This window comes from Agelaius phoeniceus, chromosome 2 (genome assembly GCF_051311805.1).
Source record: "Agelaius phoeniceus isolate bAgePho1 chromosome 2, bAgePho1.hap1, whole genome shotgun sequence".
Taxonomy (NCBI): domain Eukaryota; kingdom Metazoa; phylum Chordata; class Aves; order Passeriformes; family Icteridae; genus Agelaius; species Agelaius phoeniceus.
The window spans coordinates 29,080,570-29,205,680 of record NC_135266.1 but is presented as its reverse complement, the minus strand read 5'-3'; the positions used below and the strand labels follow the sequence as shown (position 1 = coordinate 29,205,680).

The 125,111-nt window shown below is 43.1% G+C and overlaps 3 protein-coding genes and 1 long non-coding RNA gene across 59 annotated transcripts; 2 read left to right on the top strand and 2 right to left on the bottom strand.

Annotated features, from left to right (window-relative positions):
* Nucleotides 1-3,754: 3,754 nt before the first annotated feature.
* Nucleotides 3,755-70,009, bottom strand: LOC129117132 (uncharacterized). 40 transcript variants are annotated; one of them, XR_013180846.1, is made up of 10 exons: nucleotides 61,090-61,696; nucleotides 60,525-60,634; nucleotides 54,152-54,233; nucleotides 45,218-45,303; nucleotides 35,922-36,048; nucleotides 32,073-32,225; nucleotides 22,837-31,092; nucleotides 17,504-17,588; nucleotides 5,531-7,038; nucleotides 3,755-4,710 (listed from the first exon to the last, which is right to left on the bottom strand). XR_013180846.1 is itself a non-coding variant. In XM_077173380.1 (3 exons), exons 1-3 carry the CDS (start codon nucleotides 61,540-61,542, stop codon nucleotides 54,159-54,161), a joined length of 648 nt encoding a protein of 215 aa, XP_077029495.1. In that variant the 3' UTR covers nucleotides 54,151-54,158. The 40 variants fall into 40 exon arrangements, 1 of the variants encoding a protein (XP_077029495.1); XR_013180845.1 differs by having other exon boundaries at nucleotides 61,033-61,176; XR_008533809.2 differs by lacking the exons at nucleotides 60,525-60,634; nucleotides 61,090-61,696 and adding an exon at nucleotides 69,871-70,009.
* On the top strand, nucleotides 6,963-70,231 carry LOC129117135 (uncharacterized). Of its 16 annotated transcripts, XM_077173381.1 has the most exons (9): nucleotides 6,963-7,098; nucleotides 7,872-7,917; nucleotides 13,288-13,396; nucleotides 21,387-21,755; nucleotides 63,138-63,260; nucleotides 65,715-65,780; nucleotides 65,871-65,937; nucleotides 67,024-67,235; nucleotides 68,002-70,231. In XM_077173381.1, exons 8-9 carry the CDS (start codon nucleotides 67,067-67,069, stop codon nucleotides 68,439-68,441), a joined length of 609 nt encoding a protein of 202 aa, XP_077029496.1. In that variant the 5' UTR covers nucleotides 6,963-7,098; nucleotides 7,872-7,917; nucleotides 13,288-13,396; nucleotides 21,387-21,755; nucleotides 63,138-63,260; nucleotides 65,715-65,780; nucleotides 65,871-65,937; nucleotides 67,024-67,066; the 3' UTR covers nucleotides 68,442-70,231. The 16 variants fall into 16 exon arrangements, 13 of the variants coding, with proteins under 13 accessions (XP_077029496.1, XP_077029498.1, XP_077029497.1 ...); XM_077173383.1 differs by lacking the exons at nucleotides 6,963-7,098; nucleotides 7,872-7,917; nucleotides 13,288-13,396; nucleotides 21,387-21,755 and adding exons at nucleotides 60,442-60,554; nucleotides 61,859-61,940; XM_077173382.1 differs by lacking the exons at nucleotides 6,963-7,098; nucleotides 7,872-7,917; nucleotides 13,288-13,396; nucleotides 21,387-21,755 and adding exons at nucleotides 60,442-60,554; nucleotides 61,859-61,978.
* A 1,958-nt stretch (nucleotides 70,232-72,189) lies between these two features.
* Nucleotides 72,190-76,345, top strand: POU3F3 (POU class 3 homeobox 3). The gene has a single exon (XM_077173379.1). The coding sequence runs from the start codon at nucleotides 73,367-73,369 to the stop codon at nucleotides 74,684-74,686; it is 1,320 nt and encodes a 439-aa protein (XP_077029494.1). The 5' UTR covers nucleotides 72,190-73,366; the 3' UTR covers nucleotides 74,687-76,345.
* Nucleotides 76,346-82,064: 5,719 nt separating this feature from the next.
* LOC129117474 (uncharacterized) lies at nucleotides 82,065-89,285 on the bottom strand. Of its 2 annotated transcripts, none has more exons than XR_008533843.2 (4): nucleotides 89,127-89,285; nucleotides 85,224-85,368; nucleotides 84,162-84,275; nucleotides 82,065-82,369 (listed from the first exon to the last, which is right to left on the bottom strand). It is a non-coding gene; the product is annotated as an uncharacterized LOC129117474 (long non-coding RNA). The 2 variants fall into 2 exon arrangements; XR_008533844.2 differs by having other exon boundaries at nucleotides 85,224-85,371; nucleotides 89,127-89,277.
* Between the last annotated feature and the right edge of the window lie 35,826 nt (nucleotides 89,286-125,111).

The window sequence follows — 125,111 nt, the reverse complement described above, 5'->3', positions numbered from 1 at the left end:
CCTTTTGTTTTGCTTTTATAAATAGCTACAAATCACAAAGTTTAATGCAGAATAAAATACTCCAATATGAGATTGCTATGGAGGAATAGAAGGCTTTAAAGCCTAAAGATTCACAAGGAGAACAAATGCAAAAATGCTTTCTAATCTGTTGGCATTTCAGGTACAATAGATGTTTTAAAAATAAGCCAAATTAATGTATTTTTCTAACCATAGAATATTATGACTGTATTTGGCATCTCATCTCTTACAAAGTTTATGCATTAGATTGCACATAATAGCCACTAAACAGTGTGGTAGTATTCTGTTCATCTAAAAGATAGACAAAATCTGTTTAACAGTCCTTAGACATTTCTTTTGCTGTATTTTGGCCTCATGAACACCTTATCCTTGTTTTCCCTTTAAAAGGAAAAAAATTAAAGGTAAAAACCATTAGGGATTTCTCTTTAAATCCAGCAATCTATGCATACTACTAAGAATCAATGCTCTGTAAGCTGTCTGGTGTTCTGCAATAAATTCTAGCTTTTATAGACTTTTTCTGGGCCAGGTAGCTGTTAATGCCATAGAAATTGATTATTTGTGGTGTTCTTATCACTGCTTAAAATATCTAATTGCTTTTTCTCCACAGATTTGGATTTGGCTTGCTTGATGCTGGACGATTAATGAAGGAAGCCCTAACTGGACAAATGTTGGTCTCCTGAGACAATGTGTTGTTGATAACAGGTCTGATTTGAGCAAGTCTAGTCAAATTCAATTTTAATAGTGTTTAAAGGCGCACACACAGGACACATACAGCCGAGCTTTCAGCTGGTTTGTCTGTTTTTTAATGTCTGTTGTGTTACCAAAGCTTATTCCCATTAAGTATTAAACTTTGCAAGGCAGTAAAGACACATACCTGTCAGCTGCAAAGACACAAATTTAGCCTCAGTACAGCAGATTTTGTTCGAAATTTGCCTTTCTTCTTTCATACTTATGCAGACTGGAATATGTAATTCATCACTACATGACTGTTCCTGTGGAGGAATTATTGCACTCTGATTATTTTGAACCCTAAAAATTATTGATTGAGGTAAAGAAGAAAGAAGAAGGTATTGCAATCAGTTCTCAATCTAGTGAGGGCAACCTACTTAAAGGCAGCTAATCCTTAGCCTAAAAGCTGAATGCAGTTGCTACCACTCCTACAGGACTTTTCACATCTCTGTGCCTGTGTCATTTATGTGAAGTTAAGTACAAAACGTTTTCCACTGCACTACCAAAATCAAGATAACCACCAAACATCAAGGCACTATCTTATTGGATTGCTGCATTGACTATGAAATTCAGCTCACAGCTCAGTCACAGCTCCAGCTGAGGAGGAAAAAGTTCTCACATGCCACCAGAATTCTGGACTTCAGGATGTCCCCCCTCTCATAAAGTGGAAGCAATGACATCTAAAGTCAGTAGGGTCTAGAGTACTTTCCTCCTTCCAACACCTCCCATTTTCTAGGGAGAGGTAAAACCAGGGGGAAATGGAAGGTGCCTCAGTGCATCTTGCACCTCTTCTAACCACAGTGCTAGCCTCTCTTTCTTTGTCCCCAAAGAAGGTTATTGAAACAGAGCCTAATGGCCAGCTCCCTGCAGGCCTAGGTATGGCACTGCACATTGTTTTAAGCAGCACTTTGAAGAAGTGACTGTGTTTTCTTGTGTGCTGTTTGTTGTCTTTTGTATTCTCTGGAGGGAAAGGTAGAAATCTCAGAGGGGAAAGAAAAACGGATGGACATGCAAAGTCACGAAGACAAGGTCTGTACTCCAGTTCCAGCAATTATCTGTAATCATAGCCCTTTTCAGCAAAGTGGCCCCTAGCCAGTTTGGGACCTGGAGTCCTCTCCTCTGGCTGATGTTAACAATATTTGATTCAAATAAATCAATAACCCTGTTGGTATCTCTTGCAGCATTATCATAGTCCCAGCAGTGATGCTGTAAACTGATGTTTTACCTATCATCCTGAGTATGAGGTTACCCTAGGTCTGTCTCAATTCATGGAGCAGTCAGACTTGTCACTGCCACCTTGCAGAGACCCCTCCCCTTAGACACAATGCTCTGAATCAGGGTGTTTCCTCTCCACATGCCATTCTTTAGGAAAAAATTAAGATTTATTAGTCTGGAGAAAACAAGAGACAGACCGTAATTTACTTTTTCTCCTGCTGTGCAGGTGCAGAGCAGTTACCTACAATGAGCTCATCCCACAGTGTCTTTTTGTTTATCAGTTTCAGCCAGATTAATGTTAAGATGGACTGTGTACAAACAGCTGGTTTTGTGCACCTATGGATCAATGACTTCTGCATGTTTTCCAAGCATTTTTGTAAAAAAGGCAGGAATGAAGTAGAAATGTGTATTCCTGTGAGGTGCTTGCTTCCCAAAGATGTTTCTCTGTTCAATCCTGCTGTAATTCTCCAGCAAAGCAATGCAGAGTTACACCCCTGAGGGACAGAAGCACTCTCCCTTTTCTCTTGATCAATGTTATATGTAAAAGGCATAGCAAGGAAGTCTGTTTCTCAATATTGTACCTACCTGAGGCTCCTGAAGGTGTGATTAATTGGGAGTAATTAATTAAACCATGAGTCATGGCCTCCTTATTTTTTCTGTCACATTACTTATGAACAAGAGGGCAGTCAGTGCAGTTAAATGGTACGAGATAGTAAATTTAGAGGAAATAAAAAGAAATTAGTTGTGTTGCATGTGGTCAACCTGTGGGATTTCCTGCTACAGGTGACCATCTGATAAATAGGGTTCCTTGATTGAAAAGAATAGTTGTTAATGCTATTACCATAACAGATGGAACCATCACTGTATTTCTGGGACTTCTGGGTGTACTGGGAAGGCAGAAGTGAGTCCTGCTTGGCTAATAAAGTAAGAGCAAATGCACCATGTGCTGGGAAGTCAGGCAGGAGTGCTGTTCTCCATGGGCAACAGCACTGCACTATTAGCTTGATCTATGACTTGCTATTTCATGGTTTGGTTGGTTGTTTATTTGTCTGTCTTTTTAATTCCTCTGGAAAATACTGTACTGGCTCTTTCTGTTGACTGAATGACCAGGCTTGGGCAGAAGACATAGCATTCTTCTTCTCTGACCTTTATATCAAAATTGATTAACAATAATTCTTTTGCAGAAAAGGATTGACAATAAGATGTGGATGTTCATCTTTAATGAACTCTAGTCACCAAGTGGAAGCCAGCTAAGTTTGATGATGCAATTGACCACCTTCTCAGCAACAGCTGAATATTTGCTACTCAAAATGTTAAGGTAATGTTGTATTCATAGACAATAGGAAGAACCACCTGTTGCTCTACTTGGATTTTTTGTGTCTGTCATATAATTTCTTGGTACCTCTCTCATTAGTGGTGATAGCAGGATTTGCTGGCTAGTATTTATGCAGTCAGAAATGGTAATCAGCAAGAATAAAATTAATAAATAAGAATTAGAGTCTGTATAATCCTGTAAAATGTTGAGAATTTTATGTTTGTGTATTTTAATCTATGTAAAGTAAGAAGTCCACTCATAGCTTAATTGGTTTTGTTTGTTATCATGTTTGGCATTTTAGAGAAGAGTTCGCTAAAAGGGTTCTGTTTTATATTGTTCTCACTTTCTAATATAAAACTCTTATTTAAAAGACTCTTTGTTTTCAATTATGAAAATACTTTCCTGATCTCATTAGCCAAAAATGATGAAGTGCTGTTTTTCCTGTTTATTTGTGACAATACAAATTAAACACACCTATGGCAAACCAATTACTGTGTTTATTCTTTTTATACAGAGCAAGCCTGTTAGCTGCAAATGTGAAGAGATGAAGCAAGCAGAAAAGAAAAAGTGTGACGAGCTTTGCTGCCGTATCATCCCTGTATCACATAGTTTTAGGATCAATGAATGAATAGGTATGTAAAAGAGACTGTTATTCTACAGAGAAGGGCTATTCCAGAGAAATGAAGGGGAAAAATTAAGAGGCAGATCAGTACATTGTCACTATATGATGACAATATTAGAGAAAGAACTTCATTTGTCTTCTTTTAATTTTGCATCTTTACAGTGGAAGAGTACTACAGAGAGATCTTGATAATAACATCTTTTATCTTATCAAGTGTTGCCACGGTACCAGTATTTTTGTTTCCTTGTTGGAGTTACTCATGTAAGAGGAACCACTCTGCTGTATAAGTTAAAAGTTCACATTCTGTCCTTCATTTTTGCACTTTACATTATAAGACACTTTGTTTACTATAGAGGTAATAGATATCATCACCTTTGGTTAACCATGAAAATGTTGATTTTCAAATTACTAGAAGTTTTAATTATTCTAATTATAACTTAATACTGCTGCAATGACATTTCACATGCAGAAGTTATATCAGTGAAAATCACTTAGGATAACAGGCAGAAATTAAAATGTTTTCTCTGAATATTCACAGTACACTGGAAATTGGGAAGTCAGGATTTCTCACAGATAACACCGTCCATTGCTGTGTTTCCCTCCAAGGAGTTACATGCTACATTCCCTTCCTCCTTTATACACTAAAGCAAGAGAAACATTTCCCTCACTAGCGAGGATTCAGTGGTCTTCTTTGTCAGGCACTAGTTTTGGTGGTTTTGGTGCTGTACAGGCAGAAGATATGGGAGTTGTCTGGATTGTCAGCATCAAGTGGTTACTTTAAATGCCAGAGGTGGAGGAATTCTGGAAAGAGCTGAAAAAATACAAGTAGATTAATTTGCACTTCACAGAAGTTTCTGTTAGAATAGAGACAGAAAAGGACTGAATGAGGCAGGAAGGGAAGAAAACATAGAGGCGAAGTAATGGCAAAAATTAAACATTAAATATTTCCTTTAACTGCATTCAGAGATGGGGATTATATTTGACCAAACAACAAAGTCCTCCACCACAAGTCAGAGCTAAGGCTAGCTCCACTTTTTCATTTCAATACTTTCAACAGAAAGGACCCAGTCAGTTATTCTCTGTGTGCTACATAGTGTACTAGCAACACTAATAGACCAAGCAGATGGTTTTGTGGCATTGTATGAGTGGTATAATATTTTACTGTAAATATAAATAGGATACTCACTCACCTTGTTCAAGTTCCCAATGTACTTTATAATAAACCTAGTAATTTTAACAGAAAAATGTTGACCAACCTTAGCATAACAGCATTCACATGATGAGCTGAATAGCGACACAAATCCCATCCATTTACAAAAAAGTCAGTGGTATTACATTGACTTTTACAATTTGAAGGATAAACACAGAAATGTGAGAGATGAAGTAATAAAAGCCATGTAGTCCCTGCTCTTCAAAGGTCTCACCAGAACCCACAAAGGTAACATACCTACTCTTTTTGATTTTAATAAGCTTTGTATAAGTCAAAAATCATTGAAAATTAATAACAGGAAAAAGAATCACTCTGTTTATATTTGTTGGGTTGTATCCATAATAAACTTATAAAAAAAGAAAACAGTAGAAAACATTAAAACAGAACCAAATAATAAATTAATTCGAGACTTCAAGATTACCTCATTTTCTGCTCCAACACAAGTGTGTGATGACTTTTCCAAAGCCTTTATTGAAAACATTTCTTTTCCCATTGTGGAACTGTGCATCTTGCTTTCTCCTTGCAGCTGTTCCTTCTGGGGACATGAATCCTGGGACAAGCAGTTACCAATATCAGAGTGTAGTCTGGAATGTACCACCACCTGGGACACCAAAGGATTACAGATTGCTCTCATGGGAACTGCTGGGTGAGAGGTGGTGGTAGTGGGTCAGGAAAGTGTCCAGCTAAAGCAGAGTGCCCAGGAGTGCCCCAGGGAACAGAAGCAAGGCCAAACATCATTCTGCCAGACACAGATTTCTGAGCTAACCTGGATTTTCAGGTAGAGCAGGTAGGTTTTATTCTTTCAGTGGATTTTTATCTGACAATAAAATAAAGCAAGCTAAAGGAGTATAAGATTAGATTTAGATCCTCATTCTGCATTTCATAAAAGGAGAACTGAGGAAAAGACAGCTGGAGCGATTTTCTGGAGCAAGTTGTGCCCTGGGTCGAACTGGATCTCCTGTCTTGTTCAGAGGCTGCCCTTTCCTGACTGTGATGTGGAAGAAACACAGCCATTAGCAGGCACCTGCAAAAATGCTCCACCTGCTTTTGCTCAAAGTGACAAAGCCCAGAGGATGATGTCTGTGTTCCCTGCAGGTCTGTAGGGAGCATGATGTAGCTGATTCAATTCCCAGCTCCAGTACACCTGCAAGGTCTCATTGATCTGCTGTTCAGTGCTCTGAAAACTCAGAAATCTATTATCAGTGTGAGCATGTGCTTATTGATCAGGTTACCTGCTTCTGCTCCCTGTGTGTGCCTAATTGTACCAGCATACACACACACACGTAAATATTCACATATGTGTGCACAGATACAGGCACACACACATGGGTTAGGGGCATGTGTGTATGATAAAGGCTTTACCTTTTTTTTTTTTTTTAGCTTTACAAAACTGCACATAAATAAAAAGAATGGACCTTCCCTGTGAAACGTGAGCACAGAAACGCTCACAAGTGGCCAAGAGCTGCTAAATAATTAATCAATAGAGCAGTGTGGCAGTTTGAAATGTAAATGTGATGGATGAAGGTGTGATGCTTGTCATCAAGCAGAAAATGATGTGACTGGAATGGATAACCCACAGTACCTGCTAACTGGCAAGAGCTTGGACACAAAGATAAAGTAAAGCCATCAGAAAGCAGACCTGGCAACCCCTAATTCTTGCCTTTGACCCACAATTCACTTTCATGTCTCTGTCCCAGAAGAGATGTTTAAAAAAATGATGAAGAGAGATCTTGGGGTGGGAAAGGGGTGAGAAAAAAACCATCTGAAGAAATGCTACCTGACAAGGCTGCAGGCTACGTTCTTGAGAACACCTTTCTTTTCTTTATGTTCTCCTTCTCCCGTTAAATAAAAATGCGGCTCCTTTTTTCCCTTCCCTTTCTTCCGAAACTCTCCTGAGCCGTTCCTGCAAGTGGTTCTGTGACTCGGGAGCTGACAACAACCGCATGCAAAGGAACAAAGAATGAGAGTGACAATTCAGAGTGCACGCAGGTGAGAAAGACACCTTTTACTTATCAAACTAGGCTGCAAAAAATGCTCTTTTTACTCAGCGAGCTAGAAATAGCGGTGATCTAACAAGGCACTGATCCAAATTCTTTATTTATGCTGAGATGTAATGCTAACAGGATTTTTAGGTTGACTAGTAGTCTGTGGCCCCTCCATTCAAGTAAGGAAGCATTCCTCTGATTTGGAAAGAGGAAAATCCATATAATTACCGTATATTATGTGACAGGAAAATGTATGCTGCGATGGTAAAGGGTGACAGAAAATGTCCATCAAAAAATTTGTTCTCAGAGTCTTCCTATGCCAGTCATTGCATTCTCTCTGAGGAGAAACACAACGTGATAGAACTCAATTGGTCCAAATTTGAGAGAAATTAACTTTTGTAAAAAATGGGATTTTTCTGATCCTTTTTTTCCCCCTATAAAATTGTAACCCTGCAAGTAGAATTTAAAAGTTCAATGCCTCCTTCTCTCTGGAAAAGAGAAACCTCTTTCTCAGTAAGTACCATTTAGCAGGTTGGAGATTTTTTTTCTCTTTTGTTATCAAAATCACACTCTTTACAGAAAGTGAAAAATACCATAGTTTTACATTAAATTTTCAAACTCCCCAAAATATACATTAGCAGATAACACCCACTAAAAGTGAAAGCTAAATATAGATATATAATAATAGTGCTTTGGCATGCAAAATAGATGTTCTACCATTTCTAAGTCATAAAATATAAATACAAGTATTCTCTTAAAATCTTTTTGTGTTTTTAGGATCTCTACAGATGTGAAGCAGCCTGCAGAAGCAGCAGATCTCCAGGTGAACTGGCCAATGTTTCCATATTTCCTCAAATGATTATTTTTACCTTTTATTTGTTGGGATCAGGTTTTTAATCTTTATGATACCTTTATAAAAGAGTCATCAAGAAAACACCTAAGTATTTCTATACCAAAAAACTCCAAAAAAAAAAAATGCCAAAATTAATCTTGGAAGTCAAGAATTAGAGCTTACATTAAAATGGAGCCCTAATTTGTCCAGCTCCATAGTAAATAACACACATTTTGTCTGGGACAGGTTGCTGATTGTAAATCCACTGTAAATCCATTGAGGGGAAATCCTTTCTGTAAGCTGGCTACCTGGATAAGCTTTGAGCAAAGTGCCAGCTATCTGTGTATACAGGGAATCACCATGGTCCAAATAAATATTTCCTCTTTAGAATGGCAAAAATGTGGTCTGATTGGTAATTCAGCTTGAATTTCATTTTTGGGGCATTTTAAGTCGTGTCTTTGAATTTTTTGTTTTGGAGTTTTCATCTACCTCATGTCAGAGCCACTTAGCTGTATATATTTACTTACACAGCAGGGACATTCATAATAATTTTTAGTGTTTTTTGACAGCTTCACAAATGCAATATCATCATAAGCAGGAATCAGACCTGAGAATTTGGAAAAATATGAGTACACTAGTCTGTGGGAAGGAGGAATGATCCCGCACTTTACATCTGTTATGTTTTTGACGGGATATGTTTGTAGATTTTGCAGGGTTAAAAAGGAATTTGGTCTAATGGCTCACAAAGATTGATGCTGAGTATAAGCAATTGCCATATTGCAGTAATGTAGCAATATTTATCACTAGTAGGTCTTCCATTCCCTCATAAACTGCTGTAGAAGTGGATAAGAGACATTTTAGCACTCTGTTGTCACTAAACTCACAGAAGTCCATTTCTGTACCTTGTCTGTCTCAGCTACAGAGGGTCTTGCTATAGAGAAATGACAGATTGGGCTGTAAATGTGCATCAGTCATCCCCAGCCTCAGGGAAGGAGAGGCACCTACTCAGGCTGGAGAGAGCTGTGATGCACCCTGTCCTTGTGCCCAGACTGCAGGACCAGGTCACTGCTGGAGAGTAATAGGAGCAGTGGTTCACTGCGGTAGGGAATGTACAGATACACCAGCAATTAGCCAATATTTTCAAATACCACAGAAACAGAGGCATCACCAGGACTTTACCTTTAAGTTTGGTAGGTACATAGAGGAAAGGGACATAAAAATTAACCTGACAAAGGCAGAGCTAAAACACAGACCTGTGTCTTAAACCCCAAAGTGGCCTTCAGCAGCTGCCTACTGCAGAGGAGAAGCTGACAACCTCCTAGCAGAGTGTCCCAGATCACTGTCCCAGCCTCCATCAATTTGAAGCTTGGACATTTCCCAAGTTAGGAAATTTTGCCTACCTTGCTGTAGCGATGATTGTTTAAATATATAGCCATGACTTGCCCATACAAGCAGGCTTTGTTTCACCCCAAGTGTTATGCCAAACTAGTTGTATATCATCATGAAGAATAACTGCATTTCTCCAGAGCTGATTTCCTATGGCACATTTTACTTAGATACTTTCTCAACACCCTCGCAAATATGTCATAGATCTAAAGCACAATCTCCGTTTCAAAATGAATGGGTCTGATTACAGGCATATTCATTTTGTAAAAGGTACAAAAGGATACAAATGTGCCTTTCCATCTCCTATAATGTCAAAGTAAGACCCTCTTGCCCTTTTACTTCAATCCCCGCAATTTGAAAATATAAAAAATGACTTGATTATATGTTTTTTACCATTAAGTGTATAATTGCTTTTGTGTTTTGACATTTAATTCCTCTTACCAAAATACATGGTAGGAATTAAAAGTCAAATCTTTTATGTATTTGATGTACAGAACCTTCCACGTATTTCAATGAGGAATATAGAGCAGTGAAATCTCACAGCAGGTACAGTGAAGCCATCTAAAAATGAAGTCACTTTTTATACTGGAAATCTGACTGTGGCCCCAGTTCTGCCCTCCCTTATCTAGGTCAATGGCTTTTGAAATCACTGGAAGGTCTGAATGAGTCAAAACCAGGCAAAACCTGCAGGACTTGACCTTTAAAATAGAGCTGGGATTATACCGTGCCCTCTCAGGCAGATTTTGAGATTACAGTCCAGTCTGAAAATTAGTTCTGAAAGCCCTAAGACAGGAGTTGGCCAGGCACTTGAGTATATTGACTCAGTATGGGATGGCAGTAGGAAGGAACACGAATCCCAGAAGGGAGGAACAGGAGCAGCCAGGGCATGAGTGGGGTATCTCAGCTGGCCCAAGGCCAGCAGGAGGACTCTGATGTTGAGAGAGAAAGTGAACTCTGGGCTGGTGAAATGGTGTAGATGCACACAATATGTTGCTTGTAGGTGTTTCACATGGTTTTTATCTTCCCTTTGTCTCAACTTTCCCAGTAAGGTTTTCCCACTTCCTGTATTGTCCTTCCCTATATTGCGTTCTTCCCTCTCTTTCTCACAGTTTTAATATTCCTCCTTTTCCTCTGTTCTTCTGTCTCTCTTTCATTACTTGTGCCCTTTATTTGAATTCTCTCACTCCTTTCTTTCCTGTACTGCATGCCAAATTCTCCATCTTTACCTTAATTTCTGTTCATACTCATTCACAACCTACAGTTTGAGATTTCTTCTGGCTGCATTTCCTTCCACTGGTCACTCCATTGTGATTTATCCCCATTCACTCAAGTCCCAAAGTGACTCGACCCTGCAGCCATAGCTGGGATTAGTGCCCTGAGGTTCAGATTTATGGAGTCTAGTGCTGTCTGAAAAAGTTTTCTGCAATCTGGGAAGCGGACTCTGTCTGGGACATCAGATGAATTGATCTTGGGACTGCCTGAGCCAGGAATTTTGATGGTAGGCAGTAATTGCAAACAAGAACTCAGCAATGCTCTTCCCAATGTTGGTATTCTCACTCACAAATTCTGTCACGCCTTCTAACAAAAACTGCTGGTCTAGGAGAATATGCTCTTGGAGTAAAATTTGCGCTGTCCTTCTCCTTTTCCCGAAGCCAGGGACACAGTTTTCTTTCTTTTACCTCAGGAAAGATAGCATCAACAAAGGTAAAGGACAATATAAAGGGTATCCAGGAAGAGAAGTAAAGGGAGCAGGAAATAGTTGCGTCAGGAAGAAGCAAGTCAGAGAGAGGGAGAGGAGGGGGAGAGAGATAGAGTGAGAGAGCTGATAATATCTCCACACAACAGTTGTAAGTGTCACCAAATCTCATGGAGACACACTTAGCTCCCCATAATGAAAGCAGCTTGCATTGCATGGGTGCCAGCCACACAAATGCTGGAAATTGCTTCCCTTTGGCCATCATGTGCTTGCACTTTGCAGGGGGAATGAGAGAGCTTGGGGCTGTTCCAGACCAGCCATGGCTTCCAAGGGCCTCCTTTCCATGCATCCTACTGCTGGCAGTATTGTGAGCATGAAGAAATTTTCAGGGGTGTGTTAAAGGTTCGTTTAGACATACACACGTGTGTACATGCACATGCACTTGCACATTTTTCTCATCATTGTTTGCACAGGCAAAAATTTCAGTTTAAAAATGAGAAGGGAATGGAAAGCCCACAACAAGTAAATCACATAATTGGCCCAAGCCCATACATTCAGGAAGGCAGATTTACAACAAAGAGCAGACTTACTACAAAGAAATGGATCTCATTTTTGTTCAATGAGTTACTGCAAGTAATAGAAGTCATTGATTTATACCTGTATCATCCTGTCTTCGAAGTCTCTTGATAGACGTTTTAGACCAGCCATCCTGAATATCTTAAGTATGTTCATATGAGTAGCTATTTTACCCAAAATTGGGTGTCATTTGAAAATTCTGTATTTTTGAAAATCTGTAATCTTCTCAATTGACCTGCTTCACAGTAGCCATCAACTCAAGGAGATGCTTCAAAGTTAACAACTTTTTATTCTTTTATGATCATGCAATTCTGAATTTGGGAGGTGCAAGACAGGTGCAAATTATTGCTTTCTTGCAGGTCTTACGGGGTGACCAAAGTCTTCAATAGGTCACCTTGCATGGTACAGTATTTCAGAACACACTTGCATCCAAACAAGAGTAATTGCTCATGCTACTCATAAGGGGCTCTCTGTTCACACCACTCGTCAAATGGTTTTGGGGTCATTCAAAATGACCTTTTAAATATTTTTTTTTAAGGAAATAATGTCAAAAAACTACAGAATTTAGTGCTGCTCAGCCTGAAAGAAAGCTGTTTCTCAGAATGGGGAACTAGGGGAAGATGTTTTCACTCAGCTGGAAGTTTTATGGGGCAGATTTCATCCATAATCCAGAATTAAATGTCAGGTCCCTTGAGATCTTGAAACTCAATGAATGTTCAGCCCCAGAAATCAGGTGATGAACCAGAACTTCAGACTCTCAGAAACCAAACACTTTGTGCTTCAGAGAGATTTGGTTTGGTTTTATGTTTTCTCTATTTTTTTTTCTTTTTTTCCTTAATTTTGATGGATGATGTTTTGTTCTGCAGTGAGTTTTAATGTGTGTAGCTGTGGAACATTTTCAATTGTCGCAAACAACAACAACAAAAAGCAATATTTCAATATTTCTCAAGAAAAGGCTTCAAAGGTTTCAGATCTTTTTAAAATGTTTCTGCTTTATTTTGACGTGGCATAAAAGTTTTGTATGCAGTCTCGCATCCGCTATTGTGACAGCTGTATTTAATGAGTGCAAAATGATCAGAAAAACATCCTTTTCTGTGGGTTGCCATTGCCAGCAGATGACAGGAGAGAGGCAGTACTATAATAACAGAAGCGATGAAGTAGTTCATATTACTACTGATGAGGTATTTCTAGCTCAAACGCCTAGCTATGCCTTTTGAAAATAATGCATTGGTCACATTACCTGATGGTTTCATCAGATTTTGTTTCCAAGTGCATTTTGAAGCAAAATTGTGCATTCTTAGCCTAAGGTCATGAAGTGGTTGGTGGCAACACATTATTTGGGGATAGCAAAGTCAGTTTCTGTAAGATGAAGAGGGAAAGGTCCTAGTCTTGTCTATAAATACCGGCCTTTTCATCAAACTAATGCTAAGCCTGAAATGCAGATCCACAGATATGCTAGAAATGAAACATTGCACAATACGTTTGATTTCTATTTTATATGCATATTTATTATCAGACTATTTTAGTCTAAATTGGAGAGAGTATAAAAATAAATCTAAATGGATTTGAAAGGCGGGGTATTTCTTTTTTCAAAGCTTCGTCGTTCCTGACTTCCTCTGGTGACTGTTAGCTTATCATGCCTTTGTACAGGAGATCTAAGTATTTCATTCTCTCTTGTGTCTCCATATGGTACCATTTCGCAGATAGTCTTCCTTTGGTCGCAAGATGACAGTGAGAATGGATTGTCAAACTGGACCACTATGACAATTTACTCTGAGGGAGAAAATCCTGTGGGTGTTTAGAAGCTTTACTGTAAGTTATATTTGATTAACTTATCCTACTACTGACAAATAATTAGGTCAGCAATTAATTTCAAAATGCAAATGTGCTACAGGCCTTCATATTTTAAGAAATTCCCTTTGTCTTTAGTTTCTACTTGTGTTAAAGTCTTAATGGATTTAGCTGAATGAAGAAACAAAATTATGTTTTCTAATGCTTTATTTACTTGGTTGAGTTGGACTTTTTCAGCAAATATTGACAGCAAATGTTTGTTCAGAAATGATCATGTGGAATGGAATTTAATGGAGTAAGAAAACAGAAGACTAATTATGAACCACACTTAAAAAAAAAAATATATATATATATAATATATTTTCACACTTCTGCTGCAAAATATTTATCTACCTTCATGAAATAGGAACAGAAAGACATACCAGAGGGTCAGGAGGAGATAATTTTGACAAAATCATTAGTACCTGCTTAAGCAGTCTAGGAAACCAGGGTATATCAGAAAAAAACCCCATACCTAACATTGATACAAGTGTGTCTCAAAGAAACTTTTCTACCAGCCTATCTCAGGGACTTTATTATTATACAAACAAAGATTAAAGGCTCAACCCTTCCCAAGAGAAGCTCAAGGGAGTTTTCTGTTAACTTTAAGGGAGTGAGGCACCTAAGTCTATGTTTTCTGTGATTAAAATCATGCAATTTTTTAAAAAATATTCAAAATATGCTGCTGCAAACAAACTAACCAGCTATCCTGATGTAAAATCTGAATGAATTTACATAGGTGGCAGAATTATATTAGAATTTTCTATGAGTTATTTTGCTCAAATGTGTCAAATCAAGAAGGAGAACAATCGCTCAAAAATTTGGTGAGGGTTTTTCACAAAAATTTTACTGACCTGAAGATGAAAAAAAATTTATGCTGAATGATGCAAGCCACTTTGGAAGAAATAATGGTTAAAAAAAAAAGACAAGTTTTTGGTTTTCTGGGCGTTTTTGGTTTAAAACTATGCTTTCGTATCACATTCGCTTAAATTAGTAATGCGAATAATTACATGAGGAAAAAAAATAGAAAATAAGATAAAACTAAACATTGCATTTTTAGGGGGTTTTCATATTGGAAGGAAAAGAGAGAGAGAAAGAGAAAAATTGCATGGGGTCAAATGTGTCTCATATAACACAGAAAAATCTTGGTTTCCATTCTCCTCCGAAAGATAACATCCAGGACCATTTTTCCCTCTTAAGCAGCTCCTGAAGAACTTTGAAGGTTCCACTAGGTAGGAGCAGGCAACACAAGACTGGAGCTTGATTTTGAATGAGGGAGAATCTCTCTTTTTCTTCCCCCAGAGTTGTGGGAAAGAAAATCAGAAGCATATCTGGGTGCCAGAGGGCTGAGCTGTTGGGAGCTGAGCAGACAGAAGCTTTCTTGTAAGATAAGGCAGTGATCGTGCTGCTCAGCTGCACGCTGGCAGGGACCCCATTAAAAAAATCACTTTTCAAAAAAGATACAGCTGCCTTCAAAAGTGTCCGAAGGAGGGGAATGGGAATGATCAGAAATTTGGGAAATGTCACCTACAAAGAAATCTGAACTGGGGTGATTTCATCTGGAAAAGAAAATGAGTGGACATAAAATCCAAGGACTTCAAATGTTAAAAGCCTTCTGGGAAGAGGCAGGGAAGAGTTTGTATTTCAGGACTACAGCCAGATGACAGAAAGTGACAGTACTACATTGAAACAAAGGAAAGTCAGGTCAAATGCTGGCAAAAATTTTCTAACAGTGAAAGCTGAAAGCTTCTAACATTGAAGCTGTGGAAATTATTGTTTGTGGAGGGTCTAGAGTCTCCCCCACTGAAGACCTTTGAGAATAGGCTGCGCAAGCTACTTTCCAAAATAATGTGAACATAGTTTTAGCTGATGGCAATTCCTTAGCAGTTATTACATTGATATTTTAATTTATTTTAAGAAGCTGATGGAACTCTTGCTTTTGTGGTACCATTAAAAAAAAAAAACCAAACCCTTTTAAATAAATCTAGGGAAAAAAACACACTATAAATGCCCAGTACAGCTGCCATTATGAGTGAGAGGAATTGCGGATGGGACTTATCTGCTGATAAGTCAGTCATAGAATGGTCTGCATGACCAAAGGTGAGCTCATTCACATAACATAACAAAACAGAACAAAATAAAAATAAAAATAAAAATAAACATGTAGAATCTCTCCATGATGAATTAGCTGGCTGGAGTACTATAAAATAAAGCAAGTCAATATGACATACCGTTATCATTAGAATTGGAGTATATGCAGCAGATTTTAGAAGCAGAGTCTCTATGACTGTGACCAAACAGAAAGTACAAAGCAAAGCAATCCCAAACTCTGTTCCAATATCAATAGCAACTTGATATAATAGCACTTTGCCAAAACTACACAGAATATAACCTGTATAATGCAAGTCTGAATGAGAATATTATTTCTTTCAGGTAGTATCTGTATATTTGATGAAAAAATATCATAGAACCATAGAATCACAGAATATGATGAGTTGAAAGCAACCCACAATGACCACTGAGTCCAGCTCCTGTTCCTGTTTAATACCATCCCCAAGAGTCACATCTGTATAACATTTACTTCACTCTTAAATACAAAAGAAGCAAACAAATGTATCATTTAAAACATATTTTTTTCAAATCAGAATGATCTCTGGAGTCACCTGCATAAGGGTTAAAGTATGTAACAAGGTAAAAAGAATTTTGAAATTTTGTCACACTCTAAAATTAGGACTTTTCACATCATTTCATTAACACATTTGTATCTGTTTAAATTGAAGCATCCACACTAACTATCCTAGCCTTTTACAAAAGCCTTCTTCTGGCTTCCCTTCCCTTGGCTGCTGGTGTGTTAGTGCATTCCCTTTGTCTCAGAAAGGGAGTGGCACATCCCGCCTCCCATGGTCTGTCTTTCTCTCTGTCATCCTTGGGAAAGAAGAGATTTTCCTTATCCTGTAAAATGTTGTCTGAGGATTTCCTTGTGGGGATCAGAGGGGCATTTCCCTTGGGATTGCCAGGCAATGGCTGAGGCCTGATGAGTATTTGTTTCTCCTGTCATCCATTCTGAGGGGCATAATCCCAAGGAAATCAGTGGGGAGTTTTAATATGGACTTTGAAGGCCAGCTATGCCTAAGAACATAAAGGTGATTAAGAAATTATTCTACTGAAGCTTTCCCAACAATCTGGGGCTGGCATTTTTTGAAAAATAAACCAAAATAAAAATGTCTTCCTTTGTTTTTCATGAATATCAGATGACAAATCTTAGCCTTTTCTTATAGCCTAAACCACATTTGGCACACAACCGAAGGCACAGGTTCCAACCTCAGGTAAACTTATTATGCTAAATCCTCCCAGTGGTGTCATTTGGATCCCAAGCATAGTTTTGAAGTTGGCCTGATTCTTTTCTTATGTGGTTTCAACACCAGTAAGGCTTGTTCATGTATATGGGAATAGTGGTACAGCTATCTTTTTAAAAAGAGTGAAATTCACAAGATTTACCAAAAAATGCAAAGTTTAACTTTATGAAGTCTTTACAGAAACATCTTATCTAACATTCTGCTTAGATAAAGTTTTCCCTTTGTAACATAGTATGCATAGTATGGCCTTTTAAAAGGCCTCTTTTTTTATAACAAGGTGCAGTCAGACTCTAGACTGCCTGGCGTCATCTCAGAGCTGTATCCCCTCTGCACCCCACAGCTGCCCCACAATCTCTCCTTGAGCGTGTCCCATCTGCTTGGGCCCTGGACATTTGGCATCCCTTTGTTTCAGGGGCCAAATCTCCAAAGCAAGGAAGCAGATACAGACTCCAAAGGATCCACTGGCTTTCAGATCATGGTCTCAGCAGAGTGAAGATTTTATCACTCTTGAAAATCCTCTTCAGCACTCTACAATCCCCACTTCAAGTGTCATAACCACTTGCTGGCATCAACATCCTCTAACAGCTACCACAGAAGATATTGAAGAGCAACAGAAAGAAGAAAGCTACCTTAAGCCAGATGGCACACTTTAATTTTTTGAGAAATAGTACAACCACACACAAGAGCCAACCAGCACAGGAAAAAAGTAGGGAAACAGAGGGGAATTAATTACCTGGAAATCACACACTGGTCTGGGAAGGGAGGTGAGGGGAGAAGCTTTCTTTTCCTCAGAAAACACATATTGCAGCATCTTCATCCTCATAAGAAAAAAACAAGTATGAAACCTTGAGAGTGATTACCTGTGCTGCTCTCTTCCTTACCACCCTACTCAGCCACCCATGACAACAGAGCCAGTTAGAGAGTCCCAGCCGGCAAAAGGATTAAAAAAGAAAAAAGTAAAGTGGAAAAATGCCTCAGGCCCCACACATGTGACTTCACAGCAAAACCTAGAGCCAGCCCTGAGGGGTCTGGTACAGAGAGTGAAGTAATGTGACTGTGATTAGGATGTGTGGAAATTAGAAACCCTCTTGTTTTAAGAAGGCAGGTTATCTACCAAGCCTGCTCTACACTTCTTTCAACTGTAATGTGGTGAACAAAGGCTGTCTGTACAAGATGCTGTATTTTTCTACTCAGCCTATGTCACTTAGAGCTTTTTATGCTAGACTTGTTTTAAAAACTTCAATTTAAAGCAACATGAAAGGTCCTTAAACAGTAAATAGCATATTATATCAAAAACAAATAGATTAAAAAGTGAACAACCATAGCCAGTATATCTCTTTCCAGAGGAGTTTCACTTTCCACACTAACTAAAACTCTAAGACTGGCAGATCTGGGCCAGAGGTTTGTAATGGGCCTTTTACTTTTTTTTTCCTCCCTCTCCAGAGATAAATAATCAGTTTTAGAGAACTGATAAAAAGAGACAAGAATGAAAAGTGAGTGTGACACATTTATGAGAAGAATTTTTCATCTGTTTCTTAAATACAGCACCTTTATTTCAGATTGTATTAAAAAAAGAGATGGGAGAGCCAACCAATTTATGTTGTGCTGCAGTAGTGAATACATATGAATGTACAGAGAACAGCCTGGAAGAGACAGAAAATTCACCCAAAAGTTCCTGACAAGTTGAAAAAAGTTATGTTATCATTCAAGAATCATTTATTTGAAAAAGAAAAATAAAAAACAGGCCACATGACTAAAGGCAGCAGAGAACAAAAACACATTGTTTCCGGACAAATCCCCATCAAAGACATATGACTCGGGAGTCTGAAGTCAAAATATCTTCATATTTTAAATTTCCATGAGCACTTTCAAGAAAAGCTGCAGTTCTGCTAAAGGATTTGCTGCACACTTTTCATTACTGATTGATAGTAAGAAGTGGCATTAGCAGTATTTTTCCCCCATCGTTCCTCTGAAGCTAATGGAGTCAAGGATTCGTTACTTGATCTAATGGCAATAGCTTTCCAATAGACATGCACAGAATCATTGATTAGTTTGTCCTCTTCTTGTTTGCCTTGGAACACTGTTCAATTTACACCAATTAAAGAATGCTTGGTTTGTGTATTGAAGAATAATTAAGGGATGGAATTCCCCATAGGCTACTAAAAATGACATCTGACTAGAATGGTGATTACAGCATGAAGACAGCATTAGTATTTAAATAGTTTGACTGCTATATAAAATCATTACAGCACCTCACCATGAAAAGGAGCATTAGTTAATTTTGCCTATAACAAAATTAGTTGTATGTATTTGCCTGGTCACTTTAAGTAAATTTGACAAGGCTAATTTTAAAGCAAGCGATCCAGGTTTGGTGGAAGGAGCAGCAGATAGAGCACGGTTTAAAGAATCATCTTGATAGATATGTATATAATCTTCAACCAAAAATACACACAAATGAGTAACAAGAGCTTTGTCAGAGATGCTCAAATCAAACGTAAACATTAAAAACACATCGGTTGCTAAAACTGAAAATCCAAGGGTAACTGACATGTTAATTATACAACAATCAAGGTTTCACAAACCATAAACACACAAGAAATCCTTATTTGTCTGCCACTGTGGTTGTCAAACCTTTGCTACCCTTTCTAGCACTGCATGGTAGAAAGAATCATGGGAAGCAAACAGGCACCATGGAAGGAGTCATCCTTACTAGAAGGACTTCCCTTCTGAAATATCCCAAATTATTAAAGATATTGGAGTTGCCTAGCCCATCTATATAATGCCTTGTTAGACAAGCTTGGGGTTTTTTTTGGATTACAAGGTGGAGGTGAGGTTCATTCCTGAAAATACTGTTGAGGAAAGAGGGCTTTTTATCCTCTGTTTAAATTTCTCCATGCATATTAAATTCTATCTTCTAGCCTTAGATTATAGTATCTACAGCAATGATCTATCCAAAATGTGACAGCAGCATTACTGTAACATATACTGCTTGGGGCCAGTCCTGAAGCATATTTACATTTCCATAGTCTACTTAAATACAGTGTGTTTGTTTTACTAAACTTAGATACTGTAGTATATTTTATAAGGTCATCCGCCTGCCTCAAGACCTCAAATTGCAGCTACTATCCTTCCTATGAGAATTTATGCAGTTTCAATTGAAGGTTGTCAACACTCTCTTTAATTCAGCAAAGGGTTCTCTGTGAAGGAACATAAGACTTTTCCATTTAAGCCTCTAAGGGCATGTAGCCATGCTTATTAGCATGTGTACATTGTGCAGTGCTCAACTGTGTCAAAGATGCCCAAGCTCCCAAGCCCACGTTCCAAATGAGGTGATACATCTGCACAGCACAATGTACCTTTATTTGCGTGGCCCAGCACCTCTGGCCAATCTGCAGTGCCTCTTTGCAGATCAAATTAGTCTTTGGTTGCATGCTGTTCTTGTGAACATGCCTGGTTCTACAGGTCATGAATGGATATCTTCACTGAGTGTATTCCACCAGATGGGTCTGCCCTAGAATTAGGTTTGGGACAGTACACTTCTTCACATAGTATATCCACTGACTTTCCATGGGGTTTTGTTCCAACATTTAAAAAGTCTTCTGTTCTGGCTTTTGTTTTCACGTTGGACAAGTAGTTCTTGCTTCTGTACCAGACCTCCTGTTGGGATCTCCCACTATAATCTGCCTGACTAGACCCTGGGCTTTCAGGAGTGAGACTAACACTTTTTTTCAATGAATAATATTCTTTTGCAACAGGGCTGATATAAGGGTGTATTCTTCCTTCCACCCACGAGAAGAAAGTCCATTAATTTCAATAGAAACTCTCCATGCAGAAAAGGGAGAACTGTGCCCCAGGGAACATTCATGGAAGATTAATGGTGAGGAGAGAAAAGTGATACAGTACAGGCAGAACAAAATCAGAACCCACCACACAAATAAAACTGGACAAGGGTTCATTTTTTAAAAGTCAGTCAGAAACGGCAGGAAGGCTTTGAAAAAAAAAAATCAGGGCTGTTTCAGCACTTTTGCATACATTGGCTTTCTGGACACATGAATAGAAACCTAACAGTAACTCTTTTTTCGTACCTCCTTTCACAAGTCTCACTGGCAAAGAAGGATTTAGCACTTAATTCCTGTACTTTTATGTGGCAAATTAGGAATTTGCACCTTAAAAGGAAATTGCTTTTCAAACTCCCATAAATTCTGGATTCTATTTTTTTAAATGGTGGAAAACATTCCCTACGTTCATCCCAACACATAATAAATAGCACTCTCCATTACTGCTCCTCAGAAAGGTGTAGGAAACTGGACCTGGCCAAAGAGAGGTGTTTATCTTTTCTCCTGAGGAGATGCTAAGGGTCTAGACCCTGTCCTTAACACTTTTGTCTCCTTAGTCCTTTTTAGTTTAGACTAGCATGTTTGCTCTCTTTCTCAAAATCAAGTATCCGCTGAGTAAAGCATTTAACTTGAGACTTGGTTACTTGATGAAGTAGGGCATGCTGGCACTGAATAGTCCAGACCAAAGCTGGAATAAGAACAGAGTCCCAATATGTTTTATTTTTCAGTTTACCATCACCTAAAAATAAACTCCCTACACCGTTTTTTGCATCATTTCAGATAACAACTGCATGATTGGTAACTGCACCAAAGCAGGAGAAAGATGGCAAAGGAGACTGACACAGCATGAGAGCTTGCAGACAGCAGTTGGTGACTCTCCAGCAGGAAGCACTGAAATATGGATGGTAATGCTCATCCCAACACAAGGTCCCGTGTCTGGGGCACTTGAGACTGAGGTGGTGCCCACCAGAGTGGGACAAAGAACATGATCAGAGAACCTCTGAAGATCTTTTCTTCATGAGGGCAAGACAAGACTGAAAGACAAGGAAGTGCAGCCCAGTGTTCTCTCACAGTGTGGCACCATGGTTGTCAGCAAAACACCTCTCATTCTGACTGTCGATACAGAAGTGAAGACAAGCTTTCAAAAAGGTTGGTACACACCCTGACTTGTTTTATTTTTGAGTCATTTATGGCCTGGTTTCTTTGTCTCTGCACTTTATAGCATGACAAAAGACACAGGGCAGGTGTTTGGATGGCATCAGTTTTTCTCATTTAATCTATGAGGCACCATAAAAACAGTCGATGAGTATGGAGCATGCTCTGGATGTGTCTAAGAGTAAGTGGCTCTTTACTAACATGTGAATTTAGTAAAGTTAAACTCTGTGGAATGGAGATAAATGACAGCAGCAATTGAAGTTGAATGTGATATAGAAATCCAACTAACTGAAGACTGTCTGGAAACAATTATTCATAAAGCTGCTGACCCTCTCTTTCTTTAAAGAGTTAAACATTTGGATCAGTTAACTGGCAGCTGCAATAATAGGCATATGCTCTAATCTTTGATCCATAGCTGAATTTTCAACTCTTTGTATGAGAAGCAGATCACATAGATTTGCATATTTTTAAGGATCTATAGGGAGAAAAAGAAGAACAAAACCTGGCTTTCCAAGACACCACTTAGAGATCACACACAGTGTCATGGGTCCTCCCAAGTACACTAATGTTCAGAGCCAGTTGCAAGACTCAAAAATTTAATAAATGGCCCTAAACTGTGACATTTGCATCTGAAGATTAATCAAAATTCCTCCTCGAACAGATTCTTGCAGCCAAGGTTACATCATAACTCTTCAGAGAGTTATGTACCTCTATCCTTAAGATCCCATTTCCACATCCAAACTTGTGTCAGAACTTTCCTAAAATCTTAAAGAGTCCAGAAGTAATAAATAAATTTAAAAATGCTTTGTAACTAAATGAGAAACTGTTGACTAGACTCAAATTCATGAGCAAGTAAGAGATTTATGCCAAGGTCTTGATATTTTCTTAGATTTGGCAAAACCTTTCAATGTTGATGAAAATTTGCAGAGAGAAGACAACCACGAATCACCCCATGAATGGAATGGATGTAATCAACCAATTTATTTGCATTTAAAGTTCATTTCTTGTTCATCTCTGTTTTCAACACCAACTGAAGGATGTTTCCTAATCATACATTTTGGATCAACCATCGTACCTGTGGCACAGATTTCCTCCATTCAGTAGCAGTTCATCAGGGAGTAGGTCCTACTGAGAGAAGGGAGCAATATTCTGGGTACTGTGAAGAAGTAATCATCCCTGAAAACGTGCTCAATTGTGTGGAATGTTTCAACATAGTCTTTACTTGATTCACACTTTACAATAGGCTTTCCCTCCTGGTTCACCTACACAACAGCCTTTGACATCAATGAAGATGATGAGAGCAGCTGTTTGTTATTTGTCTGTGAATATTTCCTATCATCCCAAGCAAAAGTGCAGACTACTGCATGGGAGTATGCAGAAATGTGTGAGACAGGCAATGCAAAGAAGTCATTCTCCAAAAAGCATTCTGTGTAGATTTCTTGTAGTTGCCCACAGTAAGCCATATGGGGGCATGGGGGATTTTTAGAAGCCTGACTGACACAGGAGGCAGCACTTCCAGGCACTATCTGTCTTGTCCTATCTGCCTTGTTAAGTCCTGGCAAAAATCGCATGAAGAGGAAAGGAAGGTGTTGCACATTCCTGGGTAAGGTTTAGTAAGGAGCTGGCGCGATGTGATGGTGAGTGTGATCAGACCACTGGCAGGTGAACCAGAATTTGAGCCTTGAACAATAATTTCAGTATCTTATAGAGGGAGAGAATAGAGCAAGAGAATAGCATACAAGTTTTAATGAGAAAAATTGATTGCTGATGCAGAGGTTTTGAGAAGGGACCAGCCTGTGTCCTGACAGCACATACATTCCACACAGTAAACAGATTTCAAAGTTACCCAAAAGCCAAAATAAAGGTTTGCTGCTTTTTGTACCTTTCCAACAGCAGTAGTTGGTACTCTTCTCTCACCAGCATGCCATGTGGCAGGCTTTTCAAGTTGTGGAAGCATTATTAAAATAAAAGGCCAAGTCTTGCCTTGCTTCTTAATTAGGAAGAGCTATCGATCTCTACAGAACTATTCTTTATTGTTTTCTGTGCTTTGTATACCTTTTGGTGTCTCTTCCCAATGGCCTCTGAAAGATTTTTGATCTCCTAGAACGTTACATTTTAGAGCATTGTGTAACCTGCTTGTTTTGTGAGAAGGCAGAGTGCAAAAATTGAGAAATTGCCTTATGTGCTGCATAGTATGATTTCAATTATTTCACTTAGTTATTGCTAACCGTATTTTATAAATGTCAACACATTATATTTGTTCTGCCCATTGAAATTATGCTTTCCAATTAATTCAAATATGTATTCTGATATTTTCTGTCAATATTACAATTGTACAAAATTGGTTATATCAGTTAGGAGAAGCATCTTAAAATTGCCTCCCTGCAATTTATTCTTGGTATCTTAACTTTGTACAGTACTACAAGATCATTTTGCTCATGTGCTGAGTGGGATCCTAGTATATCACTACATTCAGTCAAAATATTGTAAGTTAAAATAAGAATACCTGTAGATTATGAAAATGAGACCAAGAAAGTAGCATTTCTAGTTACATAAGCAGAAAAACTGGAAATAATTTCAGGAAAAACAGATTAGAATAGGGATATTTGGGAGGCATTTGTCATTATTGTAGACTACAGTGAAAGAAAAACATATATCAAATCAGAATTACTTACCTTGAATTTAAAATGTTAATAAACCAAGACATTAGCCAAGAGAGAGTATCACCTTAGTGGTTTACTCTGAGGCAATTGCCTACACTCCCTCTGTAGTTGAGACAGAAAGAGACTCTAACAGTAACAGAGACTTATTTTCATATGGCCACATGAGATACCATCCTATAATGGCCATATGAAATGGTTGAACACAGGTCTGGAGGTGCTACCCATGATAGACAGGGAAAGAAGAGTTATCTGAGACTAGATAGCTAATTCTAAGACAGCCACAGCAATTTATAAAGAATCCTGGTCTGTACATGAAGTGCCAAATTTTAGAAAACGAAAGACCCAACTAATTTCTAAGGCATTTTCATTTATTACAGACAGATGTGCTAGGGATGAGTATGCCTGTTTGTATCTTGACATAGATTTCATAGGCTGGACCTCAGCTGACAGCTCTGCAGTTATGAATCTTGAGACATATTTCACTTCAATTTAGGAAGTTTTAGGAAGCTCAGGGTCTTTATTCACAAAAGCCTATGAGAAATAGAGCTTTCAGATTTTAATTCTTCATTGGAAATAAGAAAGTTAGTGAAATAAGGATACCCACAATAGGCTTTCTATGGCTTTTCCTTTCAGAAAGCTAGGACAAACTCAACAGCATAAACGCTTTTCGCTTTGATGGATGAAGGTCATGGAAATGATTTCTGATATAGTCTCCATATCTGGGCCTTAGGCAGCTCTAGTGAACATCAATCTCATATCCATACCATATCAAAGGGATGCTTGTCTGTGTCTCAAACCAGACATATATTTCTTTAGTGAATGCAGTACAAATTAAGATAATTTCTTGGGTTTGAATCTATAAACACACCAAGTAATGAGCATCAAAGTTCATTGAAATATATTTTAAGTCACAAAGCTCAGTAGTTTTTGTGAGCATTTTTTTTTCTTAAAACTGACCTTCTTTTGAAATATTGGGACTGAAGGCCAATCTACACTGGCCAGGGAATTAAACAGGACATGGAAAGTATTTGCCCCATTTCTGATGTTCTAGTTCTGTCTTTCAAAATAATTAAAGACTGAATTTGCCATACGGCAGTTTCCGTCTTTCTCAAAACAGAAAGGGAGTGGGAAGAAACAGAAATAAAAATATATAAAAGAAAGAGCAGAAAAGAGAAAGGATTGCTCCAGCCCTTCAACTTCCCTTTATGAAAGGCAGAAGACCAAAGGGTTTTCACTTGATGAGGGCCAGACCACGGTTTAGGATATAAACCCCGCTCCTCTTGGGTTGTGGTGCTGAGCACTCATCCTGTCCCTTTGCTGTGACCTGTCAGGGGGTGGATTGCCAAAGCACTAGGGAAGGATTTCCTGCAGGACCAGCTCCTCACCTGAACATCTCTCTAGGGACAGTGCCAGTCCGAATGGGTGAGAATTTAACCCATGTGTGACAGACATAGTGCAAAGGAATGATACTGGGCTTAATAAACCAATCAAATAAGATGTACTGGTATTGGCTGTAGTAACCTAAAGAAATATCCTTCAGCAGAACAGCAAGAGAATACCAGTTGAGAGACAAGCCTCACCTGTTGGTGAATACTATTCTTAGCCTGGACTTTGCACAAAAACATTGCAGAAATCCCCACAAAGCCATATACGGTGGGTCAGAAGAGTGCAACAAGCTAGCAGAGGAGTTAAATTAATCTCTTGCATTGTGTCTGCTGCTGAGAGCAGTGTAGAAATTCCTGTGCCAAAGGCACTTTGCAAAGAAAATCAGAGTATGGCCTTTATACAGATTGAAGTCTCTAAGGAGGAAGTTGTAGAGTAACTTGAGAAACTCAAGTGCAGTAAATCACCACAACCGGATGGTGTTCATCTGGGAGTTCTGAGGGGAAATAAAGTGAGAAAAAGCCAAGATACTGACAAGACTATGCCTTCTTCCCTTGAAAAATGCAGCAGCACAAGAAGGCTGGGAAGCCCTATTATGTTGCCTGTCTTCAAAAGGAGATGAGGAAAATCCTGGAAATAAAAGAGCTTTGAAGTTTGCCACAGTTTTAGGGAGACCAAAAATACTAGTTCTGAACAACAGCTCAAGAGAGAGCTTGTTGGACAAGAACACCCCATGAAGGTGTCCTTCAGTCTCCCAAACCACTAAGGAAGTTACCAGGGGGGAAAGTGCACTCAGTTACTTTGAAAAACCAGTGGAGCAGCCTTCAGAGGAAAAGTGGGATGACAGAGTCTTCTCAGAGAAAGACAACCAAATGATCCAAAGATTCTAAAAGTTATATGGAGGCCAATAATAAGCAATTGTCACAGAGAATATTAAGAAATAAAACTGAGAATAATACTTGATGATGATTCCATCCTGGAATGAACTACAAATCAGTCTGGAAGGAGAGAATATGAGAAGCTTTTCTCTTTCTATGAGGCAGGGAAAGGTGAACACCCAGCAGTAGGTATCAGGACTAGTGTCATAACAAATAAATGAGTCTGAATCCCAAGATCCAATGCATTCAAATCAGTGTATCCAGAATCCACCCAAGATCTGGATTCACATGTCACACATGTGGTTCCCATCTTAAAAGAGGACAAATCAGTTCCTGGGTTGAAACTCCTGAGGTTTGTGCTCTGAGGTTTGAATACTCCATATTCAAAGGCTTCAGCCTATAAAAGAGTTACGTATGAAGTATGGGGGTGGGAGGAGTGCATGTGTACACATAGCATGCAAAGGAAGCAATTAAATGTAAATGCAAAACAATTTAAAAAGTGATCCATGGCAAAAAGTGCTCTGATGCAGAGACTGTAAGTATTTGTTCTTTACATTAACTTGCTGTAGCTAGCTGAAAGAGCACAAGATTACAAATAATGGACAGTGGGAATTTTGCTGGTTTGGTAGCCTATTTACAATCAAACATTTTAAATTATCTGGATTTACATGGCTTTGTACCCTTCCATTTTCTCTCCCAGTTTTTTTTTTTTTTTTTAGTTCCTGTAGACTAGGCCCAGTGTACTGAAGGCAAAGCATCTCCAGTTTTAATTCGCTTTGTCTCTTGAATCCATTAGATTTTGAAAGCTTTCAAAGGAAGTCACAGGTAGGAATTAGAGAAAATATAGAAAGTGGGACATTTCTGTCTAGCTTGTATGTTTCCAGTGTCTAAAAAGAAAGCTTTTTTAAAAGCAAACTGTAGGAGGGTTTGTAAAAATAGATATTTACATTTACATATTGGGACAGATCCTCAGCTGCCATGGAGCAGTATTGCTCCATCCTCTTGAACAGGGCACAGCTGAGAACCTGCCTCTCACACATGCACATACATGTGTGGAATATGTCCAGGATTCTGTATTTTTCCAAGTGTACAGAAATCTGCTTCTCCCTCCAGGTACTTTTGCCTGTGCACTAAGTTGTGGGAGTTACAGCTCCTCTGTTTTTAGCTGAGGGTAGTGTCTTCAGGGAGGCAGGGTGTGAAGGAATGTGGAAGTGTTAGGAGAGGGACGCATGAACAAAGAAACTCCGAGAAGGTGATGGAGAGAAATAGGAAAGAAAATGGTATCCCACATAGCCATGCTGTGCCAAGCAATGTCGGCATTCACAGCAACAGGGAGTTAAACTGTGACTATGTAGCAACCATGACTTTTGGAAAACACCTCAGGTGTTTCCAGCTAGGTAACAGGAATAGCAGGAGACCTGCTACTGATAGCAAGGTGGAGAAAAAGGAGCTCTGCGCTCAGCTGTGCTGTTGCAGGAGTCACATAACACAGCACAGAGAGTAGGTGTCACATCAGATAGTGCTAATAGGTGCCAACAGCCACCTTCACCCCTTTCCCCTCAGTCTTTCCCTGTGTGAGAGTCAAGTGAATATCAATGTGATACAACTCTGCATGACTGTGTGCTTCTGCCCACACAGTGGGACCCTGGTAGTGATTCAGACTCTACTGGACTTTGGACACATAATGTACACTGAATATCCATAATAAATAATAATTACCACAGTAGGGGGCAGCAGCCAGCTGTGGAGGAAGAGTAGGGCCAGCTGCTGGAAGAGATGTAGGCACTGGCTGAGCATGCAAGCTGGGCACTGGGGAGGGCGAGAGGGCCATGGCTGGGAGCCAGTGGCAGTTTACTGCCAAGAAAAGGGAGATAAAAGCACAAAAGAGTTTCACCAGAGGGAGCTGCTCCTGGCCACCCCTCAGCAATCGGTAGCGGCCCTGATCCAGGAGGGAAGGCTGATGGCAAACAGGAGCATCGCCAGCCTGTGAGCGTGGCCAACACTGCTCACACGTACCGTGCTGGAGCTAGCACGACGGGTGTCTGTAAGCCAAGCAAGCCTGCTGCAGGGAAACAGCCCTAAACAGACCTCTGGCTTGCAGGAGACCCATACCTCCTCCAGAAACGAGGACAGACCCATCCTGTTCCCCTCAACATCTCCCCAGATGCATGTCCAGCTAGAGCAGAGTCAATACTCCAGAAATGAGTGCAGATCCAAAAAAGACAGATAGATACATGGTCAATGCTTTTCTGAACCCCCAATGCTCAGGTCTCCTTGATTTCATCTACAGAGAAGTGTCCTAGGAGCACTGAAGATCCCCTAACAGCAGGGCTATTTTTTGTCTGAATTCCTCAGAAGGCCTGACACAGTGCTTAGGTTCCCCAGGTGGTATGATAAACACAAAACTGCTTTTGAACACACTGCACACACTCAGCAGTCCAGTCATCCAGTATAACAAAAATTTATCAGAGATTTAAAATATTTTTCTAACCCCTCTGAAAAGTAATTTCAAAGACCAAATCAGCTCACCAGTCTCATTTTCACAAGGACATTCATGGCATGCTCCTCACACACTGGCTTCTAAACATGAGTCGACAGCATCCCAGGGTCAGCTCCTCTCTTTGTCCCACATGGAATACTCAACTCTTGCACCAGCACAGTGTAACAATTAATTAGCACATGTTCTCTGTAATAATTATAACAATGTGGCACATTTGCCTTGAATTTAGCGTAGTGATATTTATCTTTACTTATATTCATATCTTACCTTCAAACAAGCTTTCTGTGCCTGGTTATTTTTCCCTGAGTTTAATTGCAAATAGATAAAACCTGTTTGCTTTTCTCTCCCAAGGAGGAGTATGTGTCTTTCCAGATTCTATTCGCATCCACCAGGAAAAGTCACACACAACAATTGAAGCTCAGTTGGGCTTTTTTTTTTGCTGTGTTCCTGGTTGGTTGAGGATAGGGGGTGTAATATGGGTGATGTTAAAGTAAAGCTGCTTTTCCTCCCTTTCTCAGCATAGCAGATGACGAATTTTTCAGTCCCAGTAAGAAGAAAGGGCTCTCACCTGAATATCAGTTTATGTAGCCCACAAGAGAGTGAAAAAATTGATAGAGGACAACCCAGGCAAATAAGGTATGGTATCAGGGAGAAACATCCATCATTTTTGTGGGTAGTAGACAAGCGTAATCCATATGTGAGCTCAAATGCAAATTCATGAGCAACAAAAAGCCTATAGGTTGAACATATCTACAGCTCAAACATTAAGAATCATATTCTTTCTGAATAACTTATTTCTGAACATCTGACCTTAAGAACCAGCCTCAGTTAAGCACTGGCAAACACCAAGATGTGGAAGGAAGTTAGGGGTGTTGCACTACTTTGAAAGCTCTGTTTTGAACCAGCTGTCATTACAAATGTCTGCTGGTACCCCGCCTTAGCGCACAGCCTGTCACGGTTGAGCATAATGAGACTGAGCCAATGGAGTATACTGAGCTATGTCTTCTTGCATGTCCCTGTAGCTCAAATTATCCCTTCACACAGCCATAACAGGTAAGCTCTGAACCTACTTATGCCACATTCTAATTGGTTTCATTTAATTTGTGTATATGTCTCTCTGTGTTTGTATATACATATATGCATATTTATATGCACATATGTATATTTGGACATCATTATTAAAAGTAAATATGCATACTGTCACAGATTATTGCTATGCTTGTAAGAGATTCTTAGAGTAATTTGCTTTATTATACAATAAAACCATAGAAATTAATTGCCTTCTTTAGAATAAATAAGAAACACAGGACTCATTGTACCATATATGTTTAATAGTTTGGACATCTCAGTGCCCACATAAAAACAAGGAAACATATATTTCAATAGGCAGTACAATTATTTCAACAAGGAACATCCATCCCACACTCATAGAAATATGAGATTCAGCATCACGAGATTCTAGAATTATGTCATCAGCTGCACGAGTTTCACAGCTTATCTTTATGATTTTATCTTACAGAAGTAAACTCCAACAAAAATGTATAACACTGCCAAATGTAACAGCACATTCATGTTAATACTAGCTGTAAAGATTTCAAAAAGGTGAATATCAGCATTTCTATACATATGTGTGCACTTATGTATATATACACATGTATACACGGACATGCACATATAAATGCACACATACGTGTCTGTGCTATGTATATAACCTGTCTTTAGAGATGCCATTATTTTATAAGGTTAATTCCAAGTACGTTAAACTTGAAAACAATGTTCTATACAGTTTACCCATTTAAAGAAATCCCTACAGTTTACCATTTAAAGAAATCCCTGGTGCACAGAAGATCGAGCTAGCTGAGTTCATTAAGCATCATCGGATGAGGCTGCAGGTAGCTGAAACATTCCTTAATAGAAATTTAAAGAGAGCAGATTAAAATTATATTCCTCCAATCCAACAGAACACAAAGGTAAAGACAGTCAATTACAACCAAGATCTCATCTAGCACAAAAGGAGTACTGTAGTTTGTAGATCAGAACTTATTGCCTGAAGTGAACAGCTAGGCTTGTCTCTGTGTATATAATTACTTTCTACAATGTGCTCTTCTAGCACTCAGATGTAGTTATGGAAGATGATGTTTTCCATAATGTTAGTCTGTTATGTTCATGACCAAGAGTTAGATAATCTCAACAGCATCAAAGATGTTTTATCTGTGCTATTCTGTCTTTTTACACTATGAGAAATAAAAAAAAAATGCCATGTACTTTATTTTTTTAATTCCTAGGTTAACTGTTTTAGTAGTGTTTTGTGGATCAATAACGTGGCACTAAGGAAGCGGTTCAAGTAGGATACCTGTGTGCCTATTCAGAATGCTTGCAGCTTTCCCCTGGACAAAGTGACAAGACACTAAGGGTGCTCAGCTCTAAACCAGATCTGTTGTTAGATCAGAGAAATGCACCACATCTTTAAAATCTCATAACTAAAAAAGCTACTGACAGGCAGTTGTGTGATGAGAAGAAATGAAGAATAACAAGAAGGGTGAAAGGACTGCTACAGTAGGAAAGATTAGGTGAGCTAAATATCTATGAGTTGCCTTAATGCTAACTAAAGACAACATCACACTAGTTAAAAGAGATCAAAGAAGGGAAAGAAGGAAATTTGCAAAGGGACATAAATAGAAGAAATATGATGACGTTAACAACAGGGAAAAACTCCTGACAACAGGATACTCTAGACAACACAACCTCTCCCTTGAGATATGGCATCACTTAGGAAATTTAATCTAGGTGAAAAAAAACTCACAAAAATATGCCATAAGAAACAACCTCATAGTGTCAGGAAGATGTACTGGATGACCCAAAAGATACATTGCTAATTGGTGTGCACCTGTTATCTGTGATTTTCCTTGCTTGTATGGCCAACTCATCATTACTTGTCTGTATTTGGTTTCTCTGGGTCCCATCCAACTCACACTGCAGTCAACAGAAGTTTCCGACAGGAGCAATAGGACCTCAATGTCTGTTCCAAGTCTTTGCTGTTCTAAAAAGAAGAGGGGAAAAAAGCCCACACAACTTTGCAAGAACTTAATGCATCCGGTGTATGAACCCATATGCAACTGAACCCTTAAATTTTTTTGTATATTTAAACCTGTGTTTATCCTTAGAGATATCTGAGGAAATGTGCATTTGCTTTCACTTGGTGCAGCTAAAATTTTTGCTGGGGAGGAAACTTACAGTTCATCTAAAAATACCTTCTAATGAAAAACTGCTTTGGTCATGGAAGAGTGAAGAAAATTCTCTACACCAAATTAAAAGTAAATTCTATATATATTACACAGAAATGGCAGAGACCTTTCTATTGCTAAAGCAGTAATGCAACTGATTAAAAAAACTAACCATGAATTCTGAACTCAAGACCATAGTTTTCAAATACTTTTACCCAATGTCTTATATATATATAATCAAATTGTACTTAAAATCCACTTGCTTGCAGGTAGGGAATCACTAGTTTGTGGCAGCTCAGTGTTGGCCCCTTGAGAGACACAAATTTCTGTGCAAGTGGGGCTGAATGTTCAGGGATCAGAGCTGTGTTGGTGCTGTCCATATATCTAGCAGCTGGTATTGTAAATCTTTAGAGCAACATTTCTGAAAATACTAAACAGACACTTTGGTAGCCAGTATTGAGCCTGTGGCTATACTGCTTCAGGCTGTGATCTTGTCAGGTTTTACAAGATAAGTAGGGTCAGGCAGGGTCACTACTTGGATTGGTAATTCTAAGGAAAGGCAGGAGCTGCCGGAAGTGTCTCAGGTGATAGAATAGCTGTAACCATTTTCCCTGAGCCTTTTCTAATATCCTGATGAAGGCATAATGCCAAGCCATGACACAAGAGCAAGATCCTCACCCTCTGCAGCCATCAAGTGCATCATTTGCAAAGGGATCTTTCCCTGGCCTGGCATGGAAGTCTGAGGTGCAGTATGTGGGAGATGGCAAAATTCAGGTGCTGCATGCACACTTGGTCCTGCATGAACAGCATGTAAATGTTGGGCTCCAGCATGTTTCATCAGGAAGGGGGTAGAGGTGAATGCCCTTTCTGACATTTTTGGGAATGCCAGTAGCTCCAAATTAGGTTTTGTCCATGTCTATAAAGCAAAAGACAAGCCTATTGAGTGAAGATCCTATCCACTAACTTTCAGCCTCACACACTTCTACAGAAAGTATAGAAATACATATAGATAATGAAATCCTTGCCCAATGGTCTACATTGCCAAGAATTTTAAATTGCAAGTTAACCAATTTCTCCTCTAAAGTTCAAACAATAAATAAAATTCTATGTGAAAAATGGAGCCTTTTATTCCTTTGTTAAAATCTGATCAGAGTAAACTACAGATGTTAAAAGGCATTGTAGTTCAAAGAATTAAAAGAATCTTACAGGGTTTGTACAAAGAAAAGAGTTTTAGAGAATAATATGGAAAATATTATAATGCTATTATATAAATCAGTGGCACATCCTCACTTTGAATACTGTCTTCAAATTTGGTCACCTCATCCCTGAAAAAAGAAAGTAGAAATAGAACAAGTCCAGAGAATGGTAATAAAAATGATAAAAGTCAAAAGGATGGGAAATTTCTTGAGAAAAGAGAAAGAACATAAGCAGTGCCTTGTCTCTCAGGAAAAATATATTCTCATGGGTCATTCATAGATATGGCTCTTAGGGACATGGTTTAGTGGTGACTTTGGCAGTGGTAGGTTAATGTTTGGACTTGATCTTAGAGATCTATGATTCAAATCATACTGAACTGAACAAAGCCTCTCCATAAACTTAGACCGCATGCTGTTGTCTCAGACAATCTAGAAAATGTCCTTGGACCCCAGCAGTTCTGGAAAGCTCTGGGACCTTTCATGAACCAGATATTGTAGGTATTTTCCTCAGTGTACCCTGTTGTTTTAAAGAACTTTCAGCCACTGGAGGCCAATCTGACTCATGGACAGTGGACAGGACACAGAGCTACATATTAGAAACACTTTTCCTTTGTTAAATCATAGGATCATAGAATGGCTAGGGTTGAAAGGGACCTTAAAGATCATCTAATTCTGATCCCACCACCATAAGCAGTTATACCTTCCATTAGAGCAGGTTACTCAGAGTCCCTTATAACCTAGCCTTGAACATTTCCAAGGGTGAGGCGTCCCACATCTCTGAACAACATGTTCCAGTGCCTTACTTAGAAACTCTTATAGTAAAGAGTTTCATCATAACATCTAATCTAAATCTATTCTTCTTCCTCTTATGGCCATTGTCCCTTGTCCTGTCACTTCATGCACTTGTGAAAAGTCCTTTCCAAGGAACTTGACTACACTCCTAACTAATCTTTTGGGTCTAACTTTTAGAAATTTCACTTTTCCCTACCTTTCTCTTCTGAAAGGCATAGGTGGTTGAGAGATAACAATCCATTGACTTTACTGGCAGCTTTTTCAGTTTAATCACTCATGTTCCTTGAAAATGTGCCATGTGTCTATTAAAACAGTCTCAGTCCCAAAGGGCTTGCACAGTCTCCCTCACTTTGTGTGATGGGATCCCCAGGCTTCGTCAGAGTTCTACTTAAGCATGACTATAATATAAATAACATTTTGTCCTCAGAATCTTTGAACTTAATTAGCAGCAGAGGAAAAAGTCTTTCCTATCCTGCAAGGTGATACAATAAGGTATTGAATTTTAAATGGATGAAAGTAATTGCTTTTCCAAACAATGTACAGCTAATTAATGGAACTTGCTATCACATGGTTAGTACTGAGAGAAACAGCATCATATTTGTAAATGAGAAGTCAATCTTAGGCATAAAAGCAAATCTTCACACAAAGCTCAGGTTGGGTTAAATTCAGTTGAAAGCATTATGCAGAAGATCAGATTAGATTATAATAATGGTTGCTTGTAGCCTTAAAAAATCTGTGTTTTACTAGCTGCTACTATACAATGATGTCCAATCATCCCAGCAGTTCATGGTATGTGCCAATCAATAGGCAGTGTCAGGACAGCACCTTCACACATGGTAAACCACCACACTGGGCCTTCAGAGGGTCAGGAAAGTCCAGGAGGCTTTTCAAAGTGGTGACTGTCTCATCTCTTTCTAGAGTGGGACAAATCCTTTCTCCTCCAGCCCTGTATGGGAACCTTGGAGGCATCAGTCATACTCATGCTAGCATGGTGGGTCTTCAGCTCTGTCTGCAGGTCTGCAGGAATAAGATGACCAAGTCCAACAAGGTAAAAAGGGCAAAAAAGGTTTGGAGGAAGGTGAGGAAATCAAAAGGTCAATGGCTGCAATTAACTGTATCTCATGACTGGTGTGACAGCACACACTGGAGTCCCAGTGCCACATTATCCAGACCTGCATCCCTTCCATCCCCATCCAAACCCATTACCACCCACAGGAACCTGTGGAAGCAGAAGGTCCAACCTCAGATGCCCATGGTTGAGTTGTATAATTGAACCTTGGAACGGGACAACATTCCCCGTGGACAAGTGTGTTCTATGATGTTTCTGGCACTCTTTTCTACTTGAGATATCCTAAGGTGGGAGCAGAACCAGGAGATCTCATTTGTCCTTATTGCCTTATCTCATATTACCTTACTGTGGTGGGGCATGATAGATACCCGATTCATCTCTGAACTGTTAACAATATGTTCATGTTGGCAAGGTACCAAAAGAATAGAGGCACTTTTTGACATGATTGCACTTACCTACAACTTCAGTCATCTTACGGGCCCCCCAAGAAATCAAGGAGGATGTCTTCTAGTGAATAGCTGTGCTGGGGTCATTTCAGTTAAGGGAAGTTGTTTCAGCCTTGTGGGTTCAAAAAGTTATCTCCTGGGGGGAAAAGAAAACAAAAAAAATTAAAAGGGGCAAATCAGCACCTTACACTGGTAGTTTTATACCATCAAGGTGTTCTTTTATATAAAGTCAAAGAATACACATAAAGTAAGCACAAAATGCTCATGCAGTTGCTCTTCCAGAATGTTTGTAATGGCAAGCTAGATTGTAAATTATTTCTTTAGAGGCCAGAAAGCACAGTGGAAATAATGTATATTATTCATAAAAATGATTGTCCTGTTCACTTGTATACCTCTGCAATTTATTCTGTAACAGCTTTTTACTTCAAAGAAATCACTAGCTAATGACATCTCAAACTTAAAAAAATCCACTTATTCACAACCCTGCCCCTGAGGGAATTCCTGCATGTTATCAGAAATTTTTCCAAAGATCATTAACAGATATTACAAACCAATTGAAACTGAGTATTTTCTTTGCAAATTACTTTTAACTTTAGAGCTATTGAAAAAAGACATTGAGTGATTTAATTTACTTAATCTGTCTACAGATTGCAGCTATGTGCATATCCTGTGATTGCATTTCCAACAAAAAGCATATATAACTATCCCTAATAGGGATATTTTTCTAAATTATCGTACAAGATCAGTAAGATCTCTGCAGATATTAATGTTTACTTTTTCATTTAGAAAATTGCACTCAAAAAAGAAATGGGCATCTTTATTCTGTTGTTATTTTAGAAGTAATAGCACACTATAATACTTATTTTACCTGCTATTTTAATTAAAACTCCAATAATCATCATATCCTTTGAGGATATGTTCTACTGATTTTTCTGAAAAACCACTGTATTTTCATTTGGCTTTGAAGACAGTGTTTTAGAAACACCTTACACAGCAATGAGTATACCAAAAGAGATCCTCTGTCTTGCATTAATCCAAAACACCAAGCTAATTCAGCAGTGGAGGGCTGGAGATTGTATTCTGTACCTCATTGCCTTAAACTCCTCCCAGAGAACCATACATGTGTCAGCATCACTTTTGCAGGAAGTATGAAAAACCTCTAACCTCATGAATATTTAGCATGCAGCTTCCTACCTAAGGTTCCTGCTCTCTCTGCAGATGAGAGATAAGGGCTTGAAGCCCCTGAAGCTTGGGTGGAGTTTGAAGTTAATGCCTTTGAATGACGGTGAACACAGCTGCTGTACTTTGTGTACTGCTCAGCCCTGATCACGTGTTACATGTGCTTTACCACGACACTCTTGGAAGACATATGGGTGAAGCAGTGGATGGTTTGAGGAGATGAATCAGGATTAACTGCTGGGAAGTTCAACTTAGCTGAGCTGGTGACTGACGAAGAGACATGAGCAGAAAAAAGGTTTTAGATGTCTTAAGAACATTCTTATCAAAAATGCAGGTGATAAAAAATGCAAAGAATGTGTAGATAGGGAAATTGGACTTGGACATCTATATCCCACACGAGTCTCAGTCATCCCCTTTCATGGCCTTAGGCCCAAAGATAATTATTCAGAGAAGGACCCAGATTTTCACAGCAAATGATGTATAAACATCTTTTCATATCTTGCTTTGAGTGGTGGGAGAAATGGCAGGAAGGGTAACAGAGAATTTGCAGGTGGTAGTGCCTTCCTTGGATAGTCTACATCTTCCTATCAGCTGGGTCAGAGGTCTGCAACCAGTCTAAAAATATCTCCATTCCCAGTACTCTCTTGCTATTTTCCTTTCCTTTCCTACAAAGAAAGAGCTCACAATTAAATCAATTTCTTTTTTTCACAGTGCATCAAAATACATGGGGTCAGTTAAGCTAATTTCCAAACTCTGTCAAGAGCTGAAAAAATTACTCCCTGAGCTACCTGATGTCCAATTTTGTCCAGTAAATATTAAGAATCCATAAATCTTTACAAAGGTCCCATGCCATTAGCTGTTCCTGCCACCATCCTGTGGAGGTAGGTAGGCATGAGAAAGAGGGACTGGCTGCTACTGAGCAATATCTGGGCAGGTTATTGGCCTGGTTTTAACCCACACAGCACTCAGAGAAGTGCAAAGGGAGGATGCCTTTTTCCCTGAAAAAATTGCAGCCTCTCATTCCTGCTCTTCATTCACTCCCATGACCTGCTCAAGACACTTTTCTAGTCATGGTCCAAACCTCTAGTTTACAGCCATAATAGCACTGAGACTGTCAGTAGCTGTCTCTGTGAAATTCAACTGCTTTTCAGGATCCCCTGCTTTTAAATGTGTTTTCCTCACCCTTCTGCCACACACTTGCAACTGGCATTACAGTGTCAGATCAGATGGCACACATGGAAAGCCAGAGCCTCAACACATTTGCTAGTGGCTTTTGCTTCTCTAGCAGTGCAATGTCTTGTGCATATCCAGCTTCAGGGACAAGTCAGTTCAGCACTCTATCCTCCCTGTCTTCCCTGCCTGCTATCCTCCTCCCAGGAGTCCTGTGTTGTTTGTGCTTTACTACAACCACATGCCTGGTGCTCTGGTCTCTGTCTGCAGCTCCTTCTACTTGGAGACTGGTGACAGAAGCCACCAGCGTGCCTCCATCAGGGGTGACCCGGCCTTTCCACCTGCCAGCATCGGGCGCTGTGCCATCAGCTGCCAAACTGGCACAGCTCCACCGGCTGCAGCAGCTGAGCGCTTCTCTTGTCACTCAACCCAGGACATCTCCACGGAGTCTGATAACACATCTGCTAATTAATGCCAGTTGTGATCATTGGTCAGATCCTCAACTGGGTTAAATTGAAACGGGTCCATTTAAGCCTGTGACAATTAGCAGCAGCTTAGAGCTGACCCGATGGTTTTCTCTATGACGTGAATATGTGTCTTGTTCTAAGTCAGTAAAACCCACCAACAAATTGCATAAAAACTACCAAATGATCAGAAAATGAAATGAGTGTTAGTAACTCCAAGCCAAGGCCAAACTACAATGGTGGCAAAGTGATAGCCCCAGCTATGTTAACAACTTTCTGAGCCATTCAAGTTTGTTATAATAAAAATAATTAATAATAAGAGATGTGCTTCTGGACACATTCACCTTTCTGTAAAGAAAGCCTAATGAGTCTGTCTTTTAAAAAACAGACTATCAGAAAATTTAAGCGTGATTCTATTAACTTGTAAGCATAGTGTTTTACATTTTAACAATAGAACAGATCAAATCTATTGTTGAATTCAGATTTTAAGATTTATAAAGCAGCACTAGTAAGTGGAAAGGAACAGTTCAAGAATTTTCTTTGTATTTTGTTTCTGACCTTTGTCAAAATTTTATTGCAGTCAATACTTCCACCCTGTTAGGTTGTATTACCAGTTCTCTCAACCATAACAAGCAGAGTTGTAGAAGGTATTAAATCTTAAACAGAGGTAAGTAAGGTACTCCTGGAAATAAAGCAAAAGTTTGATAGGTTGTGTCAAAAGGAACTGCAGCTATTATTATAATTTATTATTTGTTAAGCACTGACAATGTGCTCAGTTCTGCTGATTAAGTTTTTCTGAGCAAGTTCTACTGATTATCTTCTGAGGACAACACACTGTACTACAAAGAAGATACGTGACAGCTATCAAGACTTTTTCTTTCAAGACTCACTTAGCAAAACAATTACATGCCAGTTATGCAGGTTTTATGGAAAAAAAAGAGAGAAAATGCATAAACTGAGTAAATATCATGACTTTTGTGTTCACTAATTTTCCTACTCCAGATCTCTCACTTCAGCACTGTCTGACAATCTCAAAGTTACAGTGAGATTTGAGGAAGATCTAAAGCCTCATCCCTACTTATATTCAGTTATAAGCATCATGTTATATTAGAGGCATGCACACAGGCTGTATTGTTAGAATCTGTCTTTGGATCTGGGACTCACTCCCCAGCAAGGGCAGAGATGGCTGAATGGGGCCAGCCAGAGACAGACAAAAATCAGAACAACTCCAGTCTCACACATGCATTTCCTTCATGCCACAAAGCAGATCAGACTGAGCTAGCCCGTGCTCTACCCGTAGGTGGTGATCTGACCTTACAAGGACATTTGGGGTGCAGGTGCCTCAAGGGAGCCTTCCTATCCTTGCTAGGCTCTCAGGGCTGTTTCTCTAACAGACCTATTGTTAAGTTTCTCCAGCCTGAGCTATAGGCACGTTTTTGCATGGCATCTAGGAGTCAGGGATGTTTGGTTTTTGCTGATCTAGAGGCACTGCAGATATTCTATTCCTGTTAACTCTGTGCCTGGTTTATATCTACTTTAGCATGTAAAGAAATCACAGTTTCTCCCTTCACCTTTACCCTCAGATCATTTATGTACAGTTTACCTCCAGGGTGGAAGATTCCCCAAAACAGGCATTTGATGGCAAAATAATGTCCATGCATCTGTGTATGCACAGCAAGGGACATGGCTGAGACTGCTCTAAGAACCTCTGGCCAAATTTGCGTGTCAGGAGGGTGCCAAACAGACATTGTCCCTTGCCCCAGCCAGGCAACACCTAGGCTTTCAAACCACAGCACTGCCAGGGTTCCAGCTGTGCAGATGTTCTTAGAAGAAAAACTCCCTTTTGTCTGCTTCTATCCTTTAGCCTGCACACTTCCCTAAATCCTGCCAGCATGCTTTTTTTTTTTTTGTAACTGACAGAGAGAAGTGAGTTCTTATATAAATCTTTTGTGTGAAGATCAAACTGCGCACATGTAGAACTATTTTTTTTTTTAGGGAAAAATCTGCCCTAAAATAATCATTCCATGTTATCCTCACAGAGCGTCTGCACTGCCTTTTAAAACACATCCAAGGCCACCCTCAAGAGCAGACTCAACGCTGTCAGCTGCAGCTGAAGTCTCCGTGTGTGCAGGGAGGGCAGAGCGTGGGCAGCCTGGGGCAGCACTGGGGTCAGGGGCAATGCAGCTGGAAGGGACCGTAATCTGAGTGGCTCCTTGCAGACAAAGTCAGCCTTTGTACTGATGGAAACTTGTGGGGCAACTCGGGAGCCGAGCTGGGTCATGTGAAAAAGGTGTTTCTTTACCTAGCCAGCCTGGACTCCTCAAACATCCAGCTGGCAGAGCCTGAGGTTTCAGTCAAATCTTGTAAGTTAACATTAGTTTACTAATAGACTGAGAAGCAAAGGATTTGGCCCTTCATAGCCTTTCATTCACAAACTCAGAAACTTTTGTAATGGAGAGGAAAATCAGCAAAAATTATCGTCTGATAACAGTACTATTGGGAAATTCTTTCTAAAAAAAGAAAATACTACAGAAGATAGACCCAAATGGCAGTACACCAGCAGTTTTAGAGTCAATTTCAGTGCTGTTTTGTGTTTCACTGTTTACAATTTAATTACAAGCTAGAAAAATGATCAGGTATTAGGTATAGTGAAGCCCCCATGTGTGACACCAAGCAGTAGCCCAACTCACTGTAGCAGCTTATCTTTGGGAGGCCTCCCTCTCTCCCTTTTTCACTATTTCTCTTCATCTTGCTTCCTTCTTAAGCTCCCAATTTCCTTAAATACAATATAGTCAGAGTTTTACATTCAGCTTTAATTTTTCCAGGAGGGACAGCCCTTAAAAAGCAGCACAAGTTATTTTACTCAGGACCATAAAAAGGGACTTGCACTTCAGTGCAGCCATCTAATAGACAGATGAACCAATTCCATTAATATAAAAACATTCTACCTGTGCCCTTCCCCCAGCAAAGCTTTTGCCAAAACTGGAACAAAACCCTAATCTAGCCTTTATTAAAGTGGAGAAAAATCAACTTCCTTTCACTCTCCCACTCATTTTCCACCGCTGTGATTTTCTAAATTTCAGGCAGGCCTGTGACCAAGAGCTACAGGGCCAAAAGCGGCTGGGTGTGCTGTATTCCTGGCCCAAATGGAAGCAGGAAATACTAAACATCTTGCATGGAAGCCTGTTCTCATCAGGTTTATAGCCCAGCTTTTTTCATCAAAAGCAGTGAGGATAGTACACAGTTCAGAAATGCATCCAAGCATATGGGAGTCTCTCTACACTAATCCTCCTTTTGAGTTTCATCCAGCACTAATCAGAGCCACACCGGAGAGAGAAATAATGCAATAGCTTGTGGAAAATACATGGCTCCTCTCTGTTAGGGTATGGAAAATCAATCATGACTCACTTTTCTCCTTAAAAATTGTTGGAGGAATATTAACAGCATAAAGCATGACAGAGATTGGAAAAGAACAAAAGTCAGATACCTTTTAAACTTGCCTGCCCTGGGATTATACATCCGGGCAGCCTTTGCTGGGACAGCAAGAACAATCTTGGAAGAGTAACAGGATAATGACACAGGTGACAAAACTCACCTGAGAGGCTAAGAAAACACCTCTTTGCAGAGTTAACCTGCAATGCTCACAGCATTGCAACTGCAGCCACCCCTTTGAGAGGTCCCCGAGAGCATCACTGCTGGAATTCTGGGGAAGAAGGGCTGCACAGTCTTATTTTCCCGGACAGAATACAGAGCTCTCTGTCTGGGGGAGAGAAAGGGCTTTGCTGAGCTCATCCAAGGACAAGAGAGCCCTATGGCTGCACCAAGGCCCAAAGAGTGTGCTGTCAGTGCTGCCTTGGACATGGGAGCAGAAGAGGCAGAGTGCTGACACCCCACTCTCCACCACAGCCTCTGGCCTCACCTACTGAAAGCAAAAACAGAAAAAGCAATAAGAAGGAGACCTACACCGACTTCTCGAGATACTGTAGCAGGGAAGCACAGGCTGACCAGGCCTTGAGCCCTCCATTCCTTTTTCAGTATGTCAAAAGTAAAAAAAAAATCAAAGTACAGCCCTGATCCACAGGCTCCAAACGCCGCTCTCTGGACCTCTGACAGGTGACAGAAATAAAAGTTTTAACAGAGCTTGCTCCAGGAGTGCTGATGTGTAAGGGAGCTGAAAAAGAGCTGTCAGCTGACAAAATTCTGTGGGTAGCTAAGGATACAAGTTAGGAGAGGCATTGGCTATGTAATTAGCAACAGGAAAAATAAATGCAGCTCCAAGCACACAAGCAGGTACACGTGCAGAGCCAACTTGGAACTTGTGAACAGCCTATTGTTTCCATACATAAGGATTTGCAAACAGCCTATTGTTTCCATACATAAACATCTTTGAACTTGAATTTTTCTTGATCACATTTATTGCCTTTTCCTGATTAAAAGGAAATGACAGAAATCCCTTTTTTTCTTAATTTTCTAAAAGAATGAAATCAGTATTTGACTTCTAGCTCTTGAAAATTATTGACCAGAATCTTGTTTGGCATAACTCAGCCTCGTTATCATAGAATCATAGTTATCACAGAATTCTAGAATCACAGAATTGTTTGGGTTGGAAGGGACTTCAAAGACCATCTAGTCCAACCCCTCTGCCCTGCACAGGGGCACTTTCCACTAGACCAGTTTGCCCAAAGTCCCATCTAACTTGGGCTTAAACAATTCCAGAGATAGGGTATCCACAGCTTCTCTGGACAACTTGTTTCAGTGCCTCGCCAGCTTCTCAGTGAAGGATTTCTTCCTAATATCTAATCTAAACATACCCTCTTTCAGTTCAAAACTAAATTGTCATCTACAAAGCAGAGCATCTTTACTGAGGCTTAAGATTTTCTCCCATATGCTGTTTCTTTAGAACAACTTGTCTTCCTCTTTTTCTTTTTTTCCTTTTTTTCACAATATGCATCTGGTTTAAGGTGACTTTTTCTTTCCCAGCATATGGAGCAGAATGATTATGATGATTTAGATTTATTTTAAATCACAGCCTATTAAATGGAAAAATAAATGCTAATATGTTGATATTGTTTACTTCTGAATGAATTATTGATACGAATGAGTAGTTGCTTCTATCATAACCACTCTTTATTAAATGACTATATTTTGAATTAGAGCTCCTTAATTAAGAAATCACATTTTTTCCTGAAAATTCTTTCCCTGTTGCTAGTATAAAAAATACCTTACATTACTCTATGGAGAAAAAAATAGGCCGGTGAAATTATTCTATTTTTTATCTTTTCCTTTGCTCTGTGAATTTGGCAGTGCTTTGTGCATATTCCCTTTCACTGCTTCTCTCCTCTAATCAGTTAAGTGAGGCTCTTTCCCCTCTGTTGTTTGTGTGGATCTGTCACATAGCACCTAGAGACAGAAAAAACCATTTTAAGTAGGAAAATGCAAAACAAAAAAACTAAAGGATTGAGGATCAGATACCTGAAACTCCTCTCAACATTTTCTTTCAAGCTGAGCACGTTTCAGATTAATAGTGACTCTTTAACATAAATAATGATCTAATGAAATAAATATGAAATAGAAAGAATCATAAAAAGAATTTTACATTTAAGAATGCCATCTGTGTAACACTTAGCCTAACAATGAAATCATTTCAGTGCCAAAACAGCTCACTCTGCTTCCAGCACAAGTTACAGGAGAAGGTAATGGCTTTGTAAAATGGCATAAAAGTCTGAGCTCAATCACAGAAGGAACACCTGGGTTCAAACTCACTCTGCTTCACACAGACAATGGGTCTCACACATGAGTTTTGAGCTCACCCCTGCTAATGTTTCCACCTCGAGTCATCACGAATTTTTCACAAAGCTGACGATTTTTATTGCAAGGATATAAGATTTTGTGGGTCAGGGTGAGGGAATCTTGCAACAACTGATTCTCTGCTTTCCAGCTGTGGAATCCAGAGTCGGTATTGTCTGACTGAAGTGCACAGGACTCAGAAACAAGACCCTGTATAAGTACATCTGTCACAAGAAAAATTCCCTCATTCCCTCACCTAGGACTTAACACCAGACCAGCAGTCAGTTTGGGACCGGTGTCCTAAGCTGCAGGTCTGTCTGAGCACGCACCGCATTGCAGAACAGAGATGCTGTTTTTGTGAACAGGGAAGCCAAGCTCTTGCCATGTGCAAGGCGGCGCAGCAGAGCCATGCAGAACACAATGGAGATTGTTTGTTTATACCAGCCAAAGAGAAGGGAACATATTTGTTTTGAGTGAGCTATGTTAGAATACATATTGTTGTATATGCCCAGGCCTCATTACGCCATGCTAGTCTTCAATATGGATCAGATCCTAAAACTGCTCGACATACTGAAATAAATGTGAGTTCTACCCACAGAACATCTCCAGACTTAGGCCTCATGTCTGTCAATGTCATCTCAAAAAAACAAATGTTCAAAGAAGAAAAACAACAAAAGTATCTTAGAGACTGTGGAGGATGCTCACGTGTGGTAGATGCCATTCAAGGGTATGCTAAGGAATTACTTGGAGAGAGAGAAATCCTCATACCAAGACTGGAGAAAAGAGTGGGCCTGAAAAAAAGGAGAGAGAATTAAGTTTCATGAAATAAATATTTCTTATTTGTATTTCAGAAGTTACTGTGAAAGCAAAAGAAAATTCTTCCTTCACATCAGCAATGAGGCCGCATTAACATCTCCTCAGGCAAAGGTGGCCACAGCTCAAATTTTGCTTAAAGATATAATCGTGAGGGCATTCACAGAGGAAGAGTTAAAGTGCTGTTCAGTAAACAACCTGAAGTGCTGTATGCTGTATTCATATAAGGAAAGGTATGAGCCAACGGAGAGAGATGTTCAGCTGCAATCAAAGAGGATCTAAGCCTAACTGAGCGCTCACATGACAGTTGGGATCATTTCGGATCCCTTCCAATGAAGATAAAATAGCATCAAAAGCAGAGAGGGTTTTTTTTTTCTTTCTTTTAAGGATGAAAACACAACATCATTAGTCAAATTTACTCTGAACTTCCACCTCCTCATGTTGATTTGTACTCAGGTTCGGTAAACATATCTTTCCATCAAGGTAAATAAATGTAAAAGCCCATCAGTAACTTAATTGCTTAACGATGGATGCAGTGTGGGGTGTAACACTGTTTCTGACTATACTGTTCAAGTTAACGACCTCTCAAAAACACCTATTATACAGCTTGGCAGTAAAAAAAAAATCTGTTCCTTCTTGGAAATCTGCTTATAAAATTTCAACCTTTTCTCCTTATGTTGGGGACAGGGTGGAAACCTCTGAGGACAATTTTTCAGGTGGACTGATGTAAAATGGAGTTTATTCATTTGAGATGCCATCCTTTGTGGGCCTGCATGACCCAGGGAAATTAGGCTCAAGAGAAGTGGGGAATCCACAGTGAGGGCAAAAGTTACACAGCCTGGGGAAAACATCTCCAAATTAAAATGCTCATGGTTCTGAGTGGGACCATTTGCTGGGAGGGCTAGAGGGCTGGGTCTGCAGATGTCAGGAAGAAGCCTGATCCCGCATGCGTAGCACACACCTAGGGACATCTGGAAATGTGCCCTCCTCCTCTGTCCTTGCACACCTAGAGCACAGGATTGAGGACCCATGAGAGAAAGCAGTTGTTCCCATTAAAACCAAGGCGTTTAATAGAGGTGAAGGCAAAATCAGCTCTCCAGTGAGAGAACAGTGAGGGAGGAGGGCATGCCAAGCATCTGAGAGTGAAATCTGGCTCACGGTGGGCAGGCAGGCACAGTGCAGAGGCACAGCTGCCAGCCTGACATGATGGATCAGAAAAGCTACTAAGGAGCTGTGAGAGTCCGGGCAATTGAAACAAAGCAAAACATGAAAAGGCAATAGGTCAGACCTTCTTTGCAATCTATCAATTAAACAAGCATCCACTTCCAAAGGAGTGTGATGTCCTAAGCAGTAGACATCCCAGCACGTGATTGCTACTGTGATGGAGAGACAGGCTTACCAAAAGGAATTAATAATAATAATTACTAGTAGTGCTAATAATTTAGTTGAAGTTGTTCTTTAGTGAACCCCTCTGAGGAAATAACATGGTTGGGCATTTTGGCTTAATTCTATAGTCCCATACCAGCTTTACTCAGCCTGTTGAAAAACAAAGGTGTGTTCAAATCTGTCCATTACATGGGAGGCTTGTGCCAAAATCTTGCCCTCCTTCAGTTAGGCAACAGTGGTGAGTGCCACAGAGTTGGCTTCAGCTGCTTTCTCCAAAAACCCTGAAGCTTTCAGAAACATTCATTTCTGCTGGCATCATTCAACTGCTCATTGTTAAGATTTGTACTCATTGGCATGCATGAACTGAGACTGATGTACAGGGTGATCCAGAGTGACAGCCTTCAGCCCCAAAAGCGGATACCTGCTTCCCTTAGAGTTCAGCGACTCACACTTGACTCAGAAGGATATATACAAAAATTATCTTTCCTCTCTCATTCATGTGTGCTAAAGCTAAGTGTGTTAAGCCAAATTAGCAATCAGGCAAACTGTGCATGCAGAAATCTGCACTTGTACAAACTGTGCATTTTTTTTGTAACATTCCAAGATTAAATATCTTGACAAAAGATGAAAACCCTTTAACAAATTTGCCCCGAGAGAAAAGCAACATTTTTTTATTCCATTTACTGTCAAACAACATACAGTTGAACACAGTCCTATAGGTTGATTTGTTGCTTTAAATAATGTCACTAACATCCAGATATCAATGTGATGGTGCAGAAAAAAGTTCACATTGAGCTAGATTCAATTACAGACCTAGAAATTGAAATTAAGTCTGATGCTACATGCTTAATTCATGTTTGTGTGACTGAGAAAAGGAGTATCTGGTTTACCTTGAATTTCCTGCCTTAGTGTGGTGAAAACATGACCCATCGCATTAATTAAAAAATAGTTTACAAATGTAACTTAAGTGGTATTGCACTGGCAGGAGGAGACAAACACCTTTTTGTCCTTGACATGTTATGTGATATAAAGGAAGCTGTTCAATAGCCTTTTCCTCGATTCCAAGGTAGGTCTTACAATTCCCACTGAAGAACAGGAACAAAGGTGTGATGACACTCCTCAATGAGAAGCCAAAGATTGTGCTTTACTTTAAAAAAAAATGTAAGCATTTATCCCTCAAAACCGATAACCCTCTTCTGACCACACCGTTTATACAGGTGCCTATAGGTAGCTGTCACATATGTAATGGAAGTCTATATTTATCTAATTTGAGCATTTTACCCAGGTTGGTATTTTCATGTTTAATACCCCAAAATGCCATATCACAGCAATGGACTTTCAACCAGCACACATTTGACTACTGATTTCACATATGCGGCTGGGACTAACTTTTCTCCTAATATGGTGATGGCACAGGCACTATTTAAATGATTCCTGAGCCTTGTAAATATACACCAGATGTATCTTTTGTAAATGTTACATTTTTCAACATCTCAGCATTTGTGAATAGTTGAAAGCGATGCCAGCCATGCTTTAATGGGGCACAGAAGCGTACTGCATTCAAAGAAATGGCACACCATTGCAATAGTCAAAATTACAAGTGCTGTCAAAAAGCTACATTTTTGCTTTATTGATTAGCACCAGGTAACACAGTGCTTCACATAATACCTTCATACATGCCTCTTTCAGCTGATGATGTTGCCCTGCACATGGGAAACACAGAGAGGGATATGGAACTTCTAGGGCTGCCCTGGGGAAGGAGAAGGGCAGAGTGGCCGGGAGAGTCACATGAGGCCAGAGGTGGGGGCAGAAGGGCTGTGGGAGCTGCCACTCCCACAGCCATGGTCACAACCCACGGCCATAAGGACATGCCCACCATCCCAGAGCTGGGGAGGGAACAAAGCTCACCTTTCCCACAGGTACTGATGCAGTTTGAAGCTACGACACATTTTCCTGCAGCTCAGGCTTCTGCTGCTTGGTCCTCCCTTGTTGCAGAGTTATCTCCCGTTAGGGACTTGTCCGTGAGTACAGGGTGAATTCAGCATAAGAAGAAGCCACCTCCTGGGCTTTTCCAGACCTCTCTTTTCCCCTAAGCTTTTCCTGGCTTTCCTGTGTCATTGCAGAAATCTCACAGAAGACCCAGGAGCACTTGAGTAACAGGTTATGGGAAATGTGCTCTCTGCATCTTCTACCTCCTGGCACTTGCCCATCACCATCACATCCAAACTGCCCTCACGGTCTCCCCGTTAGCACCAGGCAGTAAAAGGAGCTGTCAGAAATCAGCCATCACATTTGCCTAAAAATGCAAATTTTTGTGGAATTTGTCCACCAACTCTCTCACAGATAAGAGGAAAGACCTTTATAATATTGCACAATTACTATTATTTGCAAGACAGAGTGCTTTTGCTCAGTGAATTTTGTGCTATAATTGCACCATGCAACTCAGTTCAGCAAACCAGCTAAAATCAGGGCTAGGTGACACAGGACAATAAACTTAGAGGGAATGGACTAGACATAATGCCCCACTACAAGTATTATTTCCAAGTTCACAGGCTTGCAAATTAAAATGTCCCTGGACCAGTGCCATAAAAAAGAACATTAAAAATCAGGGGAAGAGGTCTGGGCATCTGTTAGAAGCATCTAATATATACCAAATGTGTATGCTGAGCTTCTTAGATATATGCATTGCTGAAATATAGCCTACGATTAATGTAAAAGCAGAAATGTTTTAATTGTATTTTTCCATTTGATATTCAAATGAAAAAAATATATCTTATTAAACACAACACTTGGCTTTGCTATTTTAATAAAAAATAAGTTGTTGAGGAAAAGAAAAGCAAAACTACTGATTCCTTTCCTTATGATGATCAAATGAGCCTTTCATGTTTGTATCTTATACTTCACTTTTTAGCATTTTGAGGCAAATAGCAGATATCAAAACTTAGTAAATAATCAAAGACTTATTCAGTTTTCCAAACTGTCATGCTGCTTATCTTGTAATAACTGATCTCTTAGGTAGCATAAGCTATTTAATTGCTACTGAAGATTATTTGAATGAAAAATGAGACAACATTCTCCCTTACCCCTCAAAAAGACAAAACTATATTCTTCAAAAAGACACATGCCGACAGATAGATTCTGATCTCTTCTACATATGCACAAGTGCAGTAGCTAATTTTACAAGATTTGATAGGAGCTGTGTATCTGAGATTACACCCTGTCCTCCAGACTGCACATTCCACATGGAAAATGACTTAATTTGGAAATAAATTTTGTTGCTGATAAATCCAGACTCTCAAGTCTCTGGGCATCCAAAGAACCAAACCTATTAAATTATTGTAAAAAACAGCTACTGCATTTTAAAGGGACTTTTTACAGTGTTGGCAAAGTGCGTATTCATGTATCCCCCCTGACATGATAGACTGTAATGGTTCCAGTCTGTCATGTCAACCATCTGCATATTAAACAGTCCCTAAGTACACATTGACACAGCAGACCCTAATAGCTCTGAAGCCGTAACAATCTATTGAGTCAATAATATGCATGTTAAAGAGCATCTCCTGTACTTCCATCAATATCTTTTATCTTTTCCTTAATTTCTATCTTCTTTTTATAGGTATATTCAGAGTTAAAGTTTTAGGAACCTTTATCCTTTAATGTGCTGCCACAGATGTGAAACATGTGGCACAGAGAGGCACATGCAGTAGCAAAATCCTTCCCTAGTATTGGGGCCAGACCTTAAAATAAGAACTGTAATATTTTTACACTGACAGCATACATTCTTCCAGATAAGGTGGAAATAGCCCCTCTTTTCTACTGGGCTGGACGCAGTGATAGTGAAAAGCCCGGGAAAGGTTCCTGATGATTTCATGGGCTTTGGATGGAGCCCAGTGTGATGATACTCATTTCCTATTATGCATTTCCTTCTAATTAAATGAAATAGGTCACAGGGGGGAAATGAAACAAAAGACAAATGTATTTACTTACAGTAATATCAACCCCCCAAAAACGGCAATCAAAAACAAGAGAAAGATAATACAAAACATACTGTCTCTTCATTAACTTGAAATCATGTCTGTTACCACAGTCTTAATTCATTCCTGCATCATCTTGGGATCTTTTATACCATGGAAGAGGGAGACTGTTATTTAAGCATAAGAAAATGGAGATTTTACTTTTGGCTAAATAACTGGAGAGAAAAAATCTAATTTTCTTTTGCTTAACTTCACCATATCCTGCTGCAATCCTTTCGCTCCCTGATTACAGGACTTCCCCATCTTCTTCCAATCTTCTTGGTGTCTATAAGCATCACAATTTAGCTTACACATTTAAAAGTGAAACCAAAGTACAATTTGTCTTTCCAAAATGTAGACCTAAGGACAGGGAGGTCACCTGACCCTATCAGCAGATCTTAGCTGTCCTAAATTCCCTTCTCCTTTCCATTAATTTGATACCGATGTATCTTTGATGCACATAGGGATTTATTCCAGCATATTCTTGATTAACTTTCACTCCAGAGAGGACAGAATCATGGTACTCTCCTTCTTGCTTTCCAGGAGTGTACAGCTCATCCTTCCTCTGCCTTGCACCATTCCACATCCCCATGACACACCGGACCAGATCATCTACTTCTGTGCCTCATTCTGTACAGCAGCCCTTAACTGCCTGACAAGCACAGAAGGCCCCTGCCTTCTATGAAGTCCTTGGTAACATCTCGTAGCCAGCAGGCTTTTCTTCCCAATGCAATGGTAGGGAAGTGGATCAGATGTCTACATTAATGCCCAGGGATTTGCCCAGCCATGAGGCATGTCCTCAGAACCTCAGACTAGTGCATAAACTTCATCTTATATGTGTTGTCTACTGTGTGTCTTATCAGGGCAGGACTTTCTAAACTATGAATAACACATTACTCAAAAAGCCACAGTAGTCACCAGTTGACCTTTTTCACTGAAGATCTAGCAAGCAGATTTAGTTTTGGGCAGGATATGTTTTTCTTCCTAAACAAAAAAAAAAGCTATTTAAAAAAACCTAAGCAAATGAACAAAACCTAAAGAATGGGTGCCGTTAAAACAAAAGAAAAAGCAAAAGTCACTGAAAGTCCTGCTATGTTGCCTGTATTTCCTTTAGCTGAAGGAAGCAGCCCCAGTGTAACTCTGGAAGTGCTTGTTCCTACAGAAATGGTTTGTTGTCAAGTCCTCTCTGTGATGCTGCAATTCATCACCAAATTATATATGAAGCACAGTCCTCTCTCTATAATATTATGGGTACAGCCATCTCCATTTGAAGAATATAGGTCCTCTCTGGACCTCCTGCAGGAGCTCTCCTGCTATTCACTCTGGTACTTGCTGCGGAGCGACCCAATAACCTAGACCAGTCCACCTCTGGTGAAGGCAGTAACATCACACAGCAACCACACAGCAGGTCTGGATAATTTATGACATCCCTTCCTCCTCTGGCACTTCTGTTTGTGCCTGATGAGCCTTTCAGGCTTCCCAGAACTTAACAGAATTACCAGGCAATGGCAAAGAAGGACAGGAGGAGGGCTGCTGGCCCTGCAGCCAGAATCCTTTAACAAAAATCCTCTGCACCAAGGGTTACTGGTAGGTCACACTCACTCTGGATGGCAGTGCTTCTGGGAATTGTTCCACTGATTTAAGTGGACAGGTTGCCCAGTCCAACTTCATGGACTTAGAGCAACCGATACCTGCCACCAAGCGAAAGAAGAGCCACCAGCCTTGGTCCGTAAATGAGATCGGTAAGGGAGATGAAGGGAGGGCAATGAAGGAAACATAATGCTGTAGGTGAAGCGCTCCATGTTCCCCCAGCAACCTTCTTGTGCGTGATGTGAATGTAAGGTGGGCTCGCTTCCTGCTGCCTTGTCCTCCTCCTGCACAGCCTGTTCCATGCCCAGCTACAGCTGAGCCTACCCCCAGGCTGGCCTGACCCTGAATGGAAAAATTCCCAATTACTTCAGTGAAGAGGGCTCTGTGTCCTCAGACAAATGCAGGAGAGCAAAATTTGGGTAGGGCTATGATTTCACTGCCTGTGTGCATAGGATGTCTCCTTTCCTACACAGAGGAATGCTGGCCACCCTTCCCACTTTTTTGGTTCTCAGTGTTCATCACTGCACCTGGAGTTATCTCCCATTTACCAAGGAGTTGATTTAAGTGTCTGACTCAGTCACATATGTTTGGCTCCCTTATTCAGAGTAAGATTTGGCCTACTAGCTGTGAAAACAGCTTATATCACATGTGCTGCAAAGCCTAGCCAGAACAGGCTGAATAAAGGATGAAGTTTAATCATGGAAATGTTGACCTACAAATAGAGAACAAAATGTTAAACCACATGGTATAGGGTGCTGCACGCCCCAAATATCAAGGAGAGATAAGAAGAATTGAACACATTTGGAAAGTAAAGCTTACTGTTTGGGGTTTGGTTGGGTTTTTTTTTTTTACTTTTTCTTTCTGCATATTCGAAGAGTCAGACCCACACTGTTCCCGCTCGCGATGACACCCTGGCATCCGAAGAGCAACATAACACCCACCACAAAATGCTACTGCTGGCTGGCGCCGTCTAAAGCAGCAAGGTTTGGTGAGGGAGGTGAGACTGCCAAAGGCGGGAGAGTGGGGGAGTCACAGAGAGTGGGACCCGGCCGCTAGCGTGACTCCAGTCTATGGGACCTGTACAAACTAGGGAGAGGTAAATGTGACGAGGATTAAGATCCCTTTCATCTTGTGTCCTTGAAAACTAGTCCTGAGTTACCTCTTACAGCTGGGGAGTGGGGGGATGTTGTCATTATTTACACACCACCTTTCAGCTGGGACATCCTCACCTTTGTGTGTTTCACACAAAGAAGGGCAGTGTTTTTGTCACAGAATCCATTTCCATTTTTAATCACAACCATCACACAGGCAGTTAATCTCACAGGATGGGAAAACTTTCTCATAGGCTTTATTTAACATAATTTTGGGTATTGCAAAGGACAAAGAATAATTTTTTTAATCAGTCATCTTGCTTTCAATAACTCGTCGGCTTTGTCTTTAGGTACACTACATTTTAAACAAATGTAGTTAACAGCAGCCGGCCAGGCCTTACTGACTGACAACTGTTCTTTACAGGATTTCTATGTGCCAAAGAGCTGGACAGTAATATCCATTTGGTATTCATGGAAGGTACTTGCAGAACAATAATGACAATAATTGCTTCTGATTCTTGTGTTTACAACCCTGCCAAAGTATCATTAGAGCCTTATTTATAGATAATAATGCTTATTAATCACACATATTTGAATTTTGGAATGTATTAGATTAATATTCTTTTGTAACTTGGTTCTGTACTAATGCTATGAAAAGCACTTTCTGAATGCGCCCACTGGGAAGTGCTTGCCTCGGTAAAGTAAAAGCATCCAAGCCATCTGCAGGTGAGGGACAAAGGGCATACCTCTTCCTCAGCAGGCAAACACCAAAGCCGGACACGCCAGTTCCAAAAGCAGCTCCTTTGGATTAAAATCAGGGGCAGATGCCTGAAAAAAAATACCGTGAAAGGTGTGATAGTAGTGTTGTTCTTGAGCTTGCTTTTTGATGCTCTATGAAAAGGTTTGTTTTCTACTGCTTTATAAAGAAACTGGGTTTGGAAGGTGAGGAATAGATCCGTCTATCATCTCACTCTCTAACAGCCCATTCTACCCCATGGGAGAGTTTAGCCTGGACCTTAGGATTCCTTATCACTCAAGAGGTTGGCAATGAGAAATATAGGAAACATACCGCAAGAAAATACTCTTAGTTTTGGTTATTAAATAATTCCAACTCTATCTCAACCCCTTCTACAATTCAATAGCATGATAGAAGAAAAATAGATTTTTTTAAAAGACATTTTCAATGCATGAAAGTGCCACCCAAATCTAAATACCAACTGCCCTATATTCACATCCTCCTTTGTTTCCCTGTAGCTCATTACAATGGTGAAAAATATACCAAAGCAACTTACAGTACCAAACTCTCCAATTTTTAGTGTGTGACCAGCTCCATAAATTTGCGTTTAAATAAATAAATTCCAGAACAGTGTAGAATGTTGTATTATTATTATTATTATTTTAAGATAGTCCTTCAAGCAAATTTGCAGAGGCTCTGTCAGCTTAGAGACAACATTTCCATCTGTTTGGTTGGGGTTTTTTCCTTTTTACCCACTGCCGATGCAATGTAACTACTCCAACACCAGAAAGTAAAGAAACTGGGAAGCGGGGGAGTGGGTGTTGTTTTTTATTCTGTGTGTCCATTTTGTGGTTTTTATGGTGCTCCCTGCACATTGAGGATAACCTGTTGCTAAGTGTCACAGCCCCATTGTCTCCAGGGATCTTTTACAGTGGCAGAAAAAAAAGAAATAATTAAAATGCAGAAGCTTTAAATTGTGAAGAACACTTGTGGCTTTACCACAACTCCCCCAAGCTGCCCCTAGCCAACGTTTTAACAACCAAAATTACAAAGTGATGTTGCCCCTTTAAAATGTTTCACCTATTAATATTCCAGTGAGCTTTGCTAACTGTTTTTAGAAAATGCCAGTATTGAGGTTTCCCAGGAATTTCAAACCTATCAAGACAGCCAGTGCTGAGCACAGTCCAATCATCTCTAACTGAAGCCAGGATTTAAAATTTTAAAAACCATAATGGAGAGATTAGAGACGAAACCAAAGCGCAAAGTTGGTGTCGGGATGCGGAGGGAAGCCCTGTCCCTATGGGTTCCGCACAACAAAGCGGAGCAGCCCTCCCATCCCAGAGACCCCAGCTCCTGCTAGGGGCTGTGGGGCCAGCTTGTCCTGGGCATTGCTGGGAGGAGGGTCACAGCTTCAACCACCACTTGCAGACAAAGGAATTATTCCTCAAATGTGGGCACAAGGGGCGCAAAGAGCTTTGGATTGGGTTCCTTTCCCAGCTGCAGCTCAATACCATCCAGTCAAAACTGATGCCAAAGCTTGAAAGTCCTGCACTGAGGGGACTTTGATCAATAACTAGTCATGGCTTTTGGTTCTTCTGCTAGTCCTCTTCTGAAAAGAAAACCCATAGCCCCCAGTGCACACAACCTGCTACAGCATTCACTGGCACAGAAGCATGTGCAGATACTCTCCTCTCCCCAGCCATTGGTGGCTCCCCGAAAAGTTTGTTATATTTTCCTTAGGTTTCAGAGTGTCACAGTGCAAAAAGCTGTCCCTCTAACAGGTGTGTGAAATCTGCGTCTTATTCTTTCCTAATAGTTATGAAAATAGCTAAGAGAGTTCAGTAAAGGATCCTAATTTCAGAAAGGCAAATCAGCAGCTTACAAAATCATAATTCACCCTCTGCAGTTTACAGACTTCTTATTTTCTTAACTGAGTAGTGAACAATGATTTCTATTGTTTCTCTTTTTTTTTCAGGGCAGTAGTGTTTTAATAATTTTTTCTACCTCTTAGAAGAAAAAGGCAAAGCAAACAGTTATCACATGAGGAAAGGTACATTTGCATTTTATATACGTATAGCTAATGCTAAACCCACACAAAGATAAAAACAGACATTTCCAGCTATAGAATTTTACTATTTATTATAGCCAGACTTACACGAGTCAAATTTCCATGACATTTGACTTTCTAAAGAAAAATTGACACTTTTTTTAATGCTTTTCACAGTTCTCACTGAAGTTAAATGAAGGAGTGAATGCCCAAGGCCCTTGAAAAATAGTCGCTTTCCTGCAGTATCCCTTTTCTGTTTCTATCGGAAACCCCAGCATGAAAAAGCTGTCCTTCTTGCACAAAATAAGATGACCCTATAAACACTGCTCACATGCACCAGAAATTTCAGCATGAGTTAGGGTATGCAAAATCAAGTCTCAAGTAAAATCCAAGCAAACAAGCAGCAAAATCACCCTCCTAACATCAAGCGAAGTTACTACAAGTCGCATTTTTGGATTTGTAGATATGGGATAAGAAAATCAAGACAGAAAAGTTTTGACTGGCTTGTTCACTAACCGTATCTCAATAGTCACAAATGATTAAAAAGGAAAATTCAACTGGAAAAGTTCTAAACATAGAGGAAGTTTCATAAGTGTCTTTTTGTAGTATCGTTTTATTTGCTATATTTCTTACTAGGACAATATTACTCTGCTTGTATTTAACATTGAGTTTATTGTCAAATAATTATTCTTTCTGTTTTCGGATTGCATTATTATTGTGTATTTCTCCCTCCACATACGTATCATGAACATTTTTCTTTCTTAGTTTTATATCATATATAACAACTAAAGTCTGGAATTTGTAGCTTCCCATCACCTTCATAGAACTGTAAGACACAAGCAGGAATAAAAATAAAAACATACCTTTTCATCAAGTAGTCTGCTAACCAAAAGGAGAAAAAAAAGCTTGCTTTGTGTATTTCTAAATAGTCCTCTAGGAGTCTTATACTTGTACTACATGCTATATATGGTTTCTCCCCCTGTTATGACATCTCTGATTATTTAAAAAAAACAACTCTCCAAAATGTTAAGGCACAAACCTTTGTACGGAATACTTTTAGTACGCTTTTTATTCTGACAAGATTAATAATTATCCTATAAGCATGACACAGTGTTTTAAAATGTTTTTTCCTGCTATGAGTTAGGATTGTGCACATAAATGTGGAAAGAAAGGTTATTTCACAGCAGAGAAAAGCATATTTAAACAAACTGTGATTAAATGGTAAAACTGCTTAAAAAGGAAAAGCATGGGTTTTTTCTCACCACAGTTATTCTGAATTTAAAATACCCATAGTAAATTTCCAAAGGACACTAGGCATTTGTAATGAAAACACAAGCTACTGAAATTAATGAGAGATAATTGAGAGAACCATAGCAAATGTCCCAGAGCTTTGGCCAAAACTGGACAGAAAAAGATCCGCTTGTGTAGCAAGTGATTACTGCATGCCCTCCCTACCAACACCACTCTGTCTTCTTCTGTGGCACCTGCAACCAGCTCATGGTGGGAGCAACTGGCACTGTGGGAACCAGTCTACAGACTAACCAGGCATTTGCTGCCCTTCAACAAGACACCTCACAAGTACTGACAGTCCTCATGGCAGCCTTAAGTCTTTCCCAGAACACACAACTGCCCTTTCTGCTAAGCTCATACATATCCAGCACTTCCCATTGATGCAAAGACGCAGGTATGGGGTTTTTTGATCGTTCAAAATGCTCAGTAATGCATATCCTATTTATCAGTATGCTGTGACCACAATTATTGCTGGCCTGATTCACTAGTCAAAGTGTGTAGGATGTAACCCTTAGACAGCTGAGGCATAGGGCAAGATCAATGTGGCCCTCATACCTAACTCCATTCACATCATATAAATGTAACAATAATCTCTCCATTGACATTAAAGTCTAATGGAAATATTTCAGGGAGCAGAATGAGAGCTAGGTCCTGCTCATTCCAATCAAACAAAACTCCACATGGCTTCAATGAATGGGACAAGCAAGATTTGGCCCATCTTGAGCAGCACAGGTTTGGCTTCCAGATGCTGAGCTGTACCCACTCATTGGAGAAGGACAGTGAAACAATGGAGCCAATAGACCTTGAACTAAGGAGAGTACCAAGGGTAACACCTTGTCTGCACTTGAACGGATGGCAAGGCAAGGAGCAGCACCCAATTTGCCCCTGAGCTTTAGTGCTGGGCTTCAACCATGGTACAGTCTTTCTACTAACTTTACTTGAAGGAGTAATTTAAAAATAATTTAATGTCAAGTGCCAGAGGGCCCACTTTTTCACAACATTAAACTGAATCATATCAGCTCCCATTCTAAATATAAAATATGATTGCATTACTTGACTTCATACTTTTTATAAAGGTCCCGTTGTGGTGGGGTTTCACAAGGTATAAAAGCCCATACAGGTATTATGGGCCATGTCAGTCCATTTCATCTAATTAATCATCGGCTTAAAAATGTTTTTCTTGAATCATAGTAGAAAAAATAAAATAAGTGTTCTTTTTTATCATTTCCAAAATTAAATTTATATTCCATAATGACCATATTTCATGTGCAAAATAACAAGATATGCTTACATACCTGACTTCCCTCCTTTAGTGAGTTGCTTCATTTGTAAAACATTGCATATAAGATTAGAACCTAAAATGAATTACTTGGTTTTTCTTGATATGAAATCTTGTTTAAGTTCACAGCAATTTTAAATATGATACATTTAAAATATTAATATTTCCCATATATTATTCACTGACTTTCAGGTTTCATCTCAAGTTAGTGGCACTTCATGTTTCAAAGGAAAAACTGTTTCTTTTTTTCAGTACTAATGTTCTATTAATTCACTTTGTAATATCATTCTGGTTCAGACAAATAAAATTGCACTAAATTGCTTATGCCAAGAATCGTGCTAAAGTTGTTGGCACTATATAAAATTCCCTATTCCATTACTATTTTATAAGTTTTTTATATCAGTGGCATCTTTTTAGGCATAATTCACAGTCCCATTTAGTTGGTTCTAGAAGGGCAAATACACACAGAGGAGTTTTTTTGCTGAGATGGGGGTGTATGTAGGTATTTACAGTAATGTTTGAAACTAAAGTGACTTTTGCAATGTACCAGATACCAACTCACAGTGAACCACCTTAATGACTTTTCCTTTATGAATATTTTTTGTTTTGGGCAGTTTTCTCTTCCAGCATGTTTTTTATCACACACATGTATAAACACATACATATGCACACACATACATTTATGAAAAATAAATTTGTGGGCATACAGAAATACTTGAAAGGCCTCATATGCATATTATGCAACATATGCCATTCATGTATTCACTACATACAAAAAGAAAATTCATTTTATAGATACAAATAAAATATGCTAAAGAAATCCTTAAAGGACCCATAAAGTCCTCAACATAGATGGATTCTTCATCACATCCAAAGAACTGAAAGACCCATGGATAAATCCAATCTTTTTATATGTTCATTTATATTTTATACTTTTTACATAAATTCCACGTGGCCTCATAGCTATTTCCAGAGATGTGGATGAAAGTTACACCTGGATAAACTGAAAACTTTAATGAGTAATGCAGCATCTAATCCTATGAAATGCCTTGCTGGAGTGAATAATTACTAAGTGCTGGAGCAAAAGTAGCAAACAGCAGTAAAATCACCTGTAAATAGATGTGAGGAACTATAAATACACTTTAGCATTTGTATAGTTGACTTTCTCTGACTGATTTCTCTCATCAAAATCAAATGTTCAGGAGGCAGAAATCCAACTCCAAGGAATGCAGATTAATACATATATATGAATATATAGTCTGTGACCAAGTTTGCAACATTGTTAATAATGTATGCTCCTTTTCTAATGTCTAGTATTTGCTCCCTCGGCAATTTTAAAAATAAGAAAATTTGATCCAACTCTTTCAAAAAATAAATTGCAAAATAACTGATGCAAATCCCTGTCACTTGTGAACACAATGAAATTATACAGAAAGGAGCAAATGCAGGAGAGGCTCCTCCTCAAAAATAGAAACGAATGCCCTGTTCCTATACGGTCCTCAAATGGCAGGATTTTGAAACATGGATTAGACCTCAAATGCAAATTAACTTCGGAAGACAGGGAGAGGGGAAAAAAATCAGAGACATACCAAGTCAAACACTCCTTTTCCTGCCTATGTCGTCCGCAATGGTAAAATAGGCTAAACAAAACAAGTGCACATCAAGATACAGCCAATTAAGGAATAGAGAGCGGGGGGGAGAGGGTGGAGAGGAAGGCACCTCACTGAGCACATGGGGAGTGGGAGCGCAGCATCCCACCATACCTACCTTATGAGTGTTCAAAGGAAGACAACTGGGGTAAATTGGAGCCAGCTTTGATTTTTGCCATCCGGTTGCACCCGGGATGCGGGGGAGTGGGGTGGGGCAGAAGGGTCGGTCTGGGCGGAGGTAGACGGGTGATAAAAAAAGTGGGGCTAAATACTGAGTGAGGGTGCCGAACGCTATGCAAATAGTTGGTCTTTGTTTGTCGGGTTTTTTTTGGGGGGGGCGGTGGGGGGCGTGAGAAAAGGCACCGTCAGTGGCGAGGTGAGTGGGTCCCCACACCGTCCGCACACGCGTGGGGGAGGGCGAGGGGAGTCGTGCGGGAGCGCCGGCGCGGGGCAGTGCTGCCCACCGAGGGGCGCGGGGCCGGGGCGGCGGGGCGCGGGGGCTGCGCCTTCCCGGGAGCAGCGGCCGCTCCAGATGGGGAGAGAGGGGGTGCGGACCCCCCTCCTTCCGTCAGTCATCGCCTCCCTAACCCCCCGACCGCTCCCCCCCCCCGTCACGGCTGCCTCACCGCTCCCGGCGGCTCCCTGCTCAGAAATGGAGACCGGCAACTCTCACCAGAGCTCACCCGCATCCCACGGTCCTGAGGAAGGAGTTTGGGGCGGCGGGGGGAAGCGAGGCGTGGGGAGGGGGGGGGTTGTTTGAGAGTGACGGTGAGGCGAGGAGGAGGAGGAAGGAGGAAGGCTGGGAAGAAGGGGGTGGAGGGAGACGGCTTCTGAAATGGAGCCAGCCCAAACGGGAGACGATGCTGGAACAGGGGCTGCGTCATTTCGGGGCTGGGAGAGGGCTCAGCTCCCCTCCGCCGCTTCCCTGTCTGCAGGCAGGGAGGACAGATACCAGCAGGCCAGGGCAGGGTGCGGAGCGCTGCGGGGTCGGGACCACCTCCGCCCGCCCTTCTCCGCAAGCCCCCGGGGCCGGGACGGGGAAGGAAAACCCCACGCTGGGAAAAGGGATAAGCCGCCTTCGGTCTGCTTAGCGATGCCAGAAAAGACAGGGGCAGGGAGAGGACTACGGGACTCATCGGCCACAAAGCAGTAGGCAGAACGGGTCACGAGCGGGCGCCCGAGGCAGGGCCAGCTCCCGCGGGGGTAACAGGGTCCCGGGACGGCGAGGGTAGGAGGAATGATCGGCATTTATAACGCCGGGGGAGGCTCACAGCCTTTCAAAGAGTTTCAGCTGGGTGAGTGGAAATGCCTTCTGCCCCTTACACATATGGAAGCACAGCGATCTTGGGGCGGGGGGGGGAGGGAAAGCAAATTTTCTGCTGGACAGTGGATCTCTTTGAGCCTATTGTTATATCCTATGGCAGCAATTAAAAATAAACTTTCTTTCTGCAGAGAGGAAGTAGCAGAGACTGAGGGTCTGAAGCTAGCGAGTGGCCAGCAGCTACCCTGATCTTTTCTGGCCCATGCCAGCAAGGTGGTGGCCCGGCCCTGTACTGAAAGACTGTGGGCACAGTATGTTGCATGTCTGAGACTTAATAATTGGCCTGGGAATACCTCTCCTTCTTTCAACTCTTCCCATCCAGTCCAACACAGTTTCCTTCTGAAGCTCATCCCCCTCAAAAGCTTTCTAAATTCAGCTTCAAATACTCATGTTCACATATTTTTAAATTTTTTAAAATTATTTTCATACCATCCCTGTGGTCCCATGTTTAAAAAGCAAAGCTGCTCAGTGGCTTGAGACCACAGGTGCCATCATGGAGGTCCATAATGAGTATCAGTAAAAAGCAAGAGAGAATTAAGTCCCCAGGCCAGATTATAGTGCTGGTACACAACCATGTACAGCCTTGTCCAAGCCTTCTACAGTACCTGCCACAGCAAAGGTGTTGCTTGTAAAGTCCTGACAATATTGACCATAGTCATTATTGTTATATGCATAAATATTTTAGCTTCTTTTATGACTCTGCGCATGTGTGTGTGGGCAATATCTGTGTGCATGCTCATACAAACACATTTATATCTATGTATATATTCAATAGTGATGGGCCTGTTAAACTGAACAGTGATTTCTCTCCTACAGATAGTTGTATAATACACACATAGTGATGATACCTAAGGTGTTTGGGGGTGGGGATGCATAATATCTTATAAATTTGAAGTTTTTATCAGGCAGAGCAGATTACTTTAAGCGTTCAATTTCTCAGCGATCCAATTTTATTAGGATTTACTATCATTTGTGCTGCACATCCCTGGGGAAATAATGCTTTGATTAATGTAATCCTGGGCTGGGATCTGCCACATGCCCCTCTCCCAAGAGAAGGGCCCTGTTTGACAAACAAAAATAGAGCAGCAACTATTGCAATCTGCACTCACCTTTCGCAAGCACATAGACCCACATGCACACACAGACACAAAATATAACCTTCTCCTCCCCCCAACCCCAAATACAATAGCAGCATCTCAAAACAATGTGCACTTATTCATTTACACACAATGACTCTGATTCAATGTGGGCTGTACAGTCCAGCCCTCAAATGCATAGAGACGGCCCAAAAAGGATTCTGCCCTGTCCCCTGCTGAGAAGCTGAAGCATCTCTGGGAAGCTCAATGCTTCTCTGTGTTCCAGGCCCTCCTTGGGCTCCCAACATTTCTGCCTCTTTGTTTCCCACTGCAGGGCTTTGGGATTTCACAAACCGATTTCAAGTCTTCTCCTTCAGACCCAGGGGCTGGAGAAGCTGTCCCTCCAAGACTCCCTGGCACCTACTGGGGGGACATGTACCTCTCTAAATGGGCCCTGGTAAGTGAATCACAGCCAGGCACTCTGCTCAGCTCACAGGGAGAGTGGGGGAACCCAGAAAACAACATCAAAGAGAAAGACTTGTCACATACGTTTTAAAGGGAAAAAAAAGAAGTATTCCTCTGCCTTTGGGGGTTGCTGGGGTTTGAGCATCTTTGTTCCAGCCACCACCACCACCTCCCCGCCCCCCCCCCCTTCTGTTTGTGTCAAAGCCTGGCAGGAACAATAGCGTTTAAACAGAAGTAAATATGCCCAGATCAGAGCCCAGCCCCAGAGAAAGGGAAAGCTTTCTTTATATCCCTAGGTGAACTGGCCTTGTTCCTCCCTTTCCTCCTTCTCCCCTCTCTCCCACAAAACAACGCCCATTCCCGGCAGCCCAAATAGCAGTTTAATGTTGAATTTCTTCCTTCCACCCTGCCGGAACAAAGCAGGTCCCACTGTGCCTGAGGAGGACATACAGCGTCACAAAAAGGGCTCTGGCAGCACTCGGGCCACTCTTTCCCAAGTCCGGAGTAATAAATCCAGGGGAAGGAGGGGAGGGATCTACAGTCTGGAGATAAGGAGGGATGCAGTTTGCGCCAGGGTTTTCAATAAGCTGCTGCTCTCTCCTTCGTGTTTACCCACTGACCCCCAGTACGGTGACTCAGCGATTACAGAGCACTGGGTGTCTGCGTGTGTAAGGGTGTGAAGGGGAGCGGGGGGATTTCCTCCCCCTTTTCCCTTTCTTTTCTTTCCTGATGAAAAACGTTGCAATTACATTTCTGCATGCTGATCAGAGAGTTCAAATAACAAGCCTTAAACGCGTTATCAGGCTCTTGTTAAAGAGGGAAGAGGGAAGTGAAGGGGGGAACAAATCCAGACGTATATGCCTGGATGTATGCATACCTATATAGATACATATTTAAATGACAGACTGCTACAAGAAGAGATGGGCTGTTGTTCGGACCGAGTGCCTTGACCCCAGCAGATGAGGAAAGAGCCTCAATTTAAAACACCAACCAAACTAGAGAGGAAAGCAAGACGCACAAATCACTCCAGGGAAAAGTTATTTAGACACAATCTCAAGATTTTCCCAGTGCAAACTGACTTTCCTATCGGGTTTGATCCAGTTTTCCTGCTCCTCTTCCCTCTCCCACCCCGGGGGGGATCCATCCCTATTTCGCGTTTTCCTTCTCAGAAGTGGCTCCTGCCGCCCCGCCCGGGAGGGCGTTTGCCGGGACCCTGGCGTGGCCGCGGCCCGTTCCGCGCCCGCGGAAAGGCCGGCGGGGCGGGGGTGGTCCCCCGGGGACGCGGGGTGGCGGCGGGCTTTCGGGTTCCAGCCTCCGCCCCCCACATTGCTGCCCCCCTAACTCTTGGCAGGCGGCAAGAAATTGTTTCAGATGTCGGGTGGTGGGGCTGCATTTAGAGAGGGGAGGAGGGAATAAATGCAAGGAGATGATGAATAACTTTAACTTTTGACTGTAGGAGTCATGATGGAGTTGAGCGAAGCTGCGGGGAAATATGTCATTTAATCCCAGGGCTACTGAAGTCCCTTTTATCAAACGTCGTGATGCTGGAATTATACTGCTGTAAAAGCGACTGAGTACTTAAAAGTATCCAACATCAGGCAAATGTATAGATTGGAGGAATGGGTGTAAAATGAAGGCACGTACAAACTAATCACAGGACCGTGAAAACCCCAAGAGGATTAGATAAATATAAATAGATGTGCATTAAAAAAAAAAAAAAAAGCACGATAAAACTCTAGCTGCTGTATTCACACAAGGAGAACAGACAGCGTGTGCATGTTTGTGTGCAATGCCAAAAAGAGCAGCCTTAAGGTTGACCTACTGCAATCTGCACTGAGCTCCTCAGACAATAGACAAGTTCAAATGTCAAAAAATCTAATAATAATAACCAGAGCTGCCAAACTGCACGAACTGTTTTCTGGTGTATCACAATTATTCACCCTCATATCCACTAAAAGACTTCCAGTCCTCATGCGTGTAAAAGAAAATCTATGCAATGCATATGAATTTTTTTTTATCACATGTGAAACGCCATTGAGATGGCAAGCACGCAAATCGAAATGATATCATGTCTAATAAAAGCAGGGCTAAGGTTTTCACAGTCTCTTTTAAAAGACTCCAACTTGTAAATCCCCTTTTAATGTCGCTACATGCACAATTATTCTTATTAATAAAAATCTACATGTTTAAGGGTCTGGATTGAAACTATGTATCCCTCTGATTTTAACATCGGTGGGAGCATTAGGTTTCCATCATATGTAATGTGTCTACGTTGAGCTCAAGTCAACAGATAGATTGTTCCATTCATTTGGCAACTCTCATTACAGTCCGTGTGAGGTGAACCCTGAGCAAGACACGTTGGGTAATATCAAAATTATGCAGCTGGGAAATAAAGGAATCTTGCTTTGCATGTGCGGTTCTGTATTATTGTTCTAATTTATTACAGAACCGAAATGCTTTGTTATGCTCAAAACAACAAATAAGGTTCTGAGTGAAGCCTTCAGAATAAAAGGTATGGATAAATGATCCGCCTGCCTATTGTGTTTATCGTTATTATAGTCAGCCTTTAAAAGTAATCTGTGTATTTTCCTATTTTCTCCAGATTGGTTAGTGCAATATCCCTAGTGCAGCTATCAACGTGGTCATAAGAACTATGAACTACAGCGTGGGTAAGCTTGAAAAACCCAGAGCAGATCGCATTAGCCAAGAACGCTACATATCTGGAAGCCAGTCAACTTCACGTTTGCAGCTGACTGCTGTATTATGCACGAATGTGTTTTACATATAGCAGACTGTATACGGAATATGTCTTTATGTTTAACATTTTAATTTGTAAATGCTAATTAGGCAGTTGGTCTCCACGGTTATATTAGTACATACCTAATCATTTCCCACTATAAGTAAATGAATACTAAATACGGTAAACACTTTCTTTTTACTATTTCCACGACAGTATCTCTTCTACATCCATTTTCCAAAGGCATCCATTAGGACAAAATAGGCATTTATTTTTAAAAAGGGGAGGAAAAAAATGCACTCTGTAGCACTCTTACAATTGGGGTGCCACGGCAGGCATGGAGCCGGCAATCCTGGCCGGACCGGACTCTTCCAAAGGCAGCCAGAAAAGTTTACTTTTGCCGAATTAACTTGTTGCTCGTTTTTGCGTTAGTTTCTCTCTCGCTTGCGGTACCTAGTCGCCTGCTGCTGCTAACTGGCGCAGGCACACAGCAGAGGAGCTGCGCTTCTAAACCCTGTTTTGTTTAAAATATAACGCAGGTTACGCTTGGAGGATTGGGGGAAGGGGGGGCAGAGGAAAGCTGGGGGAAATCCGCTCAATCCCGACCCCGGGATGATGAACTTTGCTGGGCTCTTTCAACTCCAAAACCCGCCCGCTTCACAGGCGAGGGAAATGTTCACTAAACTACAAATCTCAAGAAAGTGACCACGTTTCTGAGGAGAATTGAGCTCTGGAAATATGTTTTAATAGTCTGGAATATTCCTAGCGCTCATTGCGCCAAACGCGGTAGGTGGAAAGTTTTGTTCATGTAAATATCTGAACCATTTTACCTCACGGTCAATACACACAGAGACTTGACTCCGTTTTCCAAATGAAGCCCCACGAACACTTTAAATGGAAAGTGTAGAAAAGTGTAATAAGTGTAATATCTTGTAGTTCGTTTTCTGTCTTTGATTACTTTCGCTCTCTCTCTCTCTTTTTTTTTTTTTTTTTTTTTTTTTTGCTATGCATGTGTTAGGCTTTTAGGCGGGGAGTTCATCTTGCCAGGTTCTATCATATTTATGGGCTGTGTGATTTCCAGGGTTCCAATTGGTCTTTCCTTTATGGAGGCAAGAAATAAAACTTTCCTTGTAGCACGGAAACTGCTGGGGCTCCACCACGGGGAAACAAAGTGGCTCCAAGCTCCCGCCCCCGTGGCCACCGCTCCCTGCCCGTCCCGGGAGGACGCAGGTGCGTTGCAGGATGCTGCAGCCACGCGGGTCCGCCCGTGCCCTGTGTCCTGCCCGCGGACGAGGGCGCGGGGGTGAGAAGCAGCCGTGCTTGCGCAGGAATTCCACCAAAAAAAAAGAAACCAAAAAAAAACCCAAAAAACCCCCAAAAAACAACCCGCCCCGCACGCTAAAAAAAAAAAACCCGAAAACTAAAAGCCACCAACTAAATTTATCAGTTCTGTCCCCTCTTGCAATCACTTAGCGAGGGAAGCAGAGGAAAGGAGTAAGGGCAGAGGGTAGGCGCGCTCGGGAAGGGACAGAGACCCGAGCTGTGTCGAGCTAAGCTGCGGTCGCTGTGGCTGCTGTGCTTAGTTGAGGTTGTTAATCTGCGAGCGTCCCGGACGGCGAAATTTGCGCCGGGTGCGCGGCCGGTGCGGGCAGGGCGGGAGGCGGGGGGAGCCCGGCGCTACCTCTGTCGCTGGCTCCCGCACACAGATAAGTCTGAAGGGATCGGGGGGAGGAGTGGCCAGCTTGAGGGGGAAGGAGGGAAAAACGAAAGAAAATAAAAAAAAAAGAAAAAGAAAACTAGCCACTTTTCCAGGTTTAATACAGCGATTAAATATTAAATAATGTAAAAAACCCGAGTCGTTTTATTGCATCTCCAGAGGCTTAAGCGCCTTATTTGGACAGGAAGAAAACCACAAAAAAGCCCCGCGTGGCACCCCGGGTTGCCCCGAGCTGCGGTGCCCGTGCCTGTGTTTAATTACCGCTCTCACTCCTTGCAGGCCTCGGGTCCGTTGGAGGCACCGCACCGCCTGGGACACTTTCGGGCGGCCCGCGCACCGGCAGCCCCCGCTGCTGTCCCCCCGCCCGCCGGCCCCGGGGGCCGCGGGGCGCTGTCCCGGCGGCGGGGAGCGCCGGTGTGCGGGCAGCGCCGGTGTGCGGGCAGCGCTGGCGGCGGGGCCGGGCCCGCAGCCCCCTCAGCCGCCCTCAGCCCCCGCCCGCGCGCGCGGGGAGGGGGCGTCGCGGGGCGCCCCCTGGCGGCCGGCCGGGGCCAGGCGGAGCGCGCCCAAAGTTGATTTTGTTCAGCAAGCCGTATCGTATAAAATTAACGACAGCCAATAAAATTAGCTTACATGTTTCAACCGTAAAAGTCCAAAACAAAATAAAGCTAGTTTTAGTGAAGCTAGGAAGCTCTGCTTTGGCCCCGTTCTCTCTGGCTTGAACTGGGGTCCTTTTATCTAAAGCCCAGTGCACAAACATATAGCTTAATGTGACTAGTGTTCTTCCTTTTATTTCTTTCTCTATGGCAACCAATATGTTCTGCTCAGAAATGTTCCCCCATCAAGGAAACAAATGATCTTGAGGGAGCAGCTCTATACGGCATCTGTTCCGATGGAGCACACAGAGTTAACCCCAGTCAAAAGAGACGCTGGGCACGTCAACAAGAAGTGGAAAATGAGCGATTCTTCTCCCCCCCAAATTGAAACCTATACCTCCGTAGTTTTACAAGCCATTTTATTGATTTGGCTATCGACCGTTTCCAAAGAAGTAACTAATTCTAGGAAATTACAATGATCACCAGCTATTGTGTATCCAAAAGAGCAGCAACAGAGGTGGCAAGGAAAAAAATGCAAAAAAAAAAAGGGTAAAATTAAAATAAATTAAAGTCACGTAATGGGATATTTAAGGTTCGGTAAAGTTTTCGGGAGCGGTATCTGGCCTGTTAATTTAATCCTACATTATTTATCGCATTATTTATCACACTGACCCAAACGCTATAGAAGAGTTTCAGATCATTAGACTACAGCTCGCAATTGGATGGGATTCGGGGAAAGCGGAGAGACAGGCAAGATTGTCAAGAGAGAGAAACAAAGTGAAATCTGGTCTGTAATCCTCCAGCCCCAATCTCCTTGGAGAATAAAATGAAGGGATGTCCTGGTTAGTTTTGATTGATTATACTCTTTCTGATGGACTTTCACTACAGAGCTCTAGATGTTGTGCTTAACCGTCTGTTCCCTAGTTACAATATTAACCCTGTGCGTGCACCGCCGCTCCGCACCTTCCCCGGCCTCCCCCGCTCCCGTCCGTCCGTCCGTCCGTCCGTCCGTCCCTCCGCCGGCAGGTGCTCGGGTCACCGCGCCCCGCTCGGCCCCGGCCCCTCTCCCGCCCGCTGCACCGGCCGAGCCCCCTCCCCGCCCGCCGGGCGACCCCCCCGCCCCCCCGAAGCAGCGTTTGAAAACAGCCCGCATCTCTGCCTCGCCTCCCCTTCACAAATCTGTAATATTTTCGAGAGCTTTCCTCGCCCCCCCCCCCCCCCCCCGCCCCGGCCCAGCCTCCCCGAGTCTTGGTGTTACAATAATTAACAGTGCCCAGAAAAGTGAAGTAGTAACCAGAAAGACTTTCCAGCGCTGAAGAATTGCTTTGCTGCCTTGAGCTTTGGAATGAATCCATGCTTTTTATGTAATATTTCACTAAGGTGCTTTTTGTTGCTGGTGGGATTTTTTTCCCTTTCTCTTTCCCTTTTTTTTTCAGCCTGTTTCCTTCAAGGCAGTTGCCATGGGTTTCCCCTGTCTTGTCCTAAGCTTTTGAAAATATATATCCAGAAGACTTTAAAGAAAACAAAAGTAGATAAAAAAATGTAAAACACTTACCGATCAAACTCCCAGGATTTAGAGAATTTTTTTTTAATTTTTGATTTTAATAAGGTGACAGGGGGAAAAAAGCATGTTCTCAACTCCAGCGAAACGATCCATGTTAAGATTTTCCTTTGCACTGACTCCACTAAGCCCCGCTCTCCACTAGTCTATTATTTTCACCAAAATATATGAAAATTTATGCAAATGAAAATCAGCACTAACTGTTCTCCCCTTGTTATACTTTGGATTTTTTTCCAGACAAAACAATCTCACTCTGCAAGGGAGGGGGTGGGAAGAGTTGGGGAACGAAGTTGGTTGTTTGTTTTTTGTTGGGATATTTTTTAAAATAAAAGACCATACTCCAGCTTGAGCTTTATTTTTTGTTTTCGCTGTTATGAGGGTGTACGGCGGTTTGGGTTTTTTTTCTGTATTTTTGGGGGATTTCTCCACCCCCCCACACACCTTCCTTTTTTATTAAGAAAGTAGATCTGTTTGCAGAGGCGCTATCACGTTTCATCAGGCCACCTGAGACGGCTTTTGAAAGCGTGTACTGTGAAATTCATAGCAGTAATTTAGACAAAATCCTCACTGTATATTAATGAAAGACGGCCCCATGGCACCGTTCCTATCCTCCCCATTCAGTGTAAACAAAACCACGAGACTCACTCGGTTTTTGAGCCTGATCCAAGCAAAATCGGCTGGAAAGGAAAACATGGGGTTCTGGCACTGACTATTCAAACGTCTGCACCTGGAGATCTCAGATTTATTCAATGAAATCTGTGTTGGATCTTTTATATATAAAAAAAGAAACCTTTGGAGGACGCATGGGAACAAATATATATACCTATATATATATGCATATATATATATATACAGATATACATATATACATATACATATATATATATATACACATATATATATTTATAATTATTATGTTTGGTGTTATTTACCACCGCCCTTAAGATCCGTACGCTTCACTTGAATGGTTTTTCTAACCCGACCTGCCATGGTATTTCGTGCCGTGCCAGCCGGGGGCTGGAGGGAGCCCCGAGCACCGGCTGCCGAGCGCGGCGGGAGCGGGACGGCGTGGAGGGCGCTGCCAGCGGGGCGCAGCTCACCGCCTGGCAGGGCCGGCTTGTTCAGCGTGCGGAGGAGGGGAGCGGGGCGGGCAGGGCCAGGCGGGGACGGCGCTGCCCATTCCCGTGCCCGCACCGCGCGTTTTCTTCGCGCGGCCCCCGCCACCCGGGGAGCGCGCGTGGGACGGCGCCGCGCGGCGGGGCGGTCACCGGCAGCGCCGTGTCCCCTCCGTGTCCGAGCGATGTTATTGCACCGGCAGTCCCCGAGGAGCGTTCAATTTGCCCTTGTTTTTGTTGCCACTTTCTCTTTCTCCGTGGTTCACTGAGGTTGCCTGCGCGCAGTGTTTCCGCTCGGTCGCATCTCTCCCCCGCGCCCCCCGCCTTCCCCCGCCCCCCTTAACTCTTTCCGCTGGACGAGAAATAATACAGCGTTTCATGCCGCGGGGCTGGCTCCCTGCGAGCAGACCGCAGCGCGCAGGGCAAGCCCGGACGCCGGCTCCCCTTGCCACCTCCCCCGCCGACGGGGCGGCCCTCCTCCGGCGCTGCCGGGCCAGCCCCCCGGCGTGACGGCTGCGGAGGGGCTGCCGGGGTCCGGGGCGCACCCCGGGGTGCGGGGGCGGACAAAGGGAGGAGGGGGCGGGCGGGGGGCGGGCGCCTCCGGGGCTGAGCGCGGCGGGGGGGCAGCTCCGAATGCCGGTACGGGCACTGCCGGCGGGAGAGAAGCGGGTGCGTGTGCCCGGTGGTGACACCTTCGCACAAACGCCTTTTCGAATCCTGCCCGGTGCTGGCGTCGTTATTACTGTCGTTATTAGTGTTGGTATTAATTATTACCGCCCGCGCTCGCCCCTGCCCGAGCGGCGACGGCGGGAGAGCTCCGAGGTGCGTGTGTCCGCCGGGCAGGAAGAGTTAAGAGGCGGAGGGAGGGAGGGATGGAGGGAGGAGGAAGGAGGAAGGGGAGAGGGAGGAGGGATAGAAGCAAGGGGGGGCAACTTCCATCTCCGATGCCACTTCGCCTAAATTAAAAAGCAGCCAATCGGAACGGCCGGAAGGGGGGCCGCGCGGCCGGCGGCGCGCTGTCCGTCACGGGGCGCGCAGCCAATCGGCGGGGGCGGCGGCGGCCGCTTCCTCGCGGCGGGGCCGGGCGCTGGCGGCGCGGGCGGCGGCGGCGGCGGCGGGAGGGAGGAGAGAGAGGGAGGGACTGACGGACGGACGGACGGACTGGAGGGGGGAGGGCGGAGGGAGGAGGGAGGGCGCGGGCACGGCCCGGGAGAGGGAGGCGGGGAGAGGCGAGCGGCGGGACTCCGGCACCGCCAGTGCGCGCTGCCAGCCCGGCAGCCAACTTCCCCGCTGGAGTTAGTGTATAAAGGATACCATATATGCACACACACATACACACACCTCTCCACCAAGGCGCTCCTCCTCCGCCTCCTCCCTCGACCAACTGCTGGAATTAAAATAAAAAGCAAAACAAACACAACCAAAAAAAAAAAAAAGACAACAAACCAAGCGAGAGAGAGAGCGGGAGAGGGAAAGAAACAATTCGCGAGGTAACGAGAAAATTCAACTTTTTAAATTTCTTTTTACTTTTTTTTTTTCCGACCGCCAAAAGGAAAGGTAGAGAGAAAAAAATGTCTTATCCAGAGCGTGACTCTAGCAAGAAGGCTCCGGCAGGACTCTTGTTTCAAAGGGGACAAAGTGCTTCAGCAACAGCACAACTTTGAGAAATGCATCATCACCACCATCACCACCATCATCATCACAGGAAGTTTTCTTAGGACACCAACAAAACTTGCAATTAACAGAGCAAAAGGAGATCGAGGAACCGAGGAGAGAAAGACAGAGAGGCAGAAAAAAAGGAAAATATACCCACACACAAAGCCTTAAAGGAAGAAGAAAAGGAAAAGTTTCACTCTGAGAGGGGAAGGCTGAGAGGAGGAGATGTACTCCTAGGGGAGCGGAGGGGAGAAGGCACGGGGGCTTTTTGATCCCCCCCCCCCCCTTTTTTCGCTTTTTAGCCTTTGTTTGGTTTCCTCCCTGCGAGCAGCAAACCCGGGCGAGAAGAAGGCGGAGGAAAACTACATGTACAGCTAAATATTTCTCTTTTTTTGGAAAAAAAAAAGAAAGGCTAAAAAAATATAAAAGGCGAAGCGAGAGCCGGCGACCGCAACGAGCGCGCCGCGGAGCGGAGGCAGGACGGCCGGCGGACGGGCGGAGGAGAGCGCGCAGCGGAGCGCTAGCAGGTGAACCCCGCGCCCCGGCGCCCCGGCGAGGCTGGGAAGGCGGCGGCGGCGGCGGCGGCGCGGGCGGCGGCCCCGGCAGCGGCCCCGGCAGCGCCGGGCAAGGGCGCTCGCGGCGGGCGCCCGGCAGCCGGCGGCGGCGGCGCAGCGGCGTCTGCGGCGCGGCGGGGGCGAGCGGCGGGCGGCGGGCGCGGGATGGCCGCGGCCACCTCTAACCCCTACCTCCCCGGCAACGGCATCCTGGCGGCCGGCTCCATCGTCCACGCGGACTCGGGCGGCGGCGGCGGCGGCGGCGGCGGCGGCATGCAGCCGGGGAGCGTGGCCGTCACCTCGGTGGCGGGCGGCTACCGCGGCGACCCGGCGGCCAAGATGGTCCAGAGCGACTTCATGCCGGGCGCCATGGCCGCCAGCAACGGCGGCCATATGCTGAGCCATGCCCACCAGTGGGTGACAGCCCTGCCCCACGCCGCCGCCGCCGCCGCCGCCGCCGCCGCCGCTGCCGCCGAAGCGGGCTCGCCCTGGTCCGGCAGCCCCGTGGGCATGACGGGCAGCCCCCAGCAGCCGCCGCCGCCGCCCGACGTCAAGGGCAGCGGCGGACGCGACGACCTGCACTCGGGCGCGGCGCTGCACCACCGGCCGCCCCACCTGGGCCCCCCGCACCAGGGGCACCCGGCGGCCTGGGGGGCGGCGGCGGCCGCCCACCTACCCTCCATGGCCGGCGGGCAGCAGCAGCAGCAGTCGCTCCTCTACTCGCAGCCCGGGGGTTTCACGGTGAACGGCATGTTGAGCCCCCCCCCCGGCGGTCAGAGCCTGGTGCACCCGGGGCTCGTGCGCGGCGAGACGCCGGAGCTGGGCGAGCACCCCGGGCATCACCACCACCACCACCACCAGCACCCCGGGCACCACCCGCCGCACCACGGCGGCGTCAACAGCCACGACCCGCACTCGGACGAGGACACGCCGACCTCCGACGACCTGGAGCAGTTCGCCAAGCAGTTCAAGCAGCGGCGGATTAAGCTGGGCTTCACCCAGGCCGACGTGGGGCTGGCGCTGGGCACCCTGTACGGCAACGTCTTCTCGCAGACCACCATCTGCCGCTTCGAGGCCCTGCAGCTCAGCTTCAAGAACATGTGCAAGCTGAAGCCTTTGTTGAACAAGTGGCTGGAGGAAGCCGACTCTTCCACGGGCAGTCCCACCAGCATCGACAAGATCGCCGCCCAGGGCAGGAAGAGGAAGAAGCGGACCTCCATCGAGGTGAGTGTCAAGGGGGCCTTGGAGAGCCACTTTCTGAAATGCCCCAAGCCCTCCGCCCAGGAGATTACGAACCTAGCGGACAGCCTGCAGCTGGAGAAGGAGGTGGTCAGGGTTTGGTTTTGCAATCGGAGGCAGAAAGAGAAACGGATGACCCCCCCGGGGATCCAGCAGCAGACCCCCGACGATGTCTACTCCCAGGTCGGCACCGTCAACTCCGACACGCCGCCCCCTCACCACGGACTGCAGACCAGCGTGCAGTGAGGGGCACCGCGGGCGGGCCGGGCAGCGCGGGGGCAGCGCGGGCCAGGCCGGGCCGGGCACCGCCGCCGGCACCGCCGCCGGCCCCGGCACCGCCGCGCACAGCCGCACGCTCACACAGACACACACGCGCGCACACACACACACACACACACACGATCCAGGCTCGTTCAGACTGCTTGTGTTTATATATATATGGATATATGCGTGCATCTATATATATATAAGATCGATACCAATAGGGAGCGGTGGAGAAGGTCGATCCGAGCGAGAGCGTTTAGACCGTGTTGGGAAAACGGGGTGGAGATGCATAATGCACCAAAACTGCAGATGTGCCGGGGGGTTGGTTGGTTGGTTGTGGGGAAAGGGCTTGGGGGGTGGGCTTGGGCTTTTTTAATTTTATTTTTATTTTTATTTTTCTCCAAATTATCCCCTTCTCGCAGTAAGGAACACCACTGTCTGCGCTTCTTCTCTCCCCTCCTCCTCCCCCCCACCCCCCGCACTCTTCCCCCCATCCCCAAAAGGGCTCTCTTCTATGAATCACAGAAACTTTTTTTCTCCTTTCTCTCTCCCTCTTTTTAATTTTTTTTTCCCCAATGGGTGCAGTCAAAAAAAGGGAAACAGAAGAAAAATAATCTGGTTAATCAGAGGGTGCCTGCTGCATTCCGGCACCCTGTTTTTCTTGGCCAAACCGTAGAATTTTGGTGCAAGGCAGATATCCACTCTGAAAACATATATATCTATAAATCTATATATTCTGCAAAATGAAAGGGTCCACTTTTTCCAGGAAAAAAAAAAATATGCACACAGCACTAAAAACAAGCAGGCTGAATAGGGAAGCAAATACATATATATATATTTATCTATATATATAGGTATAGCTATAGAACAAAAATATGGAAATAAATGCCCGCACGCGGAGAAAACTGACCCTGAGGATAAAGGGGGGAGGGACAGACGCCAGGGGGAGGGTGAGAGAAGGAGATGTTGTTGGTCCCTAAAGTTCGAGCTCTGTAGAAGGACTTTGCATGAATTAAAGGAACCAGGGAAAGAAAGGGAAATAATTTAGGGCTGTCAAAGTCCTGCTCCTGACGGCTGCCAATCATCATGGAAGAGTCATAAAAAAAATCCACTGCTAATATTTTTTTTATTAATATTTTTATTTTTTATTTCTGGACTGATTCAGATAAAGGGATTTAGAAGGACTGAGCATCTGCAGCTGCACTTATCTGAACTTCTCCTCTCCTAAATCCGTTGCCAACTTTGATTGAATGGGTGCTGTGGATGTGATTATATAATACTGCCATTTCCAAGCAGTGTTTTTGGTAGGTTTTAATAAACAGACTTTTCAAAAAGACGGCAATATAGAATTGTTAGATCCGTTGTTGATCTAAAAAAAAAATTTGCTTTATATTTTCATTAAATGACTTCTTTTAATATTTTATTCAGAATACCTATGAACTGCTGCAAAACGGTAATTTATTTTTTCCCCAGATCTTGTATTACGTGTTTTTTTCAGACGAGCACAAATCAAAATGAAATGAAAATATGGACAGTTGTTAGGTAATAAGGGTATCTTTTGATGTGATAATTTGATTGTAATTTAATTTGAGTAGTGATTCCGTAAGAGCTGATTGAGAAAATAAATTTGTTAGAATGAAATAGTCTGTGTCTGATGCATAAACACTGTGTCGAAAAACAAACAAACAGAAAAGTTCTCTGAAGGGACTATACTGCTAAAGTGAGAGGAATACGGAGGGTCCGACCTGCCGGCTGCACGGCCCGTGCTCCCCGGCAGTGCCCCCGCCTCACCCTTGCTGCTGCTCGCCCGGCGCGGGGCTCTCCCCTGCCCGCCCCTCCGCCGGGCCCGTCCGCGCTCCCTTCCATCAGCCCCGGGCACCCTGTGTCACCGGGAAGGACGGCGACATTAGAGCTCACCACATGCCACCTTCCCCCGAAAAGGGCAGTGGCGCCTCGGTTTGGGCTGGCACTCGGGCGCGGGCGGTACCTGAGCGCGTCCTCAGGTCCCGCGTGGCCGGTGCTAAGAGGGATGTTTCCAAAAGTTCGGTCTTGTTTCCTCTCTTTCCAAACTGAGGCTAGACGGGGGGGAGGTGCGGGGGGGGGGGGGGGGGGTTGCAAAGAGGGAGAAGGGGGGCTGACCTATAATTTATTTTGGCTCATTTTATGTATGTATTAATATTTGTATTTAATTTATCTTTATAATTTAAAGGAAATTATATTTTATAATTTTTTTCCTGATCGAATATATAGAATAATACTTTTAGCATCCCACGTGCGGTCTGCCTAGTTCACCGTTTCTGTTGTTGCTGTTGCTGTGGCTGTTGTTGTTGTTTTAAGGTTTTTCTATGGGGTGTGAAGTGGTGTAGTCTAGTTTTCTCCTCCACTTTGCCATAGCGCTGCCATGCCTTCTTTGCAAACACACGCGCGTCAGTAACGTTGGAGATGCCAATAGATGCACTAGCTGACCTGTCATATTTATCCACTAGAATTTATTGCAATGTAGGGACAAGTGAACGACCGCCTCAACTCTCTTCATTTTGCAGCGGGGAGGTTGTGGGAAGTAGAGAGCTGCATCTAATGCATCCACCCGCCCCCATTGATAGTCTGCTGGAGAATAAGGTTTTCTTTTATGATCCAGTTCGTCTGTGGCTCCTTTCTCACCTTCCTCTTCCTCCCCTCCTCCGAGCCCCCTCCCTCCTGCCTTGCTTCTCTACGTGCTATTGAGGCAGGGGTTAAACCCCCAGAAAACTGCTGTAGGAACAACAAGCATTTCTTCCTTTCAGATAGGCCTTGTGTAAGTCCATAAATCAAAGCCAACCTGGGAGCCGCGCACCGGGATGCATTATTTTAACACCAGCTCGTAGTAAATATCACCGTCGGTTTGATTTGTGAAATCCGAAAGGCCCTACTGACACGGAGGAAATAAGAGGGGGGGTGGGGGAAGAAGCCAACCCAACAAAGGGAAGGAGAACCCGAAAGGGTAAAGGACGCTATTTCTTTTGTTCGTTGTAGCAGAAGCTGCTGGCTGATTTTGCAGCTGGGGAGGGAAGAAGGGCCGGGCGGGGGCCGGCGTGCAGGCGGCCCGGCCGGGCTCCCCTCCGGGGGCCGGGTACCACTGACACGTGAGGTGGGATCCTGTTTTCACACACGAAGGGGAGCAGTTGTATTAGCCGCGGAGAAAGTCTATTTAAATTTCGGAGCGGTATTTGGTTACTCGATTTGGATGGCAACAAAGAGCTAACGTTAGGCTTCACGCTGGTTTCTATTAAAAGGCAACCTTTGCGGGTTGCTGCCTCCGAAAAGCTGGGGGTTAGGCTGGAGGAGTAACGTGTGGTCGGAGGGACCGGCAAAATGTGCCCGTTCCGTGGACTTGTTATGCACAAAAAGTGAGGCCATGGGCGCTCCCCCCTCCGCCCCTCCGCCCCCTCCCCCGCCCCCGAGAAACTGAATCCTTTGAATGTATTTAGGAATTTCAGGGTTGTGAGTCTCTGAGATAGCAAGAGGTAGATAATAAGTGAGAGGGTTTGCGCTAAGGGTTATATTGTTACACGTGTAAATAATGAAAATATTGTTATATATCGCCAGATCTCTTAATGAATTTAGTAATTGTATTCATTTATAATATCAGTGTTCTGTGCTTGGTAATAGAGTCGGCATCGTTTTCCTTACTCTTTTTTTTTTTTTAATCTTCTTTTTTTTTTCCCCTGCCTAAAGGAAAGCCAAATGTTTTACAAAGTTATGTTTGATCAGACTGGGTAATCCCGAGATGTAATTATTTATAGTTTACATTTTCATATCCTGCGGTCCTCTATTACGCCCCAGTCTTCTCACTCAAATCCCATCTTTCCCCCGTCGAGTCTGTACACAATAAATCATTTTCAGGTGTATTTAAAATAGTCATGTCACTGCTGTTGGTCTGCGTATATTCCGAAATTTAGCAGAGAGCTCTACTTTGGCTTAAAAACGCAGCAGTTCCTATCGGAAAGTGATCTTTACAGAATCCTTATGCTTTAATGTAGTGACTCGTGTTTGCACATTACAATGCTCATGACTTGTTTTGTATGAATGGTTTTAAATGGAACGTTTAGAGAATAATTGGTTCTAATATGAAATGCAGTATATACTATTGATAATTTTATCAATAAGTGTACTATTTTAAATAACTTTAACAATTAAATTTGGGTTTTTTTAAATTATATATTTGTAAAATATTTATCCTGTTGAAAGCAACAATACATTGTTGTATTTATTCGTTTATTTTTGTAATAAATGATCAACATCTTCAAGCTACAGCAAAATCGATACTTCTATATATTTATACAGGGATACGTTTCTGAAGCGCAGAGATGCACATTTCGATTTGGAAGCGAGTGTAAAGATTACCTCTGTAACTGGCAAGCTGCAGGACAAACTGTAGGCGTGAGCTTTTTCGCCACATGTACTTTAGTTTGCCTAAGTTCCAGGGTAATTAATCAAACTCTAAAAGGGACGCAACAAGTCCCGACCTCGGAGGCAGGCGTGGGGCGAGCGCTTGAGAACAGGGATTCATTTTGCTAATGCCAGGGTTGACGAGGAGCTTGGTCGCCTCTGGCGAGAGGAATGGGTGGCTGGATGGAGCGATCGGACGAGATGCAGGGAGGTGGTTATTGCCCCATCGGTGTTTTCAGTTGCAGTTTGGCACAATGGAGCGGGCGCAGCCTTCAATAGGCGGCGGAGCGAGGGGAGAGGAGGGCGGCGAGCGGCCCCGCAGTGTCAATGACACAGCAGTAGGGAGTTCTTTGCTTGAGAGGCTTTGGCGACACAAAAAGCTGAGGGGTGAAGGCCGAACGGGGGAAGGCTCGCCGCCCATCCCGTCCTGCCCGACACCAAAGGAGCAGCGGGGCCCGCGGTGGTGCCCACGGGGCCTCGCCCTCGGGGCTGCGGCGGGACCCGCGTCCCGCTCGCCCCTCGGCCGGGCTGGCTGCGGCGGGCCCGGGCCGCGCCGGGCGCGGGCAAACGGCGCTGCCGCGCTCCTCCGCTCGCGGAAAGCCGGGCCGGGGCAGCGCCGACGGGGCGGCCGCCGCTGCCCGCCTGCCCTGGGTCCCCGGCGGGCCGTCCCGGGGCGGCGGGCGGCCCGGGGGAGCCGGCGGGCGGGCGGCGCGGTGCCGCTGCGGCAGCTGCCGCGGGTCCCACAAGTTGTTTTCCTCGTGGCGACCATTCAGCAAAACGCAGGATCCTTTCTCCAAGATTTAAATTTCGCGGATGAATTACCATACAGCGGTTGCTTAGCAACTAAATTCAAGCCGGGCTAAGAATATGCAAGCTTTTTGTATTCTCATTAATAAAAATGCCACTCTGACACAGCAACCTGACTTTGGATCACTGCAACTTCTGTAAAAGCCATAGGAGAATACAAACCGGCTCCTCCATTTAATTACAGATCAGAGTGGCTTGAAATGTGATGTTTTGTTAATCTATCTTCCTAAAAGCGATGTAAAAAATAACGGCTTTTCAAGAGCAGTGGAAAACTACTTTTTTAATGGAGCTGTCTCCTGGTGCTACTGATGGCTGCATAGCAAAACCTTTTTTTTGAGTCACACTTTCATGTAGCATCCCCTCTTCCGTTTTGAGTTTCCTGAAATTAAAAAAAAATTAAGATATTTGGAGCCACAAGGGAAAAAATAAAAATAAATAAGCTGCAGCCGATTAGCGCATTAGAGAGGAGAGCATTGCTCGGGAAAGGGAGGAGGGGATTAAAAATGTCAAGGTGCAGCCCCTGCCAGGCACAGACCCACGATGAGGGTGCAGTCTGTCCTTGCTCTGAAGCAGGAGTCTCTTGTGCAGAAGTGGCTCTCTTTGGCATAAAGTGCGTGGGCACATCGGCTGGGGAGGGCGGGGGAAAAGCCTTCAGGGACACCTTGTTGAATGTTTCTCTCCAAAATTTATTTCCCCTTCTGCTAACATTTACTTTATATTGCTTTTAGATCGGCAGTGATAAGATCTTGGCGTTAGAATCTGGCATCTTACACCCAATCTCATATATATGGGAGAATGACCTCATCAGAGGAGGACTGTGTGTATAGATAGAATAATTTAAACATAGACTAGACACCTACATATAAATCTATATATAAAGACGTGTGTGTATTATATATATATCTATACATCTATATATATAGATATATATTTGTGTGTGTGTGTGTGTGTGTGCCTTTAGCAGTACCAAAAAACTTCCCTGCCAGCCCCGCAGACCCCAGGCAGGGCTGCTTTCCCCGCTCAGCGTTCGGAGGGGGGCGGCCCCCTCCCGGGGCAGCGAGGGGAGCCCCGGGGCACGGCTGCGCTCAGGGTGCCGGCAGCCAGCGCTGGGGCTGCCGCTCGCTGCCCGCCACCGCCGGTGTGTGGCGGGAGGGCACCGGCTGCTGCCGGGGACGCTGGGCGCTTTTGCTGATGCCTGGGGGTTTGGGTTGTGGTGATGTTTTAGCGACGAAGAGTTAAATCCAAACTTTCTTCTCCCTTGTCGCCCCCCGCCCCCCCCCCCCCCCCCCCCTCCGGGGTTGTTAAAAATTGAGCCTGAATTGTATAAACGCCAAGGCACGTTAAAAGTTCAGACATGTGGGGTTTTTCTCTCCGTCGGGGCTTGTCTGCAGGAGGCAGAGGGGATCTTGGAGGTCTGTCCGAGCTGTGCAGATCACTGAGGAATCAGGGGGTTCTCCCCCTTCCCCCCACCCCCGCTTCTCTCTTTCTCTTTTAAGATTTTCTTTTCTCCCCTGAAAAGGGGACGATGACCTGAAGGGCGGCAGTCGAAGTGGGTAGGCATTTGCCAAACGTGAGCTTGTGATGGAGGGAGCTCTCTCTCTCAGCAGGATTGAGTCTGTACTCACTTTAAAATGTAGAACAGCAGAAAAAAAATCCCGTATAACAAATACTAGGGGAAGAAAGGCAGTGAAGTGAGAACCTGTGAAGACTAGAGTCCCCCTGAAACTCAGGCTCACCCAAAGCTTTAGCAGAGTGTTTTGCTTCTCTCCCCAACAGTTATAGGATGAGCATCACAAGGCTATAGCACAAATAATCAGGTTCCATTCCATTTTGCATCACTCTCTAACAAAGTTGAGATTAAAAGCCAAAATTCAAGCACAGCCCTTACAGAGCTGTCGAATAGTGCCAGTACATATGTTTCCCACTCACATGTTGAAAACTGTACCTTCAAACATAGGCTTGTTTCTGATATCTTGCATTTTTTCAACTACAAGGGGGGAAAAGCTAAACAGAACTTTTCTGAATTGTTCCTATTGCGCCCATCCATGGGTGAAAAGACAGCATTACATCAGCTCTGTGCCTCCAACATAAACAGGGAAAGTTTAGCAAGACAAGCTCACTGTCATACCACAATGGAGATCTTTATTTTAGACCTGGGACAGTTCAAACCAGTTTGACACTAGTATTGAGCACCACAAAGTATGTGGTTTGGAACAAACTTTCCTTCACATAGTGTGAAGTGGATTGTCAGGCTTGATGCCAGATGCTTGGTTACTTCAAGTGTCCCTTCGCTGCTTCTCTTGCAAGGCGCAGGATACAGAGGAGAGTTTTCATCTGCAGGGACAGTGCTTTCATATCAGACCACTGCGCCATGCCCTCCAAAGTCCAAGCATGGGGTCCTAGCAGAACTATTTCTTCCTCAAAAGGATCCTAAGATGAGAAGGGGGAAAATGGATTAGAAAGGGGGAACCAGCTGGGGACTGTTCCTTTCCCTGGTAGTAGCCCTGCTCTTAAAACACAATGTCAAGGCACTGCGGTACGCATGTGAAATGACAAAGACAGATGCTGTTTCTTCCTGAGGTCCACACTGAGTGGAGAAAGTCAAAGGGTTGTTGACTGTCTTGAGTATGGGGCCATTCTTTCAAACTGAAATGAATTGATTTTTAAAAACAGGGACGGGCTAATGGGAAACTGGGTATGTCTGCTATATTTATATGCATCAAACCGAAATTTAAACAACTTGAGGGAATGTGGGCTGTATAAACATTTTATATATAGTAACCTTTTTGTTATTAGTTTTGGAAATACTTGGAGCTACTTCCCTGCCACTGCTCTGTACAGCTGACTAGACAGCATTCAGTCCCTACAGTCAAATAGGAGTTGTTTGCTCAACAACTCCAGGTTCCCTTTTCAACTGGAGTACTAGTGTACACCTGGAGCTGGTGGCATAAACCCAGATAGCCTGATGTATGCAGACCCTTTCACCAAGCAGGCAGATAAAATACAAAAACTAACTGCATGACTGTAGAGTTTTGGGCTGGAGGGTCTTCTGAACAGGTTGGCTTGGTTGTTTGGATTTTTCCTCTCTCTGTGTGAGTACTCATGAGGATCCTCTGAAGCTGAGATTGGGCTCATCTCTTCACCTCCCTTCTACATTCAAAACATTACAAATATTTACCAAGTACAAAGGATATGAGAAGTGCTGGGCATTGATCATTATTATACCTCTACACTGACAGAAAATGGGCCCAGGATAGGGGAGATGAAATTAATCTTTCTAGAAAAAAATAAAAAAAATTAAAAAAGAGTTGATAAACAATTGTTCTGGAATAACATAAATTTCTTTCATCATCTGGAGCTCTCATTCAAAACAGGGATCTGTCTGCCTGAGTGGGATATTTTTCAGAGAAATCTAATAGATATTTGTTTCAGAGTCCACACTAAAGCTACAGATCCAATGAAAGGTGCAAATCTCTCCATTTGTTTCTCACTCTCTCTCACACATATGCATCCACACACACATGCATCCACACACACATGCAAACATACACTCCCTTCTCTTCTTAAAATAATAAAACATCCTCTCCCCACTTCTCTTGCTTTCTCTATTTTATGCAGATCCATACTCAGATGTGTACCAAAATTTTTAACCCACTTTGCTGAAATTGCCTAGATTGTCAAGAAAATTAAACTAAACAAGGAGCTGTGTGAAATGTTGAACTTTAAATACCATCCACTACCTCGAGAAGAAGAAAATTAGTCAATAAATGCTCAGGTTTCTACTAGTTTTAGATTATCATAATTAAAATAGTATTTTTATTAGTTTCTTTGATTTTTTTATCCTGACGAGAATTCCCTCATGCTAATAAGTGGGTATTTGAAAATAGTGCCCTTTCCCTTTTGATTTGATACTGAAGGACAGGGTTACGGAGTCTCCCCTACGTGTTAATGCTGTATAGGGATGTGTTTAATTTTATGAACGGTGTGTGTGTTTCTGTGAATACCAGGCAAGACTACTATATCATTCTCAGTAGCCCAGAAGAAGCATGTTTTACCTGAAGAACTGGGCTTGGGCTGGATGCTGCTGTTGTTCTGGGTTTGGGTTTTAATTGCCCTGCCTATTCTCTCAAGTCAATATTAATGCCATACAGCACGGCTGAGGCCAGGGCTGAGTGAGCCCCGTCATTAACAATAGCATAAACAAAGGAAGGGGACCAGTTACCTTGACATTCGATGCCCGCTTTGTTCCCAAGCTTCCAACTGCATCCTGAAGCCCATACAGGGAAGTATTGCCCTATGGGAATGAATAATCCACTCCAGCTATTGTCCCAATCTCCTGCAAAACAAAACAACACAACCAAAACAAAGATGACAACACACCCTCGCTCCGCAAGGAGTCAGCGAATGGTTTCATCCCTTCCTGCCTTTCCTTGCGCTTTCCCTGGCCACTCGTGTTACTGACCTGCTCCCCACAAACGCTGCCCACTGCAGCCCACAGGTGCATCCTAATTTGCGCATGCACTCCAGCCTCCTATTCCCCAGTTTTTTGGGGGAATGGGGTTGGAGGCACCCCCTCCTGTGCCAGCGCAGCCCGGCCGGGTCCCTACCGCGACCGGGCCGCGCTGGGGGAGCTCGGTGTCAGACGGGGCGGCTCGGGGGGTGGGCTGCCCTCCGGCCGTGCCCGCCCCCGGCCCCTCAGCTCATCTCCGTGCACCACTGTGGGGCTGTGAGGGGCGAACGTGACCTTCTGTGTGTCTGTGTGCACCCACTGCCCTTCCAGCCTCTCCCTCCGGGGCAGGTTTCCCGACCTTGCCCTCCCTGCCTGGCAGCTCCCGCTCCTAGCCCCCTGTCTTTGGCAGAAAAGCCCGGAGGGGCCTCCCCTGCTCACGCCCAGTCGAGGGAGCTGCATGGAGTGGGAACAGCTTTTTCCTCTGACAAATAATTAAGTTCCCTGAACTCAGTTTTTCTTGCCCTTCTCCTACAGTCCCATGCTGGCCGTCGGAGCAGAGGGACGGGCAGAAGTCCCCTTAAGTTTGTGGACGGCTGGTTTGACCCCCTCCTTCCCCTCACGGAGAGAGAGACACGGGCCAGACCACGGCAGCGCTGCCGTGGGGCTCGTCCCCGAGCCGGCCCCGCTTCGGAGACAGGTTTTGCTCCCGCTGTGCTCGGAGGGGAGCCAGTTCAAGCTCCAGGAACCCTGTGCCTTCACCGGGTTCTCCGGGAGAAGATGAAGGAGACTTGGTAGCACAGCCTGAGGTAGAGGGAGGCCTGAGGAGACACTTACATCGATCCCATGCAGCCAAATCCATCCTTGCATCGTGCCTCTATGTGGGGAGAGAGAGGCATACAGCGGGTTGCGAAGGAGGTAGTTTGAACCTAAAGCCCTTGCTTCAAAGGTTAATAGCTCCCTCGTCAAACGCTGCCAAACGCTACTGGGCCGAAGAAAGGGGAGAAGAGGGAAAAAAAAGAACATCAACATTACTACAAATTTCAAAGCACTGAAAATAGCTCTGAGAAATCCCGAGGATCCGCCACCGGTCCTTTTTTGTCCCCGGGACATAGGCATTAGGAAAAGCTTTTCTCGGATGTGCTTGTGAGCAAGGCCAGTGGGAGCTGCGGCTGCCTTTGGGGGCGAGCCGGGTGGCGGGGAGGGGGCTGCGGGCCGGCGCCGCCCCCGCCTCCCCCCATCCCCCGCACCTGCAGCCTCTGGCTGCGCCGGGGACCCTGCTGCTGTCGGCTCCGTGACCAACCCCCCGGGCCGTGTCGGGAGCAATCCCACTCCCAAATCCTCCCCCCAGCCCCGGCCCCCGGGCCGTGTTCCCACCGGGAGCCGCGGCGGCCGGGCAGGGGCCGGCCCCGGCAGCCCTTTATGCGCAGCGGTCAGCAGCCGGGTTGTGGGTTTGCAGCTGCATGCAAATAAATCCTCGGCAATAATCTAATGCGGGTGCTGCCCCGACGACAAAGTGCCGACACAAACGCAAGTGCTTTTGTTTGGTTTTTGCCATCTCGGTCCCGCATCCAAGGAAAATAAATAAAACTAGGGAGGGAGAGGGAGAAAGTTGGTTAATATGGGTGTTTCATCCAACGAAGCCTGCTTTTGTGATGTACGAAACCCGAAGATTTGCATCCTGCACCTCTGCGAGACCTGCAACACTACCTATCCCAGCTGGAAAGAACGATTCCACCCGTAATGAGCAGGAACGAGGTGTCCTGTCCACCCGACCGACCTTAGCTGTTACGTTCACACGTGGAAAACGCATCTCTTCCCACAATTTTCAATTAATTTCAGCTGCATTTGATATAGGATGGGGCGGGGGGCGGGGGGTTTGCATAATTTTGTACGCTATCTTCTATTGCAGGTAAAAGGGGTTTTGTTTGTTTTACTCTTCTCCAAGAAAGGTCCGTTTGCACATACAGGGTGGAGTGGTTTGTTTTTTCCCTTGCTCATCTTAAGCAAAAGCTGAGTAGAGTCAATGGGATGATGAAGGGGAATAATAATAATAAAAAAAAAAAAAAAAAAAAAGAGAGAGAGAGGGAGGGAGGAAAGGGGGAGTCTTTGAGAAAGACTTGGAGTGAGAGAAGGAAAAAAAATCAGACCGCAAAAAAATCCCAGCAACACAATTCCAGAGAGGATGGGAGGGAATAGAGTTTCCCAATTGCCTTTCTGCGGACTGACATAAAAAAAAAAAAAAAAAAAAAAAAAAAAAAAAAAAAGTCACATTGAAGCTGAGGCGGGGGAGAGCTTTACTTTACTTTTGCGAAGTGTAAATCTCTAAGGACAAGCAGTATTTGATGATGCCTGGTGCCGCCCGGGACGGGCTCATCCCCCGCCGCGAAGGCCAAGGGGCAGGCAGGACAAGGGTGAGGCGCCCAGCCCGGGGAGAACCTCCAGTTCTCCCTCTCTCCCGCCCCTAACTTTTGTGAAAAGGGGTCGTTATCATTGTGGAAAATCCCGTCTCCCTGGCAAAAGACGCCAAGTTTGTCTCCAGCCCTTCCCCGCCACCAGCTCCCGCTGGGGGTGCGGGCAGCCGGTGCGCGGCCCCCGGCCCAGCCAGGTCGACCCCAACCATCGCCCGGTCCAGCTGAGGCAGTGCCCGCTCCGCTTTCGCGTTCCACGCCCCGTGGAGGCGACGCTGCCCCGCAGCCGCCGTGCTGGGCACGCACGGGCCGGGCGGCCCCTGTGCCCCGCTGCCCAAACGGCGGCCCTGGGGCCTCCCCTCGGCACATCGGCCCCGGGAGCTCCACCAGGCTTTGCCCGGCTGTCTCAGCGCCTCTCCCTGGCCTTGCTCGTCCCCAGCTTTCCCCGCTGAGCCCGCCCGGCACCCCCAGCACCCAGGTCCCGCCGGCGGCGGGGCGGCCGGGGAGCGGCACGGCAGGGAATAGCCCTCCCCTCGGCGTCTCGTCTGCCCGTGTGCGCGACCCAGCTTTTCCTGCCCGCGGCCCTGCGGCCGTCCCTCTGGCCTCCCTGGCATTCACAGAGCCCGGCCCAGCTGTCGCTTGTCCCCTCGGGGAGCTATTTTCTCCTCTTCCCCCGCTCCCCTCTCCCCAGATGCTCCTGGCCGCGGGATGCAGTCGCCCCCCCGCGAGAGGACTCTGTGGATCCCTCGCTGCCCACCGCTGCCTCCTTGTCTCTGCCGCCGACACAAAAGCCCTGACCAAAGCGGCCAAGCAGGGACGGCACAGCAAAGCCCACGCCCGCTGCCCTCCCCGTAATGCGAACTCCTGAGGGAAATCTCCCTGCGGGGCTGCGCTCCTAAATCCTAGACCCTCTTAATCTTTGCAGCTTTTGGTAGGAGAAAGAGGAGTTTGTCACCTAAGTTGCCCTTCGCACCTCTGTGTGACCTGACGGGGGCACCGGGACAACATTGCGCCGGTTTCTGCAATCCAAGAGGGCATCTCTGAGCAAGGAGCCGGGAAGAGTCTCCGAATCACCCCCTTCCCTACACCCCATGCACAGCCTTCTCGCCTTCGTCTTTGAAACTGTGTTTGACACAGCAGCTGAAACACAATTAATTGTAACTGATTAACATGGATCAGTTTCGCCTCCAAAGCACTTTAAGTCAATTCAGCAGCCATAATAATAATTAATTCATTAATAAGTACTATTGGTGCTTCGTCACTAACGCCAAGAAAAGTTTCCCTGAGAAGTACAGGTGGCAGGGAGTGTTAAAATGAAAACATTTGCATGCAACTTTTTAACCAGAAGGGAAAGCACTTTGGTTATATTTGGAGACATGTGTCTCACACATTTCCCCCTTTTTTTGTAAACTATGTAAGAATAAGCATTACAGCTCTGGGCTTTTAATTTCTCCAGATGGAATCATAAAGTACCTAGTAGATTTTTATATATATATATACTATACAATTGAGGACACATGTCTGCTTTTCCCGATGAGGACCGAGAAGCAACTTAATTTGAAGGCATAACTACTGAACCACATTTTGAATAACACACTCGAACAAGTTCACTTTAAAAGGCAGGAAACCACTAAGAGCAGAGCACTGAAAGTTGCTCCTTCCCATTTGAGCTGCAGTGGAAGCTCACAAGCCTGACCTTCACATACGCTGTGGCGTTTCGCACACACGTACAGAAGTACACCCCCGCGGAGGTGGCAGGGTGCCTGCCTGTGGAGGGGGCTTTTCCGAGGCACTCGCGTCCCCGGAAGGCTCCCCCCGCTCTCTGTGGGCTGAAGAGGCTGCCCGGGATCCCCCCCCCGGCGCGACGGAGGAGTCCTCTGATCCGCGGGTGACGTGAGAGGTCTCCTCCTGCCCCCCGGCTGAAGCGAGGGCTCCGCTCACCCTCCCGGCGCTGCTCTCCGCTCCTCACACGCACACTTGCGCGCCCAGCAAAGCGCTCTCGTGCAGGACAAAAAGAGGGAGGAAGTCAGGAAACCTCACCGATCTTAGGGATCCAGGCATTCCAGGCATGCTGAGGGGGGCAGGAGTCCCTAGGCTGGGCGAATAATAATAATAATAATAAATTGTTCTGAATTGTTTTTTAAAACCCAAGGACAAGGGGTTTTTTTCTTTTTTTTGGGGGGGGGGAGGGTGGGCTCGAGGTGGGGGGGATGTTGGTGATGGAAATTACCAAAATATCCTACTCATCTCCCTACATAGGCTCAGTCTCCCCTTCCGTCTCCCCAGCACCCCCCCATTCCCCCCCCCCCCCCCGCCCCCCATGACTTACATGTGTTCAGAGCAATGCAAGGAGTTCCCAACTGGAGCCCTGGCAGAGGGTGGTTTTAAAGTGGGGATGATTTACTCCTCCAGAGCTCGGGTCCCGCGTGTGAGCCTCCAGACCCGTGTCAGCTGGGCACCGGTGACAAACAGCCTTAAATATGCATAAGGAACAGTTCGCTTTCTTAAAGGAGAACTTACCCCACCGGAAAGTTCGCAGGCCGATGGCAGGCACGGGAGGAGGGCGCGGCGGTGGCCTAAGCGCCGGGACAGCCCTAACCCCTTCTCAAGGTGATCGCCTGCACGCTCAGCGGCAGGGCTGGGGACAACCAGCCGCCCTTCGGCTGGGCACCGGGCGGAGAAGCGTTGACTAGTCCATCATGGACTTAGTGAGTTGAGGACAAACAGTTTCATACACGGTCCTATCCCTCCTGTGCTCGGCCGGGATGGGCGAGGGACAGAGCCACCACCTAGGGCAGCCTCGCTCCAGCTCCAGCGGACCCCTCGCTCCAGCAGCCACTGACAGGCTGCACGAAAACTCGCGGGGTTCTACACCGAGGGGAAACGCGGGACTCCAGACGAGGAAAAAAAGTGTTAGGAGGGAAGAGTGGGACTGATCAAACACCTAGCCATCAGAACCCAAGCAGGCTGTGGACATTGCAGGAGCAGCTTTCTGGAAAGGAGAAGTAATACAGGGGAGGGATGAGAGACTACCCGTGGGTTTCACTCAGCTCCCCGGCTGGGAGCCGGCCGGCGCTCCCTGCCCGTTCCTGATAGCATATTCTCCCGGTAGGAAGGACGGCTCCGCCACTAGCCCCCAACTTTGCCCTGCCGGTTCCCGAGCCCCCTACTTTGCCCTGGTGGCTCCCGAGAGCCAAGCCCCGGCAGCCGCCGCGGGGCTGCCGGCAAGCCCGGGCGTTTCCTGCGGGAAAGGAGCATCCCGACGCTGGGCGCCGCTTCCCCCAGGCCGGCTCCCCGCGTTTCGGACAGAACGAGGGTTATTTCTTTCATTAGTGTTGCGATTCTTCCCCCCGCGCCTCTGCACACGTGGTTGCAAAGTCTGTAGCGCCATCTAACGGGAGGAGGGGGCCGGGCCGCCCGGCGCAGGGCAGCGGGGCTGGGCTGGGCAGCGCTCCTGGCAGCGAGGAGGTGCCCCCGCATGGGGAAGGGCGCACACCCTCACCCTGTGCATGAAACCGGCCCGAAAGGTGCTCTGAAACCCGGCCGGGGGTTATCCTCCAGGAGCTTCCCCCAGCTTTGCGGCTTTTTGATGTCGTTGTAGCTGTGAAGAGCTGGAAGAGCTACCGCTATTTTTTTAGGGAGGGGGAATGAATAAATTCCAGCAGAGTCTGACAGAGTTGAGAGTGGAAGGAGAGGACCTCTTAGCCCAGCATGTTTAACTTCTTTCCCTTTGCAGGGAGGTCAGGGAGGGCCCCAGCCAGCTGCTATGTCTTATAAGTGAACAGGGCCCCCATTCTGCTGCTTTGGAACATTTAGTATCCCAGGAAGCTTTTTGTTTCCAAAATTTTTGAGCATATGCTAATTTTTAACATTAAATTATGATGCTGCCCTTTTGACAGGGCACTTCAGCCATGCCTCTGTCCACATCCAGATGGGAAGCATCTGACTTGGTCACCCCAGTTCCGTTAAGTCACTGCATTTGACGCCCAGATTAGGAGATTGTGCACCCCAGGCCTGTGGCACGAGCAGCAAAAAGAAAAAGAGACTCTCCACAATGTTTGAGCTCATTGAAGGTCACATCCAGTCTCTACAGGTGCCTGCCTCACTTCAGGTCTTGCTACCTCTAGGGCTTCAAGTCAGAATTAGAGAATGCAGGCGTTTCTGCTGAACAGGATGTAAGTTTTTCTTTAGGTTTGAAGTTTTCCTTATTTCTGCTTCTGCATTTCTTTTACAGGTACAGAATGTGAGCTAAGTTTTCAAGTGCACGTACCAATTTTATTGTGTTTACTTAGGTCTTCTGTACATGCATGTTGGCAAGGAGTACCAAAGAAGCACAGAAATCTTTCTGTCCGTACTTCAAGTCATGGAATGGTACTGTAACCTTTGGCTAGCAACAACTGTATTCGCATGAGCCATTCAAACTGTATTTATTTTTTCAGTGCAGATTGTCCAATGCCTTTGGATGCCACTTCAGTGTGTGGCAAATCCCATGTGATTTAAATGGCCAGGCTAATTTTGCCCAAGTGATTTTGGCAGATTAGGTTCCTGATCGTTGCTGACATTAGTTGAGTCTGAATTGCCACTACTAAGGCTCATCCCAAAAAGAGAAGGTTTAGGCTACCAAGTCCTGCATGGGATTTTGACTTCTTTCAGACACCAGTGGGGAAATAAAGGCTTAAACTAGAGTTACCAGTCTAAATTTTTTGTTGTATATTCAAGACCTCAGTCTTAAAGCCCATACTGAAATATTCAGATTCTAACTCCCTCTTTATTTTGGTGTAACATCTGAAATGCCTTTGATGTCACCTGCATAGTTTGGAAATTGGATTCATCCACCTGCATTGCCTATGCCTTCTTAACAGAGGAACAACTAATTGCTTTGAAAAACCTAGACCTTAAAATTCAACTCTGAAGTCTCCAGATAGCCAGAAATCAACATTTTAGGTGCTCTTTCCTGGTTTATTGTATGGAGCAAAAACTTCCTCCACAGCAGAAGGAATTTTAAGTGAAAGGTGACCAGGACTTTATCCTTTCTAATTGTGCTGTGCCACAGGCCACTACATATACCAGACAATCAAGCAACAGTAACAACTGCTTGATCAATATTCTGCTGCTTGGTCAAATTTTATCAGGGTTTGCATTTTCAGAGGTGAAAGTGTGATTCGTAACTCCTGTCCCATGTCATTTCCTGACACCCTATGGGCACCAGCAATTAAAAATTGCACAAGTTTATTCCAATATCAAAATAAGGCTTGTAAATAAAAACTAAACTTCACATGAAAAAAATGAAATAGCATACCATCATTGAACTGGTTTTATCGACAAGAAAAGATAACATGTATAGCAACAGACAGGAATAGATTTTCATTCCTGACTCTGGGAATGCTCCTGTTCTTCAATGATTGTGAAGAAAGGCAATTTCTATCTGTGTTGAAAGGAAAATGCATTTTTGGCTTTATGGGCAATACACAGCCTCTAATAGTCAGTCTAGGATGTCTAAGAGTAGGCATGAAAAATGAGACACACTCCAGTTTGTTAGCCACCTAGGAAGAGTTAGGCTAGCAAGGTTTATGGCTAGTTCCACTGAAGGGTTTACATGTCTTAAAAGTTAGTTGTCTCAGTATTTGAATTTCGAGTGCCTTTTGCTAAGACTGGGATCCTTGATGTTGTGATTGGCATCACGGGCTCACTATACTGTGAATTGAGCAGGTGTGTACAGACAAGTCTTTTGTGCCTTATCCAAAGCCATGCTGTCCAGCAAATGACAGGAACAGCAGAGAAGCCCAGGATTGTGGTTATATTGAGAAATAACAATTACTGGTTTCAGCTGAGAAAGTTTTTTAAACTAAGAAAGTAAAAGTTTTTCCTCCACTCCTACATGAACAGTAATGGAAGAACAGCTGCCCAATGCCCTTCAGATGGAGGATTCCTCAAGCTTTACCTCACAAGGACTGCAAATCTAGAAGAATGGCACATGACACATTTTGCTGTCACAGCTTCTAGCTTAGGAAAGGTCCTCCTGGTATTGGTGGTGGAGACCTGCTTTGAGCTCTACAGTAGCAGATATTAATTTGTGTCTGTTGGGATGGGATATAAAGATTGTAATTCAACCTAAAATATGACATCTATTTTCTCTTACTGTATAATCTTTGGGGCTTCCCTATCACTCAAAGGAGTCAAGCTTTGGTTTCTAAATTACTTCAGTGTTGAGAATTTTCTCATACTTCGAAAATGAGAACCTTGAAAAATGAGTTCCTTGAGATAATTTAACACAATGCATTTCCCAGGTCAGCCCCTGGGGGGCAGGATTGTGAAGAGGCAGAAGCTGTGGCAATCAGAGGTATCTTTCACTATGCAACTGATGGGGCTGAGCCCATCATAAGCTTTTGAGTTCAAATTTTCTGAAGGTATGGTCATAGGTTTCTGTTTCTCCAAAGTCCTTTTGATCAGTCACTGGTGGCTTATGTGATGGGCCTCTGTTTTTTGGTGGTTTCATTTGTTTGTTTGGTTGGTTTTGTTTTGTTTTTTGAGGGGTTAGTTCTGATTCAACTGAAAAAACCCACTCTGTCTGAACCAAAGGCTTCTCTCATTGTTCTTCCCATTCTGGTGCAGAAAGACAAGGGGCCAAACCCTTTTGGGATTCTTCTAGTAAAGCAAGGAGCATAAATATTCCTTTGTACAAAATTGAAGCAACTTCATCCACATGAAGTTATTTAATTAAAATTGGAGTAGTTTTCAGAAGTGCTAGGGAATAAGTAGACTCAGCGGGTGCTCAGTCCCACTGTAATTCACAGTCCCTTCATGTAGATGCCAATGTTTTGACTTGGCTGACTATCTTTAATATTTGGGTTTAAAACTTTTGGCCCATGTGTTCTGTTTCCTCAGGGCCCTCTAATCTTTAACTTTTACCATAGAAAAATCTTAATGTTTTCAAGGTTCCACCTTGCTAGCAATATGGTTTGAATCAGATACACTGCACAGAGACTATTTTGATTTTTAAAAAGAACAACCTTATGGTTTTATTTCTGCAGGTATGAATAAAAATCTGATAGATCTTGAGTTTAGAGCTTGCTTTCTCTTGATAGCAGACAGCATGAGGACTGTGATATGGATCAGTGATACAACATGTTTTCCTTCATTAGAAACACAACCCCGACATTAAAAACAGCCTGCTGAAGAATCATATTCATTTAGTAATCATGTAATTTCACAATCAAGGGTTTACTATCCCTCCCCCCACCCCGGCCTCCCTTTAGAACTGCCCATTTATGGGCAACATCTGATACCAATAAGTTCATGATACCTATTTCTAAAAGCAATGCCTGCAGTTCAAATGGAGCTTTAGCAGTTGAGTTATCAGATCCAGCACTAACTGCAGATGGGATTTATCTTCATTAACTTTAGCCATATACTAGTTAGTGTGTAGGCCAAGTCTCAGCTCCCTCTGCACTCAATGGAGAAAGGCAGAGGGCAATCCGTGCCAGCTCGCTTAGGCACCTACTAAAGGGAGGGATGAGTCACCTTTTGAAGTTGTCTGCACAGCTCAGTCAATTACAGCAGGCAGACAGGCTTAGTTAGAGCATACCTGACCAGATGGCTGAAGTTAGGGTAGATGAGGCCTGTTCTACCTGTCTGTAGGCAGTGCCAATAAGGACGTGCTGCATTCAGCACTGGCTCAGGGTTCAGGACTAGTCAAGATGTGCTGTTATTCCTGAGTGCCGATGTGTTTTGCCCATAACAAATAATATCTCTCAAACAGGTTCAGGAAAAATGACCCCAGCCTGTAGCGCATTTGCTCAATTTACAGTGATGCCAACTGAAATGCATTTTTATTATTTTACCCTTTATTTGCAATCCAGGCTGGAGCAATTCTTAGAAGCAGGTCTTACAGTTTTTTCATGACAGGGTAAATTGAACCCTCCCTTTTGTTCAAACATTTTCTGCATAAAAACGTGAATCTAGGAGCCAGGCAATAAACAAAACAAAGACTTCCAAAACCCAAACCAAAACCAGGCAGAAATGAATGTAGGAACACCTTTTCATGTGGATTCAATGGGTTGAAATATAACCCTTTACCCATGTCTGGCACACAGAACTTGTATAGTGTTAAATCTACATCATGATAAACTCAAATTTTTCTCTCACTTTCCAGTTAGTGAGATGCTTCAAGCAGGAGGTATGAAGGCAAGGGAGATGCTGGACTGGGAAGTGGTAGAAGAAACATGCATCCACCAAAGCATTTTGTGTGTGTTACAGTCCAAGGGCTCATGCATCAGCTGGAGCCAGGTGGTGGTGGTGATGGGATCAGTCACATTTAGCTTGGGAGGGCATCAGGCTGAGTCAGTCTGCAGCACTGGGCTGGAACAAAGAAAATTGTCAGTCATGGTGGAGACCAGACAGGTGAACCTCAAGAGCAGGGCATGACACAGAGAATGTCTGGCTAACAGTGGCAGGAGCATAACTAAGCACATTCAGAATAACATATCGGGGGGAAAGAGGAGGGGAACTGTTACTATTATTGAAAATGTCACTCCAAGAACCTCTCTGGAGAAACAGCAGAAGCAGATGGACCCTGTGGGCAGAGAAGAAAATACCTGCTTGCTCATCTGTAAGGAGTCCATATATATGATCCCAGTGAAGCCAATGGGTAATTTCCTATGGCCTCTTGCAAGAGGAAGAGCAAGTCTTTAGCTCTGCAAGTAGGTTTAGCTTCAAACTGGCAAAGAGCAGCACTGCATACACATGAAATGGAAATAGACAAATATCCTAGACAACTTTATTTTCATTTTTGATGGTGTTTGAGTAGCAGGTAGGTAGTGAATGGGGCTTTTTCCCTATGTAGGACATAGCCAGTCTGAATGTTTCAGATAGGAAAGTTCAGCTGAGTAGTCAAACAAGTCTGAGAAAGATGTTTTAAATTTTCCATGAAAACCCACATTCTTCCTCTTATTTGACTCAAGCTTCAGAATATGGCTCCAAATTGAAAGGAAAAGTTTTTTCAAGGTTTGTGTCTTTCAGTTCATGTTTGGCAAACTAGCAATAGTTTGGAACTAAAAAGCTGAGAAAAGATTTATTAAACACTGAAAGAGATCTGCAGTCTTCTTTCATTATAGAAATATCTCCGTTTATTCTCTCCCTCAGATATTCAGCCATGGTTGAGCCCACAAGACTAGCAAGACCTCTTCTTGCCACAAACACACAGATTTGCTTTCAACTGATGACTTTAACATCTAGAAAACATTTTTCTGCTTTTGTTGATTTCTTGTGGTTGGCTTGTATCTTTCTTCTTCTCTTTTTTTTAAATTTCTTTTTTTTTTCTTTTTTTCCAACTTAACAAGCCAAGTTATTTAGCCCTCTTCTTGTTTCCTACTGGTCAAGGTGGATATTATGGAAAGGTTTTTCACCCAGAAGGTGGTTGGGCACTGGAATAGGCTCCTCAGGGGAGTCGTCACATCACCAAGCCTGACAGAGTTCAAGAAGCATTTGGACAACACTCTGAGGCACATGGTGTGATTCCTGGGATTGTTCTGTGCAGGATCAGGAGTTGGACTTCAGTGATCCTTGTGGGACCCTTCCAACTTAGGATATTCTGTGATGATCCTATGATTCTAAGTTATGTCATTCACAGAATATCCTTTGTTGGAAGAGACCTAGAAGGGTCATTGAATCCTACTCTTAAGTATAGGGATGTGTCTGTACAGGGATCAAGCCTGCAACCTCAGTGTAGTCATGCTTCTGCACGGCTGAAATTGAGCTTTCCTGAGCATGGGTGCTCAGAGCTGCACACAAGGTCTCCTCAGGTTTTCTACTAAAGCAGAAATGCTAAATGCTATTGTAAATGTTAATGCTAAAGTATTAACACTTTCTGATATCTGTCTCACTGGATTTTAGTTGCCTGTTCTCATGTGTGGGTCATACTGTAGCATAAGAATTATTTTGCATAGCATGGCCAGGTATTTGTGTTTATTTATAAGCTTGGAGCACCTAGGGGAAATTGTACTGCTAGTAGTAACTTTGTACTTACAGTTTTTGTTTAATCTTTACTGGTTTTCAGAGTCTTGACACACTTTTTATTCAATTGATGATACCTCTAAATGCTGCATGTTTAAAAATTTAGAAGTCAATACTAGCATCATGATAGTTTATGAAAATATGAAACAAGATTTGTCCCTACAGTTAGTTTGATGTGCCTTCCTAATTGCTTCTGTCCAGCCTTGTGATGATTTTTTTTCAGTGGTGTCTGTATGCTATGAGCCACATCCTTATTACACACACAGTTTTTCTGCAGAGCTCCAGCTAACAAATAACATCCTCTGCACTGCTGTGCCAAACCCTGTAGTGAAACACAAGTGAAGAGTATTATACTGTTCCCCCTGTGTAGGATATCATCCAAGAAAGCTTGGGAAGGCTTTGGTGTGATCTTTCCTGTCACATTTAAGTCCATTCCTTGCCTAAGATCTGGTCTTTCCTTTAAAAGACATAACCTAATATAATAACACATCTCTTTAAGTGGTTACACAACCAGGCTTTCTCTTTTGTCTGCTGCACAGATTCCCAAAACTTTTAGTTGCTCAGACCTGTAGAAACTCCAGGCCCCTCACATTTTATTGCCCATACTCTGCAATCCATCTGACTTTAATAATCAATTCCAAAAGTTTACCAAACTCTGCCCTTTTGAAATGCAAAATCTTATTAGCAGTCATTTACTTGTTCCATTTAATTAGGAAGTGTCAGCCCCTGATCACTTGAACTAAGGTCCCTTTTCTTTTTTTGCTGCAGTTATCAGTTACCAAAACCAAGTCTCAACCAGCGTTACTTTTTAATGGTTCTGTGAGAATTTTAAGACATTTGCTGACTATTACATCCATAAATATCTGGAGTCTGTAATTTTTAGTGGTGGTTGTTATTGATCCACATTTGGGGAGGTAAAAATTTGCCTGCATGATACAAACTCAGTAGAATTTGTATTTCTAATGGCATCACAGATGCCTTTATGCCTTTACACATAACTGGAGCAAAATAAGGGGGCTTGCATTGTCCTAGTACTCTCCTTTACCAGCTTTCCCCAAAATGATTTTAACTGGAATAAATTCTGCTTTTTGCATTCTATCATTTCTGCACATACTTCTTTGCAGTGCTTCATATCATTAATGCACAGTTCTCTGCCACCACCTTCACCTTTACCTCTGCTTTACTGAATAATGCATGTGCTTGGAGACCAGTGTTCCAGCTGTGATTGCTATTCTGTTCTGTTCTGAGTGTACACCTGTCCCATCTAGTGCCCTGACAGCTTAGTTTATGCTCTTCACTTTTTTGGTACATATATTGTTCTTAAAAATTTCTCTACCCCATAAACACAGTTTTGTCAAGAGCTGAAGCTGACACTCCCTGTATTGCCACCTTGGAAGCAGCTCTCTTCACACTTTGCACTTTCTTTATTCTTATTTCCTGCCATTCTGATCACTTAAATTTCTTTATCCTTTGGCATACCCTCGTGTGCCTAAACTTTCTCCTCTGGTGCCCTATGGGCGTGTGGAGATTATTCAAGTCTTTGACTCTGTACCCTTCCTTTCTCAGTTCAAAGCTCTGCTTATCAGTTCTGCCAGACTTGCTTCCAGGAGGCTGTTTCCACAGTTGCTTAGGCAGAGTCTGTCCTTCAAAAAGGGTCTTCTTTCAATAAATACATCCCAATGGTCAAACATTTCCAGTCCTTTGGCTATCTGTTGATCTTTCTTAAAGCACTCTTATTTTTGACCTTGTTTTTATTTCCTATAGTACCAGTCAGTGCTAAACCCTAGTGCTCTCTTTAAATAAGCCACATTAGGAAGGGAAAATTAAAAAATATAATGGCATCAACCCAAAATCTCCATTAATCTCCATTTCTGAAAGTAAACTCCCCCATGCAATAAGGCAGCCCAGACAGACAACTGAGCAGCAACCACAACCAGCAGTGAATATTCTGTTCCACACCCCTCAGGATTTCTTGTCTACACAGAAAGTTTTGCCATCCTTCTTTGTCTGTCAGAAGCATGAAAACAATTGCCTGAGGTGGACAGAAAAATATCAGGGAAAAAAAGTCCTTTTGCTGGTTTATTATTTTGTTCATCAAAACAGTTCCACTGAGGTGGTTCTGTTGGCATTATTTTAGTGAAGGTTTGCTGGAAAACCCTTTCACAGGTAATAGCAAGGTCTAATGGAATAGCAGAGGGCAGGGACTACTCCATATCCCTGGAGGATGATTCTTCAGGGGTGGCTTTAGAACCCCATCAGTTTTGGTTAGAAATGAATGTGATGTGAGAAAGGGCAGGAATAGCCCCCAGAGAATTAAAAAAGGCTGCAGTGGATGCCCTCATGGATGTTCTCTGCTCACAGAACTTCCTCAGATATCAGCATTCCTTAGCCACAGGCTCAACAAACTCAGCAACCACTTCTGACAAGCTAATATTTTGCTCACGTTAAACTATTAAAAAACGACTTAGAATATGAGTGGTTTCATAACAAGGACAAACAGGTAAGGAAACAACTCATGTAATTGTAAGGGAACCTGAAGAAGCAACGTTGTCACTTGACTTGGGGAGACAAAACACATTCAAGGATTCCCTTCCCTTCCCTTCCCTTCCCTTCCCTTCCCTTCCCTTCCCTTCCCTTCCCTTCCCTTCCCTTCCCTTCCCTTCCCTTCCCTTCCCTTCCCTTCCCTTCCCCTCCTGGTTTTTTTTTTTTTGATAATGCAACAATTCCTGTTAGTTAAAATACCATATAAAGAGTCAAAACAATGTAATTTTGTATATGATCACCATAATAAGCACATGCTATAAATATTGAATAAAGTTCTGTGAGGAAACAGTCCCCTTGGTATATGGATCTCTGAGTTATGCCTCTAGGTTTAACAGTAAATTAAGTGAAAGGAAGTGCTGGCTAGCCATTGAAAACAGAGTCTTAGGAGTGAGTAGTTTCTATATCTGGTCTAGTTACCAGTTCACTTTGAACTTCAGAATAGTGATTTTAACTCTCCATATCTGTAAAATCAGAAATGTGCTAATATTTTTCTGTCCTCCTGGGACACAGAGGGTTCTTAGAAAAACCCACAGAGGGTTCTTAGAAAAATCCACAACATGTGTAAATCACAGCTGTTGAATAACTGTGATCAGCATGGGAATGGACCTTGTAAAGACTTGAAGTAAGTTGGCCCTTAACCACATTTCAGTCAACTATCTCTGTCTACTCAGGCACCTCTCTGCTCAAAGGGGTTTGAAGAGCATGTTTCAACCAGGGTGTTGGCTCCCAGGGCTGCAGCTGAAGGGCTGGATGGTCAGCCAGGTGCTGTGCTGGTCTTATCTCTTCCAGCCCACCTGATGGCAGGCTCTGGACACCTGCAGTCAGCTTCAACCCCCAGCCCCCACCTCATTCCCCCACCCTGCTTTCCTCTGCTCAACAAATGTATGGTTAAGCTGAAGGGCAAAGATTGGAAGTTCAGAGGCTGACTCTCTCCTACTTTAGCTTAGACATGCCACTGCAGCTTGATGAAGTTTAATTCCTATGGGTGGCCGCAAAAGTTTCCAGCTGTAGGACTTCCCTCAGCATTTTTCCTAGGCAGAACGTAACCTACCTATTTTTACCTTTAAAGGCCAAGAAGGAGCAACCAAGCAGAAAAAAAATCCATCCATCCATCCATCCATCCATCCATCCATCCATCCATCCATCCATCCATCCATCCATCCATCCATCCATCCATCTTAACTACAAAGATAGCCCTTCTGGCTCAGCTTGCACTCTAGCTGCTAATCACTAGAAGATACAAGAGTGTTGGGAGAACATTTTGGCTGCATTTTTTGGCTTTGTAATTTTTCCTAAATGTCTGCTATTTGTCACCATCAGAAGTAAGAGTCTAGAGGGATGTTGGTATTATCCAGTATGACCATTCTTATATTTTAATATTATGTTCTGATAATTTGGCTTTACACAGCCTCAGGAAGCCAAGACATGGTAGTATCTGGGCAAAAGGGCACAAATCAAACATTGCTGCCAAAGCCCATTCACTAATATTTTGGAATAAGCACATAATAAAAATGATGAAGAATCCACCCTTCAGCTTGGCTGTTTGCAGCAAATATTATAAGGGTATTAAACCAAACAATGACTTGTACTCATCTGGCTCTCCAGATGTTTTCTATGACTCTTATTTTCTATCAATCAGTTAACCACGGTTTTTGCTTTCCTTAGCAACGTATTTCCAAATCACAATCAAAGAAACTAACGGCAAATAATAACTGCTAGATTGTATTTGATTGCTGCTAGTTGCTCATGGGAAAGGAAACTGCAAGAAACACTGCCAATCCTTCACACTGGCAGACCAGCCAGGAACACTTCCAGCCCCCCTGACTGCCCCCGCAGCGCGCTCCATGCCAAAGGGGCTGAGCAGCGGTCCCGACTGATGGGGAGACCCTATGGCTAGCAGAGGATAGAGACGTGCCTGATTGCCATACAGGACAGGAGATACAGAATAATTTATTTCTCTTTCCACTCAGCCCTTTATTACAGCCTGCCCAACTCACTCAGAGACACAGCAGACTTCAGTCATTTAGAGTTTATCAGTGGGTGTTTCTAGCCTGGCTCCATGAGGAAGCACAGCTCATATAATTGCTCTGTCTGTGTATGTGCACACAGTTGTCTAAAAACTTTCATACTTTTGTACCCATTGGGTAATTGTAGCTGAACCTGGCAGAAAGGCAGAGGTTCCAGAGATAATCAAGTTGGTAAGTTTTTGTGAATACAGAAAACTGAAGAGTTTTTCTACTGATGGAAAGTCTGCAGCCTACGCTCAGTTCTCGTTTGACACAGAGAGAATCCACCTGGGAAAGAGAATGGATGTATGTGAAGGAAAGCTTCAGTCAGAGCTTATACCTTATTAGATATAAGGGAATCCACTCCACAGCCAAGGCTTCTCTCCCCCATGGATTCTCCAGTGTCTGATAAGGGCAGAATTCACAGTGCAGCAATAGTATAATTCATTTAAAATGTCAGTCAGCCATGAAACACTAACTCCATTGGAAACTAGGCTTCCGGAATAATTCTGGTATTCATGGAAATACTTGTTCCCTCACATACTGCAAAGCTCCAGCAGGAATTATGGGTGTTTCTCCATTGCTTCCAGTCTCCAAGCTAGCTCTCTCAGAACTATCTCTGCCCAACAGTTGACTGGGTCTTTCTAGCGCCCACAGCCTCTGGAGGCTTCAGAGAGGAAACTTGTACTTCACTGCTTCCCTCAGAGCCAGGCTCATCAAGCAGAGCTTGTCTGAAGAACCTTATTCACAAAAGAGCTCCCCGTTCCCTTCTAGGCATAGAAGGGTAAAAAAAAGGAAAAAAAAAAAAAAGGCCAGCTTTCTCAATGGCTTCCTGGCCAGAAAGAATTGCTGGCTGCTGAGCGCTTGTGGAAAAATGCTCTATTGAGAAGTGTAAATGAGAATGGAATCTTTCTGAAAATCTGGATCCAACAGGGGACTATTGGCACTTGGAAGTTTGGCCTTCATTTCTTTCAAAATACGTAGTTCTTAAATGAGTTCTTAAATCAGAAGTGATTTTTCAAAAGTCCCCTGCCTTCATTTCCTCTTATTCCCAGGTAGCACTGAAAATACTTGTGGTATTGATGTCAGGCATTATGCTCAAACCAGGAAAAAAAGAAAAGGACACATTTCAGTTGTCTGAGTGCTCAGGTTTCCTCTAGATACTCTTATAATAACAGACTCATTAGGAAATTCCCCAATTATTTGTATTGTCTTCCCATGTTAAAAGACCGAATGTGATTTCTTAATTTCAATATTATTATTGAATAGGGTAGCTATTCCCTGCAGAATGAATGGATTATTCCATTCCACTCAGGGATCAGCATTATTTCTGGCTGCTACATTTCCCTAGAAATGCATAGTAATGTCATGATAGGTATTTGACAGTGGTATTAAAAAAGTAAGAAAGGAGAGAGACATATCAAGTCATTCGATTAGTGATAAAGAGCGAGCAGGAGATCAGCACCTGGAAACACATGCAAGTTCTCCCATCAGAGAGAATCCCATATAAAATGTAATAATTCTGACACCTGATCTTGGCAGAATGAAAGTCAGTGCTGATTTGTCACAGATCTGCATGGGAGAAGGGCTTCAATGACAAAGAAAGCAAAATTTACTTTCCATATAGCTACACGGTGCTGTTTGACTTCAATAGGTGTTGCAAATACGTGCTGGGAGTTAGACTCTGGCTCTGCTAAAAGTCAGAGTTGCAGGAGATTGCCCTGAGATTGTAGGCAGTACAGATCAGATATGACACAAGCAAGAAGGAAGTACAAACCCCACAGAATTAACATATATTGTCACATTCTATTAAGGGTTTCTGTAGGGCTAGATCAGATTAAGTGCATTGAATCGCAGTCATCTTACAGCATATGAAAATATTGTCATGGATAGAATTTTTCATTAGTGAATAAAATGCAGAATAATGAACAGTAGACAAAAAAGAGAGAAGATGTAAAGCCAATCAAAGGAAGGGCAGATGTTTAAAAAGTCTTTTGCTATTCAGAATTGTGATCCAACAAAAGCAATTATGTTTCTGCTTTCTCAATTTCAAAACAGCAGAAAAGAGCTTTGAGGTTTTTCCAGTGCTTATGGTCTATCTCCACACCGTTAACTGAACAGAAGGTAACATAATACCAAACATAGCCAAAGGCAACTGATTCCATGCAAAGCTTATAATTTGGGACATCCAGTGAGTTAAAGGGGATGGTAATCAAGAAGGAGATAGATATATATATTCAAAAATTGCCAAAGAAATCTATAAGAAGCCTAATTAAATTCTCTTATAAATCTGGAAGAGGAATCATAAAACGAAGACTAAATCAGTGCCTACAGGTGGAAATTTCACTTGGTAACTGCCCTCTGAACTCATGAGAAAGATAATGTGTGGAATTTTGTTGAGTAATGGCTGGCATGTGACTGCAGAAAAACAATAGACTCTCTTGGAAAAATACTGAATATTATTTTTGCTCAAAATTTTATTGTGTTATTTTGAATGGATAAATATCTGAGCTGTAATTATAAATACAGTCCACCACACTCCTTCTCCAGTATCTTTAGGCATGCATCTAAACAAAAGTAAGTGAGGCTGAATATGGGAATCTTCACTGAACCCAGTGTGTGTATGGACCAATATACAATAGAACAGAGAGGAACATGACAGAATAACAAGGGAAGAGATTAAATGCCAGTCATTCTATATTGTGAGAGAAAAACTTTCTTGATAATACAATACTCTTCCTGTATTACCTGATGCAGGTCTGATGTAAAGAGATGCTGCATGCTAGTCAGAGTAGCACCCTAATAAAAAAGGTGAAGGTCGCATTTCAGCCTTTGCAGCAGTCATACAACTTATTAAAAATGTGTCATTGAAAGTGGTCTGCAATGAGACACAAGTACATGCAGCCATAGAATAGAAAGTTGTTGAAGTCTGTGGAACTTTTGCCAGGGACTTCAGTGGGGCTGAGATTTTTTCCACACAGTTTGTCTCTTTCTCTAATTTTTGTTCTGCTGTGCTGTTCAAACAACACAGAATACTCCCCTCTTCCTTGCCTCCCTCACCAGGAGAGGAGGAGGCATAAAATCTCCTTTTTGCAGGTAAGTGGGTAGAACTTCAAGGCGCCATAAGATGAACCTGAGCACAATCCCAAACAGTCTCTTACATGCCTAAAATACAACTTAGGTAAAATGTAGGGGCATAGTGAAGGTCACACAGAAAATCCTGCCAATCTGATTTAGGTGTCCCCAAGGCATGTGTGTTGCTGGGTGTTACTTCCTTATGTGCCCAGTACAGTTCCACTGCATGTGTCCAGCCACTCCCACCCACAGCCAGTTCAAGTGAAAAAGGAGTGTGCAACCCTCCTGCAGGCAGAGGAGTTGGGGGCCTGCTTTCCTATGTAGCAGAAAGTGCTAAGGAAGGACAAAGCCTGGAGCAGGTCCTAAGGATTCAGAACAAGACTCTCAGTCTTGCCAGAGAAATAAAGAATAAGAGGCACCAATTGCTGCCCCAAGACACAGGTTTCTGCCTCATTTTCCTGGTCTCTGTCTGAAGCAAAGTAGGGCTGTCGTGTTTTTGTTTGCTTTGGGTTGGGTTTGGGATTTTTTTTTGCAACATGTGGCAGAAAAAGCAACAGCCTACTTGTTTTACATTTTGAACTGGCCCTGCTACAGAGTTACATAGTTAAACCATTCTTATTTCCTTCCACAAGCTGGGCCTCCCTACCTCATACTCTGTTGAGTCAGAACCTACGGGGTTTGCCTCAAAGGTACACAGGACCGTAATGTAGGACTATTCTGGGTTTTGGCAGCAACAGAGAGTTCTCCTGCTTGTTTTTGGGGGCACATGTTGCTAACTAGAAGCTTTTGAACATGAAGGGGTGTCGTTTCATTACTCAGGATCAGCTTACAGTAAAGCAGTTCCCCATCTGGCTTGGAAAAAGGACAAAACAGGCTCACCTCCATCTGCAAAAGACCATGTCAGCATAGTCTCATATACTCTGGGTCTCAGTGTTCTCAGCCACTTCCTTTCAAACATGACAGCCACTGTCTGCTCATTGTGAAATTGCCTGGCAGCTTGAATGCTTTGGGAAACAAAAGTTTTCAGTTCTCTTGATTTTGAAGGTCCCTTAAGGAGACTCTCACTGAGAAAGAGGAGGTAGCAGGGAAGAGGACCACATTCTACTTTGCTCTGAAGTGAGCAGCAGTGCAGTCAAGGAGTCTATAGTTGCAGAGCTAAATAGAGCAAAGGTGAGGCACTGTTTTAACATTGTGTGTGGATAGGGAGGGCCAAACTTAAGGGTTCAGAGCCTCTCATTCTCAGTGGGAATACTTATTACCTGCACCACTCATGGCACTCCTTTCTGCTACCTCTGGCTCTACAGTCTGTGCTTTCTGCTGCATAGTTACCCAGATAGCAGAGAAAACAGAAGTACTCTCTCTCTCACTCACTATTCCCATTCTCACCTATATCCTTCTGATGAAACCACTATCTCTGCACAGTCTGCTGAGATAGAGCTTGAGTCACACTACTGGGGCTCATATTCAACTGGTTATTAGCTAAGAGTGGTATCATCATTAATCTCATCCCAAAGGAGAAAGAAACAAGTCACCTGCCTTCAAATATTCAAGTAAGATAGCTAAAGACAGGACAGCTTTATTTAGAAGCTGACATTCAAAGGCACATTTAACTGCAGCTCTGATGTGGGGCAAAACACCCCTTATTGGGATTTCTTATTGGCTTCAGTGACATACTTAGCTTGCTGTGCCCTTGCTTAGGATATACTTACATTGGTGAGTATAGGCAGACATGTCTGCTCCATCTGTGACCCTGGCAATGAATACATGGCATTATCATCCTGGAGATTAGAGTTGTGACCTTAGGTCCAGAACTGTAGCTGTATGGGTAGCCATAGGAGCAGACAGAGGTCTCACTGTACCCATCTTCAAATGGTTACTTTTTAAGGCTAGATTTCACCAGTCAGTGTCAAGGGAATTTAAACTTTTTCTACCTTCATGTTGCCTATACCTTAGCCCATGCCTGTGAACTAACCCGGGAATTTACTCACTGCTGATATCTAAAGCCAGAATGCCACTCCCTAGGCTGGTCAGTGGAGATCCTGTGAGAGCAGCTTGTGTGGACACACTTGAATTCTGTTGAGGGCCAGCTGTTAGCACAAGCAAAATGTGAGCAGTGGCTTAGACTGACCTTTGCCCAGGTTATAATGGGCTATTATAACAGCCATTTAACCTGTGTCCTATGTCCTTGAAAGCCAGGCTCTGTGATGACACAAAGTGAGAGGTCAGTATGTACCAAGGAACCTGCTGCTCCTCCAAGGATCAGCAGTCAACCCCACAGTGATGACAGCAGCATCCAACTATGGCTCTTGACTTGTTTTACTTCTTGCCCTCCCCTCTTATAGCTTGAAAAGCCCTGGGGACCTGGTCTTCTTTCTCTTCCTTGAGGCAACAATACTGGATTCTGGGACACTGCAAGGCACCTTGGTTTGTCCCACACATGGTGTGGTATGCTGTCACGCTCCAAATGTGCCAGTCACTCAGAAGCTTGGGCTGAGAGAAAGAAGCAAAAATCTGAATGGTGGTACTAAAAAAAAAGAAAGAAAGAAACAGCACATCAAGACTCCCCCTCAGCCCATAGTCACCACCTAATTGCTGAGATAGGTTTACTCTGTTCCTGTTTCACTCCAGGGAAGGAGAGACCCTGCTTCCTCACCAGCCTGCCTGATGCTGAAGAAGGACATGCTTCTCCTGACAGAGTAACAAGTGGCATCAGCAGAGAGGTGGTTTAAAAAGCCATCCCTTACTACTTCTCAGATAATTGTTGGTGCCTTCAAGCAGAGAAACCTGCCAGAGTACATGCCGTTCAGATCATAGCGTCAGGAGAGTCACAAAGCTCATCAGGATAAATCCATAGGCAAACATCCAGTGTACACAGAGCTTTAAGGGTCTTGCTCAGCACTGTGAATTTTGATTCAAGAGCTAAGTACCCCCTTCCAGGTATTACATAGCTGGCTGAGGGCTGCTATTAGATGAGATTTTCTGCTGATCAGGGTAAAGAGGTGGATGCACACAGCTTTGTCCAGGAATTTGTCCCCCTTCCCCCTTTCCCCCTTTCCTCAGATATTACAGCCCAATCAGTTTCGCAATTTAATTCTGTCTGATTGCTTCTTGACTTCCAGAAAGTGATTCAGGTTTAAAGAGAAGAGCCTTTGGAGCTGGTCTGTTTTGTGTGGCTTCTAGGATTATCTCTGGCAAATTGTACTGGGTAAAGCTTAGAGGAACAGCTAGAGAGCTCATTTTGTCTTTTTGTTCCTGGGATTTGTGTTGTACTGTAACAGGTTAACTACTGCCTCCATGAGGGTCTTGAAAAGGGAGAGGAAAATACAGAAATACCTCAATTGCACCCCTGGTCTGCCTCCACTAGGCTCTTCTAAATGGTTTCTGTAGGAACAGATGGCATAGGAATTGGCTCTGTCAGCTTTGTATGAGCTAGGAACTCCCTAGTGCCAAGGGAATCCTTGAATGGGGAGATTCAGCAGCTCCCCAGCTCATTTGAAGTGGGTCAAAATGATTTAAGAATCTGGCCCATTGCAGCCTCATTTCCTCTGAAAATCATACCAAATTGAGGGGGTGATGGGGTGATGAGAAGATAGAGAATAAAATTTCAAAGAGGATCAAAATATGCCATTTTAGCTTTTGTATGTATAAACACGCATAATATGACATTTTGTTTAGACAGTTATTTAAAAAGAAACTTACAATCTTTTTAATTAACACGAATGCAAAGGAATAGGCTATAAATATGAACACAGGAAGGTAGGAGTTGACAGCACACAGCTTTCCAGACAATCTTTTTTTTCAGTTGTTATGGGGTATAATAAAATTCTGTTTTCCTTTGCAAATTTTCCATAATGATTATGTTTGTTTTAAGTAACAAATTAACTGTAGGTGACATTTTTTTTCCATGAATCATGTCATATGTCAGAAGCCCTCACCTTAGAGCTAGAGTGGGAACAGTGGATGAGATTAAAGGATGAAAGAGAAAAAGAGAGCAAGATCATCATATGGGCAGACCATACCTGAATGGCGGATGTGATATACCATCTAATTTATGCTGCTGCCACTATTAAAACATCTCTGGCTCCAAGTCTCATTACCTTACCTCACCTTACCTCTGCAATTCCACTGCTGCCCACTTCACTTTACCTCTGCTGCCTGTCTGCCTGACTCGTGAAATGCTAAACAATTTTGATATTTACCTGTTTATGATTAAATTGCAAAATGATCTGTTTAGTTCTGTTCTAAATTAAGGTCTACATTAAATGTCATAGCATTTATCTTTCATAAAACGAGACAGCAAGGACACTAATTTCCCAGGCACTCAATCACTGCCCGGTGCCACCGGAGAGAGTGGCTGTGGAAGCGCGTGCCCGCCATTCACAGCCGGCTTGACAGCACCCAGGCGGAATCATAAAAGTCAATTAATCATTAAAAGCTGTTACCAGCCTGTATTGAACTGCTGTGGCACAAAATGTTAATCAGCCCCACATCAATACCATAAATTCTTGCAAATTGGAGCGGTCGATAGAGCCGAGGCCCGGCAGGTCGATGGGAGGGCGCAAGGCCTCTCCGCCAAACATGGTGGCTTGGCAGCCGCCCTGTCCTGTGCAGGCCCGCTGGGGCCGAGCAGGTGCCGATGCATCACTGCCCCTGATGGGTCTGTCAATAACAGCGAGCAGGGAAGGGCAGCCCTCACAATTTAATCGCTTCAGGCGCCGTGTGTCACTGCATATGTGGCAGCTTAAAAGCAGGGCCAGGTCAGTTGCTGCCCAGGGACGGGATGGGGCGGCTGGCGCCGTGCGCCATTAACCCGGGTGCTGCTGTGGAAGGAGTCACCTGGAGCTCACTGGCTTAGGAAACTGTTCCCTGCTGGGTTATAATGTTACTCATGAATGGTCTTGGAGTTGTTCATTAATTCCCTGTGGGCCCAGGGACGGTGTTTTTTATTAGCCTCTGGTGCACCGCTGCCAGGCACCCATGAAATGGGGCACATGGAGGTGTGGGCAAAAGGGGAAGGTCGCTTCTGCCTTGGCACCTGCCTAACACTTTTCCCCACGTAACTATTGCTGCCATGGAAGTATGAGCAGTACAAGTGAGCTGCCCCTGCAGAAGAGAGCTCCCTCTGTGGAGCGCTTTGGGCCTCTCCTCAAAGCAACCCTATGTTTTTCAGTGTTGGCTACACCAAAGACATCACATGGGCTTTGTCGCCTCCTTGCCACCCTCATTCCCAGGGCCAAGGAGGACTCCAAGCCTTCCCACCCACATATGCAGAACAGACTGGGCCAAGCAGAAGACCCTTTAGAAGAGAAGTGAGTGCCATGGAAAGCACTACATCCCTAGGAAGAAGGACTTGGTTCCCTGAGGGCATCACAGCAACGCCCCTACTTCCTTCTGCTGCAGCTTCTCCCAGGAGGAGACAGATCCCTGCCTACCATCCACAGGGCTGCTGAAATCTTGGCTGAGCCCAATCAATTTATCTCCTGTTACTGTTATTAAATCTGACCTGAAGTTGAGAAAAAATAACATTTTTAGGATTGCAGGATATTAAGAAACCTCTTTAGAGATGAAAGAAATGCCCGGTACCGTTACTCTGGGGAAGGATTGTGTTCCACTGGTTTCATTGTCATTTAACACAGAACATAAAGGTTAATGCTGAATAAAATAATACTCATGTTGATTATTTTAATAGTCTCAAAGTATAACTTTTTCCCTGGACTGCAGTTATCTAATCCATGTGCTGTATATGCACCAGCAGTATTTTGTACTTTTCCACAGCACAGATATGATGGTTCCATTAAGTTCAGGCTGGGAAGCTATTGTGTGTATCTCTAACACAATCGTTCCATATTCTATGGAAAATGGAAAATATACGGATCTACAGACATGCTAATCCCCAAGATTTGTACATTTTTAAAGATTAATAAAAAAAGTCCATCTTATTATTATCCGAGTTATAGGAAACATCAAAATAAATTAAGAATCCTACTGCAAAGAAATCCCCCATTCAACATATCGAGACAGGATGATGCTATGAGTGTTCAGACAAAGGTAATACAGTCCCTCTATTTAATTGCCCTGACACCTTGCTCAGTTCCTCCAGCTATACTCTGGGAGCTAAAAAACTCCTCTCATTGTTATTAATTGTACTCCTTTTAAAATGTAATGTCATATTGCTGTGAACTGAGCTAATGAAACATACTCATATTACCAAAATAGGTATATTTCTTCTTGTACAACACATTCTATCAAAACTGTCTGCTAAAGACATTGTGTTAAAGACCTTTCATAGAGCTTTATAAAGAATATCTCAGCTACTCCAACATTTCTATTACATGATCATTAAAATGCCCAAGAGAGCTAAACAATATAGTGTGGATCCAGTTATCATATAAGACTTTAGAAATATTATTAATTCCTGCCACTGATTTATGTTAATACTAATGCTAGATTACATGCTATGGCTACTAAACAGCCACTGAATACCAATTCACACTAAGACAGTCCCTGTCCTCTCTGTGAAAGCTGCGCTCTTCGGTTGTAATGAGAACCTGAATTATTTATCTCTCTTTATCCTACAGTAGTTCACTTGACCACAATCACTTTTTTCTCCCCTGTTTCTACCACACACACATAAATGCATGTAAACATGACATAATAACAGCTACTATCTTCGCCAGTTTCAGCCACATGAGATCAATCATAGGATGGAAGCAAAAGTATTGCCCAGTGCTGAGCAGGAATGGGGGTTGAGGTTGCCTAAATGGCACCTTCACCTGAGCAGCCTTCAGTATTTTTAAATTCTGGTCCAGTGTAAATCACAAACTGAGCAATACAAAAGACTTCCTTGCTGATGGTTTCCACTGCTGGCAGCTTGTCTCAGGTGCCCACTGCTTTTCGCAGCTCTAGCTGGGTGTGAACAGCTCCTCCGCAGCACGTGCACAGGCTCTGCTCACTCTGAATGAGACTCCAGGCAAAGCCAGCAGCGTGGGTAGGATCAACCACTGGTCCATTTTGGATATTCATGCAAGAAATCAATTGCAGAATATTCTGAGTCACAGAATATCCTGAGTTGGAAGGCACCCACAAAGACCATTGAGTCCAGATCTTAAGTGAGGGGCCCATACAGGGATCAAACCCACAACCATGGCACTATTGGCACCATGCTCTAACCAACTGAGCTAGTCTCATCTTTTTCCTAATCAAGAACAGAGGTGTGGCCAAAGCTCTTTGACATGAGGGGTGAGTACTGCATCCACAATGTTGCTCAGCAATCCGTGGCATTTTTGTGGGAGTATTTTAACCCGTCTGTAACACCTGTTCTGTAGTCTTCAGTGCTGGGTTTATGCATTAATGGTCAGAATGCATTTTGCTCCCTTCATACGTGGCACATGTAAATTGAATTCCATCTGTGGTATTTGTATGCTGCAGCCCCACTACCTGCTATCTCACTCTGCACTTTGACTAGCCTCAGCTCATCCAGAGGCTAGGAATACTGCTCTGCTGAATTAGTTCTGAGAATCTTTCTGGGGAGTTCTTTGGGGGGGGATCTGTTTTCCTTTTTCCACAATAAAGAAGCTCAGACTGCACCTAGGACATTATTTCAGCAGTAGGACATCAGCACATCTCACCAGTTCTTCCACATATTTTGCAAGCAGCAGTGAAAGGATGTTCTTGGTCATGGCAGCCATCCTACAAGTGTTGGGGAGGCATGCAGATTCCCATTGTACACCTACTGCTCGGTGACCCAGGCTCCAAACAGAGTCCACAACTGCATGTTTTTTGCCATAAGCAGTTGCAGAATGCCATTTTACCTGGTGACAGGACAGGTAGGAACTTGATCTGAGCTGCTAAGGATCCATAATGGAAACAGAGTAGCATGCTGTAAATGGAAGATAGTCAGCTCTGGAAAGAACAAAAAAGAAAAACCATTCATGGAAATTTGAACAACAGCTGGCAAGGAAGATGACTATTGTTATTCTCAGGAAATGCTGAGGAAGGGAGTGAAAAGGTTATTTAGAAATGTACAATCCAAATTACTTTTGCTAGACATTTTGAAATGGGAATAATGGAAAAGAGAGAGTTCACAAGGCAGCATGTGCCATTTAGAAGACTCTGGTACTCTGCTACCTATAGGTATTGGATGCACAAAGCTTGGGGTCTATCAGGACTGTTAGAAGATCTACAGCTGAATTTTCTGTATTCTTGACCTTTCAGTTACAAATTAGTTGAGAGGCATATTTTTCCACTGTGCTTTTGACTGTCATTCACTGCACTGTTTCACTGCCAGTGCCGGTCAGCTAATAGGACATCCCATGATGGGTTTTCCACAGCCCTTGCTTGTCCAAAGCTCTGCAAGTGCCTCAGTTGTCCTACAGGGAAACCTATCAAGGTCAACAGAACCATCATGTTAACCACTGTCCAAGTTAGTGACTCCTTTGCTGCCAATTTCAGCCACCATCTAGAGGGCCAAAGTTTTTCACCAGAAAAAACTGAGGAGTACAAATAGAAGGGTGAGATTTTTATCAACACCCCTTCCCCCCCACTTCCTTTCAAGAGATTGATTCAGAATCAGGCAGAATCACTTGAGAGTAAGTATGACTGTGGATGTTTGAAACCACAGAAAAGGGTATATGTGTGTTATTAAAAGCCAGCATCATTGTAAGGACTTGAATCTCAAGAACTCTTGTAGTGAGCTCTGAAATACTTTCTTCACCGGAAGGACGTAAACAGGGCATTTGCTATTGGGCCACAGGAGAGGGGACCTCAGAGTCCAGATGTGGAATCTGAAGATGGAGACTCTGTTTGGCTGAGGCTGCTGACCCACACTAGCTCTATCTTCCCTTCTTCCTGCATCTGGTTTGCTTTGCACACATTTTCTTGGTAAGCTAGTGATGTCTGGCTAATGACTTGCAGCCTAATAACCTGCAGGCTCCTGAAACTGAAAGGGAGGGGAGAAGGACATCACTGGCAGGGGGGCAGAAATGAGTGGGGAGGGAGGAGCAGAAGTGGCCCACAAACAGTATGGGCTCTTGAGCCTGTGTGCATGGGGAGCTTTGGAAGTAATGTTGACCATATACTGTGAACCAACTCTCTTTTATAACCAAGGAAGCCTAGCCCTGCACTATTCAGTGATGTTATTGATATGGTGCCTCAAAGGTGGACTCTGAATTCTAATTAGTTATAATAATTAGTAAAGTTCAGTACCCCAAAAAATGGTATTTTATTTTAGGAAAAGAGAAGATCAGATTTTATGTGTTATAAATTAATCTAACTCCAAACCCTTCAGTACCACACTATAATTTCTGTTATCTGATCTACTGGTTATGGTTGCAGTGGCTACCATGACAAACATTTCTCTTTTGGGGAGCAAAGGCATAGAGGTAGACTTTAACCTCTTATGGCAGTCTAAACCTAGAGTAATTTTATTGAGTTTGAAGGATTTACACCATATTGACAGTGCAAGAAATGGGGTCCGAATCAACACAGTAAAGCAGTGCCATTTAGCATCTATCAGAGTTGATGAGGGCTTACCTTGTAATATTTAAAACCATGGGTATTTTAGTCAGATAGGGAAATACACTTTCAGAGTCCAATTTAACAAAGTCTAATTTCAAAAACTGAAGTCCTGTTCTCCTAATCTGAGTGACTTTAGATACATATGGGAATATCAAAACATGATTGCCCTGAAACTCAATCTTCTTCTTTTTAATTAAAGAAAGAATCCTATCTTAGTCACCTGAGAATCTGAAAGATAGTCTAAGTATTTGACACTCAGAAAAACTTTTAACAGATAAATTATGATGACAAGAGACAAAAAACTACCATCAATAGTAAAAGCAAATTTAAAATAAAATTAAAGATGCTTTAATAATTTAGAAAAAAAAAAGCTAATCAATCCTGATCTTAAAATTCTACCTTCAAGCCAAAAATAAATGTGTTGCAGTAATTAATTTGAGGTATAGAAAGTCATGACTAGATCTCAACTGTTGTAAATCAGCAGAGCTCAACTGATTTCACTGGAGCTGCACTAAGATATGTTAGATAACAATCTGACCCTCAATTGCTTTGTAATTTTTTTTCTAATCAACAAACAAAATACAGTTTTTACGTTAATGTAGAATCATAGAGTCCTAGAATGGTTTGTGTTGGAAGGGACCCTTGAAGGTCATCTGGTCTAACCTCCCTGCAATGAGAAGGCATCTTCAATTGGCTCAGGTCACCCAGAGCCCTGTTCAACCTGACCTTGGATGTTTTTAGGGACAGGGCATCTTTAAATCTGTTCCAGTGTTTCACCACCTTCATCATACAAAATATCTTCCTTATATCTACTCTGAATCTACCTACATTGATGTTAAAACCATTACCCCTTGCCCTATAGAAACAGGTCCTGCTAAAAAGTATATTCTCCTGTTTCTTATACATCCCCTTTAAGTACAGAAAGGCTGCAATAAGATCTCCCTGGAGCCTTCTCTTCACCAGGCTGCTCTACCTCAGTTCTCTCAGTCTTTCCTCACAGGAGAGGTGTTTCAGCCTTCTAATTATGCTGTGGACAGGGGCTCATTAAAGTGGAGGGGAGAGGGAGAATCACCTCCCTCGATCTGCTGGCCACACTTCTTTTGATGCAGCCCAGGACATCACTGGTTTTCTGAGTTGCAAGCACACCTTGCCAGCTCCTGTCCAGCTTGTCATTCATGAAACATCTGTCTTAGCCCTTGCTGTTCCTCAGTCCTAACCTGGTGTTTCTTTTTTACCAGATCTCTCAGTTTCTCTATTTTAACAGTTTTAGAAGTAAGAAAAAATGTTGAGAAAACACTTCATTTAAATCAAATTCTGCAACCTTGACAAAATATGTGTCTTTTACAATGCATTCACCACCTTCTCCTGACTTTGAAGAAGAACTAGGCAATGTTAAGGGATTAATCTCTTTGCATAATTTTTCTGGTGTCATTCAGGCTAACATACATAGGAATGCACATGCAAGTCACATACCCTATATTGCTTGACAGGCTTTTGTTAAAAAAGTTTTACTGGGCACATCCCACTTTTCCATTTTTAAAGCGTGTTCATCCCCAAGAATGTTGTATTGAAAAAAGAGAAATTGGATGCAGCTGAGATAAATAGATCACACTAATACTAACACTCCTCTGATCCCTGCAGGCAAAAGCTGAAAAAGCAGTTCAGGCTCTGGGCTGATGCTGTGAGTGCTGTGCACAGACTTGTGCTTCCAAGGAGCAATGACTGGTGCAGACCACGGTTCCTCAAGTGGTCCTTCAGTGCCAGGACTGGAGTTCTGGGCAGTGCTGGCAAAATTGCCTCCACAGCCAAACAGTGAACAAGGTGGGGGATGCAAGATCTGCTTTTCCCACTAGATGAATGAACTGCTGTACTTCATGGCCACATAAACACCTGGCTAAGCAAAGCATTGCAATGACATGGAGCTGGAAATGAGTAGTCGAGGGGCTGGAGGGTCAAGAGCTACCTAAGGCCATCTAAATAACACCAAATTTGTCACCAAATAAGAAGCCACACAATCTGCTACACAATCTGCCACACCATACCACACTAAACTTTCAAGAGCCGTTCCACAGCCTGAGTTACAGACGAGAAGCAAACAGGAAGCAGAGACAAATGGTGGAGCTCTGGCATCCTGTGCCAAACCAATTAAGCAGTCAGGCCCGTCGGTAAAATTGTCTGGAAAGAAAACAGCTTTGTGCCCTTCCTGAGTACAGCACAAAGAGAACTGGGAATACTGCACGGCTGGAAGGAGACCCAAGCCAACCAGCAAATTGCAGTGTGGTGGTTACACTGAGTTCTGTCCCCTCAGTGCCCTTGGTTTTACAGGTGTAGAGGTCCCCAGATCACTTCCTAATAACTTTTCACTGAATGCAATAAAAATGAAGCCCATGTAGTTTTTCTCTCATCAACAGTGAAGCTTTTAAAACTTGGGCATATAGACATGCAATCCTATTTTGTGCTGTATTCTTTTCTGTTTGCAGGTCTGGTTTATGGTCATAGCAATGGTAGGAGGAGGATAGAATGCCCCCTATATTTTAACCATCAGGTTGCCATTGTGAACATTAAATAGCATTCTGCCTGCTTCAAAATAAAAAGCACCAGCAAATATTTAATGCTATTCAAAAATTAGAAAAGTCTGGAATTGTGTCTCATTCGCTAACCTTAATCATATCAACCTGTTCACATACATGAGTGTATCAAATGCCAAAAGCCTGCTGGGAACCCATCCCTTTGCCAGCTGGTATGCAGTGTATTTGATCAGGACTTTTTCGTATGGGAAACAATGAAAGAGCATCCACAGCCATTTGAGAAAAAAAGATGAAAACCAGCAAACACAACTGGAATTTTCTGAGAACAAGCACACACACTGTGTGTTCATTTATTTTCCCACAAACAGGGAGATAGACAAGAGGATGCAGCCTGTGAAAGCCATGCTTATCTAGGACAATATCACTGGGGCATAATATATTACTGCAGAGAAAGCACATGTACTTCCAGTTTACACCAGGAAGAGAAGTTAACAGTCAGTCTGGGTACACAGAGCAAGCCACATAGATTGACAAGGAATTTTCTTACCAAATGTTCATCACCCCTTGAAGAAGGTATGTGCTTTGCTGCACAGTGGTATCATTTTTTCCCCCCACAGAAAGTGGAAAGAAATTCAGCACAGTGGAGGAGCATGTCAGCAAGCAAGGGGCCCAGAGTTATGCCTACAAATGTCCTCTGCAGCCCTTGAGAGGGAAGAGGGAAAGGGAGCCTGTTATTCCTGCCTGGCTCATTAAATGTGCTCTGAGCCATCCTGTTGAATGCCTTTCTTTCCTGGAGCTGAATAATTTTTTGATTGAAAAAGGAGTAAATTTTACACTAGAAACTTTCTCTTAAAATACAACATTGGTGAAAGACAAATGGGATGATACATGTTATTATTAGCCTTTTAGTCTAAGATTGAATTTAAACACATGGGCTTAAATTTTCTTCTCGCTTTACTGGTCAGCCTTGCCTGCTGTTTTTGCTCGTGACCAATATGCCAGCAGCTGTTTCCCTTCTATTGCTGCTTTTCCCTGGGTAGGTAAAGTGAGGTCTCTCTTAGCACTGAATTCTGCACTAAATAAAATTCTGCCTTTTTAATAATGAATCCTTCCCATTGTCTCAAGGGCCACACACACAATTAAGAACAATATGAAATTTAATTAACACAGGATAATAATAAGGGTATGAATGTCACAGGGAACTCTGAATACAGACCCCCCACAGCAAATGATTTGGGAACTAGAGTGAAAGCCAGCTGCTAACACTCAGGTCCCAGAAACCCAAGTGGCATTTCAACACCTGACCTCAAGTATCAAGGTACTGGAAGGAAAGAAAAGATGACTGCCAAGCAATTAAATCCCAAATGCTACAAATCTGTATAGGGTAATGCTATAACAGGGAATTATACCCATAGGTGGTGATGGAGGGACTGGAGTCTGGGCACTAAGAATTCTGAATGCCTGCATCCTGCCCAAGGCACCACCTGTGGGGGCACCACAGGTCACATTAAAGGGACATTTCTCAAAGGGCACTCCTGTGCTAGTCACTATGATGGTCACAGACCTGTCCTTTAAACTGCAAAACCCACTTCTGGTCACATAAGGTGTTAGCTGTTTTACCACGTGTGTCTACATCCAGAGTGTATCCTGCAGTCCTGGAGCACCTTCAGACATTGCTTGAGAGCACGAAAGAGTACACCTTAAGTAGCATCACAAGTACAATTTTTATTACGAAACCAAAAAGGCTACAATAAGATAAAAGGGTAGTAGTGGGTAGAGAAAGGAAAGAAACGACTGCTGCAGACAGCATTTCCATTAGGGGAAAATACTCACTTGCTGAGATTTAGATAAATCTTCATTACAAAATCCAAGCACAAAGGTAGACATCTGAAGTGTGGTTAAAGTATTTCCACCCTCTTGCTTCTCCTGTCTTTTTCCCTCTCCCCAAGGAGCCAACACAGCTCTGGCAGTGCACACTGGCTGAGAAATGGGCTTCTATTCCTTAGACTGCAGTCATGTGCGTGTGTCTTCTCATTTAAGCTCTTCCATTCTGTTTCTTTCAGAGGCTGAGAAATCTGCTTTTGGGGAGAAGATAAAAAAAAAAAAGAAGCGGGGAAGCTCATTAGCAATTTGTTTAGAATTTGAATGTCAGCATAGTCACTTATGTCTAAGTGACTAAAAAATGTATGCGAGTACTCTGACTTTCAGCAAGAGATACAGCGTTCTAACATCAGAATGAACAATATAATTACTGTGTGTATGAAGACATATTGGTCTCCGTATAATGAGGTATTCAAATCTGCTCCACTTGAATCAGATCACAGAGATATATTAAACACACATGGCGAAAGAATTCAGTGTAAGGGTAACCATGTGTTCTGCCAAGTCTTTCTATGCATGAATGGGCTGCCAGGGCACCATAGGCTACAGACAAAGTACAGGAGAGCTGTGTTCAGAGGTAGGGAAGTGAGGTTGCAAAGGTATTTCCTCTTCATTCCCTTGAACATGTGAGTGTCTCCCATTTCTCTTCCTCTTTCACAGGCTGGTGCACCTCAAAAGCAATTCCACCAGAATTTACTGTAACATTACTGTATCATGGTTCCTTGGTACAGTTTATTACTGTGTATTTACAGCACCCAGGAGTGAGCTGGCTGCCTGAGAGGGGTAGTGATTGCAAAGGCTATTCTCAGTTTTGGTTGCAGAATTGTTTTCACAAGTTTGCGACACTGTGGAAAACATGCCTCCTTTTCCAGCGCCACTGCAGCTATTTTCAAGTGGAGGTGCTTGAACTTGCTGGCTGGTGGCAGCGTGTGTGTGCCTGATAGGTGCTGAGGATTGATTGACACACTGGGAAGCCAAGGCTTGGGCCCCTTGCTGTGCCTGAGATCATGACTACGATCAGGAGCAATCATTGTCAAAGCATAAAATGTCAATTTTTTGGCAGTGTTATTTCAACATCTAGATACTATGAAAAACATGGTAAGATGAAAACAGTAGCTGTTTTGCTTACTGGTAGAATTGTTTAAGCGTGGATACCATAGCAGATTGAGTTACACCCAGCTGCCAAAACAGACACGGAGAATGTTTCTGTGGGTCACAGAAAAGACTGAGCATGCCATTCCTTGGGTGGCTGAGCTACTGCAGAGACCCCAGTGTGACAGATCAGAAAAACACAAATGAATCAAGGCCGTGATTTCAGTCTCTGCCACTCACAAGTGAGCCTGTGGTTAGACGGGCAAGTTTCTCTGCTCAGAGTGTTGACTGATTGTAAAGGAAATTTTGTCTTGCTTTTTGTTCCCGGGGCATGTGTGATATTTATGATGTACTAAAAATGCATTTCTTTGGGTACAGCTGCTCATATGTCTGTTGAGTACATGGGCATTATCAGAAGATACTTCTCTTCCATATGTTGATGGAGGCAGGATTTCAGGGTGGCAGGAGCAAGCTGGAAAGGCAGGAGGAGTCCTTGCTCCTCTCTTGGCAGACACTGTTGCAGCGTTCTGCAGAGCACTTATCAAGATGAGCATGGCAACTCTTACAGAACATAGGTTCTGGGGAGAAAACATCAGTTCATGTTGCTGCCAGTGATACAAACCTGGTAAGAGATTTACCAGGAGAAGCCTGTCCATTTTTCAGAAGTGAAAACTCACTGTTTTGAAGTAGAAAAGAGAGTGATACCTATCTATGTCTTCAGGGAACCACAGCTGCCAGAAGGAAAGGTGTTAGATGTGGTTACCAAGCCCAATTCTTTTAGAGGCTTCAGTGGTATCCAGGGAAGGGGAAGAGTTGAAAAGATTTGATGGGAATAGCATGTGTACAGCATCTCTGAGAATAAAGCTCAGACCTTGTACTTTATTTCACTTAAAGATGTACTACAGAGTTTATTTGTGCAGAACTGGTGAGATAAAGCTGCAGCTTTAGGAAAAGCAAACTATGGATGGTTCCTATCTTCTTTTGTTCCATACAGCTCTTTCAAGACTATGTGATGTTTCAAATGCTGAACTGGGATTCAGATGCCAAGCTCAGTTTTTAATGCACATTTGAATTAATAGTTCATATATGTAGAGCTGGACTACTGAAAACCTTTTCTCACAGCAATATTTTAATAATGAGATCAGCTATAACTCTATACTGCAACCCCATTGAAAGGAAAACCTACACTGTGCCTTATTCTGGAGAAAAGGACACATTCTTGCTTTTTAAAAACAAGTGTAGTAATATTTATTTAGCACAGTGGTAGATTTCTTCTTTCCAGGGCATGAGGCTGCCTTTTAGTTTCACCAATTGTATCTGAAGAGTATTTAAAAACAAAAAGAGACAAATAAGCAGATAGTTAAGCTGGATGGATAGACTGACTTCATCAGACAATGTTTGTCTGGCTAAAAACTCCCTTTCATCATTAAAAGAGTTAGTTCATATCTTCACCCTGTGGAAGTGGTTAGCTTTTAATTCATTCAAGAGATGCTAACGAAAAAGAAGGAGGTATTTTTTACAATCCCAGCCCCAAAATAATACTGTTAAACAATACATAATTCATATCTCTTCAGAATTCTGAATGTGGTCAGAAATAAATAGCAGCACAGCCATTTAAGAGCTATTCTCATTGAAAAAATGTAATTAATTGGTGTTATGCACAAAATATTTCTTTGAGGGGGGGAGCAGCATTGCTTTAATTACAAGTAATTGTTCTCAAAATCATGCAGCTCATAAGTTTTGCAGGCTAGACAGTGATTATGCATCAATACACTAATCTATCACCTTCATTATTTTAGTCATCTGGGTGTGATCATCAAATTTTGAAGTGTAACCCAGACAAGAAACCAGACATATCTCATGCTTGTGCTCTTTCCAAACTGGTATGTTTTAGAAGCAGTTTGTGCTGGTCATGCAAATTTCAATGCTTTTGTTTCAAATAAAGACAGTAACTTAAATTAAATTCCCCTTTGTATATTATTGGATGATGACAATGGAAAGGATATTCTTGTGACTGCACAGTGGCCTGGAGGGCATTCATGAGACCCCAATATTTCTACATTTTGCCACAGACTGTCTTTGTAGACAGGAGATTCCCCGTATTAATTTTGTTCAAGCTGGCCAGTGAACATACAGGGAATCAGCTACTGGACAGACCAAGCAGGCTGACCAGCTTGTTGCTTTCTTTATCTTAGGCACCACAGTTGTGTGATTCCTACACTGTTCATCTTTAGGTGCTCTGTTACCCTGGGTGAATGGCCCAAACTTCCTCCCAGTTCAGGAATGCAGGGAGCCTTAAATCATTATTGTTTGTGCAGCTTACTATTTGATCAATTTAAATGAAAGTAGCTACCTAGTCACAAATTATTATTGTTACCATCATTGCTATTAACATTACTAGATGAATACAGAGCTGTATCTGTTATTAATTGAGGCAGGGCTCATCCCAGCCTTTAGTCATTCCTATCTGAGATACCACATAAGCACCCATGTAAATCAAAGTTAAGCAGAGGATTAAGTGCTGTCCTGCATAAAGATGGTTTAAGTACATGCTTCCTGAATCAGGGCATAAGCTGTTATTTTACTACTGTCTCTGCAGTACTGCTTTTTCTACCTCATTAGAATGAGAGGATGTTTGCATAAATTCTTCATATTGACACACAAGACTATGCCTGTCTCCCTGAGAATTTGGAGATTTCTTTCCCTTTCCCCCAAATTAATAAGTGCTGTCAGCTGCATCGCTAAACACCAATTTGCTGCTTACCGCTAACAAGACCTCCACGTAATGTAGCTAACAGTAGTATCTCAAAAATAGAGCTCTCCTGTTCCCAGCATGTCTGACAAGAATACATTAGAGGCACCTGTCTCTAGCACCAATATTTTGTTTTCTCTTTATCTACCTGGGAAGAAAGAAGTCTAAAGCAGTGAAATTTACCTTGAAAACAAAGCTAATGCGAGCACAGGAATCTGTTTCTCCATCCTGCATCCCCTGTTTCAGTCCTCTCCAATCATATGGAGATTTTAGAAAGTAAGTAAACACTAAAATCATATCCCTTTGAGTGAAAAATTAAATTATATCTTTCTTAATAATTTTCACTTGAAAACAATCAGGAAGCAGGAAATCTTTTAATTATGTTTGAAGCTATGAGACTGGCTCTGTGCTCACCAAATCAAAGACATAAATACTGCATTATACTTCAAATATACTGAAATACCATCAAGCTTAAAACAAGTTCATCATACCCATTATTTATCTGGGTCAAGCCCAGTAACAATAGTACAATAGAAACTCAGAACTGTAAAATCTGGATATTCCTCACCCCAAAGAATATGAAATGGCATAATATGTTTCTATATCCCTTCTTTGTATTGCAAGAGTAGCTCTTATCCTGATTTAAACTTGGATAGAGTTCACTTCCTTCCTAGTAGCTGTTATAATAGACTGTGGGACAGATTCCTTCAATCCTTACTTTCAGACATTTGTCCTGTATACTTTGACACCTCGGGGTGATTCCTTGGATCCCTTCAACATCACTAGAGGGAAATCAGTGTTTTGCAACTTGATTCATCAAGTCAGATGTAGATGTCAGCCCTAGGAGATGCTGAGTAGGTACCTCCTAAAAATGCCTGTTTCTATGTATTTACTTCAAAAGGAGGCTTAAATGATGTAAACATCTGGATGGAAACAACTATGTTTAGTTAGATAAATTCCAGGATTCTGGGAGCTCAGATGAATCCTCAGACTTTATAGGTCTGCTCAGCTGCTTTTATTAGGCTCTCCCTCTGTCCATGGGCATTACTTTTATTTGGATGCCTGCTATTCAAAAACAACTGATTTGTGCTTTTATCCCTGTGAAAATGACACCGTAAGCTGACAAAGTACTTTCATTACATGAATGTCTCTCCTATCTAGGATGCTTTGTGAATTCCTTTCAGCTTTCCCTAGCACAGAGCAGCAGATTTGAATAATCTTAGACATGGATTTAATGCTAGATCTGACTCAGTGGCGTTTGTATTAAAAATATCCAAAATACGTCCATTGACCAACAAGGAAATTCTGTTGGGTCTCTTAAGTGTGCTGTCACAAAGACAGCCAAGGCAGTGCTGTAAATCAATAATATTCATTTCGATGAAATCCATTGACAATAGTTGGGAAAATAAATGTAAAACTGTTTCCTTTCTTATTCATCTGAGAAATTTTACATGCTATAGAAAGAAGGGAGTACCCAAATCACACATTTAGGGCAGGTTTATCCTATAATTTTTTGGTGCTGCTGTCATGTGAAAAGACAGACAGTCTCCTCATTCTCCTTATGATTTATATGGTGTTTCAAGTAGGATCTCTTGTTTAATGTTCCCTCTTATCCCAACTTGATGTTTGAATAATGACCATTTGTAAAAGAAGCAGCAAAATATATCAACTAATCTAATCTTCCAAAAAGATTGTTTAACACTTGTTGCAATTAATTACTATTTCATTATACATGTCTCTGCTCAGCTTTCTAGTAGGATTTCCAGACACATGGTTTTAAAGGACCTGGCAGTTCTAAGACAAACTTTGCAGAAGTAGCTCCGATAAATCTTTGTAAGGTAAATATGCAACAGAATGACCTCAGACTAAAATTTCCTTCTTGCCTGTTTTCTTGAGTAAGGATCTAAGTTTGAAAAAGCTGCCTTGTTTAAATGAGGAGTTCACTTTATAAATAATAAGGTTGTATCCATTTTCTTTTACCAAGTTAGTCATCTTTTGACTATTTCATCTCCTCCTAGATCATGTCGCAATAAGGAATAAAGACACTTTATGGACCTAATTTTTCAAACACTTACTTCACTGTACACCAGAAGCACCTCCCTTGTAGTCATTAGGTCTGATTTCTCTCATACTTCATTCCTGCCTGGTTTCCAAAAAGCATGGGACTTGGGAAGGAGCTGGGGAGCTCTTCTGTCCCTCTCCTCAGGCCTCTTCAAGTTATGGCTTACAACAGTGCTGCCATCCTCTAGGCTCACACTGGTGGAATATGGCACTAAGCACAAGGAGCCCCAAGACTTGGAGAGTCCCTTTTTAGAATTACACACGTTTTACTTTAAGTCTCATTGTGAAGAAAAGAACCCCACACATGAAAACTGGCCCTGTTTCTGTCCATAGTCCTCTGTATTCACAGTTACTAAAGAAAACAGGTTGAGTCTTCACAAAAATTTAAATTTAATGAAAGAAAAAAGCCACTGTGAAGTCACACTTTGATTATAATTTAAAACTTTTCAGTTGATTTAACAATTCACTTTAGGCATTTTTTAAACTGTCAAAAAAGCAGTGCTTTTAAGATAAAGAACATAGTATGATTTCTAATGAAATACACATATGCACACATATATAAATATATATATATACATGCTATATAGATACAGGGTATATATGTATTTATACTATACATTTATCCATTTACTACATAGATATAGAATCCTCTTAAGTTTACCTAAAAAGAAATCAAATGTGAGGGAAAGCACATTTTTCAAATGTGGCTCTAATTGTCTTCTATGAATGTTCTATAGAACATTACTGATTGTTTGCAAACCTTGTGTGGAATGGCTTTATGGCAATAGAGAGGGTAACATACCTTCATTGTTTATAAAATGACAGCTCCTAATGGACCATATTAGCTT

What these genes read in the sequence shown, in the direction of transcription:
- LOC129117135 (XM_077173381.1), top strand. Translation starts at nt 67,067, where the DNA reads ATGGGCTGTGTGATTTCCAGGGTTCCAATTGGTCTTTCCTTTATGGAG. An exon ending in CCCGTCCCGGGAGGACGCAG is followed by an intron (nt 67,236 to 68,001) that starts GTGCGTTGCAGG and finishes CACTCCTTGCAG; the next exon opens with GCCTCGGGTCCGTTGGAGGC.
- LOC129117132 (XM_077173380.1), bottom strand. Translation starts at nt 61,542, where the DNA reads ATGAGTCCCGTAGTCCTCTCCCTGCCCCTGTCTTTTCTGGCATCGCTA. An exon ending in TGGGATGCGGGTGAGCTCTG is followed by an intron (nt 60,635 to 61,079) that starts GTGAGAGTTGCC and finishes ACCTCCGCCCAG; the next exon opens with ACCGACCCTTCTGCCCCACC. An exon ending in TTCCTTTGAACACTCATAAG is followed by an intron (nt 54,234 to 60,524) that starts GTAGGTATGGTG and finishes ATTTTTTTTCAG; the next exon opens with GCATCTGCCCCTGATTTTAA.
- POU3F3 (XM_077173379.1), top strand. Translation starts at nt 73,367, where the DNA reads ATGGCCGCGGCCACCTCTAACCCCTACCTCCCCGGCAACGGCATCCTG.